This window comes from Pistacia vera, unplaced genomic scaffold, assembly GCF_008641045.1.
Source record: "Pistacia vera cultivar Batoury unplaced genomic scaffold, PisVer_v2 Contig437, whole genome shotgun sequence".
Classification (NCBI taxonomy): Eukaryota; Viridiplantae; Streptophyta; class Magnoliopsida; order Sapindales; family Anacardiaceae; genus Pistacia; species Pistacia vera.
Window position 1 is genome coordinate 886,522 of NW_022196265.1, and position 142,877 is coordinate 1,029,398.

A 142,877-nucleotide genomic window follows, 5' to 3' on the forward strand; every position below is an offset into this window, starting at 1 on the left:
ACTGTGTGAGTAATTCTTTCCTTACAGTAATTGTTTCTTGATGTTCATTAGTGTGATCATTTTGTAGATGAGGCGTAGTTATCGAAATCGTGGTAAGGTGTGGTGAATGAAGGAGAACCTTCTAACCCCACCAGAGTCTATGCCCCCTCCCTTGGATGAAGCTAGAATCCGGGAATAATTCAGCAAGTTATGATTGAAACCCAGGGGAGAGTTGTACCCCCCGTACAGGCACCGTCATTACACCTGTCGAAAGAGGGCAACCGGTACCTCCCCCAGTACCGAACAGAGTTGAACCGATTTATGGTCTTTCCAGTCAGCATCAGCCCTCAGAGTTTAAGGGTACTACGGATCCAGTAGTAGCAGAGGAGTGGCTTGGGTCAGTAGAACGAGCCACGGTTTATTTCCCATGTCAGACCGGGAAGATCCGGTATGCGAGTTTCTTGTTTCGGGGTGATGCCCGAATTTGGTGGGAATTGAGGAAGAAACTCACGACGCAACAGTAATCGTGGGAAGAGTTTAGGCAAGTGTGAGGCTGAGTATAGATCAGAGGACAAGTTCATGAGAAGGTCCAAGAATTTATCAGTCTTCAGCAAGGGACTAGCGCTGTGAAAGAATACTCAGTGAAGTTCAACGCTCTTGCAAGGTTTGCACCGGGAATAGTGAGCACTCCGGCCTTGAGAAGGGATAAGTTTGTGCATGGATTGAAGCCGGAGATAGCCCGGATATTATGACAAGCTCCAACCCTCCTCGCAATTACAGTGGGGCCTTGAGCGGGCAATGAAGGCGGAGATTTTTGAGAATAAAATCTTCCCCGTAGGATCCTCGACAGGAGATCGAAGGAGCTACCCTCCGCTCCTCAAGAGAGAAACATGAGGGTGATAAAGGTAAAGACATGAAGAATCAGAAGAAGAAGTTTCAGTATAGACAGAATAGAAAGGAGTGGAGAATAGCGACCTCGAACGGAAGGGTTTCCTCCTTGCCCTAAGTGTGGGAAGAACCACCCGGAGAGTGTCTGAAGATCAGAGAGTGTGCTATGGTGCCGGCAGCCAGGGCACATGATGAGGGATTGCAAAGCTCCCTTCCACCACACTGCTCAGAGTTCAGGAGGTACTGCGGTGCCAGAGTTTTTACTGTGGCACAAGGGAAGCAGAGGCCAGTCCATCAGCCTTTACTGGTCAGTTATTATTTCATGCAGTCCCTTTATATGCTTTAATTGATTCGGGTGCTACCCATTCTTTTATATCTTAGGGATGCTTGAGAGATTAGGCTTGAACCTACTAGAGCGACTCAGCCCATTAAGATAGAACTACCGATGGGGTTAGTGTTGTGACTCAAGAGATTTTGTTAAGAGAGTCCTTGTGATCCAGGGTAGAGAGTTACAGTTGACTTAATAGTCTTTGATATGCCCGATTTTGATGTGTTCTGGGTATGGACTTCCTAGGAAGTTAGGAGTAGAGATTGACTGTCGGAAAAAAAGGACGAGGTTTAACCTCGATTTTGGAGATAAGTTTAGTTTTGGAGAAGGCCATCAGTTGAGCATGCTGATTAGTATGTGAAGCCAGGAAGATGTTGAGAAGGGGTGTTCGGGGTATATTGCCCATGTAGTGCAGAGTGGTGATGTTCCACATTTAGAGATCCAGAGGGTGCCAGTAGTTCGAGACTTTCTAGATGTGTTTCCGGAAGAGTTACCGGGTTTGCCTCCAGAAGAGAGGTAGAATTTAGTATCGAACTAGCACCAGGAACAGCACCAATATCTAAAGCCCCTTATCAAATGGCCCCAGCTGAGCTCAAGAATTAAAGAAGCACCTCCAAGAACTTTTAGATAAAGGCTTCACCCGACCAAGTCATTCCCCTTGGGGAGCTCCAATCCTGTTTGTGAAAAGAAGGATGGATCACTAAGATGTGTATCGATTATAGGGAGTTGAATAAAGTTACATGAAGAATAAGTACCCACTACCCCATAGATGACCTCTTTGATCAGTTGAAAGGTGCAGCAGTGTTCTCCAAATTTGATTTGAGGTCCGGGTACCACCAGGTAAAGTGGCTGAGCAGAGTTGGCTAAACTGCCTTTCGTACCAGGTACGGGCATTATGAATTTGTAGTGATGCCTTTTGGCTTGACTACCCCAGCAGTTTTTATGGACTTGATGAACCGGGTATTCCATGAGTACTTGGATCAGTTTATGTTGTCTTCACGACGACATTCTGATTTCTCAAAGTCAAGAAAAGAACATGAGAGACACTTGGAATTAGTATTGCAACGGCTGAGAGAAAGAAGTTGTGTGCTAATTTTTCCAAGTGTGAGTTTTGGCTGAACCAAGTGTATTCCTGGGTCATACCGTGTCGAAGGAGGGGATTTCGTAGATCCGAGTAAGTGCAGGCAATTCTGGAATGCCAGAAGCCGAACAGTGAAAGAAATCAGGAGTTTCTTAGGCTTAGCAGGCTACTACCGGCGATTCGTAGCGGGATTCGCCCAGTTGGCTAAACCGTTGACAGCTCTTACCAAGCAGAAAACTCCTTTTGTCTGGTCACAGCTTGTGAAGAAAGCTTCCAAGAGTTGAGAGAGGTTAACATCACTCCTGTGCTAGTGTTACCGCAGAGGGTGTAGATTATGACATTTATACAGACGCCTCTTTGCAGGGACTCGGTGCTGTGTTGATGCAGTTAGGTGGGTTATAGCTTATGCTTCTCGTCAATTGAAAGAGTACGAGACCAGATACCCTACCATGACCTAGAGTTAGCAGCCTGGTCTTTGCTTTAAAGATATGGAGGCATTACCTTTATGGTGTGAAGAGTAATATCTACACCGATCATAGAGTTTGAAGTACTTCTTCACTCAAAAGGAGTTGAATATAGGCAGAGAAGGTGGTTAGAGCTGGTCAAGGATTATGATTGTGGATCAAGTACCAACCAGGGAAAGCCAATGTAGTAGCCGATGCCTTGAGTAGAAAAGCTCATGTTTTCCGGCTTACCAGACAGAAAGAGTTAATAGAAGAGTTGTCTAAGGAACAGATTGAGGTGTTCCGGAAGAATTGCCAGCCTAGTGGTACAGTCCTCTTTACTAGAGAAATTAGAGAAAAGCAAATGTGATGAGTGGTGTCAGAAAATAGTTCAGCAAGTGCATGGGGCAAGACATCAAGTTCTTTTGTGAGAGATGGTGCCCTCTATTTCAGAAATCGGTTGTGCATTCCTCCATATGAGGAGTTGAAACAGAAAATCCTCTTAGAGGCTCATGACACACCGTACACCGCTCATCCGGGAGCAACCAAGATGTATCAGGACATCAAGAAGGCTATTGGTGGTCAGGTATGAAGAAAGACATCGCCGAGTTTGTGGCTAAATGTCTAACCTGTCACAGGTGAAAGCAAACCAACGCCCGCAGGGTTGCTTCAGCCATTGAGTGTTCCAGTGAAATGGGAGAGCATTTCAATGGATTTTATCACGGGTCTTCCGAGTGCAAAAAGGATGTAATGCTATATGGGTGATTGTGGATATTACCAAGTCAGCCCATTTCCTCCCAGTAAAGGAGAGCACCACTACAGATCAGTTGGCTCAGATTTACCTCAGGATAGTCAGATTGCATGGTGTGCCCAAGGTATAGTATCAGATAAGATTCCAGATTTGTTTCAGCCTTCTGGACAAGTTTACGAGGAGTTTGGGTACCCGTTTAGCATTCGTACTGCCTATCATCCTCAGACAGATGGCCAAACCGAGAGAACGAATCGGTGCTATAGAGTTCTGATCATCTGTGAGTACCCTGTTTGTATCCCATTAGTGGAATTTGCCTACACAACAGTTATCGCCTACAATTATGGCGCCTTACGGGCTTTGTATGGTAGACGGTGTAGGTCTCCCGCTTCATTGGGATGAAGTAGTGAAGAGATGAGTTGAGTACCGCTCTTGGGCCAAGATGACTCGAAACTAGTAAAGATGTGAGGTTAATCAGAAACAGAATGAACAAGCCCAAGATCGACAGAAGAGTTTGCCGATTTGAAGAGGAAAGAGGTAGAATTCCAGTGGGCGACAAGTGTTTCGGAAAGTTTCCCCTTACAAGCGAGTTATGCGCTTGGAACCAAGGGAAGTTAGCACGCGAGGTATGTAGGCCCTTTTGAGATCTTGCACACGAGTGGGAAAAGTGGCCTATAGATTGGCACTACCACCTAGCATGGATAGGGTGCACGGTGTCTTCCATGTCTCGATGCTACAAAGTACGTAAGTGATCCCCTCCACATCCTGAGCATAGAAGACGTTGAAGTAGCAGAGAATCTAGTATATGAGGAACGTCCAGTTCAGATTTTAGACCGAAGGGTTAAGAGCTTCGGAACAAGAGTGTTCCGCTAGTGAAAGTCCTTTGGAGGAATCATAAATGGAAGAAGCCACTTGGGAAGTAGAACGGACATGCAGAATCGTTTCCTAGAGTTATTTGTTTGAATTTCGGGGACGAAATTCTTTTAAGGGGGAGAATTGTAACGCCCCGCTTGAGGTACGTGTTATTGTTTCCTCTTTCGCCCTTAATCGAGTTGGTTTTTGTTATATTTGTTTGTTTGAATGTTATGTTGATTGTTGCCCTTGTAATTAGGTGGAATGAAATAGAAGAATTTGAGTGTACCAAGCTTCGCCGGGCGAAGAGAATCTTCGCCGCGGCGAAGATGGGTTGAACCAAGGTGAAACTCTCTGGACTTTCGCCGCGCGACAAATGTTTCTTCGCCGCGGCGACAGCCGAATAAAATGTTGGTTGAGTTTTAGACATTTTCTTCCCTAGGACAATTTGACCTTTCTACCCCTTTTTAGCAGGAAAAGTGGGGAGTTAATTGTAAGGATTTTCATGGAGAATGTTTGACATGGGGGTGAGTTTGTAATGAACCAAAGATATAATGGAATTCCCAAAAGATAAGGGCAATATGGGAATGCTTTGTTATACATTTCATTAAGGGGATTATTAACAAAACCCCTCATTTCTTCTCCTCAAACGCAGCACTCCATCTTCTTCCTCTCAACTTCTCTTCTCTCTTGATCAAGGTTTTCCAAGGGATTTTGAAGTGATTTGGGGTAAAAAGCAACCTAAGGCTTTCTAAGGTAAGAATCTCTACTTAAGTTGTGTATTTGGGAGTTTTAACCCATATTAAATTTGAGGGTTTTCATTCTTTTGGTTAAGAGTAGAGAGAATAGTCGAAACCAAGTGGAAAGAGATTTGGTGAAGTCTCTCCATAGCAAGTAAGAAAACCCAACCCAAGTTGAGATTTATGAATTTTCTTGATTAGGGTTTTAATAGTAATGATGTATGTATGTGAAATACATGTGATATGCCATGTATGGATGTATGTAGAGATTTTATGCTTTGTGAATGTTAATACCTTGTAATATGAGAAATGGGTTGTTGGATTGGCAAGGTAGTTTGAGATGGATTTGAAGGGTGTGTTAAACCCTTTTTAGAAGTGTTTTATTTGACAGGTTTATTATGGCTTTGTGAGGGGTTTTTCCCCATTTTGGATGGTTAGGAAAGTTTTAGATTCATGGCTATGATAGAGTATTATAGTGCACATGAGTTGTTTGATAAATGTCTATAGAGAATTGAGTGGGAGTAATGAACCTTAATTCTTGCAACTTTGCATGTTGGCATTTCACAAGTGCATTAGTAGAGATGAATCATCCATGTGCATTGTTATATGCATTGAAGAGTGACCTAAGGAAGAGTAGAAACTTTGTGTTAAATACCCTATGAGTAGAGAGCTTAGTGGTAAAATTACTCTAAGGGAGAGAGCATTGAAATGCTACATAGAATGAGTTAGAAGAGTATTAAGTTGATGTTGCTTTGTGATCATCACCCGACCGTTATGGATCGGATTGATGCTTTGTGAACATCATCCAATAACCCTTAGAGATGGTCGATGCTTTTGATCGTCACCCAATGAGTAATGAAATGGGGTAAAGCTTGGTGAACGTTACCCAAAATTCATGAGGAACGGGTAGATACTTTGTGACCACTACCCATTAGTTAAGAATATGTAGTTGATGCTTTGTGATCATCATCCAACGGCTAGTAGAAGTGGGTTAATGCTTTGTCATTACCCGATAGTGACTAGAGACGGGTAAATGCTTGGTGATCATTACCCAAAATTCAGGAGGAACGGGTAGGTGCTGGGTGTCTCCACCCGATAGTTAGGAGGAACCGAGTTGGTGCTTTGTGATCCTCACTCGTAGTCACTAAGAACGGGTTGTACTGTGTAATTCCACCCGATAGCCATAGAGAGTGAGATGGTGCTGTGTGAACGCCATTCGGCCGTACCTCCGGTAAGATGAGGCCATGATGTTAGAAACAGAAATAGAAACAGAATTAGAAAAGGAAAGAATTAAGAGTCACACACGGGGACAGACAGTTAGAGAGTTTTACTTACTGAGCATTATTTGCTCACCCCTTATTTTCCTTTGTGGATGCAGGTTCTAGGTGTTGATGCGGTTGGAGGGGCGTCGGCGCGCGAGGAGGAATAGCTACACTGTTCCCCTATTTTGTCTTTTGAAATGCACTTTTGTAAACAGTAACTTTTGTGTATAAAAGACATGTGAATTGTAATGAAAAGAAACTTTTTGGCCAAATTTTCCATTGTTAATTGCATGCATTGTACTGATTTTCAGTAGGTGTTACATTTTTGGTATCAGAGCAAGATTTTGGGATTGAACAGTGTACTATTCTCATCGCCACGACGTCCTCTAACCGACTGTGTGAGTAATTCTTTCCTTACAGTAATTGTTTCTTGAGTTCTTAGTGTGATCATTTTGTAGATGAGGCGTAGTTATCGAAATCGTGGTAAGGGTGTGGTGAATGAAAAACCTTCTACCCACCAGAGTCTCGCCCCCTCCCTTGGATGAAGCTAGAATCCGGGGAATAATTCAGCAAGTTATGATTGAAACCCAGGGGAGAGTGTTACCCCCCGTACAGGCACCGTCAGTTACCCTGTCGAAAGAGGGCAACCGGTACCTCCCCCAGTACCGAACAGAGTTGAACCGATTTATGGTCTTTCCAGTCAGCATCAGCCCTCAGAGTTTAAGGGTACTACGGATCCAGTAGTAGCAGAGGAGTGGCTTGGGTCAGTAGAACGAGCCACGGGTTTTTCCCATGTCAGACCGGGAGAAGATCCGGTATGCGAGTTTCTTGTTTCGGGGTGATGCCCGAATTTGGTGGGAATTGATGAAGAAACTCACGACGCAACAGTAATGACGTGGGAAGAGTTTAGGCAAGAGTTTGGAGCTGAGTATAGATCAGAGGACCAAGTTCATGAGAAGGTCCAAGAATTTATCAGTCTTCAGCAAGGACTAGCGCTGTGAAAGAATACTCAGTGAAGTTCAACGCTCTTGCAAGGTTTGCACCGGGAATAGTGAGCACTCCGGCCTTGAGAAGGGATAAGTTTGTGCATGATTGAGCCGAGATGCCCGGGATTTATGACAAGCTCCAACCCTCCTCGCAATTACAGTGAGGCTTGAGGCGGCAATAGGCGGAGATTTTTGAGAATAAAATCTTCCCCGTAGATCCTCGCCAGGAGATCGAAGGAGCTACCCTCCGCTCCTCAGAGAGAGAAACATGAGGGTGATAAAGGTAAAGACATGAAGAATCAGAAGAAGAAGTTTCAGTATAGACAGAATAGAAAGGAGTGAGGATAAGCGACCTCGAGAAGGGTTTCCTCCTTGCCCTAAGTGTGGAAGAACCACCCGGGAGAGTGTCTAAGATCAGAGAGTGTGTATAGGTGCCGGCAGCCAGGGCACATGATGAGGGATTGCAAAGCTCCTCTTCCACCAACTGCTCAGAGTTCAGGAGGTACTGCGAGTGCCAGAGTTTTTACTGTCACAAGGGGAAGCAGAGGCCAGTCCATCAGCCGTTACTGGTCAGTTTATATTTCATGCAGTCCCTTTATATGCTTTAATTGATTCGGGTGCTACCCATTCGTTTATATCTTATGGGATGCTTGAGAGTAGGCTTGAAACCTACGAGACGACTCAGCCCATAAGATAGAACTACCCGATGGGGTTAGTGTTGTGACTCAAGAGATTTTGTTAAGAGAGTCCTAGTGATCCAGGGTAGAGAGTTGACAGTTACTTAATAGTCTTTGATATGCCCGATTTTGATGTATTCTGGGTATGGACTTCCTAGGAAGGTATGGAGTAAGATTGACTGTCGGAAAAGAAGGCGAGGTTTAACCTCGATTGTGGAGATAAGTTTAGTTTTGGAGAAGGCCATCAGTTGAGCATGCTGATTAGTATGTAAGGCCAGAATGTTGAGAAAGTTTTCGGGGTATATTGCCCATGTGTGCAGAGTGGTGATGTTCCACAGTTAGAGATCCAGAGGTGCCAGTAGTTCGAGACTTTCTAGATGTGTTTCCGGAAGAGTTACCGGGTTTGCCTCCAGAGAGAGAGGTAGAATTTAGTATCGAACTAGCACCAGACAGCACCAATATCTAAAGCCCCTTATCAATGGCCCCAGCTGAGCTCCAAGAATTAAGAAGCAACTCCAAGAACTTTTAGATAAAGGCTTCATCCGACCAAGTCATTCCCTTGGGGAGCTCCAATCCTGTTTGTGAAAAAGAAGGATGGATCACTAAGAATGTGTATCGATTATAGGGAGTTGAATAAAGTTACATGGAATAATATCCCCACTACCCGAATAGATGACCTCTTTGATCAGTTGAAAGGTGCGCAGTGTTCTCCAAATTGATTTGAGTCCGGTACCACCATTAAGAGTGCTGAGCAAGATGTGGCTAAAACTGCCTTTCGTACCAGGTACGGGCATTATGAATTTGTAGTGATGCCTTTTGGCTTGACTATGCCCCAGCATTTTTTATGGACTTGATGAACCGGGTATTCCATGAGTACTTGGATCAGTTTTATTGTTGTCTTCATCGACGACATTCTGATTTACTCAAAGTCAAGAAAAGAACATGAGAGACACTTGGAATTAGTATTGCAACGGCTGAGAAAAAGAAGTTGTGTGCTAAGTTTTCCAAGTGTGAGTTTTGGCTGAACCAAGTGATATTCCTGGGTCATACCGTGTCGAAGGAGGGGATTTCGGTAGATCCAGTAAAGTGCGGCAATTCTGGAATGGCAAAGCCGAGAACAGTGAAATCAGGAGTTTCTTAGGCTTAGCAGGCTACTACCGGCGATTCGTAGCGGGATTCGCCCAGTTGGCTAAACCGTTGACAGCTCTTACCAAGCAAAAAACTCCTTTTGTCTGGTCAGCAGCTTGTGAAAAAGCTTCCAAGAGTTGAAGAAGAGTTAACATCAGCTCCTGTGCTAGTGTTTACCGCAGGAGGGTGTAGATTATGACATTTATACAGACGCCTCTTTGCAGGGACTCGTGCTGTGTTGATGCAGTTAGGTAGGGTTATAGCTTACTTCCGTCAATTGAAAGAGTACGAGACCAATACCCTACGCATGACCTAGAGTTAGCAGCCGTGTCTTTGCTTTAAAGATATGGAGGCATTACCTTTATGGTGTGAAGAGTAATATCTACACCGATCATAAGAGTTTGAAGTACTTCTTCACTCAAAAGGAGTTGAATATGAGGCAGAGAAGGTGTTAGAGCTGGTCAAGGATTATGATTGTGAGATCAATTACCAACCGGGGAAAGCCAATGTATAGCCGATGCCTTGAGTAAAAAGCTCATGTTTTCCGGCTTACCAGACAGAAGAGTTAATAGAAGAGTTGTCTAGGAACGATTGAGGTGGTTCCGGGAAGAATTGCCAGCCTGTGGTACATCCTCTTTACTAGAGGAAATTAGAGAAAAGCAAATGGCTGATGAGTGGTGTCAGAAAATAGTTCAGCAAGTGCATGAGGGCAAGACATCAGAGTTCTTTGTGAGAGATGTGCCCTCTATTTCAGAAATCGGTTGTGCATTCCTCCATTGAGAGTTGAAACAGAAAATCCTCTTAGAGGCTCATGACACACCGTACACCGCTCATCCGGGAGCAACCAAGATGTATCAGACATCAAGAAAGGCTATTGGTGGTCAGTATGAAAAAGACATCGCCGGTTTGTGGCTAAATGTTAACCTGTCGCAGGTGAAAGCAGAACATCAACGGCCGTCAGGTGCTTCAGCCATTGAGTGTTCCAGAGTGGAATGGGAGAGCATTAAATGGATTTTTCACGGGTCTTCCCAGAGTGCAAAAAGGAGTGTAATGCTATATGGGTGATTGTGGATAGGTTAACCAAGTCAGCCCATTTCCTCCCAGTAAAGGAGAGCACCACTACAGATCAGTTGGCTCAGATTTACCTCAAGGAGATAGTCAATTGCATGGTGTGCCCAAGGTTATAGTATCAGATAGAGATTCCAGATTTGTTTCAGCCTTCTGGACAAGTTTACAGAGGAGTTTGGGTACCCGTTTAGCATTCTACTGCCTATCATCCTCAGACAATGGCCAAACCGAGAGAACGAATCAGGTGCTCGAGGATATGTTGAGAGCCTGTTGCATGGATTATAGAGTATCCTGGCATGAGATGTTACCATTAGTGGAATTTGCCTACAACAACAGTTATCATTCTACAATTAGAATGGCGCCTTACGAGGCTTTGTATGGTAGACGGTGTAGGTCTCCGCTTCATTGGGATGAAGTAGTGAAAGAGATGAGTTGAGTACCGCTCTTGGGCCAGAGATGACTCAGAAACTAGTAGAAATGTGAGTTAATCAGAAACAGAATGAAACAAGCCCAAGATCGACAGAAGAGTTATGCCGATTGAAGAGGAAAGAGTAGAATTCCAAGTGGGCGACAAAGTGTTTCTGAAAGTTTCCCCTTACAAGCGAGTTATGCGCTTTGGAACCAAAGGGAAGTTAGCACCGAGGTATGTAGGCCCTTTGAGATCTTGCAACGGTGGGAAAAGTGGCCTATAGATTGGCACTACCACCTAGCATGGAAGGTGCACGGTGTCTTCCATGTCTCGATCTACAAGTACGTAAGTGATCCCCTCCACATCCTGAGCATAGAAGACGTTGAAGTAGCAGAGAATCTAGTATATGAGGAACGTCCAGTTCAGATTTTAGACCGAAGGTTAAGGAGCTTCGGAACAAGAGTGTTCCGCTAGTGAAAGTCCTTTGGAGGAATCATAAAGTGGAGAAGCCACTTGGGAAGTAGAACGGACATGCAGAATCGTTTCCTAGATTTATTTGTTTGAATTTCGGGGACGAAATTCTTTTAAGGGGGGGAAATTGTAACGCCCCGCTTGAGGTACGTTGTTATTGTTTCCTCTTTCGCCCTTAATCGAGTTGGTTTTGTTATATTTGTTTGTTTGAATGTTATGTTTATTGTTGCCCTGAAATTGGTTGAAAATAGAAGAATTTGAGTGTACCAAGCTTCGCCGGGGCGAAGAAGAACTTCGCCGCGGCGAAGATGGGTTGAACCAAGGGTGAAACTCTCTGGACAGTTTCCGCCCGGCACAAATGTTTCTTCGCCGCGGCGACAGGCAATAAAATTTGGTTGAGTTTTAGACATTTTCTTCCCTAAGGACAATTTGACCTTTCTACCCCTTTTAGCAGGAAAAGTGGGGAGTTAATTGAAGGATTTTTCATGGAGAATGTGTTGACATGGGGGTGAGTTTGTAATGAACCAAAGGATATAGATGGAATTCCAAAGAAGAGTAAGGGCAATATGGGAATGCTTTGTTATCCATTCATTAAAAGGGATTAGAATTAACAAAACCTCATTTCTTCTCCTCAAACGCAGCACTCCATTCTTCTTCCTCTCAACTTCTCTTCTCTCTTGATCAAGGTTTTCCAAGGGATTTTGAGTGATTTGGGGGTATAAAAAGCAACCTAAGGCTTTCTAAGGTAAGAATCTCTACTTAAGTTGTGTGAGTTTCCATTCTTTTGGTTAAGAGTAGAGAGAATAGTCAAGAAACCAAGTGGAAAGAGGATTTGGTGAAGTCTCTCCATAGCAAGTAAGTAAAACCCAACCCAAGTTGAGATTTATGAAATTTCTTGATTAGGGTTTTAATAGAATGATGTATGTATGTGAAATCACTGGATATGCCATGTATGGATGTAGATAGAGATTTCTATGCTTTGTGAATGTTAATACCTTGTAAATATGAGAAATGGGTTGTTGGATTGGCAAGGTAGTTGAGATGGATTTGAAGGGGTGTTATGAAACCCTTTTTAGAAGTGTTTTATTTGACAGGTTATTATGGCTTTGTGAAGGGGTTTTTCCCCATTTTGGATGGTTAGGAAAAGTTTTAGATTCATGGCTATATATAGAGTATTAGTGCACATGTTTGTTTGATGAAATGTCTAATAGAGAATTGAGTGTGAGTAATGAACCTTAATCTTTCAACTTTGCATGTTGGCATTTCACAAGTGCATTAGTAGAGATGAATCATCCATGTGCATTGTTATATGCATTGAAGAGTGACCTAAGGAAGATAGGAAACTTTGTTTTAGAAATACCCTATGAGTAAGAGCTTGTGGGTAAAATTACTCTAAGGGTAGAGGCATGAAAAAGCACATAGAATGAGTTAGAGAGAGTATATGTTGGGATGAGGCTTTGTGATCTCACCCGACCGTTATGGGAATCGGATTGATGCTTTGTGAACATCATCCGAATAACCCTTAGAGATGGGTCGATGCTTTGTGATCGTCACCCAATGATATATAGAAATGGTATAATGCTTGGTGAACGTTCCCCAAATTCATGAGGAACGGGTGATACTTTGTGACCACTACCCGATTAGTTAAGAGATATGTAGGTTGATGCTTTGTGATCATCATCCAACGGCTAGTAAAGTGGGTTAATGCTTTGTGATCATTACCCGATAGTGACTAGAGACGGGTAAATGCGTGTTGATCATTACCCAAAATTCATGAGGAACGGGTAGGTGCTAGGTGACTCCACCCGATAGTTAGGAGGAACCGAGTTGGTGCTTTGTGATCCTCACTCGGTAGTCACTAAGAACGGGTTGGTACTGTGTGATTCCACCCGATAGCCGAGAGATGATGGTGCTGTGTGAACGCCTCGTGCCGTACCTCCGGAAGATGAGGCCATGATGTTATAGACAGAAAATAGAACAGAATTAAAAAGGAAGAATTAAGAGTCACACACGGGACAGACAGTTAAGAGTTTTACTTACTGACATTATTTGTGCTCACCCCGTTATTTTCCTTTGTGGATGCAGGTTCTAGGTGTTGATGCGGTTGGAGGGGCGTCGGCCGCGAGGGAATAGCTACACTGTTCCCCTATTTTGTCTTTTGAAATGCACTTTTGTAAACAGTAACTTTTGTGTATAAAAGACAGTGAATTGTAAATGAAAAGAAACTTTTTGGGCCAAATTTTCCATTGTTAATTGCATGCATTGTACTAGTTTTCAGTAGGTGTTACAACAGTGGTGTGTATGGAGCTGCAGCCTGATTGCTGCATTTTCTGGCTGAAGTCTTTAGTTTGGTTGTCTTGTGTGTTGTGTTGCTTTTGTGTATAAGGATTGTATATCCTTGCTTGGTTTTGTTTCTTTTTGTGTAGTTCGGTTCCTTAGGGCTTGGGCATGTCCAAGGTTCTCAGTTGTAAAAGAGAGTCCCCTTTTTAGATTGTAATTCTTTTACTTTTTAATAAAATTACCGTGTTTATCTATAAAAATGATACGAACTCCACCAACAATTGTGATGAAACCCGATAACAATGATGGATTGAAACCCCAAGATCGTGAAGACAAGATTTGTTGAGACTTGACCTGTCACCTAACAAGATGAAAATCAAGACTATGAAGGCTTGAAACGCCACACCAAGAAAACCCTAAAAAAATTCTCTCAAGAAATCAAGGTGATAAGTTTGGTTGTTTGAACGCCATAAGATTAACTTGATAAGTTCAAGAGTTCTTTTTAAGAACTAAGAGGAACACAAAACCTCACAAGATGATAATTTTCCGAATAACCAAAAATCCCCCTTAAAATTCGTAATACCCATCTATATACTTGGAACAACCCTCCAAGAATAGGCAAAGTCATAATTGCAGCTTAAAAATCCCCTAAAATTCGTAATATTTATCTATATACTTGGAATAACCTTCCAAGAATAGGCAAAGTCATAATTGCAGCTTAAAAATCCCCTAAAATTCGTAATATTTATCTATATACTTGGAATAACCTTCCAAGAATAGGCAAAGTCATAATTGCAGCTTTAAAAACAACACAAAAATTAACCTAAACAAGTCCCCACGTTTTTTGGACTCTTGGACTTCTAAAGACAGCCAAAAATAGCTAAAAAACTAGATTCAATGTATTTTAACATGCCCTGCCAGGACCAAGTCATTCTCCTATTTAATATCCTTGAAACTTAACAAATTCACACCCTTTAATGGTCAAACCATGCTAGTTACGAATTTGCATGCTAATTAGCCTCTTCAATTGCTTTGATGACATTGTCTAGGCCTTGATTATTATTTGAGCCCATCTTGGTCTTTTTAGAATTAGCGCAATTCTCTTGGATTAGCCCATTTAATGCTTCCTTGAAACGTTTGGTTCTAAGTCTTGTAATTGGGCCACTAGGAAGTGACAAAGGATCTTGTGCAAATTAAGCTCCATTCCTACTTGTATGATTAACATGTCCAGCTCCTTGGTTTCCATAAAAAAAAAAAAAAAACCTAATCTTATTGTTTGCAGTTAATTAATTGTATATTCTTGCTTGCAATTAGTTCTTCTCTCTAGCACCAAAAAGAACAAATAGAAAAAAGAAGTGTGAATTGTATCACTGATCATGTGCAAATACATGGAAATAATATTTATTCACATAAAAACAATTACATGAAAAAAGAGACGGTTGATTGATTATTAAACAAGCTTCATTTTGTGCTTGTTTGGTTATATTTGCAGACATTTATTTTGTTTGTGATTGTCTATGTTGTCAGTATGTTTTGATTTAAAGATTATGGTGATTTTCTATTACTGTAATTTTATATAAAGAATTAGTATATAGTATTTTTTTTTGGGTAACTTGTAATTTTATATAAAGAATATTGAATATCCTACAAGAGAAAGAAAAAAACAAAGTTGCACGCCCTACTCACAAGAGAGGGCGAAACAAACAATCGGAGACAAGGCAAAACCAGGATGCACAACCCTATAAACACCCAATCAAGCCCCAAGAGCAAAACAAAAACCAGCCAAGGGCACCTAAGCACAATAGCCCTTAACATGCTCCAACACCAACAATTTTTTTTTCCAACAGTAGCTAAAAGGCCCTAGCAGCAGCAGTAACAAAAAGCCCCAGTAGCACTAGCAACACTAGCAAACAACCCAGGAGCAGCAACGGCAGCCCCAACAATGGCAGAAAAAGGCCCCCAACAACACAAAACAAAGCCTCAACAGCAGTAGCCCCAACAACAGCAAAAGGAACGCTAGCAACAACAGATCAACCCAAGAATAGCAGCACAAACCTCAGTAGTAGCAAACAAATGCCCCAGTAGTAGCAGCAGCCCCAACCGTAGCAATAAAAGCACCCCATGAGTAGCAGCGAAACCCCAGAATCAGTGAGACTTCAACAGCAGCAATAAACTTAAGTAACAACAAGAAACTAACTTTATACATCAAAGCGAGACAAACCCGGACTCGTACGACCCTAAACAAAAGAGAGACGACTCCGAAACAAAGACAAACCCAAAGAAGCTAGAATTTACACCTTATACACTCCCCACCACACCCTATGAGCACAACAAAAATTAGTCAAAGATGGCAAAATAGTAGCTCTCCACAACCAAAATAAGAGCAGTAGGAATAGAAAAAAGAAACCAGAAAAAACTCCTAAAAACAATAGCTATTCCAGGCCAGCAAAAAGGCCATGATTAACACCCTGTACACCACAACAAAACCCAACAACCCCGTCCCAGTCACCCATAACCTGAAAAACCACCTGCCCCAACCACCAGACCAGCAATCCAGAAAAGGACCAAAATAGGCAACAACCCTTGTGGCGAAGACACCACCCAAAAAAAACTGGGCCCTTATAGCCATCCCTCTCCCCAACACCATAGCAAACTAGTAACAACAACCTGCATAACACTACATCCGCACAACCAAACCCAAGACCAGCAAATCATCCACAACCAAAAAGAAACACCACCTCACAACAAAACCATGGAACCACCCAAAGTGCCTAGCCCCAATCACCCACAACCCAAACTTAACTTGCCGAAACAACTAGAAAAGCCACCAACAAATGGCTAGGGACAACAGAACCCCTCCTATATTACACACACCCTAAGCCCTAGTGACCTCCCCAACCGTACTAACCCCTAAGACCCTCCCAAACACACTCCTCGAGCAACAAAGAGACAAGGATTTACAATCCTATGTACCAGGGAGCTAATCTCGTAGAGGCCTAAAAAAGCAGACCAGCAACACAAAAAGGGCAGGCCTTGCAACAAAGCAAAAAAACAGTCTGCAGAAATATACACATGAAGCAGCCATAAAAAATGACCTCCTGGATATCAAAATGGATTTTTTTACTCCTATAATATATTGTTCCTATATACAAGTAAAAAATTCTGATTGCTTGCAAGCATTTTTCCACATTGTTACTAACGATCAGCTACTATGCATCTCCAAGTGATGACTTCAAACTTACTGACATTTCATTATAACCCTAGCTAGTGAAACACAATAACATTAATTTTTTACCGTAAAACAAGGTTCTAGTTACAACAAAAACATCGTATAAAATAAAGGATTCTTACCTAACTTAAAACGTGGATTCCTGCATCAAGACTGTGGACGTTAATATCATTTACATTAGCTTCATTTGATTCTTGTGAACTCCCACCCTGTAATTAAATATAAATGTAACATCTTCATAACATTTAGTAAAAGAGTTGTAGACATTAATGATGCAGAAGTTACACTCACTTGGTTAAGCAATTTCTTCCATTTATGAACAATTTGCTCAACCTTTGATTGCTTTCTTTTGAATGGAGGTCGACCTTTAGAACGAACTGCCTGTGGAGTCATGATTTTATTGCTAACTTGTATAGAAGTGCAATCAACACTATTAGAGTTAATTTTGCTTTTAGATGCAACGTAAACACTTCTATCAATCCCCCCAACATTGTTATTCAATAATAATTTCTTCTTCATATCACTAATCATTTGCATCACCATATTACAATCATCAACACTGGTTGATGTCAAGTCTGCCACCTCATTGAATGAATTAGACTATTTGTCAAATTGTTCACCTTCAGCACTAGTGCTCCAACTATTATAACTTACCCTAACTTTTGTGTGGCATCTGAATACATTTTTCCTCCAACGCCTTAAAATGTACTGTTCTAGGATAAGAGAAATTTTGTTATGTATCAACACTGCAATTGCATGTCAACGTAAAATCCCTCTAAACTCAAACAATCGACAATTGCAACGAACCTCAGAACAACATTTCTCAGACCAAACCACAAACAGAACCCAATGGTACGTCTCTCCAACCATTACATCTTCCTTCACAACATATTCAATTTTGGACTCCATATCCTTCAAAGAATACATCTCACAGTGGAGCTTACCTATAAGCTCTTTTTGAAACTCTTAGAATTTTGCAGTAGTGTATACGTCTTGAAATTATTTCTTCATAGGATAAATGCTTATAAAAGGGATCCATGATTGATTTGAAATCAACTTCATTTTTTTTTTCGACTTTATCATGCAATGCATTCTCATATTGTTCTACAAATTGTTTTAATGTCATTTTCAAATTTACGTACCCATTGAAAAAGGCAAGCATACTTTCACTACGTTGCGTAGTAGACATTCCTACCCAGAAAGTATCTTTCACAAATGTCGGCACCCAATGATATCTTTCATTATACAACCCAAATAACCAATCATTGTCATGCAGGTTGTATTTTTCAATGAACTAATTCCACCCTTCTTCAAATTCCTCATATGTTAGCGAATCATACACTATATTTTGCAAAGTAAACTTTATATGTTCATATTCCTTATAACCTCTTAACTTTTTCGGCAAATATGCCACAAACACCATCTATGTTTTGTCTCCGAAAACACAATCTCGACTACATTTTGCATAGCCCTATCCTGATCTGTGATTATTGCCTTAGGAGAAGAATTTCCCATACATGCAAGCCACGATTCAAAAAGCCAAACAAAAGTTTTTGTGTCCTCGTGGGAGATTAACCCATAACCTAATAATGTGGACTAGCCGTGATGGTTAACACTGACAAACGCAACAAACAGCATATCATATTTCTTGTTTTAATACGTCATGTCGAATGTCACAATGTCGTTGAATTCCCTAAATGCGGCCCTACTTCTTGCATCCACCCATAGAATATTTTGCAATCGACCATCATTATCTAAATCCATAATGTAAAAGAAATTGAGATTATCTTTTTGCATTTTCAAAAAATATTTTTGTAACGCAAAAGCATCACCATCACCAAGTCAAATCTTCCTAACTTTTTCAATGTAGTTTCTACAATCCTTTTGTAAGAAACTTAAATTCTCAGTACCCCCGGCTTCAACTACCAAGGAGTCGAAATTCTTACTCAGTCTAATCCCCGCTCTATCATTCACTTCAATCTTTCTTTTTACATACGATTGTATAAATCTATTGCTCTTGAAAAATCATGTTTTGGTAGGACTTATGAGTTCATGGTTATGCTTAAAGATGATTGACACTACTTCCCATTTACCATCTGAATGTCGAGATGCAATACTACAAGCCTTACAACCACTTTTTATCAACGGATGCAATTTAAAGATATTTTTGGAGTTACTATCCCGCTTTCCACCACAACAACATGCAACGTTTGCATAAATCAACTCCCTATCATCTCCTTTCCTTGAAGATCTTATTGTAACTTCAAACCCCATTTTATTTCCATAGCTCCCGTAGTATTAGACAAATTTATCAAATGATTCAAAAAGCATTCGAAGCTCAGGCTTGCCTTCATCTTCCGTACTACTTTTATCCCCTATTATTGTGCATCATTACCCTACATTACACAAATTATAATAGCAAAAAATTAGTATGTAACATTCCCAAAAAAAAAGGTACAAATAATACCATTAAAGAAATTAAGATCATATTAATGCTTAAAACAAATAGATAGCAATTACAAGAATACCTCAACGACATTGATTTCTAGGGTATAGTTATCTACTTTTTTCTGGCTGCACTCTTCCATGTGTAAACCAGCTAGGATTGGTTGTGAGCACTGGCGGACCCAAGCCTGCCCTCAACTTTTCAAAAAAATTGTAAAGTTTTTTTTGGAAGATTAAAAAAATAATAATAAAAGGTTAAAAAATTGAAAAAGTTAGGTTTTATCTTTTCCTTATTAAAGTTCTTCCCCAGTTCCCAAGTCCCTTTTTACATGCGGCTGAAGCTCAACCCTAAATTTAAGAAAATCCCCCTTCTCAACTTGTCTCATTCACATCTCCTGAAGCCCTTGAAGGTTAGTATTTCTTTATTTAATGACATACTACTGCTTTTGAAGAATCTTATTAATGCCTTTTAGAGTATTGGGTTTGGTGCTTGGGTGAAAAGTTTTAGCAGTGGCGGACCTAGTTTTAGTGAGACAAATAATAAGTTAAAGAATTTTTTTCTATTATCTTTGACTTTGTTTTCCTGGCTCTTGTTTGTATGTGAGAAAGAAGATTGCCATTATCACTTTTAAAACTTCCTTTCTAAACCACACAATGTGCACCTGCTCTATATAAACGAATGGCTTCCATCTTATGTAATTAAATATTTAAATGTATTATATATGGTGTGTAATGTGTGTTAAATAGGTGTGTTAAATTTAAATATGTCTTATGTATCATGTATCATGAATTTAAATGTATCATGGTTTGTTCATGTATCTTATTCAAGAGAAAATTAAGTTGCTAAATTAATTAGGCTTTTATTTTTTTTATTTTTATTTTTTAATAGGAATCTCTGTCTCTTATTTTTAGGATCCCACTTTAGTACTAATTCATTATATGTTTATTGGAGTTGAAATCCAAAGCATTAACAAATAAGATTATGATATCCAATTATTTCAAGAGACTGAAGAAAAGTCCAGCAAAAAATGTTGATGGAGACTCTACTAATATTGAGGTTAATCAAACCCCATTAGAAGAAGAAACCCCATAACAGCAACAACAACACCAAGAAAAAAGAAGCTCAACGTTCAATCGGGGTTCAATTTATATGAGCTTGAAACTGACCCAGGATTAAGGATACCAATTCACGAGCTTTGTTGTACTAACAAACAAAAAGAGGAAGTTCGAAAAGCATACTTGTTGAAAGGTCCTTGCCAACCTAAAGATCATAACTTTCCTTTCACTCTTTTTGGAGAAAAAAAGCGTAGGTTTACATCAGAGTGGTACAAAGAAGGTATATGTTGGATGGAATATAGTGTGGCAAAAGATGCAATCTTCTGTTTGAATTGTTATCTTTTCAAACCTGATTATGGTGACCAAGCAGGTGGTGAAGTTTTTGTGAATAAGGGATATAATAACTAGAAAAATAAAGCAAAAGTGAAAAAACATGTTGGTGATCATTCTAGTACTCATAACCAATGTCATGCCAAGTGTGTTGATTTGATGAACCAAAGGCAACACATCGATGTAAATCTTGGTTGCGTGATGAAAAAGGGCAAATTGGATTATCGTATTCGCTTNTGAATTTAAATGTATCATGGTTTGTTCATGTATCTTATTCAAGAGAAAATTAAGTTGCTAAATTAATTAGTTTTTTTTTATTTTTTTTTATTTTGTAGGAATCTCTGTCTCTTATTTTTAGGATCCCACTTTAGTACTAATTCATTATATGTTTATTGGATTTGAAATCCAAAGCATTGACAAATAAGATTATGATATCCAATTATTTCAAGAGACTGAAGAAAAGTCCAACAGAAAATGTTGATGGAGACTCTACTAATATTGAGGTTAATCAAACCTCATTAGAAGAAGAAACCCCACAACAGCAACAACAACACCAAGAAAAAGAAACTCAACGTTCAATAGGGGTTCAATTTATATGAGCTTGAAACTGACCCAGGATTGAGGATACCAATTCACGAGCTTTGTTGTACTAACAAACAAAAAGAGGAAGTTCGAAGAGCATACTTGTTGAAAGGTCCTTGCCAACCTAAAGATCATAACTTTCATTTCACTCTTTTTGGAGTAAAAAAGCATAGGTTTACATCAGAGTGGTACAAAGAACATATATGTTAGATGGAATATAGTGTGGCAAAAGATGCAATCTTCTGTTTGAATTGTTATCTTTTCAAACCCGATTATGGTGACCAAACAGGTGGTGAAGTTTTTGTGAATAAGAGATATAATAATTGGAAAGATAAAGCAAAAGTCAAAAAACATGTTGGTGATCATTCTAGTACTCATAACCAATGTCATGCCAAGTGTGTTGATTTGATGAACCAAAGGCAACACATCGATGTAAATCTTGATTGCGTGTTGAAAAAGGGCAAATCGGATTATCGTATTCACTTGAATGCATCAATTGATTGCATTATATTTCTTTTACATCAGGGATTAGCATTTCGTGGTCATGACGAGTCGGTTGAATCTAAAGATCAAGGTAACTTTATGGAATTATTGAAGTTTCTATCCAATCACAATGACGACATAAAGAAAGTTGTGTTGGGAAATGCTTCGAAAAACCATCAAATGATGGCCCCCAAAATCTAGAGGCAACTAACTAGTGTTTGTGCTCATTTGACGACCAAGAAAATTATTGCAGAAATTGTGAGAGATAAACAACCATTTTCTTTACTAGTTGATGAATCTCGTGATGTGGCAATGAAAGAACAAATGACTATTGTTTTTCACTATGTGGACAAAATGGGTTGTGTTATCAAACTTTTTATTGGGATTGTGCATGTTAAGAATACTTCTGCAAAGTCTTTGAAAACTGCAATAGATGCCTTTTTTGTGAAGTATGGATTGAGTTTGACAAGTTTACGGGGCCAAGGTTATGATGGAGCAAGCAATATGAGGGGTGAGTTCAATGGTTTGAAGACTTTAATATTGAGAGAAAATAAATTTGCTTTCTACATTCATTGTTTCTCTCATCAACTCCAATTGGCGCTAGTCAAAGTTGTAAGTAAACATTCAGCATTGGGTGAATTTTTTCAAACTCTTTCTATGTTATCAAACACTGTGGCAGCATCTTGCAAGCGCAGAGATCTTCTACGTGACAATCAGTATGAATATGTGATATCTTTGATTTCTAATGGTGATATTCAGACGGGACGCGGTTTGAATCAAGAATGTACTATTAAACGACCAGGAGATACACGTTGGGGTTCACACATAGGGACAATTCATAGTGTCATAAACTTATTTTCTTCTGTTGTTGGTGTGCTCAGAGTGATTGAGATTGAAGGAGATGATTGGCAAAACAAAAGTCAAGCAAGGAGTTTATTACGAATCATGGAGAATTTTGAATTCGTCTTTTTGTTATTCTTGATGAAGAAAGTATTGGGAATCACATATGAACTGTCACAAGCATTACAAAGAAAAGATCAAGATCTCCTTAATGCCATGCAGTTTGTACAAATTTCGAAGCGTCGGTTGCATAAATTGAGAAATGAAGACACTTGCTTCGACATATTGTTGAAAGAAGCTTATGATCTGTGTAAAGATAATGACATACCAATCCCGGAGAACATGGAAGATAATTTTGGGAGGACAAAACGAGGGATTGCGCCAATTACGAATAAACATCATTTTAAGGTGGAATTGATGTACACAGTTTTAAATAACATTCAATAAGAACTCAATAATCATTTTGATGAAGTAAATATGGGGTTGCTTCAGTGTATGACATCTCTTGATCCAAGTAACTCTTTTGCTGCATTTAATAAAGACAGATTACTTGAGTTTGCAAAGTTCTATCCTGCCGATTTTCCTCAACAAGATATTTGGTTGCTTAATACTCAACTTGAAAACTATTATGAGGATGTTAGCACCAATGCCAATTTCACACATGTTGATGGGATTGCCGATCTTGCAAAAAAAATGGTTGAGTTTAAGAAGGACGTTGCTTACGACAAAGTTTTCTTGCTTATTAAATTAGCACTGGTTTTGCCTGTGGCTACTGCAACAATTGAAAGGGTGTTCTCTGCAATGAATCTTGTTAAGAATACTTTGCATAATCGAATGGGAGACAAGTGGATGAACAATTGCTTAGTAGTTTACATTGAAAAGGAAGTTTTTGCTACAATTCAAAATGAAGATATCATTGAACATTTTTAGAACATAATGAAGCGGAAAATCGTGTTAAATTGAAGATCTTCAGGTATACTATTCTAACTTGCTTTCATCTTTAAATAATCAATATTCATATTATTTAGATCTTTAGGTATACCATTCTACCTTGATTTTTGGGTTAATACGCAGAGGATGTGTGGATCTTTAATATAGACGGTTGAGTTAGAATGTTAACATCTGGATCTGGATTTGGAGTGATTGTAATCCATCTCTTTGTAAACCTTTGTGTGTCTTACTTTTGTTAGAGTTGTAATTGAGCTCTAAATTTGTGTAGAATATTTTTGGTGGATTTGTGATTGTTGTAAACTCTTTTGATTATATTGGATTTAAGTGGGTCGTTAAATTACCGTGGTTTTTTTTTATCTCTTCACATTGAAGAGGTTTTTCCACGCAAAAATTTTCTTGTGTTTCTTTGTGAATTATTTTCTTATGTTTTCATTACTTGATTGGCAAACAGTGGCGGAGCGACGGGGCCCCCCTGGGCAAAAATCCTGGGTCCGCCACTGGTTGTGAGGGCTTGCTTATTTAACAAGTCTGCAATAGAAAAAACTTTCATTAGAAAAAATGATAATAGACTATGACTTGAAGTACACTAGGTGCCAACCCCACAAATGTTCAAATTTATTCCCAATTCACAAACCAAAGCTTCCTAAATGGTCAAACAAGCAACTTCATCACGACCAACAACAGAAGTCTAAATCAGTATAAGTAAAGAAAATATATCACATTGGGCAATATAATATATCCTTCCTCTTACATGAATGTTGCAAATATTACACAATCGTCAGATTCCAAAAGTATGTATATATATTTAACCAAAAAATGATACAAGCAAAATACTCCTATTGGGTCCTAAAATGGGGGATGGATTAAAATAAAACAACCCACATACTCCATGGGACCAAGAACAACAGCCACACAACCAACACCCCAAACTGGTTTTGGATGACCTTAGACACTGTGGGAATAGGCTGTGATCGGAGATTGAGCTGGATTTTCAAAATTTAGAGGATTTTTTAGGAGAAATCTTTAGGGTTTCTTTGTTTTGGGAGATATGAAATTGATTTAGGGAGATTAATGTTTGAAATTTTGGGTGAAATTTTGCGTTTTTTGCAGAATTTTTTTTTTTTTAAAAATTTGGAGGGAAGTGACGTGGCAACTGAGGTGGCATATTACACGTAGAATGCCACATCATGAAGTAAAAAAAAAAAATGGTGTAAAGGTAGCATTATTAATGATTTAGTACTACAAGTCAATATGTGTATATTTATACAATATTAAATCTAATAATAACTACTAATCAATAATCATATTCCATGATTAACTAGATAATGTTTAAATCATAAAGTATGCAGTAAATGTGAAAAGGTATTTGATGTTTGATTTAAAGATAAATATCATCACAATTTCTATCCTACGCTTAATAGTAAAATTAGTGGGTGGTTGATGGTACATTTTTTATTTTTCTCAAAATCTGGCCATAGGGTTTTATACTTCTCCATTATCCTTGTTAAGGTTTCAATGTTAAACATTAAGCTCAATTCTTAGTAAAATAGGTAATAAAAATTTCTTATTTTCCTCTAATCAGATGACAGTAAAATTTCCTAGATAAGAACCACCCTTGGGTGGCTAGATGGGGCAATAGGGACTTTTGGCTGTATTATTCAAGAGGTCTTGAATTCGATTCCCCTCGATTACCAATAAGGCCACCAGAGGATTTATCCGGTCATTAACTTCAGGGCCCTGGAGAATTAGTCAAAGTGTGCACAAGCTGGCTCAGACACTCACAGTCACCAAAAAAAGAAAAAAATTCCGAGATAAGCAAAGTCTTTAGAGTAATTGTGTTTTGTGATGCTGAAAGCTTGAGAAACGTTGCTTGAATTGGAATGTAAGGTAAAGTTTAATCTGTTTATTCCAGATTTTTTAAACAATGAAAATATCCATACTCCCAACAGTTAGATCGACTAACAGTACACTGTTAATACTCTTCCACTATTAATACAATTAAGGCTAAAAAAAAAAGCTTTAATATTGCACTAAAATGGAGAGGGTGATGAGATTTCTATGTTTATCTTCTTATCAACTTCTTCTAATTCATATGTTGATAACAGGTCTTCTTGCTGCTTCTGGTGAAGATCAATCGGTGTGCATATTTCTGCTTATCATCTCTTCCTTCCCACGCTTTATAATTAATTGCTTGTACCATTTTTCTTCATCATTTATGTCCCGTGATTTTATGTGATGTTAAAATGTACAGAATTTGTATGTTGTTTACTTGGGAGATCAATTGGTGAACAAAGATTCACTGCACCTGGAGGATGATGATTTTATGATTGATCAATCACACATCCAAATCCTAGCATCCGTGAAGCTAAGGTACATTCATTTCATCATCCTCCTGAAAACATGCAAGCATAAACATATGCTTATGTTAAATAGTATTGACCCTAGGCTTTTTTCTTCTTCTTCGTATTGTTTACTGTAAAACAATAGTGAGTAAGCTTTTTAAATTAAATAGAAAAGATATGATTTGTATAAGACAAATTAATAAGGTTTTTAACTCTTAAATGTTTTGTTTTCATTATCGTTCATTACTTTTCGCTGCAGCCTGGAGCCCATATCCACTTACGATATTGCTGAGAATGAAGCAAAGGAGTCCATACTCTACAGCTATACAAAGAGTTTCAATGCATTTGCAGCAAAGCTATCAAAAGATGAAGTCGACAAATTGATGGGTAACTGAAATTCTTTGTTTCAACATGCCGGCCAATGTTTTATGACTTGCAGTTTTGGATCGAAATCAACTGAGCTAAATAATATTGTAACGTTTAGAGATGGACCGAGTACTTTCTGTGTACCCGAATCGGTATCACAAGTTACATACTACAAAATCATGGGACTTTATCGGGCTTCCGCAAACAGCAGGAAGGAATTTGGAAGTAGAGAGTAACATAATTGTTGGTCTCTTGGATTCAGGTTTCAGAAAATTTTGTTTTTTTTCTGTTTTGTTTTGATTAAATATTATAACAACTACCACACAAGATGATCAAGTTCTTAATCACTTGTATGATGGTTTGGCAGGAATCACTCCAGAGTCAGAAAGCTTTAAGGATACTGGGTTCGGTCCTCCACCCACAAAATGGAAAGGAAGTTGTAAACAATATGCTAATTTCTCAGGATGCAACAAGTAATGGGCCCATTGTTTTAGAAATAATTAATATACAATTAAATTTATAAAAAGTATTTTTTTTTCAAGATATAGTAATTCGCATATGTAGAAAATAATTACATATAAAGGAAAAAAAATAGAATATTTATAGCCTCTTACTCTATATCAAATATGCACATCAAAGTTGCAGAATTTAAAGTAATTCTATTTTTTGGGCACCCTATTTGGTTTATTAAAGCAAGCTTATTGGAGCGACATACTACAAAGTGGACCGCAGAGACGATCGAAACGACATCTTATCGCCGGTGGATGTGCAGGGCCATGGAACCCACACGTCATCAACTGCTGTAGGCAATCATATTGCAAATGCAAGCCTCTATGGTCTAGCCAACGGAACTGCACGCGGTGCAGTGCCAAATGCTAGAGTGGCGGCCTACAAAGTATGTTGGGTCAGCTTAGGTTGCTCTGATGTTGACATACTCGCTGGATTTAATGCCGCCATTCATGATGGTGTGGACGTTATATCAATATCAATTGGCGGTGGCAAAGCAGATTACTCCTCAGATTCAATTGCAATAGGCTCATTTCATGCCTTAAAGGAGGGAATTATTACTGTTGCATCAGCTGGTAATGGTGGCCCCGATTTGGCTAGTCTAGATAATCATGCCCCGTGGCTTGTCACCGTTGCAGCTAGTGGCATTAATAGGCAGTTTAGGAGCAAAGTTGATTTGGGCGATGGCAAGACTCTCTCAGTAAGTTTGTGTATTTGCGCATAAGTGAGCTAGCTACATGAATTATTATAATGTTTTTCAGATGACCTTATTTATGCTACTTCTTGTAATATACCGGTATTGTACATGTCTTTCAGGGAATTGGGGTTGACGCATTTGAACCAAAGCAGAAACTATACCCACTAGTTAATGGAGTTGATGTTGCCAAAAACGACACCGAAAAGTCGAGCGCAAGGTACCAGTTTGTCCTTCAAGGAGTTATAGAGCAGAATCTTTCTTTAATTTCCTTTTGGCCCATTATCAAAAGAGAAAAAGAAGGCATTAATAACAGTTAACAATGAATACAGGTTCTGTTTCGCTAACTCATTGGACCCTACAAAGGTGAAGGGAAAGCTTGTTTTCTGCCAGCAACTAATACGGGGTGCTGATTCTGTTGTTAAAGGGATTGGAGGGGTAGGCACAATAGTTGAAAGTGACCGATATCTTGATACCGCCCAGATTTTTATGGCACCAGGAACCATGGTCAACCGCAGCGACGGCAATATCATCACTAGTTATATTAATTCCACAAGGTGATAGATGAAGTTATCTTTTTAAATGACCCCTCTATTATGTTGCTAACAAAAATTTGTACCATAACTTTTAAATAATGCCCTCACTCATCTTTTACTCTGTTTTCTGAATGAAAACACATCAATTTAGTAAGAACTGCACTGTGAAATTTTCATGAGTAGGTAATTAGACAGGATGAATAATAATAAACGTTTCTTGTTCAATGCAGGGAACCTTTAGCAGTTATATACAAATCCAAGGAANCTATTATGTTGCTAACAAAAATTTGTACCATAACTTTTAAATAATGCCCTCACTCATCTTTTACTCTGTTTTCTGAATGAAAACACATCAATTTAGTAAGAACTGCACTGTGAAATTTTCATGAGTAGGTAATTAGACAGGATGAATAATAATAAACGTTTCTTGTTCAATGCAGGGAACCTTTAGCAGTTATATACAAATCCAAGGAAATAGAGATCCCTGCCCCGTTTATAGCTTCTTTTTCGTCCCGTGGTCCGAATCCTGGGTCAAAACGCATTCTGAAGGTGGGTTATACACATTACTTTTCTCTTGTTGTTCGGGACTAAATAACTTGAGTTCCTTCTTTTATTTAACGTGGGTTATACAGCCTGACATTGCAGCACCAGGTGTTGACATCTTGGCATCTTACACGCCGTTGAAGTCCCTAACTGGATTGGAAGGTGACACCCAATTTTCAAAATTCTCGATTATATCTGGGACTTCCATGGCTTGTCCTCATGTTGCCGGTGTAGCAGCCTACGTTAAGTCGTTTCATCCAAGTTGGAGCCCTTCAGCAATAAAATCGGCTATCTTGACCTCTGGTAGTAAATATATACGTTTCTCAATTCTTTTTTATTATCTTGAATGTGGATATCGGATGGATTTTTTATTTTTTTTAATGATTTAATGTCTAATCGAATTCTATTTTTTCTGCCTTGGGTTTTAAATGTTAGAACATTTTCGATTTGATCATGGCTTATGCTTTTATGTAATCTTTATCAAGCAACACCTATGAACCGGAGGATGGACCGCTTAGCTGAATTTTCGTATGGTGCCGGCCAAGTAAATCCACAAGAAGCTGTGAGCCCTGGCTTAATATACGATGCAGATCAAATGAGCTACATCCAATTTTTATGCCATGAGGGCTATACAGGATCATCTTTAGCTGTTATAGTTGGTTCAAAATCCGTAAATTGTTCTTCATTGATTCCTGGACTTGGCCATGATGCTCTTAACTATCCAACAATGCATGTACAATTGGATATTAACTATCCAACCACTGCAATATTCCAGAGGACAGTCACCAATGTGGGTGATCCTGTATCCATCTATAATGCCACGATTTTAGCTCCAAAAGGAGTGAACATCTCTGTTAAGCCCAAGAGTCTCTCCTTCTCTCGCAGCATGCAGAAACGGAGCTTTACAGTTGTGGTGAAGGCTTCACCAAAACCAATTCCAGAATCTATTGAAATGCTATCAGGTTTACTTGTATGGAAAAGCCCTCGACATGTTGTTAGGAGTCCTATTGTTCTTTATGAAGCACAATTTTACCAAGAATAGGATTCTCATCAAACACTACTAAAGATGTTAAAACATATATAATCAAGTCCAATGCTTTGGACCGATGTATTTATTTATGCTTATACACTTCTATATAAAATAATTGTTACTATCTAAAATTCACATAGATCTGATAAGCAATATGAAGACCAAATAACGAGTAGCAAGGCATGCTAGTAACTCTTATCGTGCGTGAAAACTGTTCCTTTCAGAAGCAAAACGACAATAATTAGCCTGATCTTTGTATAAAATTTTAAAATGTTTAAATCATAAAGTATGTAGTGATTTGATGTTTGATTTAAAGTTATATAAATAATCCTAAGAATTTGGATGGTGCAAGTTTTTATCATCACAATATCTAACCTATGCTTTACATTAGCTGGTGGTTGATAGTACATTTTTAATTTTTTTTCAAAATCTTGCCTTAGGGTTTACACTTCTAAACGTCAAGCTTAATTCCTAGTAAAATAGGTGAAATATAGATGGAACCCATGTCGGTAAATGAAACATAAAATGCACAATATCTATTAGAAATACGGGTCTATAGGTATACATATATGTATATAGTGTGCAATGGAAGGCAAGTTATGGCATGTATCGTCTAAGATTCCAATTATGCATCAGTTACAGTTCAAATTATTTCTTATTTTCCCATTAGATGATGGTAAAATTTCCTATATAAGCAAAGTCTTTAGAGTAACTGTGTTTTGTGATGCTGAAAGGTTGAGTACTATTGCTTGAATTGGAATGTAAGGTAAAGGGGGTCTCGATCAACGTAATGAGCTCTTTGTCTTCAAGCAACTCCTCAACTTGATAATTATCTTATAGCTAGGTTAATTTGTTTAAATTTCCCAGCTTTAATATAAGCGAGGACAACAACATAGAAAATGTCCCAATTCCCAACAGTTTGATTGATAAACAGTCTATCTACAGTCTCGCACTATTAATACAAGGACGACAGTACTCCTCAATTGTTCAAACCATTAAGGCTAATAAACAAGCTTTAATATTGGTGGTAACATGGAGAGGGTGATGAGATTTCTGTGTTTCTTTTCTTATCAACTTCTTCTATTTCATATGTTGATAATAGGTCTTCTTGCTGCTTCTGGTGAAGAGCAATCGGTGCGCATATTCTGCTTATTATCTCTCCCTTCCGTCGCTTTATATTCTTATATCTTCATCATCCATGTCCAGTAATTTTACATGATGTTAAATGTACAGAATTTGTATGTTGTCTACTTGGGAGATATGGTGAACAAAGATTCACTGCACCTGGAGGATGATGATTCTATGATTGATCAATCACATATCCAAATCCTCGCATCGGTGAAACTAAGGTACACTCATTCCATCATAACACATAAAATAAAGGAATAAAAAGAAGAAAACTAGTAACAAAACTGAGTTATTCGTTTTTAATAACACAGTGGTTGGGTAAATGGACTGTAATCTTCAATGCGGTTCTTTACTTGTGCTGCAGCCTCCGGCCCCTGTCCACTTCCGATGTTGTTGAAAATGAAGCGAAAGAGTCCATACACTACAGCTATACAAAGAGTTTCAACGCATTTGCAGCAAAGCTATCAACAGATGAAGTCGAAAAATTGATGGGTAAGTGAAACTCTCTATCTAAACAAACTGGTCAATGTTTTATGACTCGCAGTTTCTGATTGAAATTTACTTAGATATTGTAACGTTTAGAGATGGACCAAGTACTTTCTGTATACCAGAATCGGTATCACAAGTTACATACAACAAAATCATGGGACTTCATTGGGCTTCCGCTAACAGCAAAAAGGAATTTGAAAGTAGAGAGTAACATAATTGTTGGTCTCTTGGATACAGGTTTAATTTTAAATTTTATTTTATTTTATTATTATTGTATTATAATAACTTCCACCGAATATAATCAAGCTCTTGTCAAATAATTTGTCTGATGGTTTGGCAGGGATCACTCCGGAGTCAGAAAGCTTCAATGACACTGGATTCGGTCCTCCACCAACAAAATGGAAAGGAAGTTGTAAACACTATGCTAATTTCTCAGGATGCAACAAGTAATGGACCTCATTATTTTATAAAAAAAAAATTCATGGCTAGTTCTTTTTTCTGCCACATTTTCCTGAAATTGTGTAGGAGGAGGAGCCATTTAGTAGGATGAAATATTCCTATTTAGATATAATTAATGTACAATTCAATTTATAAAAAGGTTAGCTCTCGTTTTTAGGTCTTCTTCTATGGTAATAATCCGCGTTTCTTGAAACAAAATAGAAGTAACAACGACAATATTTTATACATTACTTGAAAAAGATTGCTTTTTTGCAAGATAATAATTATTTTTTATAATATATTTCATTTACATATTTAAACAATAGACACCCATCAAAGTTGCAGGATTTAACGTAATATATTTTTGGGTTTTATTAAAGCAAGCTTATCGGAGCAAGATACTACAAATTGGACCGCACACGTGATTCTAACGACATCTTATCGCCGGTAGATGTGGAAGGCCATGGAACCCACACATCATCAACTGCAGTAGGCAATCATATTGCAAATGCAAGCCTTTATGGTCTAGCCAAGGGAACCGCACGCGGTGCAGTGCCAAATGCTAGAGTGGCTGCATACAAAGTATGTTGGGTCGGCTCCGGTTGTTCTGATGTTGACATACTCGCCGGATTTAATGCTGCTATTCATGATGGAGTGGACGTTATATCAATATCCATCGGCGGTGCTAATGAAAATTACTCCTCGGATTCAATAGCAATAGGCTCATTTCATGCCTTAAAGTAGGGAATTATTACTGTGGCATCAGCTGGTAACGATGGGCCCAGTTTGGCTAGTCTTAATAATCATGCCCCGTGGCTTGTCACCGTTGCAGCTAGTGGCATTAATAGGCAATTTAGGAGCAAAGTTGAGTTGGGCAATGGCAAGAATGTCTCAGTAAGTTTGTGTATTTGCACAAAAGTGAGATAGATAGATGAATTATTAAAATGTTTTCAGATGACCTTATTTATGCTTCATGATGTAAATTTACCAGTATTATTGTTTTATATGCTTTTTAGGGAATTGGGTTCAGCGCATTTGAACCAAAGCAGAAATTATACCCACTAGTTAATGGAGCTGATGTTGCCAAAAACAACGGCGAAAAGGAGAGTGCAAGGTACTAGTTTGTCCATCAAGGAGTTATAGAGCAGAATTTTTCTTTAATTTCCATTGTTGTACTGCCTAATTATTGAAAGAGAAAAAGGGCGTTAACAACAGTTAACAATGAAAACAGGTTCTGTATTTCTGATTCATTGGACCCTAAAAAGGTGAAGGGAAAGCTTGTTTACTGCCAGCTAGAGATATGGGGTGTTGATTCTGTTGTTAAAGGGATTGGAGGGGTAGGCACTATAGTTGAAAGTGAGCGCTATCTTGATACCGCCCAGATTTTTATGGCACCAGGGACCATGGTCAATTACAGCGACGGCAAGATCATCACCAGTTATATTAATTCCACAAGGTGATAGATGAAGTTATCTGTTGTACTATAACTTTAAATAATGCCTTAACTCATGTTTTAACACACATCAATTTAATAATAACTGCATTGTGAAGTTTTCATGAGTATGGTAATTTGACAGAATGAATAACATTCAACTTTTCTTGTTCATTGCAGGAAACCTTTAGCAGTTATATACAAATCCCAGGAATTAGAAATCCCTGCTCCGTTTATAGCTTCTTTTTCGTCCCGTGGTCCGAATCCTGGGTCAAAACGCATTCTGAAGGTAGCTCTACAGAGTCATCTACACATTAATTTTTTTAGTGTTTGGGACTAAATAACTTGAGTTGCTTCTTTTCTTTAACGTGGGTTATACAGCCTGATATTGCAGCACCAGGTGTTTCCATCTTGGCATCTTACACGCCTTTGAAGTCACTAACTGGATTGGAAGGTGACACCCAATTTTCGAAATTCTCGATTATGTCTGGGACTTCCATGGCTTGTCCTCATGTTGCCGGTGTAGCAGCCTACGTTAAGTCGTTTCATCCGAGTTGGAGCCCAGCAGCAATAAAATCGGCTATATTGACCTCAGGTAGGAAATAGATAAGCTTCTCAATTCTTCCTGATTATCTTTGATATGGATATGGGTGAGATTTTTTTAATATTTTTTTTCTCAATTCTCATTGAATTCTAAATGTTCTGCCTTGGCTTTTAAAAGTTAAAACATTCTTGATTTTATCATGACTTACGTTTTCATGTAATTTTTTTACTAAGCAACACCTATGAGCCGGAGGATGGACCGCTTCGCTGAATTTTCGTATGGTACCGGCCAAGTGAACCCACATAAAGCTGCGAGCCCTGGCTTAATTTATGAAATAGATCAAATGGGTTACATCCAGTTTTTATGCCACGAGGGCTATACGGGATCATCTTTGGGTGTTTTAGTTGGTTCGAAATCCATAAATTGTTCCTCATTAGTTCCTGGATTTGGCTATGATGCTCTTAACTATCCAACAATGCAAGTTAAATTGAATGGTGACAAACGATCAACCACTGCGATTTTCCAGAGGACTGTCACCAATGTGGGTGCTCCTGTATCCATTTATAATGCCACGATTAAATCTCCAAGAGGAGTGGAAATCTCTGTTAAGCCCATGAGTCTCTCCTTCTCTCGCAGCATGGAGAAACAGAGCTTCACAGTTGTGGTGAAGGCAAACCCAATGCCAGCTTCTACACAACTGTTATCAGGTTCACTTGTATGGAAAAGCCCTCGACATGTTGTTAGGAGCCCTATTGTTCTTTATCAAGCACAAGAATCAGATTTTATCAAACACTACTAGAAGTATCTCGAGTCCAATGTACTTCACTAATGATTTATGCTTATACCCTTTTATGTTAAATAACTATTACCATCTAAAATTCACTTGGATCTTTTGTTGAGATGCAACATGTAAGCGTTATAATAGTAATATAAAAGAATAGAGTTTCTTCTTGTTGGTTTACAAGCTGGAGAATACATGGGTGGTTATTTTTAAAAAAAGTAAAATTAGGTGGTTATTACCATGCAGGATTATAAATTAACAAAAATATCCCTTAAGTTTTTTTATTTACTAAACGCCCCTATAATAAAATATTAAAAATTAATAAAAACACCCCCATCCACCCATTAAATACCGATAGTCGGTCACCACCGCCGGACGGTGGTCGGAGTCACCGTATTGACGCACGACTGTCAAGATCTGGCCGATAGTGTGCTGATATGGCTTTTTTTGGTCAGATCCACGGTGGATCTGGCCAGAAAATGCCGAATCTATGGCTAGATCTGGCCATTGACGGTCAGATCTAGCCGCATTTGGTTGTTAATGACGGTTAAAGATATGGCTGTTGTTGACGACTAGCTACGGCGAAAGATCTGGCTATAGATCTGGTATTTTTCGACCAGATCCACCGTGGATCTAGTCGAAAAGGCTAGATCGACATACTACCGACCAAATCCAGCCAGTAGTGCGCCATTATATCAAATTCTTGCCAACTTCCGGTGGTGGCCGGAATCTGGCAAATGTGGGTTGTTGGGGTGTTTTTGTCAATTTCTAAATTTTTTTTTAGAGAGTGTTTAGTAAAATTAACAAATCTAAGGGGTGTAAAAGGTATTGAATACAAATTTAGGGGGTTCAAAAAGAATTGAATAATATAGAATAATATTTTCAGAATAAGGAAATAAGTGTAGTATTTTGGATAGAATAGGGAATACAATAGTGAAAAATTGTGTAGAGAATGTTTGCTGTAATTGTTCATCTCTTTCTTCATTAACATAAGCAAAGTTTATATACAGACTCTTTACATCATCAATTACATCATGGATACTAACTCTTGCAGAGAATTAGTTACATTCCTAATCTGTAGAGTGTTTTCTAAACATTAAAGCAGAGTCATACATTCTTAACTAATACAAAATATGTCAGACTTTACATCCCTAAAAATCAGCTAAACTACCTGAAGTAGTTAACCAAACTCTGACACACAACTTCTAGATCAGCTCTGAACATCGACCTCTTTCAGGTCATAAACTGCATCAGATCGCATGCTTTCCAGCTTGCATCATTTTCAGGTCGCATCTGAACATGTCTATCTACTGCTCGCATCCATCTTGGCTTGCACACTTGATCGCAAGCATTCAGATCGCATTATCATACTTCCAATAAGATATTACTTGCTTTAACACTTCTAATCGCCAGTGGATTTGCAACACATGTACGGATAGTGATTGCACAGACAATTCAGTTCAACTTTCAATCTTCCATCTTATTCTATTCAGTTCAACTTCCGAATGGTGCTCTAAGATTTTATGACATTGACATGATTCATGTAAATACTAAATAGCGGTAGACAGCGCTTCAAATGAGAGACATTAGATATAACCCATTATTTAAAACCAGAAAGATTCGGTTTATTCAATTACATTGCCACCACTAAATTTAGGAGTCAAAAGACAACATGATTGCAACAAAATGAAAAATATAAACGAGGAAGAATGCACTTCTGATGTAACTTGGTGACTGAGTGATAAACCCTTTATCAATTTGAACTTTTATTACTTGCTTATTCTGTGAACATGATTATACTAGCACTGGGAAATTTGCAGACAGCCATTAAAGTATCGTCAACAATTAGTTTGAGTAGTAAGAGAACTCGGTTGTTTAAAAATTTCAATGCAACAATAATTAATAATGGGTAACCCACCAACTTCAGTACTTAACAATGGAGAGCTCCCCATCCTTGAAAAGCAAAGGCTCTCATGGGCCGCAATTTGCCCACCCACTTTGACAATATTGCTGTTGTATTGTTTTGGCTCCACCATTTAATTCCTTGCGCCATGCTTAAAAAATCCATTTTTTTTTCTTCTAAAAGTCGGTCCCTACCAACAGCCATGTGTAAACAGGTTCTTCTTTCTTTATTTCCAGGAGCTTCACACTACATACCATGATACCATCTTGTGGCTTTTTAATCACCAAGTCTGTCTTGGTCGGAAGAATTTCTGCATATGTTGAGGCAAAAGATTTATTATTTAGCTTGGCGTATACAGAAAGAGAAAGAATAGTACTTTATGGTTTTGTTTCTCTAAATAGTTTATGAATAATACTATAGACACTGATAATTTACACCGAATTTTTATATCGACATACATGGCATTCAGTCAGACGCGGTCATGTCAGAGACAACACACGTCTTCTGTGAATGAACAATCGTCTATCAAATATGGATGAGCGTCCATGATTGTTGGACGGCTAGCTGTTCATTTCAAATAGACTCCCGTCCATCAACCTCGTATCTATGGATGGGAGTCTGTTTCCTATGGATGGGCATCCACCTCGAATGGATGCCCATCCATTGACAAATAAAATTTTTTATTTGCCTCATACAGATACCAAGAGGCATCCATTTTCAATAATAATAATAATAATAACAGGTTTTTATTAGTCTCTGATATGGTCTCTTGTCAATAAAGAGTATTTCAAGATCAGGTCTCCAGTCAATAAAGAGTATTTCAAGATGAGCATTGAGCCATGGTAATAGTGTAATATAAAAGCAGAAATTGCATTGAATTGAGCAAGAGGACAAATAAAATGGAATTATTAATTGGTATTGCATAAACATTGGGTAGTAGAAATTTCATTTATTGTATATGACAGCCGTCCATTGTTTTGTTTTTAAAATTTTCTAAATGAGCATTCATCTTATATGGATGACTATCCATAGTAAATGGACACCCGTCCATATTACTGTCTATGTAATATGGACAAAAGTCCATTGATATTTTTATGGATTCTTGTCCATTCGTGATGAATGGTCGTCTATAATTGTTGGACGGCCGTTCATTCACGAAAGACGTGTTTTGTTTCTAATGTGATCGCGTCTCATTGAATGCCACGTCTTTTGGTGTCGGTAGCATTATTCATAGTTTGTTGGCTTATTGCGCATGTGTACTCAACTACACTTCCACTTCACTCTGTTGGCTCATCGCAGGCTTTAAAAGTTCCATGCGTCCAAATGAGTAGTGTAGACTAGGATGAAAATGATCTTATAATGGTCACTGAAAGTACGTTGTTTTCTGCCCAATACGTATATGAGCATTAGCTCCCTTTGAGACAAAGTAAACAGAGTTCATAATGGAAACCAAAAACTCAAGACTCAAGACCATTCATTCTCTCTCTGCCATTTCCACTCCTCCCATCCTCTCAGTCCACCCACTAGCATCTTGGGATATAATGCGCAGGCCCCCCCTGTTTTTCTTTTTCTTTTCAAATAATTTACTAACGCAATTTCAGTTTGAATTCTCTCTTTGACTTATATTAAATTTTTTATACTAAATTTTACGCAGATTCACTTTTCAACCTCGTCCCAAGTTAACCTAAACGTAATATAAATTTCCATTTTTTTAAGAGTAAACGACATATTCACACCCAAGGTTTGACGAAATCCCAAGTTAATACCTCAAGTTTCATTTATTCCAGATTCCCACCCTTAAAGTAACGGAAAATGATTAGATATAATGGCTCAGGGGTAAATTGGTCATTTCATAGAGGAGGTGCACATTAGCAGATCGCCACCCCTAACAAAGCTTCGGCGCACATTAGCCAACCTTACCGCCTACGTTTTTCACCCTTTTCTAGCGATTCTTCCACCCAAAATCACCCTTATCACCATCATTCGAACCCTCATCCTCCCCTCTACAAAACCTTACCCTTGACAACCCCTCATCACTCGCCGATCGCCAGCCACGACAGCTGCCACATGCGACTAGTTTTTGTCGATCTCCACCGGCGAATGGCCACTAAACGGTTGCTGCGACATAGGGGTTTTGTAGATTAGGAGATGCTGGTTGTAGTGGTGACGTTGAATTAGATTTTCGTCATCGGAATCGACCAGAATCCAGCGAAGAATGACGAAAACCTAAGCCTGACGGTGCCAGCGATTGAAGGGCCTAATGAGTCGGGAACCAGAGGGGATTTGGATGACGGACGATGGAGAAGTTGATGGAGGTGACCAGGGGTTTCGCCGCCATTGAAAATAGCCCAGATCCGGTGAAAACCGAGATGGTGCGCAGTCACTGAGGGTGTAATTGAAGTAATTTCAAAATAAGATGGTTAATTTTACAATTTTAGTAATTTTGGGGTTAAAACTAATTTATTAATATAGGGTTAAGAGCATTATGGCAATTGCACCAGCACTAGTGTTATTTTAAGAGTGGGAATTGAAATAAATGGAACTTGGGATTCCGTCAAACCTTGGGTGGGAATATGTCGTTTACTCTTTTTTTAATAATGTCAAAGATTCCTCATAATAGAATAATGCAAATGCACGAAATATGTATTATACATCGTTCATTATGGTAATGCCCCAACAGCCATCATTGAGCTGAATTCCCACCACAAACTACAAAATAAATTAAAAAAGAAAATGCTTGGTTTACCTCCACCGATTGATGGGGTTGACTAATAGAACGCAAACTACATGGCTTGAAAATCAAGATCAGATCCATTAGTCATTAGATGATGAAATGGTGGGAAAACTACAAAAAGGACTTGGAACTTATCAATGAAGTATTTAGTACAAAAAGGTTCTTAAATCACAAAGATGAACATATCTTCTAGTTTTACAAGCACAAAGAAAAAGGAAATGGATATAAAAATTATTTCCAGATGGGTTTGATCAGTATTACGTATCATTGAGGTGTTGTAACAAACAGAACGGGAGACAAGTCAGAAAAGTACTTTGGTTGTGAAATACAGAACTTCCAACTTTTTCATGCCACTAACATATATTAATAAACACTGCTTAGTCAATTTCCATTCAACTTTCTGGTACAACATTCAAACCACTTGTACAAGTTTTACACCTTATATTTAAGACCTACAAGAACCTTCCAAATCGCGTCCCAACTGTTCATATAATTGTGGTCCTAATTGGCATTTACCTAAACCACAACAAAAATCTCAGCCTACTCAGCAAATAATGGAGCTCAAGGCAGTTTATATCCTTACCATTTATGGCAGAGGAAGGCGTTTACTTTAGCCGAAAAAGGAATAATGGGATGAAACTTTTATTGTGGGGTCATGAGACCACAAAGAGAAGCTTGTTCAAGTTTGTCAACACCGTGTGATTCTCTTATTTTTGTCTATAAAAGTTCCTCTGCAGGGTGGTCATTTCTTGTCTTAAACTTATCTTTTATTCTCTTTTAATTGTTGAGGCCAAGACAGGTATGCTTTTACTCTTCTTTCGCATGCATAGTCATTCCTCATGTTAAACTTCTATATTTGACTAATGAATTTAATTTTCGTGCAATATTATTTTTCCTCTTTCTTTTGGTTCAAAGTATAAATTGTTATGTTGTGTTCTTGTTTTTACAGCCACTATGATTTTAAGGACGTCTTTGTTGCTGATAGTGGCCTTCATGGCTACCTCATCCATTGCTTCCACAAGCAGACAGACTACATACATTATTCACATGGACAAAACCAAGATGGCGGCAAATCATTCTCCAGGCAGTTCCAAACAATTTTATGAAGCAATGATCGATTCCATCTCCAAATTGTCAGCCCTGACGGAGGAACAGGGACAAGACAAAATACCTCCCAAGGTCCTTTATGCCTATGAAACCGCCTTTTCTGGTTTTGCCGCAAAGCTCTCAACAAAACATCTTGAATCATTAAAACAAGTCGATGGTTTTCTCTCTGCCACTCCTGATGAACTTCTAACTCTCCACACCACGCACTCCCCCCAGTTTCTTGGCCTAGAAATTGGGAAAGGACTCTGGGATCCTACAAACTTAGCATCAGATATGATAATTGGGTTTATAGATAGTGGAATCTGGCCAGAACACGTCAGTTTCCAAGATACAGGTATGACTCCACCACCCTCTAAATGGAAAGGCGTTTGCGAGAAAGGTACCAACTTTTCACAATCACATTGCAACAACAAGCTCATTGGTGCAAGAGCCTTCTTCAAAGGCTATGAGTCGTTTGCTGGAAGAATCAATGAAACAGAGGAATATCGATCAGCCCGAGATTCACAAGGTCATGGTACACATACTGCATCAACTGCTGGTGGTAATCTTGTAGCAAATGCCAGCTTTTTTGGCTTAGCAAAAGGCTCTGCTTCTGGAATGAGGTACACATCAAGAATTGCTGCTTATAAAGCCTGCTGGAGATATGGCTGTGTTAACTCTGATATACTAGCTGCAATTGACAAAGCAGTCGCTGATGGGGTTGATGTGTTATCACTCTCCCTAGGAGGCTCACCCAAACCTTTTTATAGCGACAGTGTGGCTATAGCCTCATTTGGGGCAATCCGAAATGGGGTTTTTGTTTCATGTTCAGCAGGCAATTCAGGGCCGTCTAGTTCAACTGTAGACAATACCGCACCATGGATTACTACAGTGGCAGCAAACTATATTGATCGAAGCTTCTCGGCTATTGTCAAGCTTGGTAATGGACAATCTTTTGAAGGGTCAACCTTATATTATGGTCATGCAACAAAGCAACTGCCTATTGTCTATGGGAAAAATGCAGGAAGCGCAGGAGCTCAGTATTGTATTAATGGGTCTCTCAACAAAAAGCGTGTAAAAGGGAAGATTGTTGTTTGCCAAAGAGGACAAAATAGCCGAACTGGAAAGGGAGAGCAAGTGAAATCAGCTGGAGGAGCTGGAATGATATTAATAAATTCTAATAATGAAGGTGAAGAACTATTGGCTGATCCCCATATTCTGCCAGCTGCTGAAGTAGGAGCCTCAGCAGCTAAAAGCATCACCAAATATTTGAACTCAACAAAAAATCCAACTGCTTCCATTGTTTTTAAAGGAACAGTTTTTGGTAAACCTGCACCAATGATCGCAGCTTTTTCATCACGAGGGCCAAGTTCCATTGCACCGGAAGTGATCAAACCAGATGTGACTGCACCAGGGGTGAACATATTGGCTGGATGGCCTTCAATGACCAGCCCAAGTGGACTTAAATCCGACAAGAGAAGAGTTGTATACAACGTACTTTCAGGCACTTCAATGTCCTGCCCTCATGTTAGTGGCCTAGCAGCGCTTCTTAAATCAGCCCATAAAGATTGGTCACCCGCCGCCATCAAATCATCTCTAATGACTACAGCATATACCCTAGACAACACAAGGGCTCCAATTTCTGATGTTGGTTCAAGTAACTCTGTTTTGGCTACACCTTTTGCATATGGTTCAGGCCATGTTGACCCAGAGAGTGCTTCTGATCCGGGACTAATCTATGATTTAACAACTGACGACTATCTAAACTTTTTGTGCACCCTAAATTACAATTCTTCTCAGATATCTTTATTTTCAAAGGGAAATTTTACTTGTCCTAAGCCTGGAGCTTTTCGGCCAGGTGACTTGAACTACCCTTCCTTTGCAGTGAATTTCAAGGACAATGCCCCCAATATTACGGTGGAACACCAGAGGACTGTGACAAATGTTGGCCCCCCTGCGTGTTCTTATAATGTGCAAGTTGAACAGCCCAACGGAGTTTTGGTGAGTGTGAAGCCTGAGATCTTAAGTTTTCAGAAGTTGGGGGAGAAATTGAGTTACAAGATTAGTGTTGTTTCATTGAAAGGGCCAACAAAAACATCGTCTACTTCATCTTTTGGATCCTTAACTTGGGTTTCTGGTAAATATAAAGTAAGAAGCCCCATAGCAGTAACGTGGAGTTGGAGGTAGTTTTTCTCTGTGAGTTTGTACCAGCCAATAATTTCTGCTTAAAGGCGAAGAGCCGAAGACTAATAATGCAATCTTCAAAAGTAATCCACATAATATGAGTCCAAAATCCAAATTAAAGTCATATGTACTTGTGATTGACTTTTGCAATGCTTAAATTCAATAAAAATAATTTAATCTTTTTCAAGTAGCTTTAATTAATTGGGTTATAAATTTATGGAAATGGTTTTTTCAATCCAAAACCTTGGGTGGGAATATGTCGTTTACTCTTTTTTTTAATAATGTCAAAGATTCCTCATAATAGAATAATGCAAATGCACGAAATATGTATTATACATCGTTCATTATGGTAATGCCCCAACACCATCATTGAGCTGAATTCCCACCACAAACTACAAAATAAATTAAAAGAAAATGCTTGGTTTACCTCCAGCGATTGATGGGGTTGACTAATAGACACGCAAACTACATGGCATGAAAACAAGACCATACCATTTGATGATGAAAGGTGGAAAACTGCAAAAAGGACTCGGAACTTATCAATGAAGTATTTAGTACAAAAAGGTTCTTAAATCACAAAGATGAACATATCTTCTAGTTTTACAAGCACAAAGAAAAGGAAATGGATATAAAATTATTTCCAGATGGGTTTGATCAGTATTACGTATCATTGAGGTGTTGTAACAAACAGAATAGGAGACAGTCAGAAAAGTACTTTGGTTGTGAAATACAGAACTTCCAACTTTTTCATGCCACTAAATATATTAATAAACACTGCTTAGTCAATTTCCATTCAACTTTCTGGTACAACATTCAAACCACTTGTCCAAGTTTTACACCTTATATTATAACTACAAGAACCTTCCAAATCGGTTCCACACGTTCATATAATTGTGGTCCTAATTGGCATTTACCTAAACCACAACAAAAATCTCAGCCTACTCAGCAAATAATGGAGCTCAGGCAGTTTATATCCTTACCATTAATGGCAGAGGAAGGCGTTTACTTTAGCCGAAAAAGGAATAATGGGATGAAACTTTTATTGTGGGTCATGAGACCACAAAGAGAAGCTTTGTTCAAGTTTGTCAACACCGTGTGATTCTCTATTTTTGTCTATAAAAGTTCCTCTGCAGGGTGGTCATTTCTTGTCTTAAACTTATCTTCATCTCCTTTAATTGTTGAGGCCAAGACAGGTAACTTTTACTCTTCTTTCGCATGCATAGTCATTCCTTTATGTTAAACTTCTATATTTGACTATGAATTTAAGTTTCGTGCAATATATTTTTCCTCTTTCTTTTGGTTCAAGAGTATAAATTGTTATGTTGTGTTCTTGTTTTTACAGCCACTATGATTTTAAGGACGTCTTTGTTGCTGATAGTGGCCTTCATGGCTACCTCATCCATTGCTTCCTCGCAAAGGCTCTCATGGGCCGCAATTTGCCCACCCACTTTGACAATATTGCTGTTGTATTGTTTTGGCTACACCATTTAATTCCTTGCGCCATGCTTAAAAAATCCATTTTTTTTTTTCTTCTAAAAGTCGGTCCCTACCAACAGCCATGTGTAAACAGGTTCTTCTTTGTTTATTTCCAGGAGCTTCTCACTACATACCATGATACCATCTTGTGCCTTTTTAATCACCAAGTCTGTCTTGGTCGGAAGAATTTCTGTATATGGTGAGGCAGAAGTTTATTATTTAGCTTGGCGTAAAGGAATCGGCGTATACAGAGAGAGAATAGTACTTTATGGTTTTGTTGCTCTATATAGTTTATGAATAATGCTACAGACACCGATAATTTACACCAAATTTTTATATCGATGTACATGGCATCCAGTCAACCGCGGCCACGTCAGAGACAACACACGTCTTCCGTGAATGAACGGTCATCTATCAAATATGGATGAGCGTCCATGATTATTGTTAGACGGTTGTCCATTTCAAATACACTCCCGTCCATCAACCTCGTATATATGGACGAGAGTCCATTTCCTATGGACGGGCGTCCACCTTGAATGAATGTCCGTCCATATGATATGGATTGGTGTCCATTTGAAATGGACGACCATCCATTGAATATGGACGACCGTCCATTGACAAATAAAATTTTTTATTTGCCTTGTACAGATACCAAGAGGCGTCCATTTTCAATAATAATAATAATAACAGGTTTTTATTGGTCTCTAGTTAATAAAGAGTATTTCAAGATGAGCATTAAGCCATGGTAATAGTGTAATATAAAAATAGAAATTGCATTGAATTGAGCAAGAGGACAAATAAAATGGAATTATTAATTGGTACTGCATATACATTGGGTAATAGAAAATTCATTTATTGTATATGGACGGCCGTCTATTGTTTTGTTTTTAAAATTTTCTAGACAAGCATCCATCTTATATGAACGTCTGTCCATAGTAAATGGACACCCATTCATATTACTGTTTATGTAATATGGATAGGAGTCCATCGATATTTTTGTGAATGCTCGTTCATTCATGAAAGACATGTTTTGTCTTTAATGTGACCGCGTCTCATCGGATGTCACATCTTTTGGTGTCGATAGCATTATTCATAGTTTATTGGCTTATTGCGCATGTGTACTCAACTACACTTCCACTTCACTCTATCTGTTGGCTCATCGCAGGCTTTAAAAGTTCCATGCGTCCAAATGAGTAGTGTAGACTGTGATGAAAAGTGATCTTATAATGGTCACTGAAAGTACGTTGTTTTCTGCCCAATACGTATATGAGCATTAGCTCCCTTTGAGACAAAGTAAACAGAGTTCATAATGGAAACCAAAAACTCAAGACTCAAGACCATTCATTCTCTCTCTGCCATTTCCACTCCTCCCATCCTCTCAGTCCACCCACTAGCATCTTGGGATATAATGCGCAGGCCCCCCCTGTTTTTCTTTTTCTTTTCAAATAATTTACTAACGCAATTTCAGTTTGAATTCTCTCTTTGACTTATATTAAATTTTTTATACTAAATTTTACGCAGATTCACTTTTCAACCTCGTCCCAAGTTAACCTAAACGTAATATAAATTTCCATTTTTTTAAGAGTAAACGACATATTCACACCCAAGGTTTGACGAAATCCCAAGTTAATACCTCAAGTTTCATTTATTCCAGATTCCCACCCTTAAAGTAACGGAAAATGATTAGATATAATGGCTCAGGGGTAAATTGGTCATTTCATAGAGGAGGTGCACATTAGCAGATCGCCACCCCTAACAAAGCTTCGGCGCACATTAGCCAACCTTACCGCCTACGTTTTTCACCCTTTTCTAGCGATTCTTCCACCCAAAATCACCCTTATCACCATCATTCGAACCCTCATCCTCCCCTCTACAAAACCTTACCCTTGACAACCCCTCATCACTCGCCGATCGCCAGCCACGACAGCTGCCACATGCGACTAGTTTTTGTCGATCTCCACCGGCGAATGGCCACTAAACGGTTGCTGCGACATAGGGGTTTTGTAGATTAGGAGATGCTGGTTGTAGTGGTGACGTTGAATTAGATTTTCGTCATCGGAATCGACCAGAATCCAGCGAAGAATGACGAAAACCTAAGCCTGACGGTGCCAGCGATTGAAGGGCCTAATGAGTCGGGAACCAGAGGGGATTTGGATGACGGACGATGGAGAAGTTGATGGAGGTGACCAGGGGTTTCGCCGCCATTGAAAATAGCCCAGATCCGGTGAAAACCGAGATGGTGCGCAGTCACTGAGGGTGTAATTGAAGTAATTTCAAAATAAGATGGTTAATTTTACAATTTTAGTAATTTTGGGGTTAAAACTAATTTATTAATATAGGGTTAAGAGCATTATGGCAATTGCACCAGCACTAGTGTTATTTTAAGAGTGGGAATTGAAATAAATGGAACTTGGGATTCCGTCAAACCTTGGGTGGGAATATGTCGTTTACTCTTTTTTTAATAATGTCAAAGATTCCTCATAATAGAATAATGCAAATGCACGAAATATGTATTATACATCGTTCATTATGGTAATGCCCCAACAGCCATCATTGAGCTGAATTCCCACCACAAACTACAAAATAAATTAAAAAAGAAAATGCTTGGTTTACCTCCACCGATTGATGGGGTTGACTAATAGAACGCAAACTACATGGCTTGAAAATCAAGATCAGATCCATTAGTCATTAGATGATGAAATGGTGGGAAAACTACAAAAAGGACTTGGAACTTATCAATGAAGTATTTAGTACAAAAAGGTTCTTAAATCACAAAGATGAACATATCTTCTAGTTTTACAAGCACAAAGAAAAAGGAAATGGATATAAAAATTATTTCCAGATGGGTTTGATCAGTATTACGTATCATTGAGGTGTTGTAACAAACAGAACGGGAGACAAGTCAGAAAAGTACTTTGGTTGTGAAATACAGAACTTCCAACTTTTTCATGCCACTAACATATATTAATAAACACTGCTTAGTCAATTTCCATTCAACTTTCTGGTACAACATTCAAACCACTTGTACAAGTTTTACACCTTATATTTAAGACCTACAAGAACCTTCCAAATCGCGTCCCAACTGTTCATATAATTGTGGTCCTAATTGGCATTTACCTAAACCACAACAAAAATCTCAGCCTACTCAGCAAATAATGGAGCTCAAGGCAGTTTATATCCTTACCATTTATGGCAGAGGAAGGCGTTTACTTTAGCCGAAAAAGGAATAATGGGATGAAACTTTTATTGTGGGGTCATGAGACCACAAAGAGAAGCTTGTTCAAGTTTGTCAACACCGTGTGATTCTCTTATTTTTGTCTATAAAAGTTCCTCTGCAGGGTGGTCATTTCTTGTCTTAAACTTATCTTTTATTCTCTTTTAATTGTTGAGGCCAAGACAGGTATGCTTTTACTCTTCTTTCGCATGCATAGTCATTCCTCATGTTAAACTTCTATATTTGACTAATGAATTTAATTTTCGTGCAATATTATTTTTCCTCTTTCTTTTGGTTCAAAGTATAAATTGTTATGTTGTGTTCTTGTTTTTACAGCCACTATGATTTTAAGGACGTCTTTGTTGCTGATAGTGGCCTTCATGGCTACCTCATCCATTGCTTCCACAAGCAGACAGACTACATACATTATTCACATGGACAAAACCAAGATGGCGGCAAATCATTCTCCAGGCAGTTCCAAACAATTTTATGAAGCAATGATCGATTCCATCTCCAAATTGTCAGCCCTGACGGAGGAACAGGGACAAGACAAAATACCTCCCAAGGTCCTTTATGCCTATGAAACCGCCTTTTCTGGTTTTGCCGCAAAGCTCTCAACAAAACATCTTGAATCATTAAAACAAGTCGATGGTTTTCTCTCTGCCACTCCTGATGAACTTCTAACTCTCCACACCACGCACTCCCCCCAGTTTCTTGGCCTAGAAATTGGGAAAGGACTCTGGGATCCTACAAACTTAGCATCAGATATGATAATTGGGTTTATAGATAGTGGAATCTGGCCAGAACACGTCAGTTTCCAAGATACAGGTATGACTCCACCACCCTCTAAATGGAAAGGCGTTTGCGAGAAAGGTACCAACTTTTCACAATCACATTGCAACAACAAGCTCATTGGTGCAAGAGCCTTCTTCAAAGGCTATGAGTCGTTTGCTGGAAGAATCAATGAAACAGAGGAATATCGATCAGCCCGAGATTCACAAGGTCATGGTACACATACTGCATCAACTGCTGGTGGTAATCTTGTAGCAAATGCCAGCTTTTTTGGCTTAGCAAAAGGCTCTGCTTCTGGAATGAGGTACACATCAAGAATTGCTGCTTATAAAGCCTGCTGGAGATATGGCTGTGTTAACTCTGATATACTAGCTGCAATTGACAAAGCAGTCGCTGATGGGGTTGATGTGTTATCACTCTCCCTAGGAGGCTCACCCAAACCTTTTTATAGCGACAGTGTGGCTATAGCCTCATTTGGGGCAATCCGAAATGGGGTTTTTGTTTCATGTTCAGCAGGCAATTCAGGGCCGTCTAGTTCAACTGTAGACAATACCGCACCATGGATTACTACAGTGGCAGCAAACTATATTGATCGAAGCTTCTCGGCTATTGTCAAGCTTGGTAATGGACAATCTTTTGAAGGGTCAACCTTATATTATGGTCATGCAACAAAGCAACTGCCTATTGTCTATGGGAAAAATGCAGGAAGCGCAGGAGCTCAGTATTGTATTAATGGGTCTCTCAACAAAAAGCGTGTAAAAGGGAAGATTGTTGTTTGCCAAAGAGGACAAAATAGCCGAACTGGAAAGGGAGAGCAAGTGAAATCAGCTGGAGGAGCTGGAATGATATTAATAAATTCTAATAATGAAGGTGAAGAACTATTGGCTGATCCCCATATTCTGCCAGCTGCTGAAGTAGGAGCCTCAGCAGCTAAAAGCATCACCAAATATTTGAACTCAACAAAAAATCCAACTGCTTCCATTGTTTTTAAAGGAACAGTTTTTGGTAAACCTGCACCAATGATCGCAGCTTTTTCATCACGAGGGCCAAGTTCCATTGCACCGGAAGTGATCAAACCAGATGTGACTGCACCAGGGGTGAACATATTGGCTGGATGGCCTTCAATGACCAGCCCAAGTGGACTTAAATCCGACAAGAGAAGAGTTGTATACAACGTACTTTCAGGCACTTCAATGTCCTGCCCTCATGTTAGTGGCCTAGCAGCGCTTCTTAAATCAGCCCATAAAGATTGGTCACCCGCCGCCATCAAATCATCTCTAATGACTACAGCATATACCCTAGACAACACAAGGGCTCCAATTTCTGATGTTGGTTCAAGTAACTCTGTTTTGGCTACACCTTTTGCATATGGTTCAGGCCATGTTGACCCAGAGAGTGCTTCTGATCCGGGACTAATCTATGATTTAACAACTGACGACTATCTAAACTTTTTGTGCACCCTAAATTACAATTCTTCTCAGATATCTTTATTTTCAAAGGGAAATTTTACTTGTCCTAAGCCTGGAGCTTTTCGGCCAGGTGACTTGAACTACCCTTCCTTTGCAGTGAATTTCAAGGACAATGCCCCCAATATTACGGTGGAACACCAGAGGACTGTGACAAATGTTGGCCCCCCTGCGTGTTCTTATAATGTGCAAGTTGAACAGCCCAACGGAGTTTTGGTGAGTGTGAAGCCTGAGATCTTAAGTTTTCAGAAGTTGGGGGAGAAATTGAGTTACAAGATTAGTGTTGTTTCATTGAAAGGGCCAACAAAAACATCGTCTACTTCATCTTTTGGATCCTTAACTTGGGTTTCTGGTAAATATAAAGTAAGAAGCCCCATAGCAGTAACGTGGAGTTGGAGGTAGTTTTTCTCTGTGAGTTTGTACCAGCCAATAATTTCTGCTTAAAGGCGAAGAGCCGAAGACTAATAATGCAATCTTCAAAAGTAATCCACATAATATGAGTCCAAAATCCAAATTAAAGTCATATGTACTTGTGATTGACTTTTGCAATGCTTAAATTCAATAAAAAAAATTTAATCTTTTTCAAGTAGCTTTAATTAATTGGGTTATAAATTTATGGAAATGGTTTTTTCAATCCAAATACAACAATAATTTTCTTTTCATAGATCTATATAAGGCTTCAAAAGTCAATCAATTTTGATCAACTAAGACTCTTGTGTGTATTATTTAAGAATATTTTGAGTTTTATTTACATAGGTTACTAATAAGGATGACTACTAAAGGGATTTATCCAACTACCAATTTCAGAATCCGAAGATTAGTTGAGGTGTCCTTAAAAAAAAAAAAAAAAAAAAAAAAAAAAGCAAGCTTCTTCCAGTAGTTGTAAACAATAATACAGTGCAATAACAGCCGTTCTTTTATCCCACCATAAGTTTTCGTCCAAATCCTCATTATTACAGAAGAACAATGTAGCTATCTACTATTCTACATTGATTAAATGTGAATTCAAAGAACTGAGTTAAATTAGCATGACCAACCAAAAAAAAAAAAAAAAACCTACCCGATAGAGAAACTGAAACTACCTAAATGTAACGCTCCAATCAAGTTTCTCCACGTTCCAATATGTTGAGTGTTTGCTGATGTAATTATAACTTGACGTGCTTAATTAAAAGTTGAAAATTAAGATAAAATGACTGTTGCTCTTTGATGGCTCCTACCAATATCTTATATCCACCTGGCAACAGCCATCGATTTTACCGCCTCTTCCGCTGAAGATCGTAAATTGAACAGAAGCAGATTTTTCCCGTGCTCGTCGTCAACACGGACAAGGTTTTACTTTTCTTCCTTAATTTGCTTCTTCCAATTTCTCTCTGAAGTTTCCTGAAACTATCATGTTATCATCAGATTTTATTAGGTAAACTTCCCTTCTCTCAACATTTTTTAAATTGCTATCGTCTTTGGTTAACCGTTTTCATTCTTTGAAATTTTAATTCTTTCAGTACTTCAATTTCATTTCATGTATTCATTTGCAATCTTTAATTTTTTTCAGGATAATTAAGTGTAATTGAGTGTTTTATCCATGGAAAATTACCCCTATAATAAGAACGAGCCATACCCTTACCCCTATGATCCTCCTCCTCATCTAAACTATGGGCATCCACCACCACCACCGCCGCCTGATATAGATCCATATCACCAATCTCCTTATCAGTATCCATACAATCCTCCACATGCTTATCAATATCTGCCGTCTGCATATTCTCTACCACCACCACCACCACATCATCTTTCAGCGTCGTTTTCTGGGCCAGTTGACTATAATCCTAATTTCCACCACCATCCACCCCCACATTTAGAATCCCGTTCAGGCCCTTTAGATTATCAGTATAATGCACAATCTCATTCTGGGCCGCTTCCATATGGATATGGACCCCTTTCCCCTTTAACCTCACAACCATCCCTCCAACATAATAGCAGTTTTCAATATGGCTCATCACATTACCACTATCACCAATCCACTCACCACCCGCCGCCTGAAACTAATCCCCCATCGCCAAGTAGAGGCAATAGTTTGCAGAATTTTCATAGGCTGGATGCTATATCTAATAGGGATGATAATCCTTCTTACCCTTCTCTTTACCCTCCTTTGGATGATCACATGAGTAAGATGCGAATATCTGATACTAATCATGATAACAAAAATAATAATTACCCAACTGTCCCCACTTCATCACCTGCACCTTCAGTGCCACCATTGCCTGATTCCCCTTTAAGTCATCAGAGTTCAAATTCCCCTTTAAGTCATCAGAGTTCAAATTTGAGTAGTCGTGGGGGTTTATATGGGTATCCCAATGACTCCTTCTCGAGTAACTATGAAGGACCTTACTTCCATGGCCGTTCAGATTCTTTTGATGGATCACAACACAGCCCAAGTTCGCAGATTGTGCCAAAGGGATCTTTGAAGGTTTTGCTCTTACATGGAAATTTAGATATTTGGATCTATTGTGCTACAAATCTTCCCAACATGGATATGTTTCATAAGACTTTGGGGGATATGTTTGGGGCACAAATGGGTAATAAGATTACTAGTGATCCATATGTCACAGTGTCAGTAGCACATGCTGTGGTTGGAAGGACCTATGTGATAAGCAATAGCGAAGATCCTGTTTGGCAGCAACATTTTTATGTTCCCGTTGCACATTATGCTGCTGAAGTGCACTTTTCTGTTAAAGATAGTGATGTTGTGGGATCAGAGTTGATAGGAGTTGTGGCAATTCCGGTAGAACAGATATACTCCGGTGCAAAGGTTGAAGGAATCTATCCAGTCCTGAATAGTAGCGGGAAACCATGTAAGCAAGGAGCTTCCTTGACTCTTTCAATACAGTATACCCCAATGGAGCATCTAAGCATTTATCATCAAGGAGTGGGAGCAGGTCCTGAATATATTGGTGTCCCTGGCACATATTTTCCTCTTAGGAAGGGCGGTACTGTGACTCTCTATCAAGATGCTCATGTTCCTGATGGGTGTCTCCCACAACTAAGGCTTGATCGCGGAATATGTTATGAGCATGGGAAATGTTGGGCTGACATCACAACTGCCATAAGTCAGGCACGGCGTTTAATCTACATAACAGGGTGGTCGGTGTGGCATAAAGTTAAACTGGTACGGGATGCTGGTCCAGCATTCGATTCCACCCTAGGGGAGCTTCTAAGATCAAAGTCTCAGGAAGGAGTAAGAGTGCTACTTCTTGTTTGGGATGACCCTACTTCAAGGAGCATTTTGGGTTATAAGATGGTGAGTTTTATACTGGTTTTCCATTACATTTCAATATCTAGCTTCAGGAATTATAGTCAGTGATTATGCCTATAAGAACTATTGTTATAGCGATACAAAAAATTCAATACCTTATGTTTAGTCAAGTATGTAATTTTCATTCGCTTTCAATATTTAATTTTTAACACTTCCAAACAGGACCTTAGGTGGTTCTGAACTTTAATTTCAAAGATAGTGAAAGATAATATTCGCAGACTTGTATAGCAGCTTAGATGGAGAGAATTTCATTTCAAAGTTTGAAAATGAAGTGACAGAAATTAGAGCAATTTTTTTTTCTTTTCAATTTCTTCCTTGTCGGTGCTGTGTTTTGTGGGGTTGATTCAGGTGGAAGACAAATAACCAATTAAGATAAGTAGATTCAGATGGTATAAAAAAACCAGATTAAAGAATATGCCTTCTCCAGGCCTGGTGGCTGCCCTCTAATATAAAGTAATACCACATTTACAAACTTTCTCATATGAACTGATATGACAAAAGATAATTGGATGATTTTAAATTAAAAAGAAATTACATGGTAAACATGCAAAGTTGCCACATCAGTTTCTCCGAGAGAGTGTATAAAAAGTTTGTCAGTGTAGTATTATTCATAGATATATAATGATGGGCATATTAACAGAATCTATTGGTTGAAAACTGAGGTAACTCTTCAGGAAATGGTCTCATCAATTCAGTTTAACCGTACATGCTTATCATGTTTATAAAAGCCTGTCACAAATTGTACTATATTAGAATTTGAGATATATTTAACTATTGCAAAAATAATTGATTCAGAAGCTGGCTTGAAGTATGAGTTTTTGCATCTCAAGCAAAATATCTTGCCCAGTCTTTTGTTTTCTATTTTTGTATGTTACTGTTTTTATATATTTTAAAATTACTCTATTTTAGCTCCATGAGAAAGGCTTGATAAGCCCAATAACCTTGAATTTATCCATAATTGTGGAATTTCATTGTTGTGCTTTTCAAAGTTTTTCATTAATTATTCTGCATATTACATGCCAATGACATTCCTATTTAGAAAGCTTTGCTAGAAATAGTTTTCTATTGAACTTCCTATCGAAAAATTAAGAAGTTTTCTATTGAACTCCTTTACGTTATCAATTGCAGGATGGAGTCATGCAAACGCATGATGAGGAAACACGTCGTTTTTTCAAGCATTCATCTGTGCAAGTACTTCTTTGTCCCCGCATGGCTGGAAAACGACATAGTTGGGCCAAACAAAAGGTGAGGCATAAGTATTCATTTTTTCAGTTCTTTCTTAACTCTAAAGATGGCCATACTTGCTTCCTCAGTATTGATTTTATATTAGGCCATTGACTGATACCCTTAAGATTTTGGAATAGTCGTTGTTATCCAAATTGCATGTTGAATTTTACAATTGGATTGTTGATACAGGATGGATTTTGTTGTTTGTTCGTTAGCCACACACTAAATGTTGGTGTCAGTCTTGAATCTATGTCTTTCAATAAGTGAAACTTATACACTGGCCATTAAAATAACTGTCAAACTTCTTACCTAAAAAATCCTTCTCATAGTTTCTACCTTGTTTAAAATTGACTTTATCATTGTCTTAGGAAGGATATTGTAAAAAAAATTCATAGTTGCTTAATATTTTTTGTATGTGAAATATTATTTTTAATTTACCTAATACCAATTGAAATTTCAATTTTCAGGAAGTTGGAACAATCTATACGCACCACCAGAAAACGGTGATAGTAGATGCCGATGCTGGAAATAATAGAAGGAAAATCATAGCTTTTGTTGGTGGCCTTGATTTATGTGACGGGCGATATGACAATCCACACCATCCTCTGTTTAGGTCATTGGAAACACTACATAAAGATGATTATCACAACCCTACCTTTACGGTAATTCTAAACCTTATCTTATCTGGTAGTTTGTATGGATAATAGCTACGGAGTTCAATAATTTTATACCATTCAGAATTTAATAGAATTTTAATCAACACATGGAGTCCTATATATTGTTTTATGATCAATGGAGTTAATAACTTCATGCTCAAGAAATGGCTTGTTTTGGTGGCTAACTGTTATTTGACCATATCAAGTGTTTTACTAATTATCTAGTCATGCCTTGTATTTATTGATCAGGGAAGTACTGCTGGTTGCCCAAGAGAACCATGGCATGACTTGCACTCTAGAATTGATGGTCCAGCAGCATATGATGTTTTAACCAACTTTGAGGAGCGTTGGCTAAAGGCTGCAAAACCACAAGGGATCAAAAAGCTGAAATTGTCATATGATGATTCTTTGCTCAAGCTGGACAGAATTCCAGATATCATAAGTGCAGCTGATGCTCTTTCTATGGATACAAATGATCCTGAAGGTTGGCATGTTCAGGTATTTTCTCATTGAGCAATACTTAGATTTCATAGGATAAGAATGTATGTCTTAGGGTAAATCTTGCATGGTACAAAAAAGAAAGAAAAAAAGATTATCGTTGAGATAAAAATTGTTTTTTTACACTTAATAATGGATAACTATTTTATCATTTGTTTGTGGGCTACCAAATGCAGATCTTTCGTTCAATTGATTCTAATTCAGTAAGAGGCTTCCCAAAGGATCCTAAGGATGCCACAAGCAAGGTAAGAAAAGGTTTGGTGATTAATTTATATAGTTTTATTATGTAAGCTTTTGTTTTCTAATAAGTATATACATGTGGAAGTTGATCAGTTACCTTTTATTGAAACAGAATCTATTGTGTGGTAAAAATGTACTCATTGACATGAGCATACATACCGCATATGTGAAGGCTATTCGTTCTGCTCAACACTTCATTTATATAGAGAATCAATATTTTATTGGGTCCTCATATAATTGGAGTTCATATAAAGACTTAGGTGAGTATTTATTTTTTACATAAAGATATTATTATCATGGTCATGTTTCAATGATTACTTGTGTGTCTTATTAGCTTTTTGGTTAGTGCTTAATATAGAATCATAATGTTACTTTCTATTCTTAGGTGCTAACAATTTGATTCCTATGGAAATCGCTCTCAAGATTTCCGATAAAATCAGAGCGAATGAGAGATTTGCTGCATATATAGTTGTTCCAATGTGGCCTGAAGGTGCTCCAACTGGTGCTGCTACACAAAGGATTTTATTTTGGCAGGTTAGTATACTGTCCCTTACTTGTGTTGTCTATGCTTTGTCAATGTTATATACTGCTCATTTGATGAGGAATGGGTATATGTACAGTCATTTACTTGTTAATTTGAAAGAGTCATTGATTACTGCAGCACAAAACTATGCAAATGATGTATGAGACAATCTACAAGGCTCTAGTGGAGGTTGGGCTTGAAGGTGCATCTTCACCGCAAGATTACTTGAACTTTTTTTGTCTTGGCAATCGAGAGGCTATGGATGGGAGTGAAGTTAGAACTACGGGAAGTCCTGCTGCAAATACCCCCGAGGTATTTCTTCAATCTCTTATTGTGAATTCTCACAATAATACAATAATAACTAAATCAAGATGTTTACAAATAATCACTGTATCAAAATATTTACTAGGTAGCCTTGGCCAATTGTGCCACTTTATTTCTAGATTTATTATTCTATTAATTTCTTAATAACTATGTTTAAATTTTTCAGACCCTTAGTCGAAAGAGCCGTCGGTTCATGATTTATGTTCATTCTAAAGGAATGATTGTTGATGATGAATATGTACTATTGGGATCTGCAAATATCAATCAGCGATCTATGGAAGGCACAAGAGACACAGAAATCGCAATGGGAGCCTACCAACCCCGATATACATGGGCAAGAAAATTATCAAACCCATATGGACAGGTAATCTATGCATTATTCTTAGTTTCCAAAGTTGTTATTCCATCGTGGAGATTTTTTACTTTTTCTATCTAACATGTTAGTTTAGGTAATCTAACAGTCCATGTATATACTTTTGTCAGATTATTCAGATTTTACACATTAGGTGAATCTTATGTTATTATTTAGTATACTTCAATGCTATTAAGCTTTTTTTAGTTATAGAAAAACATCACTTCTTTTTAGTTATGCATCTCGACTAATGTTCGGGGAAGACATCAAAATTACTAATGCATGTGATCACAATTATAAACCATCATGTGTCTATATACTAACATGAATTTGGGAAGTGTTTTAAGTATCTTGAATAAATGGAAATAAAGTGAGAAAGTAGTGTATAATTATTTTCTGGTTTTTGATATGCATCTTGGTGTGGAAATTTGTTTGGTAGATCTATGGATATAGGATGTCGCTATGGGCAGAACATCTTGGAATTATGGAGGATTGCTTTACACAACCAGCTAGTTTGGAATGTGTAAGAAGGGTTAGAACACTGGGGGAGATGAACTGGAATCAGTTTGTCGCAGATGATATAACGGAAATGAGGGGTCACCTTATTAAGTATCCAGTTGAAGTTGATCGTAAGGGGAAGGTGAAGCCAATTCCTGGACATGAAACATTCCCAGATGTAGGAGGAAATATAACTGGCTCATTTTTCGCCATTCAGGAGAATCTCACCATCTGAACAACCGAAATTACAAGGTAAATAGAAAGAAATACAATTTTGAAGATATATGTTATAATGCCGTGGATATGATTGTGTTAAATCTCTTTCGCATTGGCAATGGCATTTTGTAAATTATCATGAACTCTCATATTCCTTTTCATACATTGGTGAGAAAATAACCATTCTTTTATTTGATTTTAATTATAAAACAATAATACATCCTTGTCGGTGCTGTGTTTTGTGGGGTTGATTCAGGTGGAAGACAAATAACCAATTAAGATAAGTAGATTCAGATGGTATAAAAAAACCAGATTAAAGAATATGCCTTCTCCAGGCCTGGTGGCTGCCCTCTAATATAAAGTAATACCACATTTACAAACTTTCTCATATTAACTGATATGACAAAAGATAATTGGATGATTTTAAATTAAAAAGAAATTACATGGTAAACATGCAAAGTTGCCACATCAGTTTCTCCGAGAGAGTGTATAAAAAGTTTGTCAGTGTAGTATTATTCATAGATATATAATGATGGGCATATTAACAGAATCTATTGGTTGAAAACTGAGGTAACTCTTCAGGAAATGGTCTCATCAATTCAGTTTAACCGTACATGCTTATCATGTTTATAAAAGCCTGTCACAAATTGTACTATATTAGAATTTGAGATATATTTAACTATTGCAAAAATAATTGATTCAGAAGCTGGCTTGAAGTATGAGTTTTTGCATCTCAAGCAAAATATCTTGCCCAGTCTTTTGTTTTCTATTTTTGTATGTTACTGTTTTTATATATTTTAAAATTACTCTATTTTAGCTCCATGAGAAAGGCTTGATAAGCCCAATAACCTTGAATTTATCCATAATTGTGGAATTTCATTGTTGTGCTTTTCAAAGTTTTTCATTAATTATTCTGCATATTACATGCCAATGACATTCCTATTTAGAAAGCTTTGCTAGAAATAGTTTTCTATTGAACTTCCTATCGAAAAATTAAGAAGTTTTCTATTGAACTCCTTTACGTTATCAATTGCAGGATGGAGTCATGCAAACGCATGATGAGGAAACACGTCGTTTTTTCAAGCATTCATCTGTGCAAGTACTTCTTTGTCCCCGCATGGCTGGAAAACGACATAGTTGGGCCAAACAAAAGGTGAGGCATAAGTATTCATTTTTTCAGTTCTTTCTTAACTCTAAAGATGGCCATACTTGCTTCCTCAGTATTGATTTTATATTAGGCCATTGACTGATACCCTTAAGATTTTGGAATAGTCGTTGTTATCCAAATTGCATGTTGAATTTTACAATTGGATTGTTGATACAGGATGGATTTTGTTGTTTGTTCGTTAGCCACACACTAAATGTTGGTGTCAGTCTTGAATCTATGTCTTTCAATAAGTGAAACTTATACACTGGCCATTAAAATAACTGTCAAACTTCTTACCTAAAAAATCCTTCTCATAGTTTCTACCTTGTTTAAAATTGACTTTATCATTGTCTTAGGAAGGATATTGTAAAAAAAATTCATAGTTGCTTAATATTTTTTGTATGTGAAATATTATTTTTAATTTACCTAATACCAATTGAAATTTCAATTTTCAGGAAGTTGGAACAATCTATACGCACCACCAGAAAACGGTGATAGTAGATGCCGATGCTGGAAATAATAGAAGGAAAATCATAGCTTTTGTTGGTGGCCTTGATTTATGTGACGGGCGATATGACAATCCACACCATCCTCTGTTTAGGTCATTGGAAACACTACATAAAGATGATTATCACAACCCTACCTTTACGGTAATTCTAAACCTTATCTTATCTGGTAGTTTGTATGGATAATAGCTACGGAGTTCAATAATTTTATACCATTCAGAATTTAATAGAATTTTAATCAACACATGGAGTCCTATATATTGTTTTATGATCAATGGAGTTAATAACTTCATGCTCAAGAAATGGCTTGTTTTGGTGGCTAACTGTTATTTGACCATATCAAGTGTTTTACTAATTATCTAGTCATGCCTTGTATTTATTGATCAGGGAAGTACTGCTGGTTGCCCAAGAGAACCATGGCATGACTTGCACTCTAGAATTGATGGTCCAGCAGCATATGATGTTTTAACCAACTTTGAGGAGCGTTGGCTAAAGGCTGCAAAACCACAAGGGATCAAAAAGCTGAAATTGTCATATGATGATTCTTTGCTCAAGCTGGACAGAATTCCAGATATCATAAGTGCAGCTGATGCTCTTTCTATGGATACAAATGATCCTGAAGGTTGGCATGTTCAGGTATTTTCTCATTGAGCAATACTTAGATTTCATAGGATAAGAATGTATGTCTTAGGGTAAATCTTGCATGGTACAAAAAAGAAAGAAAAAAAGATTATCGTTGAGATAAAAATTGTTTTTTTACACTTAATAATGGATAACAATTTTATCATTTGTTTGTGGGCTACCAAATGCAGATCTTTCGTTCAATTGATTCTAATTCAGTAAGAGGCTTCCCAAAGGATCCTAAGGATGCCACAAGCAAGGTAAGAAAAGGTTTGGTGATTAATTTATATAGTTTTATTATGTAAGCTTTTGTTTTCTAATAAGTATATACATGTGGAAGTTGATCAGTTACCTTTTATTGAAACAGAATCTAGTGTGTGGTAAAAATGTACTCATTGACATGAGCATACATACCGCATATGTGAAGGCTATTCGTTCTGCTCAACACTTCATTTATATAGAGAATCAATATTTTATTGGGTCCTCATATAATTGGAGTTCATATAAAGACTTGGGTGAGTATTTGTTTTTTACATAGAGATATTATTATCATGGTCATGTTTCAATGATCACTTGAGTGTCTTATTAGCTTTTTGGTTAGTGCTTAATATAGAATCATAATGTTACTTTCTATTCTTAGGTGCTAACAATTTGATTCCTATGGAAATCGCTCTCAAGATTTCCGATAAAATCAGAGCGAATGAGAGATTTGCTGCATATATAGTTGTTCCAATGTGGCCTGAAGGTGCTCCAACTGGTGCTGCTACACAAAGGATTTTATTTTGGCAGGTTAGTATACTGTCCCTTACTTGTGTTGTCTATGCTTTGTCAATGTTATATACTGCTCATTTGATGAGGAATGGGTATATGTACAGTCATTTACTTGTTAATTTGAAAGAGTCATTGATTACTGCAGCACAAAACTATGCAAATGATGTATGAGACAATCTACAAGGCTCTAGTGGAGGTTGGGCTTGAAGGTGCATCTTCACCGCAAGATTACTTGAACTTTTTTTGTCTTGGCAATCGAGAGGCTATGGATGGGAGTGAAGTTAGAACTACGGGAAGTCCTGCTGCAAATACCCCCGAGGTATTTCTTCAATCTCTTATTGTGAATTCTCACAATAATACAATAATAACTAAATCAAGATGTTTACAAATAATCACTGTATCAAAATATTTACTAGGTAGCCTTGGCCAATTGTGCCACTTTATTTCTAGATTTATTATTCTATTAATTTCTTAATAACTATGTTTAAATTTTTCAGACCCTTAGTCGAAAGAGCCGTCGGTTCATGATTTATGTTCATTCTAAAGGAATGATTGTTGATGATGAATATGTACTATTGGGATCTGCAAATATCAATCAGCGATCTATGGAAGGCACAAGAGACACAGAAATCGCAATGGGAGCCTACCAACCCCGATATACATGGGCAAGAAAATTATCAAACCCATATGGACAGGTAATCTATGCATTATTCTTAGTTTCCAAAGTTGTTATTCCATCGTGGAGATTTTTTACTTTTTCTATCTAACATGTTAGTTTAGGTAATCTAACAGTCCATGTATATACTTTTGTCAGATTATTCAGATTTTACACATTAGGTGAATCTTATGTTATTATTTAGTATACTTCAATGCTATTAAGCTTTTTTTAGTTATAGAAAAACATCACTTCTTTTTAGTTATGCATCTCGACTAATGTTCGGGGAAGACATCAAAATTACTAATGCATGTGATCACAATTATAAACCATCATGTGTCTATATACTAACATGAATTTGGGAAGTGTTTTAAGTATCTTGAATAAATGGAAATAAAGTGAGAAAGTAGTGTATAATTATTTTCTGGTTTTTGATATGCATCTTGGTGTGGAAATTTGTTTGGTAGATCTATGGATATAGGATGTCGCTATGGGCAGAACATCTTGGAATTATGGAGGATTGCTTTACACAACCAGCTAGTTTGGAATGTGTAAGAAGGGTTAGAACACTGGGGGAGATGAACTGGAATCAGTTTGTCGCAGATGATATAACGGAAATGAGGGGTCACCTTATTAAGTATCCAGTTGAAGTTGATCGTAAGGGGAAGGTGAAGCCAATTCCTGGACATGAAACATTCCCAGATGTAGGAGGAAATATAACTGGCTCATTTTTCGCCATTCAGGAGAATCTCACCATCTGAACAACCGAAATTACAAGGTAAATAGAAAGAAATACAATTTTGAAGATATATGTTATAATGCCGTGGATATGATTGTGTTAAATCTCTTTCGCATTGGCAATGGCATTTTGTAAATTATCATGAACTCTCATATTCCTTTTCATACATTGGTGAGAAAATAACCATTCTTTTATTTGATTTTAATTATAAAACAATAATACAGCATGTAATTTCAATTCCTAACAAACGATATAATTTCTGTTTGATAATTGAAGATGATGGATGCAACATGTTATTGCAAGCATTGTTTTAAAGCTCGGATCAGAGGGCAACTTATTTTGCTGTCCGAGTCACGGGTCAATTGGTCCAACTCGGTTGGACCAATGACGTCAGTGATAATTTTATTTTAAAAATTACATATTAATCTCTTAAATTTTAATATATTACAAAACTTTCCCTGAAAAAGTTTAAATTTGTCTCTAAAATTTTTATTTATTACAAAAATACCTTAAAAAATTACTAATTAATCTCTGACATATCTCCAAAACACTTTTATAAAATTTAATTAACTCATAATTTTAAAATATTACATAAATCCTCAAGACCTGAATCGGATCGCGAAGCTGCTGGGTCCCAGTCCGGTTTTTAAAACAGAGATATTTGCAAGTATTGCGCCCTTGGATCAATTAACTGTACAAAGACGATAATAAATGATGTTTGAAATAATATTATTTAATTTGAAGGATATTCTTTAATTTATTTAGACTGAAGCAATAGGGTGGCGGTGGATAAGGACCATAAATTACTCCAATATGGCCCAGAACTTATTCTAATTTCTGACCTACTTTACGTGGGCCCCATTCAAAAACCCATACACCAATTGGGCTCACTTATGAACGGGGCCAATTGATCCATGGCCCACAACCGTCACTTGATAGCTGAAAAAGAGGCTGCAATATAATATCACCTTTCATCTTGTCCGACCATTATCTTTCAACTTTATATTTTTTTTTTACTACTATTAGAATCAGTGGTCCATCACAAACGCAATACAATAGGACCCAATATTTTTCAGGCGATAGCTTTGGCCCACAACTTTACCTACGTCTTCTTCCACGCGCCACCAATCAACGTGACCGTTTCCACCCAAAAAAAAAAAAAAAAAAAGGTACGACTTTGTACGAATACCTTTTTTTTTTTTTTTTCTTTTCAAAAATTTTGGAAAACAGATCCTTGACTAGTTAATACCATATTTTCTCCTCTTCATATTATTTCTACATGTCAAGGATAATTATCTCAAGCATAAAAATGAATTTCATTTTTGAATTTTAACAGAACAAACCAGAATTGAGAGGGTGGTTGTCACGCGGTAGGATCCTTATAGGCAAATGGGTAAAAAGTGTGATGTAGTTGGTCGTAAGGCGACGGCAAACACATTGCGTAGGCATAAACCTGGTCGTGGGACCAACGAAGAGCTAGACAAACTTTGTAGCGCATCACATTCATATCACGCCTATGAGATTCAATATCCATCGTACACGTGGGCCACTTATGTGTAAATCCAGACTGTCATACTATTGTGGACCCAGCTTTCGGTGGAACAATTTATATTTTGTTTGTCCCCCACGTGTTCTCACTTTGGACCCACCTCAGTCTTACTTACTGTATAACATCCACCGTTGACTCATTCGGGATGCTGTGATGATCTCTGATAATTTTAAACGTTTAAGATTCATTACCACCAAATAAATCAGAGTGTCTATTGAGTGCCACGTTGCGCCTTGCTTTCAATTTGGAGTAGTAATTCCAAGATAAATGGCAGCACATGAGTGGCCGTGAACAGACAATAACGTGACTAGGAAACAGTAAAGTAATTTGACTCTATAATTTACCTCTCATCCCTCCCAATGTTAAATAAAAAGATGATAGGTCTCTTCCACATGAATCACGAAGGCTAATTTTTTAATGGAATGTCAATAATCTTTAGACTTGTTATGAGGCGATCATACAAGCTTTATCAAGTAGGAACCCGTGGGTGTTGCTTTGGACGTGGGAACCGGGATCCACCACAAACGTGTTATAGATTAAACCCTTTTATAATTTTCGACTGAAATTAGAAATAACCCAACTTGACCAATAATCAGTCCACTGAGGAAAAAGGAATAAGAAACTAAAATGCTGTGGCTCTTCACTTCCATTATTTATTTATTTACAAAGTTTATAAATCAGAGGCAAAGTGAAAATCTAAATCAGCCGNTTATAATTTTCGACTGAAATTAGAAATAACCCAACTTGACCAAGAATCAGTCCACTGAGGAAAAAGGAATAAGAAACTAAAATGCTGTGGCTCTTCACTTCCATTATTTATTTATTTACAAAGTTTATAAATCAGAGGCAAAGTGAAAATCTAAATCAGCCGCATCTGATGCTATCATCATCATCATCATCATCATCCCCATCACCATTTCTCTTTTGTAAGCAACTACTATGTGAATGTGGGCCATCCATAAGAGGAGCCCACGTGTCTTACAAAAAAGTACTACACCCAAAAAAGCTAAACCACCGACACGTGTCGCTCGCTGCTGCCCTAAATCTTTTAGCCCCACTGTTCTCGGTCGGACCACCGAACCAACAATGGGGACCATTAAGCGGCCGCCTTGGAAACAATGTGGAAACGATACCGTTAGCCTAGATGGACCCACATCTCTCTCCTCTCTTTGGGACCCGCGCCCCACATCACATGAGATGAGAGAGCGATGAGGTGGCCCCGCTTTTCTACTCTGCCAAAAATAAATAAATAATATCCTGGCTTGCACGATCCACGGAGCACCCTCCCTTTGCATTTTTATTTGAGTGTTGACCCACGTCCCACAACGTATGTGGACCCCTTTCCCCGCCTAATACGAACCCACATCACACGTGCACGTCTTTCAAACTTGCCCCACGTGAGCACGTGTATTCTCTCTCCTTCACCAATCTCTGACGAGCGAGAGTGAAAAAAAAAAAAAAAAAAAACCAACTCTGCTTGAGAAAGAAAGAAGGCCAACTTCGAGGGTCGTTAATGGCGGATATACAAGTACTGCATGGTACCAAGAACCGTTATCCCACATATATTACACGGGAAACACTTTGTTTCCTAGATTTCAGTGCTTTGCAGAGCGAGTCATGAACTGAAGCTCTTTTTTATCGTAAATCTCCAACGAAAAGTCTCGTAGCATCTGTGTTGTCCCGGTATTAGTAGTAGTAGCGGAACCTGAACTTGGAGCCATGACTGACGCTGTTTTGGATGGATTTGAAGTTGAAACAGTGGAACCTAACGTTGTTGTTACATTTGTTTGAATTTGAAGCGGGGTGGCTATATTAGCGGCATGTTGTTGCATGGACGATACAAAAGAAGAAATGGGTCTAGCTGCAGCTATGTTAATTAGTGGCGTCGCAGTTGCTGGGAATGCGAATATCTGAGGCTGATTAGAAGGTCTAGCAATGGCTGCCATAGGTTGTGGCACCATGAAGAACGCACCGGGAACGACGGCATTTGATGGTATGGCCCACATGGGTACCAGCCCTTGTGGCACTTGTGCCACTTGTGTTACTGCTTGTTGGGTACAACTAGCAGCAGTACTAATAGGAGCCAAACCGGAGGAGACTGATACGACATCGTTTACATCCACGTACTCGCTATTCGCTGGTCGTTTCCGCTTCTTTTTAACGCTTTGGTCACCTTGTTCGGAACTAGCGTTGCTTGTTGTTGGGATTTTGAGAGTCCCATTCACTGACATGGCGATGGCGGGAACGGTTCCGGTACCTGTGGCCGCGATAATTGCAGGCTCCGCGTGTTCAAGTAACCACCTGATGGTTTCCCCGTCCGACTTATGGCCAAGTTCCCGGGTCAACTGGAAAATACGAGCTGCGCACGTGGCTGGCATTCGGATCCTCCGACCACGACCCTCCACCTTTGTGTGGCGGTCTTTCGTTGAAGCTCTCTTTGGCGCAGGTGGCGCCGAAGATAACGGCAGAGGTGTCGTCGCCGGCACTTGGACTGCAACCGGCATAATACCTAATCTTGACGGTGACCTCTCGTCTGTGTCTGGCTCTTCTTTGAGCGCAAACGGTGGAGTTGGTGGTGAATTTGACGTGGGTTCCATGTAGCAGTGATTATGGTTTGATTCTACGTATTCTGTATCGTTGATTCTTTGATCGAGTGTTCTTGTATCTTCGCCTTCTTCAACTTCTTGTTTCTGAACTGTAAACATCAGTGTAAATGAAACAAGCGTGGGTGTAAGCCCTGTAACAGTGGAAAATGAGGAACAAATGAAGACTACATGAAGGGCTAAGCCCTTTTGTGCTCACAAAGACGTTCATGTGAGAGACACACTTCATATATATATATATATATATATAGGGAGAATTGAATGTGTGGATTGGACCTAATATTTTGCTTTGAATATCAACGGCTATCCATCGATCACACAACTAATTAGGACCCACAGGATGATGACATGTGTTGTGTCTCCCCTTCACAGGATTATGAGATAATCTGTTGGGTAGGGTCAAAGGTGGTGATGAACTGATGGGTCCAATGTGCCAAATCCAACTGCAAATTCTTCGATTTTAGTACGGTTTTACGAGTTTAACCTTTCGAAGTAGCGTGGGCACACGATAACCTCAAAGAAGAAGACTCCGTATATACTCAAGTTGTAATTCAAAAATGCACACACAGATTTCCATTTATTTCTTTTCCCTTTTTATTATTGTTTTCTCTGCTACTTTCAAAAGCTAAAGCTAGGATTATTTAATCCGGTAAATGGCCAAACCGAGTACAGAGGTTTGCTCACTGTATCTTTCAAGAAGAGCATTGTCTCATAATTCAAATTCAATAATCTTAGAAGACGGTTTTCTTTATACATTAAAGCTTTTGTACAGAGAAACATAAAAAAAGGCCATGAACAAAAAACTTCATCCAACTACATGAAAGAATTTTGCAACAGAATTGGGATCGTAATTCTTAAGTCAACCCCCTTGGAGTAGGTAATCCTATCTCAGTCTCAGCTGGTGGGCTAAGAAAGTTTTAGTGGGCTGGATTTGGGTCGACACAACCCCACCAACCGTGATTTCTCTTAATGAACCCTCCTTCGTTTAAACCAGAAATTCACGGCTTCCTTTTTAAAAAACGTGGAGCTGAAGTCTGACTCTTATCTATTTATTTAATACCCACACCCACCTTAAGACTTTTATTCTACTTAATTAAACAGAATGAACAACAATTAAATTATGCCATTGGGCACACCTAGCTGTGGCCCCAAACCCGTGTCACTTGTATTGTTGACAAAGAATATGTAACAGGTAATTTGGTTGTTGCTGTTAAATGTCATTTACACAAACTGAAATGTGTTAATGTTAGCTTTTGGAGTCCTATTAGAACAACGTGGTGGGCCGTACTAGTTGTTATTTATAATGTTAAAGAGCTTGCATAGTTCAGACCTAAAGAGGGATAACATCTGGCGGTAAGAAGAGTTTGTACTGTACCGACGGATTTAGAGACGAAGATGCTGTAAATTTGAAGTTGACTTTAAAAGATAAGAAAGAGAAACGATCAGACACGGCAGGTCACACTTTAATCTAGGGGACTCCGCTGTAAGGAGGTCCACACAACTTGTTGTGTACGCCAGTGGGACCTGATCCAATCTGTCAATCGGATGGCTTCACAACCATGTATCTCACTTCCAGGTGGACCCTACCACGTAAAATTTAGATTCTTGAAAAAATAAAAAGTAGGGCCAGCCTTTCCATCCGTGCAAATGCAATAGTTGTGTGGACCACATTGTGATGGTGGATCCCACCATTTCCACTGGGGTTTCGTGATGGACCCCTATGGCTTTTTATTTATTTTATATAAATTTATTTTTCCAGTTTTTCCTCGTGTATGTGTGAGTGTGTGGTGTGGGAACCCACCACCTGGGTAGGCCACCATAGATGTGGGTACAGACCCACTTGCTCAAAGGTGGTCCCCGTTTCAGTTTTATTGGATAGGGACCCTAGTTTTGGATGGACCCCACCTGTTTGTGTTAAAGAGTTTGCTTCTTGGACCCCACCACCTGCACACACTTTCCCTACCACACCACCCCACTAACTGGATTTTGACACGGAATTCTCTTTATTTATATCGGTTTGGTGGGCTACTAATGGGGCCTCACCTGACCCCTTTTATACATTGGACCATTTCTTCTTGTTCATGGCTTCATGCCCTTACCTTACAAAAGAAAAAACAGTTCAGACTTTTATCCCATGGGTTACTGTCTACCATCCCTGGCATGTTGGTGCAAAAAAATCTACTGCTACAAAAATAAGGTTTAATCCCGTGAAGTTGAGACGACTGATAATCCGTTTGACTTATACACATAAAACGACAAGTGTGAAGCAAGAGTCCTGTCGGAGGCCAGGGCCACAACGAAGATGGTGTCGAATTCTCAGGAGCAAGAATTTAGGCGTAAAGAGGTGATTTCTAGTAGTCGAGATTGAATCATGGAGATTCATTCCCTAATGAGAGGGCAGACCTCTGTTTTTATAGTGAATAGTCCTATTTTGAAAGATAATTCTTATCAGAAAAGAAATATGATTTATTGCTTTTATTAGATTAAATTTACTAATTTGAGTAAGATTTGGTATCTTCGTAGAAGAGGAAATAGAACGAGGTTCTAATTTTCTATTTATAGACTAATACGGGCTAATAAATTAGAATTCAGTTTAACTTAACTTGTAGGATGGTAGTGAGTAGTTCACAAGGTCATTTTAAGTGTAAACTCAATCGAAATTGGGCTAAGGCGTTGGACCGTGACATATTTATTCCATTATTGAACCTCGTCCTCGTCAAGCCAAGACGATTTTTTGCCCAAACATTACATATTCTCCATAATGGACGACAGAGACTCTTGTGATATCATATGGTTTTGGGATCAATCATGTTAAATTAACTAATCATTGATCTGGCAAAGTTGGCCTAAGAAGCTCAAAATTGACTGATATTCATGGGCTCGTCCGATTTAATCATGGTTAAGGCCCAGTACATGTCAGATTACATGTTAGTTTTGACAAACCCATGTATCAATCGTCAGTCATTTTCATCTCCATACGTGTGAAACTTTTCTTATAAAGTCATTCAAGAAAAAAAAAATATTGTATTTCTTATTTATCAATAATACAGTGGTAATTCAAGCTGAAACAACCATTTGATATTTCACCTGTATCTTGGGTACAGAATACGGAATAACAAAAATTCAAACCCGTATCCTACGAGCTGGGGGATTACTTCACTTACAGAATGTAAAAATGTCGAGTGTAACTTCTTAAAGATCTTCATCTTACGACCCTGACATATAAGTGTATCGTGTTTGGGCTCCCATAACAAGCTCTGTAAGTTTTTCTGCAAATTTAGAAATAGTATATCAAGGTTAGGAATATATAGTTAAATTAACCAGATATAAACCTCTAAAGTGGAATTGAGTTTAAGTGGAGGTAAAGCCAACCTGTTAGGAACCCGATTACAGGAACAGATTCCAATAGCTTTCCAGTATGTTCAAGTCTTTTCCTGATATAAATAGGCATTGTTTCTCACATTCCTTATTGAAAAAGAGATACGAACAAGGTAATGAAATAAAAAGCAAGTAATTTTGGGAGATATATCTCAGTACCTCGTATACTTGCTAAAGAATGGATCCCTCATGACATAAAGTGCCCATAAAAGTTTCCTTCTTTTCAACTGAATCAAAACATAAAATCTGCTTTAACATGGACTTTTTTGAAAGAAGACAGAGAACTAAACGCTGTCAACAAAAAGGTTGTAAATGGAGACTACTTATATGCAAATTAAGGATAGACGAGCCAGATGAAAATATAAATCCTCTAACCTCATCCTTTTCAGGTATAGAAAGATGAAACTTTTGGTCTGTTCCACCATGTCTTGAATTCGTAACTAGTGATAGAAAGCTAAATCCCATAAAATCCACACCCAGGGAAAGAAACCAAGGAATCCATGATCTAATTCCATATTTTCTGATAAATAAAACATAAATAAGTGGTCTTGTAATAAAAAGCACCTCTCCCATCACAAATAAAGCCCCGTTAATACCCTTCTTAGACAATAGTGACGAAAGGGTTGGCCTCTCAACCACCGAAGCTGAAAAGAAATCACTGCAAGTATTACTAGATTTATCAAATGTGCAATAGTTAGTTCTCATATCTCATTTTAAATAGATAAATACTTTTATGCTCCTCCAATATTGCATGCTGATGTTGAATCCTCTGCAACCATGCAGGCTCAGAAACCATCCTAGCATTTTCTCCGAGCCTGTTCAAAGCAGATAAAGCCCTTCCTTCTAGATTCCAAGGGTCCAGTGCAACTTTATTTTTTAAGTAACCAGGAGCATGATGCGCTCCAGGCTTTGAGGGATTTCCAGTTCTATGCTGAGAACTCAAATTATTTGAAGGTTCTTCAACATTTAATGTCTCTCCTCCGTGCAGAAGCATCTTGTATCCACTGTTCCGGAACAAAGCTAACCTAACTAAGACCCTGGGTTCCAATGAATACCAATTATTAGAGGAAATATACAAGTGCTACTAAGTTATTAATACAAATTGAAGAAGATAAACTGTTGCATGCACTAGATTATCAATCACACTTACTTGGTAGATTCTGTTATAGCAATGAAATTCCATTTCTTGTCATCACCATAATAATGTTGTGCCACAACTTCAACTAAGGTTTCCAAGTCCTTCAGTGCAGAAACACATAATGAATAAGGGAACGAATAACGCTCTGGGGAACCTATGCCCTTCTGGGATGGAGTGGTCTCGATTATATGTTCATTGAGAGCAGTAATTATGCCCAATATAGTTGTTACTGCATAAGATTAAGACAATTTTACCACAGAACACCATTTCGTGCATATGAGAATAAACACAAAAGAGAAATATTCAAAAAAAGGAGAGTTCTACTTGTTTGATTGATAAGAAAAATGTACAAAACTAGAAAAATTTATATTAATTTTAAATCTTATTCGTTCACTTACATGGACATAGAGAAACCAAAAGCTCCAACTCACTAAACCACATGAAACTATTTAACCTACTTTACCATCACCATTTCTTTTGAATAAAAACTAAAAATGATATTCAGCTCATTAAATTTCAATATTTTTTTTTATACTACTAATAAAACTCTAAAAGGGAGAAAGTAAGCCTGATTATATTTCTAGTCAGCAAGAAGTAGATAAATGTTACCAAAATTTCACAAAACCTGCTTCTGGTCCTATCTCTGACTCAGAAAACCGTTCAGGAAAAAGCCATGTCAATCCCTGTACAATAATTTCCAACACAATTTAAAGTATATCACTTGTATATCCAAACACAAACACACTACAAAGTCTATTTAAACTTTCTCAAATTCCAAGTCACTGCAATCCAATAGAACTACAACTGAAACAACCAAACCAATTAATAGAGCAACTAACTAAAAATATATACGGGTTGATAGATACCTCCATCCAAGAAAGAAAATATGACTTTCTTCATACTTTGAAGACTTAATATGGATGAAGAGCACATCAAAATCCTCTATTTAAATTAAGATTAGAATTTTATCAGATTTTCGCCAAAGACGATACAGGATTAGCATAAAGAACATCCACAAAGCCATGCAATTTAAACCATTAAATAAACTATTAGCAGCTAGGCATAGTCCAAGTCTTCCTAATTCATTAATGTCAATACCCAACTGAATATGTAACAGCAAAACTAAAACCAAATCCACTTATTTAAGATTGCACAACGAGTAGTCTATACACACAGAATTGAATAAAGAAAGTAGACAAATTTATACAAAATTATTGCGTGATAAGAAGACAGGACTTACATTGGCAAGAGACTCCAAGGAGTGCACATAGTCTCTATTTCTTCTAACCCATCTCTTATAAGTCTCCATAGCTTCACAAGCTGCTCGCTGTGCTGAAACTAACTCAAAATCCTAACTCGCTGAACCGCCAACAACTCTACTTCCTAATACGAAAACTCAATTTTTGGCGTCTGTTCGACCAAGAAATTACCAATTCTCTTCTTTTTGGGGTACCGGAGAGAAACTGCAGAGGAATCAAGAGAGAGACTCAGAGACTGAGGGTCGTGATGAGATGCTAATTTTGTAATTTGGCTAAATAAGGATATTTTAATCAGAGCCGTTAAATCAAGGTCAAGTTTTGACGTTTTCCGTAAAGTTGGGCATCAGAGTTGCACATGATGTAACGTGTATTTGTCTTATAATACACTAGCGTCGTATTATATCAGATATCATATCGGCAAAATAAAATCTTTTAATTACGTTTTGTGCATCCAATGAACCAAAACCGACGTCGTGTTTGTTGACTGAAGATATTTTTTACGAAGTGGAGACCCGAATAGAATAACGATTCGTATCTCTAGGGTTTTCTAAATCTGTTGAATTTTATTCAAATCATCGAACATGCAACTGACTCTTGAATTCGGGTAAATTCTTTTTCTCTGTTTGTCTGTTATTTCGATTTTTTTTCGTTGATATCTGATCTTCAAATTAATATTCTGTTTTTTGGAAGAAAAAAAAAAAAAAGAACCATGCTTTGTGAGAAATGTGAGGTAACTTGAGATATGGAGTTTCGTGGTTATTGTTTTATATAAGCATAAGTGTTATCAAGTATGTGCTTTATATTTGCAGTGAATTCAGGTGAGAGCTTTCTTGTCCTGCCATATGAAATATTGAAACTTTTGATCGCTTTAATGTTTATATCGTTTGCTTAACATAATGAATGATTATGTGATGCAGTGGAGGGTTAGAGCTTCTTTGTGAGTCTGTAAAGGTCCATAATATCAATGTTGATCCACCAAAGGGAGCAGAGAAGGTGAATTTTTATATGCATAATTGTTCTAGAAAGCTCAAGTATATGAGGTTTATCAATTTTTTTAGTTTTTATTTTGTAATTGTAACGTAATTGTTTTTATACTTTTCAGTTAACTATGAAAGATTTGCTTTCTTGGGTTCTCACCAATTTGATAAAGGAGAGGCCTGAAATGTTCATGAAAGGAGATACTGTGTAAGTTCTAAACTACATAAATNATATGAAATATTGAAACTTTTGATCGCTTTAATGTTTATATCGTTTGCTGAACATAATGAATGATTATGTGATGCAGTGGAGGGTTAGAGCTTCTTTGTGAGTCTGTAAAGGTCCATAATATCAATGTTGATCCACCAAAGGGAGCAGAGAAGGTGAATTTTTATATGCATAATTGTTCTAGAAAGCTTAAGTGTATGAGGTTTATCAATTTTTTTTTTTTTTTTTTTGTAATTGTAACGTAATTGTTTTTATACTTTTCAGTTAACTATGAAAGATTTGCTTGCTTGGGTTCACACCAATTTGATAAAGGAGAGGCCTGAAATGTTCATGAAAGGAGATACTGTGTAAGTTCTAAACTACATAAATAGTCTATGCATGAAAGATAGTTTTGAGTTATTTTGGTGCTATAATTTTGTAGTATTGAGGAAAGTATGAGCTCTACCTTTGCCCAATTATAATAACAAATCAATTTGGGACCCTTATCGGAAACTAATGTTATGTTATTCTTCTGACTTGAGGCTTTGGGTTGTCATGCAGGAGACCTGGTGTTCTAGTACTTGTGAATGATTGTGATTGGGAGCTCAGTGGCCAGCTCGACACGACACTGGAGGAAAAGGACGTGGTGGTTTTTATCTCAACTTTACATGGTGGATAGTGTCAAAATGTTTGATGATAAAACATAATGAGATTTTTGAAGTTTGGCATTGTGGCCTTGTTTGAGCATTGAATATGATAGGGTGAAGTGAAGGATTTCCTATTTTATTAACCCTCTTAACTGTCTTGCCTTCAATGTTTGTTCATGTAGACAATGTGATGATCAGGCAAATGATAAATTATTCTGCGTTAGTACGAGGAGTATGATTATAAATTATTGTATGGACAATATCCATTACGATACTTAATGATAAACATTTAGATGTCATTTCTTAATTTAAGGAGGCACAAGTTGAATAAATTGAAAGGGGAAAAACAATGAAATCTCAGTTCATTAGAACAAAACTGAATGAAATGAAAGGACGAAGGAAAAAGGAGAGTAAAAAAGAGATGTTTCTGTTGAGAGTGGGATTTGAACCCACGCCCTTTCGGACCAGAACCTTAATCTGGCGCCTTAGACCAACTCGGCCATCTCAACTTTTGATAAAGGGTTTTCGCTAGCATGATAAAATCATTTATTAACCTAATCCATGTGCAGACACCACCACACCACGTCACGTAGTAAATAAGCACGTTTCTAGCTTTGTGCCTATTATAACGAATTTCACATCAGAGCATATTAGAGTCTTGGGCTTGTAAATGGAGAGAGTCTATCCACCTAATATGTTAACCTTTTGGGTGTGAAACTCCCGACCTATGACAAATGATATCAGAGTAGACTCAATTCGTCTTTCTATGTCTCGCCAAGCATCCACGTGTGATTATGAATCCATACAAGAGTGAAGTGGACAGATAGACAAAGAACCCCACCTATGACGAAGGCGAGATTAGGTGGAAGAAAATATAACAATCTTACATCGGAAACCTATTGAGGAGGTCTTGGGCTTATAAATGAAGGGAGTCCCTCCACTTAATAGATTAGTCTTTTGGATGTGAAACTCTCAGCCCATGACATTATGCCTGACAAAACTCGTCACATCCTTCTCTTTCACTAGCTATTGCTGGCATGGCAACATTGGCATTTGGGTTACACCAAATCCATGTACAACCTACTTCACTTTGTATGTGTTGTTTACGAGACATCTATGCCACTTGATACATCAATTCACATTTTCTGGGCCTTACAAATATCAAGGCTATCCATGACATGAAAACTCATGAAGTAATGAATAATAGAGATTGTTTAAGATTTAACTGTAATGATGAAATCACTAAAGAGAAAAACCTGTGGATGATTGCGTGCCAAAAAAAAAAAAAAAAAAAAGGAAGCCTTATTACCATCTAAAAATACATAAAAAGAAAATTATTTTAAGAAATAAATAGGGGTATGAAGCATTATCCAAAAGTAAAATCGAAGACCGGTTTAATTTGGCAGCCCAATCATAGAGGTCGCCTCCTGTTGTTAACTCGAGAAATTGCAGAAATAGGCAAAGGTGTCAACGGTGAGCAAAAGCATAATCATGCCTTCTGTTTTCCTTTTCTTAGTCTCTCTAATTCTTCTTCAGCATCTTTCAACATTTGACTTAGATTGCTTACTCTCCGCTCCAATTCTTCCACTGACCCTTTAATAGTGGACGGTTGATATGGTGTCACAAATTGAGGTGAAAATGACTGGAGAGCTTCAACACCAGTAACCTATTATACCCAAAATCCAAAAATTAATATATACTCATAGTGATGCTAGACTTTATACACCAGAACCAACTTCAGATTTAGAAAATCATTTTTATGGAGCAAGCCCAACAAACTAAGGAATTAAAAGGAAAATACATATAAAGAAGCCGGAAGTAAGAGCAGAAAGAAAAGATTAACTGAGCAACTAAGTTGAGAATTTTTATGGAGCAATCACAAGAATAACATTGAATTGTATTCAAGGCAATGGGTTGTTATGCTTTTAAATTACAAAATGTTACGATATTTGTATATTCACTACACTTATCAGATCACTAAAATTAAAAAGATGACTGCATCATGTACGCTTGAACCAGCAATGCAAATAAAAAATGAAGTATTTCATAAAGCTCAAAATAAGGCCTCCAGTAGTTTACCTCTTGCGGCAGCAATGGCAACTTAGTGATGTGAAAGTCATCATACAACATGTAGAATTGATCAAGGTACTTTTGTTGCATCCGCATTCTAGCTTTGAGCAACTTGGATTCAACATCTGCAATTGCAGTACATTCCAATTGATGGTTAAGATTTTTATAGAAGCAAGCATATTAAGGGCAAAAATAGGGCCACAATACAAACCTTCCTCATCAAAAAGTACTTGGTTAATGATAATATTGTGTGTATCTATCTCAAATTTGGTGAGTTCCTGCACCAGTCTCTCAGTTTCATAGAGAGAAAGGAACTCTGGAATACAAACACAGACGAACGTTGTCAAGTCCTGCCAACAGAGAAATATGGTATAGAAGACTTCAAAGAGGAATGGAACTTTAAAAATATATAAAAAACTGGTATTTTCTTTTGATTATTAAAAAACTATCTACTTATATCAACAAAAGATTCTGATTGGAGATAGAACTTGTGAACAGGATCTTACTGGGTCTTTGAACTGCTTGTTAACTCGTTCAATCACAGTCTTCATGCTCTCAAGCTTTCCCAAGATAGCATCCTCCCCAAAATCATCATCCATACCAAACATACGAGTCATCTGTCATGAGCAGTTTCAGAATTAACCAATCACATCATAAAATAACCAGAAGTTGAAATGGTAGAAGACAGCAATTGTAAGTGTATATGTGAACTAAACACTTAAAAGCATGAAACCAAATCCAGTTTCCCAAGTTCTCACATGGGAAACAAGCATCTAACAATTATGCAAAACCTGCTATCTAACAGCAATTACAAAATCATTACGGTCTATTTTTCTTCTTACAGAAGTTTAGTAGTTGTTGCATATGACAGCAGAGTGTAATTGTGTCCAAATGTAAAGAAAGAAGAACAACAGGAGAAATCAGACCATCACAATACTGGTTTCTAATATAAACACACCATAAATGCATCATCTTACTACATTCAGATATCAAAATTAAGAGCTTCAAACAAATAAACACCTCAGCCAGGAAATAAGAAATAAGGAAGATGATACATGCAAAACCCACCCCCTATATCCAGAACTTATTCTCATGCTGGATTAAATTTGAACAAAATTTGACTTAAACTGAAAACCTAGATGGAAAAATTGCATGTCAAATGACTAACATGAAGACAACCACTAAGTAGAACACATCTTAAAACCTGATAACAGAACAGGTAAATCGAAACAGTGTACCAAAAGAAGAGATGGGGGTTTCTGCTGGGTAATAGATAAGCAAATCTGATGATAGTGCAAGGACTCGGAGTAAATAATGATTTGGCAGTTCAAACCATGAAGAAAATTATAACACAGACCAAAATCAATCAAAAGGAGTTCATAACCAAAGTATTAGAACCTCAATAAGAAAGGAAGATTGAATATAAAACATTTAACAAACCCAAGCCACTAAATTAAGTAGTTATATTGACACTACTCCAGATTACACACTCCATATGATCACAGTGAGGAAATAGAAACTTCAAAGTGACAAAGCACACTAGTTAGATGCATCCTATGTCCTAGAGAAATGCCCAAACTAATCAGATAAGAAGACAAATAATAGATCAGCCAAATGATTGATTTTCATATAAATTGTGAAAACGAAAAGAAAAATTAGTTGCTAAAATATAATTTATAGAAGTTTAGTAATGACAATCTCCCAAATGTCAACCCTCATGTCATGAACCACAAACATGAAAAGGCCAGAAGCCTCTAATACAACCTCATATTATACTTGATAAAGTGTAAGAATGTACCTGACTCATCAACCCACCAAATTTATTTTTCAAAGACATCATTTTATTGAGCCCCTTCTCTAAGGTTGATGGAAATTGTAATAGCCGGAGCGTATGGCCTGTTGGTGCTGTATCAAACACTATAACAGAATAATCCATTGTTTGCACCAATCTGTGCAGACAGAATTAGATTGATAAATGGTAAAGAAACTAAATGAGATAGAATATGAAGCAAAGTGAGAGAGCACAAATCGAGGTTTTATTTTTCCCCAGTTAACTGTTTTAACAACAAGAGAAGTTGATGCATGCGCAAATCCAACAGCATGTCACATAAAGCATTCATACGAGTTCAATGTACAAGAGAAGAAACATGGTTTTGATCATAATATTCGTAAATGAGGGAGCAACATTAATAAAGAAAGTTTCTGTCAATATACAAATGGGAAGTGTCAATTCTGTAATGATGTGCTTTAAATACACTGGATGACATGGAAAATAGAGCTCTGTTCCACATCTATCAAACTTAAGATTTAATTAGTCATTATACCTATAAATCAATGAAAAAAAATATTGTAACCGAAAACTCCTCTTCAAATTGATTAGTCAAACTCTAGCTAATGCACAAAGACATGCACCAGAAACTAAAAATTGATGAATGCCAATGAGTCCTGTAAATTAAATAACAATGTAACTTCCAACACCAAGAATAAAACATAAGTGCTCTAAGATCATTACAATGATAAATCCACTAAGAAAATTAAAGATACACAATCAAACAAACAGAAGCAAGACTCTTACTTCAGCATTTCTGCGAAGCTCATAGCCTCGTCAATACCAGGAATTGCATTTGCTAGCTCAGAAATCAAGCCATCCATCCCCTCATTAGATCCCATGTCTTCTTCAACAGTAGGATCCACCTCCTATAGACATTTGAGACACCAATTCCCAATTATAATGCAAAATTTAACCGCAATTTTCTCAAATCTCAGACATTGACCAAGAAACCCACAATAGCGAACCACCAAATACTCAAAAGAATAACCATGAAACCCCAGCGTAACAATAAACCCATTCAAGATTATGACTTAAATTTATCATGAAAAACTGAAATTCACACAAAATTAAAACAAGCCAAACAAGCGATAAGAAATAAAAGAGGTACCATGGCATAAAGATTTGTGAAGCCATTAACCAAAGTAGGTGTTTTGGTAAAGAGTTGTTGAAAGGCATCGCTGAGATTGTGAGCTGGGTCAGTGGATATGATCAAAACAGAAGGTCGAACTTTGGCCAAAAGGATGGAGAGAATCGAACTACATGTTGTTTTGCCAACACCGCCTTTGCCTCCAACGAAGACCCACTTGAGGCTGTCTTGCTCCAATATGTTCTTTACACTTCCCTCTGCCATTTCTTGATTTTCCATCTTTTAACAATCTGCTATTCTTTTAGTTTCCGTATTTTAATTAATATGGTTTGATTCTTTTCAATCTCAAGCAAAGAATCTAACTAGTCAATTGAACACTTCATTCTAAAAATCCCTTTACCCTATTACGCGCGTGTGCTTATATTACCTTTTAGGTTACGGTGGCGAGTACATAATTTCTACTGTAGATTTTTTCCAAATTAGTTGTCATAACATCAGATGGATCAAATACACCAGACTTTAATCACAAACGACTCCTCCCGTTTAGCTGTCTCGGTTAAGTTTAACGGAACAAGGACAATTAAGTGATTTTATATGTTGATGATGTTAAATTTTAGAATACTTTGGAATCCAACTCCTCATCAGTAACCTTGTTCCTCGTCAGTAAATGGTGGAAGAGACGAAGTTAAGAAAATCGAGAAGATGAAAACAAAGCAAAATTTGCAGGTCGTTTGTTGCCCTTACGTCTGGCGTTTGAGGTTTTAAGTTCTAGTCTTTCATGTGTTGCTATTAAAACTAACCATTGGAATTCAATTAATTAAAATATATGTAAACGGTTCGAACGATCATAAAAATAAAAAAATAAATGGGATAATTCACATGTTACAGTACCAAAGTGAGGGATCATATCATTTAATTCTTTCGTAAATCTTTACATGATTTAGTCAATTAATCTTCTTTCAAAGATTGACTTAAAATTATTTTTGAGCATTCTTATTAGCGATCCAGAGTTTAAGTTTGGATTTTAAATCAATATATACACATCTTCAGAAGAGACAAATTGTAGATTATTCAATAGAATAAGGAAATTGTCTTGAAATTTTTTTTGGAGATCTTGAGAGTTTTCGAAGTTGATTCAGTATAAAGGAAAGCTGGCTATATCTTTGGCACAAAGCCTTGTCCTCCTGAATATCTGCCAAGAACCACACCAGGCAGTACAGTGAAAATACCCAATCCAGATTATGAAGACTGGATTTCAAATGATCAGTTGCTCTTAGGATGGTTTTATAGCACCATGAATCCAGACATAGCTTCTCAACTAATGCAGAAATCGACTTCTAAGGAACTATGGGATGCCACAAAGGAGCTCTCAGGTGCACACACCAAGTCAAGAGTCATTTTCTATAAAGGTGAATTGCCAAAAACCAAGAAAGGGGGAATGAAGATGGAGGAATATTTGACCACTATGAAAGCTTTTTCAGACAACCTTACCTTAGCAGGTAGCCCAACATCCTTGTCTGATCTAATCACCCAAATTTTGAGTGGTCTTGATGCAAAGTACACCCCAATAGTGGTTCAACTCGGTGACAAAGAGTCACTATCCTGAATTGAGTTGCAGACTACTCTACTAACCTTTGAAAGTAGGTTAGAACAACTCAATACCTATCAAAATGGCGGCATCAATTTGAGCCAAGCTACAACCTATATTGCAACAAATAGACCTGAAAATAGGTCATCCAACTTCAGTTATGGCAGAGGGCAGAGTCGACCACCAAACAACAACATTAGTAAAGGCTCTAGAGGCAGATTTCGTGGAAGAAGAGGAAGAAGTAATGGAAGTAAACCAACATATCAAATTTGCAACAAAATAAGGCACACTGCCTCAATTTGTTGGAACTGATTTGATCAAAATTTCATGAGCAACACATCAAATCAATTTGACCAGCCCAAAAACCAGTCAACAAATGCTTTTATTGCCTCACCTGAAACACTTGAAGATCCCTCATGGTATGCTGATACTGGAGCAAGTCATCATGTCACCAATGATTTGGGAAATCTACATCAGAAACAAGATTATAGTGGTAAGAATTTTCTTGTAGTAGGCAATGGAAGCAAGCTTGATATTAGTCACATCGGTAACTTAAAATTACTCACTCAGCAAAAAGATTTATTACTTAATAATGTATTATGTGTGCCTAATATCACAAAGAATTTGCTGAGTATATCACAGTTGGTAGCTGAAAATAAGGTAAATGTTGAGTTTAATTCTTTTGGTTGTTTTGTGAAGGACACGCTAACAGGACTAGTGATGCTACAAGGGAAACTTGAAGTTGTTTCCACTTTCCACTTCAAATCAATCCAACATCACAAAATCAAAACCTTCACAATTAAAGCCTTCACGTTCACAAGCCATTTCTCTTTCTGCTAATTTGTCAAGTCCACAGTCATGTGTCAATCCTTTTTATTTCTCAAAAGAGGATGAATGGCATAGGAAACTAGGCCATCCATCTAAAAGAGTATTGTTTCAAGTTTTAAAACAAAGCAATGTCAATTTCAAATCAAATCAAATAAAATAATTTTTTGTGATGCTTGTTAATTTGGAAAATCACATGCTTTGCCCTTTAACAATTCTGATTCACATGCAAAATCCGTATTGGAATTAATTCACACTGATCTTTGGGGACCTGCACCATTACTTTCATCCTCTGGATATCGTTTTTATATACATTTCATTGATGATTTTAGTCGTTTCACTTGGATTTATCCTCTCAAACTCAAAAGTGACGCTGTTCAGGCTTTTAGTTATTTCAAAAATCTTATCGAAAATCAATTTGGAACTAAATTAAAACAACTCTACTCTGATTGTGGAACTGAGTATAACACACTTGTCCATATACCTCAGTTTAAAATGGTAGAGTAGAAAGGACAGGCATATTGTCGAAATGGTGTTAACTCTCTTAGCACAAGCTAAAATGCCACTAAAATTCTGGTGGGAAGCTTTTGAGAGTGTTGTTTTCTTGATAAATAGATTGTCAACTCCTATTCTTTAAAACATCTCACCAATGCAAAAATTATTTAACAAAGTTCCAAATTATTCTTTTCTAAAGATTTTTGGTTGTAGTTGTTTCCCATGTCTAAGACCATATCAAACTCATAAATTCCAATTTCATTCAACAAAGTGTGTGTTTCTTGGTAATAGTGAATTCTTCAAGGAATATAGATGTCTCAGTTCCACTGGAAAAAATATATCTTTCTAGACATGTAGTATTCAATGAAAAAGATTTTCCCTTCCACTTTGGGTTCCTAAAGACCAAAACAACAATAAATCCTGTCATTATTCCTTCACCATTGTCATGGCACTCACCATCAAGTTCTTGTATTCACACAACAAATTTTGCTCGTACAAGCCAACATCAAACTTCCTCAATAGCATCATCAAATTCCCGAGGTTCAACTTCTATCTCACCAAGAGATTTATCTCAAGATTTTGCCACTACAGTTCCCTTAAATGCAAAATTTGTGCAGCCCTCAAATCAAGCAGAATTAGATGAGTCACAAGTTGAACCTGCAATAGAAATCGGTGCCATAAATGAGAGGCAAAGAGGTTTCGATGCTCAACAGAACAACCACTCTATGATGACTCGAGGGAAGAGTGGAATATTCAAGCGCAAATCCCCTTACATAGGTATTGTCGAGACCAATGAAAGTCTGAATTCTATGAAACCTATGACTGTTTCAATAGCTCTCAGCAATAGTAATTGGAAGAAGGTCATGCAAACTGAATATAATGCTCTTATACAAAATCAGACATGGCATCTAGTTCCATCATCTACAGCTCAATCCTTGGTTGGTAGCAAATGGGTTTTCAAGCTAAAATACAACCCTAATAAGAGTATAGAACGCTACAAAGCGAGGTTAGTTGCTAAGGGATTCCAACAAACCCCCTGCATTGACTTCTTTGAGACATTTAGCCCTGTCATAAACCTTCTATGGTCCGAATTATGCTCACTCTAGCTGTCTCCAAAGGATGGGAGGTAAGACAACTAGACATAAATAATGCATTTCTTAATGGTTTACTTGCTAAAGATGTCTATATGGTGCAACCGGAGGGTTTTGTTGATCCTAAGAAACCAGATTTCGTTGTAAACTTGACGAGGTTATCTATGGGCTTAAACAAGCTCCACGCGCTTGGTTTGACAGGTTGAGGAACACTTTGATTGATTGGGGGTTCTGTAATTCCAAATGTGACACACCTCTATTCTTCTTCAAATCTACAACTAAAGTGTTGTTTATCCTCATCTATGTTGATGACATATTGATAACAGGCAATGACAACAAACTTGTGCAAACTTTCATTCACAAGTTAAATAAGGTTTTTGCTCTCAAAGACATGGGGTCCTTACATTATTTTATCGGAATTGAAGTTTGCAGGGATGAAACTGGGATGTATCTTACACAATCAAGATATATTCAAGAATTACTTGCCAAAGCTGAAATGGGACATGTCAAAGCCTACCCAACGCCACTTGCAGTAGGTAAAACTCTATCTAAACAAGATGGTGAAATCATGCAGAATCCTAAATCCTATAGACAGGTTATAGGGGGCTCTCCAATATCTTACACACACTCGCTCAGACATAGCTTTCATTGTGAACAGACTGAGTCAATTTCAGCAACAACCCACAATGGTTCATTGGCAATCAGTGAAGAGAGTTCATTATTATTTAAGAGGCACTATTTCTATTGGCTTGCATATTAAGCATAGTGACAGACTTCTTTTAAGTGGGTTTTCTGATGCAGACTGGGCTAGTTGTCCTGATGATCGTCACTCAGTAGTAGGTTATTGTGTCTATTTTGGTGACACATTAGTTTCTTGGTCTTCTGAAAAGCAACATGTAGTAGCTAAATCAAGCACAGAGTCGGAGTATCGATCACTAGCTAATCTTGCTGCGGAATTGTCTTGGCTGACTTCTTTATTGAAAGAGTTCTCGTTTCCTCTCTCTTCCAGACCAATTGTATGGGTTGACAACTTAAGTGCAGCTGCGCTTGCAGCGAATCCCATGTTTCATGCTCGAACTAAGCATATTGAGATCGATGTTCACTTTGTTAGAGACATAGTTTTGAGGAAACAGCTAGAAATATGATATGTACCCTCACATGATCAAATTGCAGATTGTCTTACGAAGGCCCTACCACATTCTCGTTTTGAATTCTTGTGTGACAAACTTGGTGTGGTAGAATCACCCCTTCGTTTGAGAGGGCGAGTTAAAGCAGTTGGATAAACCTTTGATAGGTTCAAGATTCAATCTTCAAAGCCTACGTGTGTTCATGGGTTACTGTTGAGGTTGAGTGAAACTAGTCTTTAGTTGTTCCTATTTTGTAGCATTAAATCAGCATCCACTTTCTCTTGTATCTTATCCACGATTAGGTAGTTGCTGATCATGTTGTAATGTTGCTATAAATCTGAATGAAATCTCAGCAAACCATATCTGGGAGGTTATCTCTAAAAGCTTTGTATTTTGTTTACCCACCAGTCTATCACCTGCAATTTAGCCGATCGGTTCTTCGATTTTTTTTGTTCTGACTAGTTGGTGACAAAAGTTTCTCTTCTAACTCAATTTATTAATTAATTAAACACAGAAACGATGAGGTGAGTTGACCTTGAAACTTCAAACCACCATTATGAAGCTATTTTAGAGTGAGCAGAGCTTTTCGCAAATAATGATCTTCATCCTCACAAGAAGGCTACGAGGTTTGGTCTCAACTTGTCTTCTTCTTTTGATCATTTCATTTCGAACTTGTTTTATTGTGCATACAAGTATGTTCATATATTTATCAGGAAGATATCTGGCATCTGAAGTACACTCTCAACAGTTTTGTTCAAGCTTGGTTAAAAATAAGTTTATTTAATTTTGAGTGGTTAAAATAATTTAATCTTACATACATAATTAAATACATTAGAAATGTCACCTATTGGATTTAATCTTAACCATATAATATATGAATATCTACATTTTAAGGGAATTAATCAATAGAAATCTTGTATCTATTTATTGTGTATATGGTTACATGGTATAGATACAACTCACAATAATAAGCTATCTCCCTAATTATACACACAAACTAAAATTTTAAACTGAACCATTTACACTGGCAATTCTGATTGCTCCACCGATCTGCTTCCTTTGAACCAATCATAGGCCATATTGATAAATGCTGAACTTTTGATCATTTGGAGAAGCAAATTGTAAGCATTTTTAAGCGCGGTGGCATGCTGGTAGGCAACAATAACAGGCACAAAAGCCCATATTACAAAAGCGATTTCTCCAACCAAGATAGAGATGATTGAAGCTGAAGAGAGAGATCCTGAGATGATGGCAACAGGACCGAAAAACTGTGAATAATTTGTTTGATGATGCTGATATTTCAAGTCTGCTGCCAAGGCAAAACAGTAAAACAATGTGTTGACTAGAAAAATCCATATATTTGCAGAGTTTGTTTCAAATAAGTTCTTTCTCCCTTGAGCATACACTCCCAGAATGCGTATGTGCAATGGTATCAGAAATGCGAAGGCCGTATGGTATGGCATCGAGGAAATTAAATTTTGGCCACTGCACAACCATCAAAATATGTTACAATTTGTTTCATATATATTATACAATTTTGGTCATCAACAAAGACATAACTAGTTATAGTCCTCCTCTCTTTTCATAAATCCGCAATATTTTAAAATACATAAACTGTTTATTGATAGAGTAATGTTACATGTATAAACAAGTCTTACAAATATATGTGTACAAACTGATATGGCATAAAATAAATGAAAAAGTAAATATGATGAGTTTGACTTTTTATATTCACTCATTCATTTATTTTATGTCACAGCAATTTGTACATAAATCTTTGTAAGATTCTTTGTAAGATTTATTTGTACATGTAGTATTATTGTTATTGATATCACTTAAAACTAATAAAAATTAGAGATATTATCAAGTACCTCCCTTGAGGTTTCAGCCAATTAAAAATCCTCAGTATCTCCCCGAGTTCTTAAGCTCCGTTAAGGACCTCCCTCCAACTCCGTTTTCTAACGCCAAACCATGTAATGGATGGGCAAACTAGTCTTTTTAATGAATAAAAAATCGTAAAACATAAGTTTTATTATAATAAAAAGACTTTGCAATATAATGGATGTTTTTTTTATTGATTGGGTTTAGAAAAATCAAAGTTTGGCCCTTCGGCTTGTGGTTTTTGGGCAAAATAGCTCACGGCTTGGCCATTGATTCGCGGCTTTCCGCCGGCGATCTAGGCCACCGGTGAGCTACCAGACCACGGTGGCGTATGTGTTTCAATTTCACGTCGCTGCCATGGCCTCACGGCTTGGCCATTGATAAAAATAATGGAGTGGTAGGCGATGGTTGAGGTGGTGATGGATTTGAAAGAGCTGTTGAAACAAAAATTAGAAATGGCCCAAATAAATAAGAAGGAGAGGAAAAAGAAGATAACAATGGCGATTGAACAGATCCACAAAGCCGGAAAGCCTCAAGTGTCTGGCTCGTTAGTTTTGACACCGCGGAAGCGGAATGAATAAATGAAAATAACATATAACAAAATTTAAGAAGTTTACTTGGCACCTTTCACTTTTGGGCAGGCTTTGTGACATTGAGAGTGAGTCCAGAGTATGACTAGTTCCGCCACTCTTCTGCTCTTCCATCTACTCCAGGGCCCTTCACGGATTATTAATTGGAGATGGAGTTTAAGATGGAGATGGAGAATTAATTGGCTGTGTCTGCGGGCTTGTTATATTACTTATATAGAGAATTGAGGATGCACTCAACAAAAAAAAATTTGTGGATGCTGCATTGGCGCTGGTTGCATTTGCTTTGCCCGCAGCCCGCCTATGTGTATCCTCGATAAGTTATTTTATTTGTCTTATTCAACTGACTTCAGCCGTCTCTTCTTTATTCTAGAGAAAGTTCAGCATCTGCTGGATCTTACATTATTCTTATCACACTCAAAATCCCTATTCTCAAAATCTAACTATTATATTCAACAATTTTTAAACTCCTTAAATTTGTTAATTTAACTAAACATCCTCAATTAAAAAAATTTATAAATTAACAAAAATATCTCTATCCACAATTCCTAGATTCCAACCATCATCGTCGGAAAGTGGCCAGAATCTAGCTATTGAGAGCCAGATCTTTGGCCACATCTGGTTGTTAATAATGGTCATATTTTTCGCTGTCGTTGAAGACCAGATTTGGTCATAGATCTAGATTTTTTTGGTCAGATCCATAGTAGATATTATTAGAAAAAGTCATATTGGCGCATGACCGATTAGATCCAACCGATCGTGTGCCATTACAGCAGATTTCAGCCACTTTCCGATGATGGTGGCTGAAATCTAGCAAATGTAGGTGGATGAGGGTGTTTTTGTCAATTTTTAAACTTTTTATTGTAAGGGGTGTTTAGCTAAATTAACAAACCTATGGGGTATTTTTTTTTTAATTTTCAAATCTTATCTCTCAATAGCAACCTAACTCAACTTTTTCAAAAATCCTACTCAAAATAATAAAACAAACACGCCTTGATTGTTTAGGTAAAAAAAGGAATTCAAAGTGAACTACTCCAATTATTTTATTTGTCCCCGTCCCCGAGGTCAGGCACAACTCTCATGATCGTCCTCGACCCGTGGGGATGGAGTCACTCCCATCCATGTACCGCGCTCGCCTCGATGAAAGGGGCTTCATGGGGAAATTTGCTCGTGGGGATTTTTACCCTGTAGGGATAAAAACATTTCATATGTTCTTAGTACAATAATATTAAATTATTGTAATTACTTTAATTGTGAAAATATAATTTAATAAATACACAAACACAATACACAATGTTATTATTTAAATGTCACACATATTGTATAGCTCTACAATTTGAATATAATCTTAGACACAATGAGCCAAAATCAAGGTATTTTATTTTTCATATGCTGAGATTGGGAGTGAAAATCAAATATTTATATAGCTCTACCATATTCTACAAAATTATTAGTGTAATTTCCTAACTCTTTTGGTATATTCTACCAAATTTCTTACTATAAATCAATTGTATGCAAGTTTAGGCTTAATTAATTTTTCATAGAATTAACATAATTATATCTAATCTTAACATAATTTATTTGGTAAATTGATTAATTATTCAATTGTATAGAGGTTTAGACTTAGTTAGCCTTGTTAATTAATTAATTTTTCATAAAATTAATATAATTATATTCAATTTCAACATAATTTACAAGGTAAATTGATTAATTATTCAATTGTATCAGTATGCATGCTTAGGCTTAGTTAATTAATTAATTTTTTATAGAATTAATATAATTATATTTAATCTTAACATAATTTACTAGGCAAATTGGAAAATTAATTATAAAGCACTATCTCTATTATAACTAATAAAATTACTCCATTTATGAAAGGGACAAATCCTATTATTCGGAGTTCCCAACATTGATTGAGTTTAACATCATAATTAATTGATCTGTTAATTAATTAAAGGATAATTATATTTGTGTAATTTGTAAGTCATTAACGTTAAGCAATTGTGTATATTTTTATATTGGATTTATAAATTGCAATAATCTAATCAAATTTATTTTTGTGCATGTATTATTATGTTATGAAATTCACAAAATAATAATACATATATTTAATTATTAAACTCCCTCGTTTAAATTATTTTTTCTATAAATTTAATACAAATATTAGAAAGTTATAAAAGTAAATATGATAAATTTAGATACATTACTTAATTAAAACTATGATTTAAACCCTAACTTTATATACAATCTCGTAAAGGAAAAAAAAACATAAAATTCTTAATAAAAGAATAATATGCGGGCAGGACAAGAATTGCACAATCCCCTTCCCCAGCCTGTTGTCGGGGTTGTGGATTTTTTGGGCGATAATTGTTGGTCCCATCTCGGACATTTTCAGGGATTCTCCGCCCATTCAGGTCGGATCCCCGCTGGGGCAAACGTCCATCCCTGATAGTTGTCTGTTAATGACGAATGAAATACTTGACAATGTTGTGCATTCAATTACTCTATTAGAATAATTTGTTGTGCATGTGACAGTTTCTACTGGCTTGTCGTAAATATATAGCCATAGAGCATGATTCAACAACCTGGAAATCTGGTGGCTTGGTTTCACTAGAGTTTCATAGAATTAAAAAATAAATATAAATATTAAAATCAGTGCTTGATCGAATTATTCTATTTTTAAAATTATATTCTCATTATAAAACTTTTCACAAATAATTGGCTTTATCTTGTTGATATTGTGGAAGGTTAACATATAACAAAAAGTCAAGTGGAAGGTTAACACATAACAAAAAGTCAAGACGTTTACATAAATAGCAATGTTTATTTTGTAAATGTTGTATTCCATTGAAATGAAACGTTAGGTAGAGTTTAAGTGAGAAGGATTCAATTAGAATAATTTGTTTTGCCTGTGACAATTTCTAGCTTGTTATAAATATCTATAGGTGTTGATGTCAAACTCCCACATCGGCTAGGAGACGAGAGTCATGATCGCTTATATAGCACAAAGACAACTTCACCACTCAGAGGTGCCTTTTTAGGACAAAACTGTGCAGGTCTGCCAGCAGTCCAACCTGTGACCCAAAGCATAAATACCTCTGGGAACCCACCTACCATGTGACTGAAAACGACATAACAACAATTGGCACTAGAAGGAAGGTCCGATTGTACTTGGGTAAGTGTGCCAGTTTGTATCCACACCAAACCTCCCAGGCCCCTCGTCTAGTGGGTTATATTGATGTTAAACTCCCACATTGGCTAGGAGATGAGAGTCTTGGTCGCTTATATAGCATAAAGACATTTTCAGGACAAAACTATGCAGGCCTACCAATAGTCCAACCTATGGCCCAAAGCAGACAATACTTTTGGAACCCACCAACCATGTATGATCAATAACCTAGAGATCTAGTGACTTGGTTAGACTAGAGTTTCATAGAACTAAAAAATAAATATAAATATTAAAATCAGTTCTTGATCCAATTATTCTATTTTTAGAATTATATTCTCATTATAAAACTTTTAAAAAATAACTACATTATCTTGTTGACATTGGATATTCGAAGATTAATACCAGGATCGATCTATTACGATTACGATTTTCCATAGGCTGCTTGTTGCAATCTAGGATTACGATTTTCCATGGCCTGCTTGTTGCAAATTAGGATTAAGATTTTCCAGGGGCTGGTCAACCTTTCGTAATCAAATCCTCAATACGGTTGTACCAAGTAATTAGCAGACAACTTATATCTTCTCGTTATCAAGTCCATCTTCGACTTTTCTAGTTTTCTTAATAATAATATATTATAGTTATTCCAGCCTGCTTCTTCGCCCAACCTCGAACATATAGATTAGTAGATATTGCAGCCAGTCCTACGTATTGTGAAAACATTCATTCATTCACTCAAGACAAGATTGTCTTTTCCTTTTATATAATATAAAGAAAATTAATTTGAAGTTAACAAATTAAAATAGTGATCACGAAATTAAATTTCAATCACAAAAAAATGTAACCCTTGTAAAGACTAAAGAGATAAAAGAAAAGGAAGACTTCTATACTTTAAGATTAAAATAATAAAGAAATACATCAAGAGGTAGAAGACAAGTAAATACTAGAGGTTTATTTTTAGCATGAAGGTTAATATTGGAATTAAATAGAGGTTTTAAAACTTTGATACGAGGCATGTTAAAGAAATAAGATTTTCAGAAAATCAAAGAGAATAATAACGTCACTCATAATTTTATATGGGAAATGACGTCGAAATAAACCTTACTATATTAGGAAACAACAATTTTCTCACAACATAGAAATGAAAAATATAGTAATATTTTTCTGATGATGGTTTTTATGTAATATTTATAATCTTATATGACTGGTGACGAATTATAATAAGTTGTCTCAATGCTTATGGGTTACGGCACGTGCACTATGCTGATGGTCGAATTATTCCGATGCTGCTACCGCATGCCTATATGCTTGACGACATCCGGCCTGTTATTAAGGTGAGATTTATATATATTAAAAATCTTTGAATTAAAAAACTAAATTGAGATTCGAAATTCTTTTCACATTATCTATTTCAAGATATGAGAAATAGATAATGTGAATTTTGAATTTTGTTGTTCTGACTAGTTGGTGACAAAAGTTTCTCTTCTAACTCAATTATTAATTAATTAAACACTGAAACGATGAGGTGAGTTGACCTTGAAACTTTAAACCACCATTATGAAGCTATTTTAGAGTGAGCAGAGCTTTTCGCAAATAATGATCTTCATCCTCACAAGAAGGCTACGAGGTTTGATCTCAACTTGTCTTCTTCTTTTGATCATTTCATTTCGAACTTGTTTTATTGTGCATACAAGTATGTTCATATATTTATAAGGAAGATATCTGGCATCTGAAGTACACTCTCAACAGTTTTGTTCAAGCTTGGTTAAAAATAAGTTTATTTAATTTTGAGCGGTTAAAATAATTTAATCTTACATACATAATTAAATACATTAGAAATGTCACTTATTGGATTTAATCTTAACCATATAATATATCAATATCTTCATTTTAAGGAATTAATCAATAGAAATCTTTTATATATTTATTATGTATATGGTTACATGGTATAGATGCAGCTCACAATAATAAGCTATCTCCCTAATTATACACACAAACTAAAATTTTAAACTGAACCGCACCTGGAATGAATCTCACACACAAAACACAAATTGAATTGAATTTTTTGAAGTCCATTTACACTGGCAATTCTGATTGTTCCACCGAGCTGCTTCCTTTGAACCAATCATAGGCCATATTGATAAATGCTGAACTTTGATCCTTTGGAGAAGCAAATTGTAGGCATTTTTAAGCGCAGTGGCATGCTGGTAGGCGACAATAACAGGCACAAAAGCCCATATTACAAAAGCGACATCTCCAACCAAGATAGAGATGATTGAAGCTGAAGAGAGAGATCCTGAGATGATGGCAACAGGACCGAAAAACTGTGAATAATTTGTTTGATGATGCTGGTATTTCAAGTCTGCTACCAAGGCAAAACAATAAAACAATGTGTTCACCAGAAAAATCCATATATTTGCAATGTTTGTTTCAAATATGTTCTTTCTCCCTTGAGCATAAACTCCCAGGATGCCTATAAGCAATGGTATCAGAAATGCGAAGGCCGTATGGTATGGCATCGAGGGAATTAAATTTTGGCCACTGCACAACCATCAAAATATGTTACAATTTGCTTCATATATATTATACAATTTTGGTCATCAACAAGAGATAAATAGTCCCCCTCTATTCTCATAAATCCGCAATTTTTTTTTAAATACATAAACTGTTGTTGTGAGTGAATGCTGAAACGGCATCGTATTGGATTAATGGAACGGTGTCGTTTTGAGACAGCCCCTGGATGATCCTGACCGCTGATTAGAAGGAAAGCCAATGGCTGAGATCAAGCCTCCAGTCAACACTATAAAAGGATTAGGGTTTCCTGTTGTAACAGTAGATCAAACACAAAAAGGGTTGAGAGCAATTTTTGTTTTTCTTAGAAAACTAGGGTTCTTTGTCTTTGGGTCTGATTTTTGTGTAATCTGTGGGTTTCTTGAGTAGTTTGGGTTAATCAATCAAGGGAAGAACTACTGTGTTCTTGTTATAGGGATTTCCAGGTTAGAGGAGTCCTAGGGCAAATTACGGGTTCAGATCAGTAGTGTTCGATCTGGGTTTCTTGAGTGTCATTCTTTGTAATCGTGACTGTAATCGGGTGTTCTTTAATCATAGTGCAGCGAACTCTCTTTCCAGAGTTCAACGTGGATGTAGCTTGCTCAAATCGGGCAAGTGAACCACGGTAAAGATTCTGTGTTTTTGTTTGTGGTTTTCTGGTTTTCTTGTTTGTTTCAGTTTGCATTATAGGTTGATTGCATAACAACTGTTTATTGATATCACCTAAAACTGATCAAAAGTGCGTTTGGTTTATCATTTTGGATAGGATTTTGAGGATAGTATTGGATAATTGAATATAGGAGTATTACGAGATAAAATTTAAAAATTTATAAAAAAACTCCCTAAGTTTGCTAATTTAATAAATACCCCAACATATAAAATGACAAAAATACCTCCACCACCTGTAGCGCCAGATTCAGGCCACCACCGCCGGAATTCGGCCGAAAAATCGCGTTACGACATAGACTGGTCGGATATGTGTCGTAACGCGTCGTTATGGCCTTTTCCAACCAGATCCACCACGGATCTGACCGGAAAATGCCAGATCTATGGCCTGCCGTGGCCGTTGACAGCCGAAAAAGTCCAAAACGACAGCCATCTTTGGCCGTCAGCGACAGCCAAAGATATGACCATCGTTTTCGGTCAACGATGGCCAAGATTTGGCCGTCGTTTTCGGTCAACGATGGCCAAGATTTGGCCGTCGTTCAAGGCCAGATCGGTGAACTTCCGATCATTTATGGCCGGCAGGTAGGCTGTTGTACAGATTCTGGCTAGCACCGACGGTGGTCGCCGGAATCTGGCAAGTATGGGTCACGGGGGTGTTTTTGATAATTTTCAAACTTTTTTTTCAGGGTGAATTTGATGAAATTAATAACCTTATGGGGTCTAAAAGTAATTAAAAAAATAGAATAATATTTCTAGAATAATATGTCAAACATTATTTGGAGAATAGGAGTGAGAATAAGGATAAAAATAATAAGCCAAACATGGCCTCTAGAGATATTATCAGGGTACCTCCCCTAAGGGTTCAGCCAATTATATATGAAAACTCCTCAGTATCTCCCGAGTATTTAAGTTCCCTCAAGGACCTCCCTCCAGCTCCGTTTTCTAAGGCCAAACCATATAATGGATGGGCAAAATAGTCTTTTAACGAATAAAAAATCAACGTAAGTTTTATTATAATAAAAAGACTTTGCAATATCACGTCGCTGCCATGGCGATGGTTTAGGTGGTGATGGATATGAAGGAGAGGAAGACGAATATAACTGAACTTATGAAATAAAATTCAAACTTGAAAAAATTATTAAAATGGATGTTTTTTATTGATTTGGTTAGAGTAAAATCGAAGTTTGGACCTTTGGCTTGTGGTTTTTGGGCCAAATAGCTCACGGCTTGGCCATTGATTTGCGGCTTTCCGCCGGCTATCTAGGCCACCGGTGAGCTACCAGACCACGGTGGCTTATGGGTTTCAATTTTATGTCGCTGCCATGGCCTCACGGCTTGGCCATTGATAAAAATAACGGAGTGGTAGGCGATGGTTGAGGTGGTGATGGATATGAAAGAGCTGTTGAAACAAAATTTGGATATGGCCCAAACAAACAAGAAGGAGAGGAAGAAGAAGATAACAATAGCGATTGAACAGATCCGCAAAGCTACAATTGTCTGGCTCGTTAATTTTGAAGCGAAATGAATAAATGTTATTAAGAAGATGCAAAGCAGATGAAAAATACCAGAAAGAAGTCAAATTCAGCAGCTAAGGACAAGTTCTTTGCTTTAGAGGTGCAGGTCGGTCTTCCAAGGAAGGGATTAATTGAACTATAATGTAAGGATGGATCTAGGTTAAAGAAATAACAGATAACAAAAATAAGAAGTTTACTTGGCACCTTTCACTTTTGGGCAGGCTTTGTGACACTGAGAGTGAGTCCAGAGTATCACTAGTTCCGCCACTCTTCTGCTCTTCCATCTACTCCAGGGCCCTTCACGGATTATTAACTGGAGATGGAGTTTAAGATGGAGATGGAGAATTAATTGGCTGTGTCTGGCTGTCTGCCGGTTTGCTATGTAGAGAGTTGAGGATGCACTAAACAACAAAAAAGTAAGAATTTGAGGCCAGCCTCTTGAGTCTCTGACTTGAGTGGTCTATTTTTTGTTAAGAGAAGGTTCCATTGTTTACGTCATGGTCAGATTCATAAGTGATATCAGGGTTGGCGCCAGAAAAAAGGAATTTGAAGTGAAGTAGTGAACCATGCCACTATTTTATTTGTCTCCATAGACTTTGTCATTCCTCGTACGCCACTTCCTTTAAGAGAAGGTTCCATTGTTTAGGGTGCATTTGTTTTTAGTATTTTTGAGTAGTATTTAAAAATTAACAAAAACACCTTATAAATTTGTTAATTTATTAAACTCCCCTATAATAAAAACATTAAAAATTATAAAAACACTCCCACTCACTCATTAAATACCGATAGCCGGCCACCACAGCTGGAGGGTGGCTGGAGTTATCGTATCGATATATAACTAGTTAGATATGGTCAATTGTGCGTCGAGATGACCTTTTCCAGCCAGATCCACCGTGGATCTGGTAAGAAAAGGTCACATCTACGATTAGATCTGACCATTGATGATTAGATCTGGCCACGTTTGGTTGTCAACAGCGGCCAAAGATATGGCCGTCGTTGACGACTAGCTACAGCCAAGGATTTGGCTGTCAACGGCTAGATCTTTGGCCGTAGATCTGACATTTTCGGTATATCGGCACACTAGCAGTAAGATCCAGTCGGTAGTGCACCATTATACTTGATTCCGATCACCTTCAGACAATAGTGGTGGCTAAAATCTGGCAAATATGGGTGGGTGGGGGTGTTTTTGTCCATTTTTAAACCTTTTTTGGGGGAGCTATTTAGTTAAATTAACAAACTTAAGGGTTTAAAAGAATTGAATAAAATAGAATATGTATTTTCAGAATTATAGGAATAGGATAGTGTAAAAATATTAAAACAAACGGATTGTGTCGTTTGACTAGAGTTTCATAGAACTGAAAAATAAATATAAATATTAAAATCAGTGCTTGATCGAATTATTCTATTTTTAAAATTATATTCTCATTATAAAACTTTTCATAAATAATTGCCTTATCTTGTTGATTAATTGAATATAAGGATTGATTTAGGTTAACACATAACAAAAAGTCAGGACGTTTACATATATAGCAATGTTTATTTTTTAAATGTAGTATTCCATTGAAAGGGAAGACCATTAATGAAAGATTATGTAGAGAAGGATTCAATTAGAATAATTTGTTTTCATGTGACAATTTCTAGCTTGTCATAAATATATATAGGCATGGTTCAATAACCTGGAAATCTAGTGGCTTGGTTTGACTAGAGTTTCATAGAACTAAAAAATAAATATAAATATTAAAATCAGTTCTTGATCCAATAATTATATTTTTAGAATTATATTCTCATTATAAAACTTTTAAAAAATAATTACATTATCTTGTTGACGTGGGATATTCGAAGATTAATTGAACTATAATATCTAGGATTACGATTTTCCATAGGCTGGTTGTTGCAATTTTAGGATTACGATTTTCCGTGACCTGTTTGTTGCAATTTAGTATTAAGGTCAACCTTCGTAATCAAATCATCAACGGTTGTACCTTAAGTAAGTAGTTGACAACATGTATCGCCTCCGTCTACGACTTTTCTTAGTAAATTGCTCATATAATATATTCTGTTACCTATTCATGCACCGTATCTCACGGAGATGTTGCAGAAATTTATTCGGTAATTAGTTGCAAGTTTAAGGGCACATGTGGCATTTCAACTGAAAATACAACATAGGCAAGGGCGTTACAGACATTTGCATAATTTTCATTTCCACTCTTGTCACTTTCCGTCGGTGTATTTAGTGATCAGTTGACTAATTATTACTGGAGAAAACATAAATAAAATTCAATCACTGAAAGACATAGAAAAAGAGAGATAAAGTAGATATCATCATTGATTGATCAGAGATTATATTTGTCTCATGATACGGGAGTAAGTAAGTTCATTTAAGCTGTACAATATTTTGTAGATTAGAGTAAGGTAACCAATTAGTAAAGAGAGTTGTAGGTAAAGCAGGTAGCAACAATGGAGGAGATACATATGAAGAGTGAAGGAATTAAGGTTACATTCAACAGCCTACTCTCACCCAAGTAACCAGATAGTGTTATTGTTCCATCTGCAATTACTCGAGCCAGGGTTCCGGCTTCTGTTGAAAGTAGTCCACCATTGTAGGTTCCACGTGAAAGCCTCGATGACATGACCCGAGATAGAAGCGATAAATTCACACCTGAATTTGGTCAACCAAATGGGATCATACAATCATACAAGTGTGTTGAACTTTTAACTATTATTGATAGGTCCTTACCTTCAAGGACTTCAGCGGCCACAAAGGTAATAAGTGCTGAGCCAACATATTGAGGCACTGAATAAGGGACCAATATCTGGAAGCTCAGGAGTATACCTATGCACACTATAATTTCAGATGCTAGAAGAACTTGCCTGCGATCAGTGATTTTGATATGAGAAAAAACATATTCATAGTAACTAGAGGAGCAACTCATAAATAAGGAAAAAACAAATCAGGTGCCTGTCCTGATCACAGCTAAATATTTACCTTTCTTCAAACATATTGCTGATGTAGTTCCCAACAATGATGTTTACTGGAAGCACTGTTAGCCCAAGGCTTGCAAGAAAAATTGCCACGCTGCTGGTTGACCATATAAAATAGTATTCAGTGATGACACTTGATTCAGCAAGCAGAATCTCCATCGCATACTTGAGCATAAAATAAACAAAGAGTTGAACCTACAGTAAAGAAGCATGATAAGAGGTCATGTTTATTTAGTGCATACAAAGTGACAGATAGAAGCACTTCTAATAATCAGCAAAGCTTCAATTTACAATAAGATCAGCAACGTTTAATGTAGCTTAGGCTCCTTCTTACCTTCACAGATGGTGTAAGTAACCGATATGCCGACACAATTGAAGTGACAGGTTTGGGAATTTCCTCAGAATCTTCATCATCATCATCATCGAGTTCTTGATTTTCATGCTCATCTTTCTGTTTTGCTTTAGTGTTCAAAAGCAAAGGCTGGGTAATACCATGTTCTACAGAATAACGTACCAATAGCCCTACAAGAAGCAAGACACAATCAATTACAAAAAACCACAACATGAAAAATTGACATTTTTTTTTAGTTAACATGAATGATAACCTTAAAAAAATGACTGAAAAGATGAAGTATTAGCAATGTACTCTATCCAGCCTAGCCCAACTCATTGTAAAGATCCAAGTTCATGCCTTGGAAATGGTAAAGTCATAGCTACGTCTTATATGGGTAATACTATCAGCCACCACACTGATGTTGACTAGAAGTAGGACTAAGACTGATAGCAGAATAAGGAAGATGAAACAATAAAGTTTCAATAACAAACGTGTGTGTGTGTGTGTATGAATTTTATCTTGATAATTTAGATTGTTTGTTAAGAGGTAACAAAATCCTTACCTACACAGACACAAGAGACAGAATGTTATGAACTGAATCACAAAGAAGCGGAAAACGAAAGTATAGTGCAAAATGCAGAGCCAAAGTGCTCAATCTTGTTGACGAACCAGCATTACCTTCCTGCGGTACGGAATTCTCTTTGGTCTCCAGGGGTGGCTCTCTAAAGGAAATCCACAACCACAATAAATAGACAAGCCATGAAAGAGCCATGACCCAACCAGGCAAAGTGTCCTCATTAAATGTGAATTTGTAAACCTTAAAATTAGTTTGAAATAAGCAAGCAAGAGCAGGGCCACAAGCCATTCCTAGTGCACTGGCACTGACAAAGCCTGCAGAAGCCTGCATTCGCAACTTAAGTGGAACACAGTCACTGATATAGCGCCTGTTGACAGCTCTTGCAGAACCTAACCTGGAGTATGATAACAGTAATTGGTGAATAACACAGGTAAACCGGCTAAGATAAATAAGTTCTAAAGTGGTCATGCATCACTTACCCACAAAATAGTCGACCAATCAGAAGAACTGCTATTGAATCAAGATCATAAGCCAGTGCATACAAGGTGTTTCCAATGAGCAGAACGATGCTACTGAAAATAAGGGGTTTCAAGTATGATCTATTTGACCATGCACTAAAATAAACGGAAGAAAACACTTGCGCCACAGCCATTGACCCAATTATGACACCACAAAGAGTCGCTGCAGCTCCAAGGCTGAGAGATTAGTTATCTGCAGTAGGGACAATAATATATGTGTTGACCATATATAGAAATGTGTTCACCAAGTTCAGGAGAAGCGACATAAAATGATATCTCTGCTCAACGACATGGTCTTCAGAAGGACTACGTAATTCATCTTGCACAATAAAAGCATGCTTTCCCAAAAACTCAAGGAAATTTGTTGAGTTTGATAACCTGTTCACAGCTGCATTAATAGAATCAACTACAGGATCCTGCAAAATTTTGACAGAGCACATTATTCATTCAATATACAACAAACTTACAAAGTACATTTTGAAACAATCGAAAGCACAGGTTATTGATGTTATAAAAAGCAGTAAATAGATACATTAAGACAGGCATATCTATGTTCAATATTAACGTCATAAAAAAATCATGTCCTATAACTAAGCATAACTTAAACTGCGTAATTTGCGTCCAAAACACACAAGAAGTTCTGAATAGGATTCCTTCATACTCAAGTTCAGGCAACGAAACTTCAAGTCTGAAATTCGCTCTCACAAATGCTAAAGTCAACTATAAAGTTTTATAGCTTTTAATTGTTAATCTGCAGCATAATTTGAAATTTAGTAATTACTGCAACAGTAGCAGAATATGCAAAGCAATCCTACGGCAGATTGCCAAAGAGAAACTAAGTTCTCAATCAAGATAACAAGCTACGTGAAACAACAAATGGAAAAAAATTAGTATATTCTAAATCCACTAAGTTATTTACCCATAATAAAACAAGATTCACAACTTGACTTAATTTTTTCTTACAATAGATTATTGTCCTAAGTTCAACAATTTATGTTTCAATTCTGTTTGCTGACAAAATTATAGACCAGAAAAATCATTGTGTTGAACCAATTTTTAATTTACTTTAATCAAACAACAAGAGGATCAAAAGTGCAATCAATTTTACTTTTGAACAAATGAGGCCTTGCTATAATTCCATGCTTGTTTTGATCCTATTTATTTTGTGTGAAAAATAAATACATACTCAGTGACTGCTAAAACATCCCCTGTAATTTTTTGTTCTGTTTCTACCAATTAAAAGGTTTGTACTCACTTGAAACTTTTAAATATTTCTTAGAAAAAGAATGCATTTGAATTTTTACAATAACTCCATAATGTTCAAAAAGAGAAAGAGAACAATAACATAGCATAATATCAATGGGTGCAAGAGAAAACCGGATGGGATAAAGCAGGCTGATCATATATTGATATGTAGTTCCCAGGGTGGTCTTGAAGCTCCACAAGATTGCGGGATATTGCTCCAACAACCGCCCCAATGCCCTGCATATATAATTAACAGATTCATGTTATGCATAACTATATGCATACCAAGTGTGAAAAGAAAAAATTTAAGATGATATAAATAATTAAACACTGAAAAATGATTGGGAGGAAGAATTTTAAATAAAAATTTGGATACACTACCACATGCTTAAACACTTGTCGTAGCTGGGAATAAGGATGATTAGCTCGGGTCTTGACATAGTAATCAGTAAATCTGTAGCCAAAGCGCTTATCAAACTTCTTCAAAATCTTACGCAAACCAATAGCATTCATCTCAACAAAAAAAAGAAGCCTTAAAAGATCGTGTCCAACTGCTCTATAGGATTCTTGTAATTCAGAAAGTCTTGATGCATCTTGATGCTCTGTTAGGGCATCATGCTGTTCTCCAATAGCTGATAACCTACTAGCTAGTGCTCCTTGTTGTTCCAAGAGAAACAAGACAATCTTTTCAATCTGAACATTTGAAAGAACCAAGTGGATATAACTTTTATTTCTTAATCATTTAACATGAACTACCTTTCTTGACTAGGATTTAAGCATGCAGCTAAACTTTACACTTACTTGAGCATCAAGCATTCTTGCGAAATCCTTAAGAACATGAAGGCGATTTTCATTTCCGACTTGAATTTGTTGCCTGTATCGGTTCACTTTCTTCTTCAACAATTTATAATTGATATAGTATCTGAAAAGAAGAGCATGCAAAAAAAAAAGAGAAATTTATCATTAGAGCCAGAACACAATGCATAAGTTTCACTTTGAAATAGCATAAGTAACTACTGAAAGTTATATATTCTACATACCCTTGCCATTCTTGAATTTGTGTTTCTTTCAACTTCTTCCCAAAACCAACCATCTTTCAGGAAAAAAAATTGATACCCTAAAACTAAAATTGTTAAACACAACAAAGAACACAATATTACAAGACTCCAGTGCAAAAACAAATATTCAGGTACAAAATTAGAAACCCTAAACTTGAGCTGAGAAGGGAAAAGAAACCCAAAAACGGAAAGGAAGAAAATCCGAGAAAAAAAAAAAACTAAGGAATGAAAATTAAACAGGAGTTTTTAGTTATCACTAGAATCTTGAATAATTAACAAGATTAACCCTTTTCTTAAATATGTTGTTAACACAAAACAGTTGATATGCATAAGAGAAGATAGTTTGATGAATCTTGAACTTGAACCCAGAGAATTACAGAAGGATGTGAGTGAAGAGAGGCGTGGCCATTAATTAATTAGCGCGAAATTTTGTATTCTAGTTAATAATTTTCTATTTATGAGAACGAGTATATAGCTCATTTGATTGTGTGACCCCACTAACGTTAACCGACAAATCCTACTCCTTTTTTACTTTTTCTTTTAAATATCTATATTTTATATATAAATAATTATCTGAATAAAATCTTATTTTTTATTCTTATTTCTCAGAAGTCAATAATTTAACGTAAAATTGAATCCAAAATCTTCAAAATAATTTTTAAATTGGAATGGGAATTACTTAATTATCTCTTTATATCCTGTACGATCCAATGAGCTTCATTGAACTTGAAGCTCATCAACTTCAAAGTGGGCGCAGAAAAGCTGCAAGGCTTCTGGGAAATAAAACCATGTGTGTTTCAATGAAATTATTTTTGAAGAGCTCTTGGGAATATATTGTGGAAAACGTTTCTTGTATTTTATGCCAAATGAAAAATATGACTGATTTTATGATCACTTTTAGATCAAAACTAGCTAGTATTTTGACAAGAAACTGATTTTGTGCTCATAATATTACTCCTATTGTGATCTTGTAAAAAATAAATAACATAAACATAAAATTTGTCCACCATTAGTTTAGAAAGCTCAGACTTATGGTTATGGTGCTGAATAATTTGCAAAAATTTCTAACCAAACTTAGTATTCTCCAAATATTAACTCTGTTTGAAACTTTGTAGTGAAATTATGAAACTTGAGAAGTTTAAAACTGCAGTTTGCAGTGTAAAGAAATACGAAAAACTTTCTTAAAGTTGCTCTTTATATGATAAGCTGCATTAACTAGATAGATAAGATAGCTTTGGTTTGGCAACCTGGACCAATTCAAATATAAAGGTTTTATTTGATTATTAAAATAAAAAGCCAAGTCGGTAGTAATTACAACTCAAGTGATAAGAGCAAAATATATATTCATGCACATGCAGGTGGAAGTTGACTTACAGTCGTAGTTCTCTGTAGTGAAGAATTGCAGATTATGAAGGCTTCAAATGGGACCAAACTGCTTTTGAAAGGAAGCTTGAAAGCCTGTAGCTAGTTCTACTTTAAAAAGCAGAAATTTGAACCAGAAATATCATAAATAATAGCAAGTTGGGAAGAAACTAAAAGAGAAGAAGATGATGAGATATGGATTAACATAAATGGGTGTGTTCTTACTGCAAGCTCCATATTATACAGTAATTGCTGGTTCAACAGTTAAAAAAAAAAGAATCTTTTGCTACTTTGCTATGCTACCACTACCCAACAGGCCAACACTACCAAAAACACGTGTCGATCATTTACCCATTCGGCTGTTTCAGATAATGAAAGGCCATAAAGAAAAATACCCAATAAATGTTTAATGCTTTTAAACTACTGTCATCTTGTGATTTAAATCTCTAGAAAGAGCTTTATTACTCTGTTACTTTAATCTTTCACTGTTGACGTTGTATATAATATAACTAATGATTGATCGTATATTCTCAAGCATCAAAATAGAATAATAATGTTTGCATTTAACATCAAGTAGTTTTCATAATGGCCAATATGTGTTAATTAATTTAGTGGGTATGCTGCAGCTGGCAAACCTATTATTTATAAAAGAAACTGTGATGTTCTATCCAAGAAAAAGGGAATGGAAGTATTGTCATAACATAATATTGCAGGTTAAATTTTTTTGCAGAATACATGGTGGTGGCTTAATTAGCAAGAGACAGAAAACACTAATTACAAAGATGGTAGAGATTCACACCGAACTGTCAAGTGCTTTTGTGGGAAGAAGATTTAGTATTGAATATTCCACTTGAACTTGATCTTATCCAATTCTTAGTGAATACTGAACATGCATCTCCTGGTCCTGGGATACAGTGGCTCAACGGCTAGCAGCACCAAAAGATTCTGTGCCAGAATACATGTGAGTGCGGCTAGATGATTTTGATGGAGGCCCAAATCTTGTGGTCACAGTTGCATAATCTTACCATCTTTTGTTTTTGCTTTTCTGTAGAAGACAAAAGAAATAACAGTAGAAATCAGAAGCATCTTTTGTGGAGGAGGAGGAGGACAACAATATTATCAAATTAACTAATAACTATTATTATTGCAAAGATAAAAGGAAAAGGGTCATTGGTGCCTATAAATCTATCATGGAAGTATTGACACAACTAAGAAAAAGCAACCACTCTTACTGGAGGTTTCGGATCATCAGATCGACCACAAGATATACCGATGTTGATAGAATTCAATGTAAATTTTGTTGCTTAAACCTAAAGAAAATCCAACTTCTTCGGTGGGGAATTAATGACTTGAAGTTGAAGTGCAGGCTAACAGGCCAGATGAGATCTGTGGTTTTGTAACCTTATGATGGGGAGGACATACTTAGGCCACTGTAGCCCAAGACAAGCCCGCCCAGTAAATATCGTTTTTCGAATTTGAGTGGAAAAATAAAGCAAACGACATATTCCCACTCGAGGTTAAGCGAAATGGCAAATTGTTATCCCTGGTTTCAATTATTCAAGATTCTCACCTTTAAATTACACTCTAGACTAATCAATAAATCCTTATGCCTTCAGTCAGTGCCTTCATACGATTCCTCATAAACAAAAATTCTTAGTTGGATTTGTAGTTTGGATCATAAGGAAACCCTGTATTATGTTGGAAATATAAGTGGTAGCATACATACAATTTCATACAACAATCATTAGTGATAAGAATAATAAACAAATTATAGAACAAGAACAAGAACAACTGTTCTAGCAAATGTTGGAGTTGTCGACTACTTCAGCATTAATGGGTAACGGAGATGCACTCGGAGGTCCCGCTGTAGGATTCCTTTTAAGTTATTAATTCCTTTTTGGGTTGGGTTTAGGAATAGGAATTCTTGTAAAACTATGTTTAATCTCTTAAACCTAGTATATAAACATACTTTTCTCTTGTTATGTGTGTGAGAACAATTCATTCATTGTAAACGAGAGAGGTGAGGCATATTGAAATAATATTGACTCAGCTGGACGTAGCCCACATTGGGTGAACCAGGGTAAATCGCGCGTATTGCTTTCTTTGTTTACTGTTTGTTTTGTTTAACTATTATTATTTTGTTCCTGTTGCTTCTCTATTTCGTTCAGCAAAGAGGAACACAAATTCTTGGAAGAGGGACGAACCGTTTCAGTTGAATACGAAAACGCTTGACCCACAAAGTTAACATAATGACTTCCTTAATTTTTCCAACCTTGTTTCCTCCTAAACAAACATATTAGCCAATTCGTTAACATTCCACTTATCCTTAATAGTGTTATAACTAATTTGAAAAGGCCTACACTTAGGAGAAAATGAGTTTAGAACGAACTACACCAAAATGAGTTATCCTCCATCATCCTCAAGGTCTTTAACCTTGCTGCAACAGTAGTCATCTTGATGGTATATATGTTCTTGCATCCTTCTTGACCTATCAAACTTTATTGTTGTTGGTGTGCCTTAAAATACCAGCAAGTGTTTGTCAGTAGAACGAAAACGTTCTTCCACAAACTCAAGGTATCCTTTGCTCTTTTTTTTTGTGGAATAGTGGTGTTTGTTGTTGGCAATAGTCTTTCGAAAAACACAAGGCTTAGTCTGTTAGACCATTTCAATGCTTTATGGTATAACATCTTTTCCTAACTGCTAAATCTGTAATAGCAGGAAATAGTCAACCCCTAAATACCTAAATGGAACTTGACTTGTTCACACATTCAGAGAAATTTAACCCTTATATATTTGGAATAAATGAACCAGAGTACACCTTGCAATTCACTGAACCCGGGTGGGAACATGTCGTTTACTTGGAAAAATAAGCCAATTTCTATGATCTTGATTGAATTAATGTAATTTTGAACTGAGAGTTGTTGAAAAAAGTCAAAAGAATCCTCATTTCATCTGCATCTACGGATTGAAGAATCAACCCCATTAATTAAACAAATCACATTACCACACTTTTACACACTCTAATAACCCGACAACGACGCAGCATCCACATATCTTAGAACACTAATCATTTATTAAATAAATATGTGCAACAGTCAGGGATAAAACATCTACTTGAGATAACATTAAATGTTTTCCATCAGAATTATGCGATATAGCACCAAGAAAAACTAGCCCTTCCCCATGTGGTCAAGTAATTAAGAGGATTTCACTAGTTTATTGTTTCTATTTGAGGACCCAAATTGGAGGTTCATATTTAATAACATCTGAAGCTGAAGAACCACGTTCAAACAAACCGGAAAGCTCTTCTTTATTTCTTTTTGACCACCATAAATTGAACAAATATATCATGATGCATGTAACATTTATCATATTCCAAAATGTTCTAACGTCAAACAAACTAAAATTTACGTCATTCTATATTATATGCAAGCCAATTAGCAAAAGGCATATGGATAGGATCTCATCACCTACCATATCCTCTACAACCTAATAATTCATCAGGAATGCCATATCCGTACTATATGCTGATAATATGCATAATAACCGAAACGTGTATGGTGTTTCAATTTTTATATATATAATATTGAAAAATATCAATCTCCAGTTTTATTGATTTTGCGTGCAACCTTGGCAAACGAAGAGGTACACTTGGTATAAATTAGGTTATTCTTGTTGAGTATGTCAAGTTTTATGCATGACTATATCTGTACCGGTTTCTATTATAGAATCGGTTAGTCAATACGACAATTAATCAACATTAATATTACGTTTCAACAATTCTTCTCACAGATTCACTACTATTCATAGTCAATTATTCAAATATAATTTCTTCTTCATTATCGCATATGTAAACATCAACTGATTACCCGATATCAAATGCTTCACTACCACATATATGTTCTTGAAACCCTAATAATTCACGAAGAAAGAGAGGGCAAATGCTACTAACAAAGCTTTTGTATGATATTTTTACGTCCACAATTCACATGGAGCTCCGTAACAAGTTACTTTATGTTTTCATTGAAGAAAAAAAGATGTGCGAAAAGAAAACAAACGGGTCTAACTTCTTAATATATATTTATGAACTCGCAAGCAACTACCTTGGAAACTTCCTAGGTTGAGAAGGATTAATCTGATAACAAGTCCCGGGAACACATCATCAGGATCATGATATGAGGATTACCTCAACTATGAAAGGGTCGCCGCACTTACGCTGATGGTGTGAAGGGTTTTCTCCTTCTCAACAACAATAATTTCATCACAAGGTCGCTCTAGAAACTGTTTGCCTTTGAATTTTATTGGATCATTCGTGATATTCCTGGACTCTCTGAAAAAGCCAGCAAATAAGAGCTACAGTATAAGGCACAGTACCGAAGCAGCATCAGCTACAGCTCTTGAAGTAAGCAAATGACTGTTTGAATTGGAGAGCTTGGAAGCCATGAGAGGATTAGAGAAGAGAAAAGACAGAAAGTTGAAAGAAGGGATGTTGGGAGTTAATATATAAAGAAGGGAAGCACTAGGCGGCATGGAGGTGTGGGGCCAGTGTTGGCGGTTTTAATGAAAGGGAGTTGGAATATTGAAAAAAATTGGCCGCGATTATTTAGCGTTGTTTACTAACTCACCTTCTTTTCTCAACCCACAACTCATCCAATCAAATCGTGGTCTTTTTAAATATATAAATAATAACCTTTGCTTGATTGGTTTTCAGAACGTGTGCCATTTACGTTGGGTTTGCAAGCGAAATTGGTTATCCTTTGAAACAAATCCTCCAAACAGCGATCTAATTCGCAGCGTCATAATTATTTTTTATTTTATTTTATTTTTCCTCTTTTATCAAGATTTATCAGTCATTGTTTAATGGTTAATTGATAGCCAGTAGCATATATCTGATAAACCATAGAGCTTCAACGCAATGAAACAGAAAGAAAAAGCAAAATCTAGAGAATTTTTATTCAGCTAAATAATAGAATCTACCAAACTTAAACAGCTTGGGGATCAAAAACCATATGTTATGCTGGTTTCAGATATGACCCCATGGTGGTGCTCTACCCCCTCCTATATACAAATGCCGAAAAAGATATGCCACAATTTACAAGGCAACTTCTTCGTACAAATTAAATCGCTCAGCCACACCTCGCTTTGCCAACAACTTCCACACGCTTAACATCCCAGTTCCATCCCAGTGAAAAAGAGGCCATCAGGACCATCTGAATTTCTCTCACTTCACGTTTTGAAAATATCCGGCCCCTTTCAGTGAACCTATACCAGGAAAGTTTGTTAAAAGGCATGCAGAAACAAAGATATCTGTCAGCCAGTAGATTATTCTTATAAATTAAGAAAGATGGCACCCACGATGGCAACTCATAGAGGCGAGTAGAATTGTCATACAAGCACAAAGCTAACTGGTTGCCCATCTGCATCTTCATCCCAGAAAGCACAAGCCCCACCTGTAACAAGCAAATTACAACAAAAAATCATCAGTTCAAGCCCAGCATTCACAGTATCAACACACTTTATGAGCCCATCAACAAAATTGGGGGTCGGTTCTGTACCAATCAAACGAGTTCAACTTAATCCAATCATAACAACTAAAATCAAAGCTATTCATGCATGGCCCATATTGTCACATCTCACATGTGCATGCCACATTCACACGAGAATAAACTGGATAATGGAGGTGGTATATTTTTATTAAAATCCTAAATCTATCATGCATCACATATAATAGTATGGATCAATATACAAGGTGAAACAAAAGCAGAGGAACTAGAACAAAGGAGGCCACAGTTCAAGCACAAAAGAAATGCACTACAAGCAAAATCTATAGTACAAAAATTATAACTAAACCACATACGTGTTCTTCGTTATGAGTATAGGTTACTTCCAAGTTGCCTCCTTCTGCAGCAACCCAAACTTTTATCGTCCGGTCCAAAGAACAGGATAACAGATACGATCCCAACATAGAAGAGACATTGGAGCATCAGTATGGCCGTCTAGGTCATAACAGACTGTAAAGTATCACATCCCAAACCTAGTTTAAGAAAGAAAGAATATTAGCACATCAGAATTCATAAACTGCACAACAGCAAAAATTTCTTAAAACTTCTAAATCAGGGTAAATAATATATAAGTAAAAACAAAAGTTCAATATCAGATGCATATTAAAATAAGAATTAAATAGAACATACAGCTTGCCAATAATATATGCTCCAATGAAAGGAGTAAAAGCATCAGCCACCAAAACCAAGAAGAATCAATAACAAAATAATAAATTAGCCCTATCAAAGACAATAAAATAAATTAGTCAGTGAGTAAAAGGCCGTGTCACATAATATAGACTTCTCAAAGAAGAACACAGCCTTGGGTATTTAAGTTGTCCACCTTCCAATCACCAGTCAAATACAAAATGGATATCATAGCTACTAGAAGATATTCTTAAAACTGACAACTTACCCTTATTGTATTGTCCATGGAACCAGAGTAAGCATTTTGCCCCCACAGTTAAACATGTCACAACGTGAGAGTGGCCTCTTAGAGATCCAGCCAGATGAAAAGGATTTTCAGTTCCAGGACTACCTTTCCATGCCAAAATACCCCCATCCTGAAAACCCAATCAAGCAATTAACTCTCCAGACCAATTTAAAGACCAGAAAAGATGATGCACAAATTCAAATGACAAATGACGTACACCTCTGCATTTACATGTTAAACAAGGAGGATGTGTCCTATATAAATATGGTAATAAAGACATAATAATTTTTTTTCTTTCAAAATCAACAGATTTGTATTAATAATAAAAAAAACTAAAACCATATCAATTGCAAAAAAATATCTAAATAGTTCAAGTTACCTGTGCCCCAGCAAACACATATTTCATTCAATAACCATGCAATAGACTTGGCCGCCTGGTTCATTAAGGCTAAATTCAGCCGATGACTCAATGTTCCATGCCTATAAATCACCAATAAACACAAAATAGCTTTGACACTAAAAAGTTAAAGATGGAACAGATTACAATAAGGAAACCAAAAAGGATATATTAGCTATAGGCTAACCTTAACAGCATTGGGCATGCCTATAAAGACCCATGGCCCCTCACAAATCACAGCCAACTTCATCACCCAGATTGATTACACCAGCACATTGACCAGTAGGACAGTCCCAAAGTCTTACTATTCCATCCTACTGCCTGAATAAAGCTTGTCGACCCTAAAGGAAGGGCAATCCCACTGACAGCCTGTCATTGAACATTTAAACATTACATATGTTTTCTTAATATCATAATAAGTGAAAAAAGTGTAAAACCATGATAACAAAAAGTATTTGACAAGCCAAATATAAACCAATAATTATCCATAAACCATGCAAGAACTGGTACACATCTGTCAAATCTCTCCTTCCCTCAAAGCCAAACAGAGTTAAAAAAAAAAAAAAAAAAAAAAAAAAAAAAAAAAAAAAAAAAAAAAAACAGATTAGTGATGATGAGTTATCACAAGCATACCTTCTTGTGCCCATCAAGCTTTGCTAGCATTGAGATCCCATTCCCGCAAAACCATGAATGTATAAACTGACAGTTATCACCTTTCACACAATTTCCAGATAGCCAGTGTTGACAGACCTTTGGTGGTGTCTTCAAAGTACTTATTTTGTCTCCTAACTCAACACTTCCAGTAGAAGAAGCCAAGGTGTTCTTAGGTCTGTTATAATTGGGGATCTTTCTGATTTGAATACGCGTAGTTCCATCTTCTGACCCACTGGAAGTCCATACATTCTTTCGGCTACTAAAGTTGGGATTCTTCCTTGGCCGGTTTTCAGGTAAATCACTTGAAGTTTCAGGGTTAATAGTCGGGGTTGGTGGTTGTATATGCAAAAACCTACAGGGGTTTCTATTGCACTTTCCAACCATATTGAATCTACATAATACGCCGCTGGCAGGCTGTCCTCCAACAAGTAAAGATGATCGTTCCCTTTGATATGAGAGTCCTCTTGATACCTTAACGTCCATACTATAATAAAGAAAGATATAGAGAGAGAATCAATGAACAGCATAGACATATTATCCGTTCCTTCAAAGACGACCCAAATCACAAACGGTCCCATCGAAGATCCAAATGTCAAAAGCTAAACCCACAATCTCTGACTGTTGTATCAGTTGTAGGTAAGGAAATCTGAATTTTTCAAGGAACCAAGAAAAAATAACAAACTATTTTGATACGGGAACGCATGGCGAAGAACCAGATTGTGTCGAATCCTTTGATGCTCCCATTCCAAGTAAGAAAAAAAAGGAAAAAAAAAAACCTTACCCTAACCTATCCAAAACAGTAAAATTAAATCTAAATCCACAGTAATCGAAATCTTGAAGAATGAGCGAGAGTGATCTTGATATTCCACATATTTAAAAGTTCATTCTCCGATCCTTAACCAACCGCAACATCATCAACATGAAACTTTAAAACTAAACCTATGAGAAAGAATAATAAAAAGAGAACCCTAATATGCGTCCAAGTATATAAAAAATCGGATCTGATCATCATGAACTTGGAGATTATAGCTTCTTCGAAGTCCATTCTATAAATAAACCCAAAGAATAACAGCACAGCCTTGATTCAGAAAGAGATATCGCAGCAAACCTGAGATTCCAAGAAGTCGAACTCTGAGAATATCGAAAATAGAGGATTCACGAACAAAGTCGAGAAGGATTTAGAAAGCGAAAAGGGGATTATGAGAGAATTGGTGTTATGATCTCGGAAAAATTCTTTGAACAAGTCTCCTTGTTTATGCGATCATATAAATATATATAGACACGTATGTCGCGTTGCTTTTACGAATTCCGTGCGGAATAAGAAAACGATTAACACTTCATCCAACCGATGTCTGCCACGTGGAACAATCAGTGCTTAACGCGTGTCAGAAATTTTAATTTCCGTTTATGTGGCTATTTAACTTAGAAAAATTAACGATAAGGACAACAATTAAATCATTAAACTAATACTATATTTTTCCTTTTACAATTATCCTATTCTTCTTTAAATTCTCAAAATCAACATGAAAGATGGGATCTTTCTTAGTTTTCAATTTTAATAGGATTGGAAAAGGAAATAGGCCTTCTCTGTGACAAAACATATGCTTGAACATAGGAATTAGATTTCAAAAAGTTCCAATTAGTTAATCTTGTAAAATTCGAACGGAATTAATTAATTATATAAAGATGTGAAATGGTGAAAGGCCAGTACTCGGCATGGATCACAATTCATATCACATGGCCTGATTTTAGGTTGCCGGGTATCATATGGTTTGTCAATTTTTGAGCAAATCTTGGATTTTGGCTTTACTTGTCGAGGATAAGTTGATGGTATATATAATAAAAATCATAAACTTTGTTGAAAATTGATTAAAAAAACACTGCTTCAGCATTTAGGGTTATCTATGTCGTACCTATGTAAGTAAGTTGATAATTGATAAATATGCATAATTTCAAATATTATTTGTATAAACTTAAAATAAAATAATTGTGTAAAATGTAAATTTAGTTTCAAATAACCCCACTCTTTTGTTTTAGCTTAAAAATTTGGTATTAGAATTTAGAAATAAAGGTTGTCTGCGTAAGCATGTTGATAATGGACAAATATGTAGAATTTTAAATATTATATGTATAAACTTAAAGCAAAAGGAGTGTGTAAAATGTAAATTTAGTTACAAATTACTATTCCTTATTTATGAATGACTATTCTTTTAGTTGTTCCTTCATAAGGAACGACAATTCCTTTCGTGAGGAACGACAATTCTTTCATAAAAGACGGTTGTTACCTATGAAGGAACGACCGTTTCTTTGGTCTAGTTAAAATTATTTTGATGTGACAATGCTAACTCAATTGTCACGTAATTAGATTGTAAGGGAAATTTGTGAGAAAAAGATTATTGGTGTAACATTATTCTACCTTATAATGGTTGTATAAACAATTGACTAATCAAAAGATGTCACATCAAAGCTCGGGTGCTAGTTTACAACTTTATAAATCAGACCGTGCCATAGATATATAGAAGTAAATAAGGAGAAGAAAAAAAAATTTTGTAATTTCAATTGGACATACAATAAACCAATAGAAAGGAAAAAAAAAATTATTCATAATTGATTGTACATACAATCATCAACCAATTTTATTTAACTTTTTTCTTGATCGGCAATTTATACAACCGAAGAAACCAAATATACAATTAATAAATAATGAAAATTGAAAACTAAAAATAAAAACAAATACTGTATGTTGAAAACATGAGCAAATAGCATAAAGAAAAGAGAGAAAATGGCAATATTGTAATATAATATAACAAATATGGTTTAAAAATAAGATGAAGAGTAAAGATGAATACGTGTAATTACATTAAAGAGACAATGAGAGAGGGAGAGATAGGCTCAAGTGTCTGGATAATTACATGCGAACCCTACAGGTTTCAGATGAATACATTTTATGCCACTCTCATTTCGAGTGAGATTGTATTATCTAAATGTAAACCCACAAAAGACTAAGCCAGTTTGAACCCTAGATAATCCACAAACGCTGCTTACTCAAATGGCCTCCAAAACCTTTCTTCGTCGTTGTTATTCTTCTTCTGAAAGGGTTACTGAAACCAAAATCTCATCTTTATTGACAAAATCATGTAAAGTGACTACAACTATACCAAAAGATTCAGTACACGTTGGAGAGGTAGCGAGGCTTGATAAATTCCTTCAAAAAGATTGTAAAGAAGGTACCATCACTCTTGATGAAGCACGCTGTTTCTTTTGTTTAATGACTCATATGCAACCCAAACCACCGATTTCTTCATTCAACCAGTTGTTTGCAGCTCTTGCTAAGAAAAAGTTTTATGAAGAAGTTATTTTGCTGTACAAGAGAGTATTTAGCGTTGTTACTAACTCACCTTCTTTTCTCAACCCACAAACTCATCCAATCAAATCGTGGTCTTTTTAATATTAATAAATTAATCTTTGCTTGATTGGTTTTCTCAAGGTGGCCATTTACGTTGGGTTTGCAAGCGAAATTGGTTATCCTTTGAAACGAAGATCCTCCAAACAGCGATCTAATTACGAGCGTCATATATTTTTTTATTTTATTTTATTTTTCCTCTTTTATCAATTTATCGTCATTGTTTAATAGTTAATGAGAGCCGATTGCAATAATCTGATAAACCATAGAGCTTCAACGCAATGAAACAGAAACGAAAAAAAGCAAATCTAGAGAAATTTTATTCAGCATAATAGAATTCTATCTACCAACTTAAACAAGCTTGCTGGGATCAAAAACCATAGTTATGCTGGTTTCAGATATGACCCCATGGTGGTGATCTCTACCCCCTCTATATACAAATGCCGAAAAGAATGATCCACAATTTACAAGGCAACTTCTTCGTACAATATAATCCTCAGCCACACCACTCCTTTGCCAACAACTTCCACACGCTTAACATCCCAGTTCCATCACCAGTGAAAAAGAGGCCATCAGGACCATCTGAATTTCTCTCACTTCACGTTTGAAAATATCCGGCCCCTTTCAGTGAACCTATACCAGGAAGTTTGTTAAAAGGCATGCAGAAAACAAGATATCTGTCAGCCAGTAGATTATTCTTATAAATTAAAGAAGAAGATGGCACTCACGATGGCAACTCATAGAGGCGAGTAGAATTGTCATTACAAGCACAAAGCAATACTGGTTGCCATCTGCATCATTCATCCCAGAAAGCACAAGCACACCCTGTAACAAGCAAATTACAACAATAAAATCAATCAGTTCAAGCCCAGCATCACAGTTAATCAACAGCACTTTTATGAGCCCATCAAAAAATTGGGGTCGTTCTGTACCAATCAAACGAGTTCAACTTAATCCAATCATAACAAACTAAATCAAGCTATTCATGCATGGCCCAGATATGTCCATCTCACATGTGCTGCCACATTCACACAGAGAAGGTAGAAGCTGGATAAGGGAGGTGGTATATTTTTATTAAAATCCTAAATCTATCATGCATCACATATAATAGATGGGATCAAATATACAAGGTGAAACAAAAGCAGAGGAACTAGAACAAAGGAGCCACAGTTCAAGCACAAAAAGAAAATGCACATACAAGCAAAATCATATAGTACAAAAAAAATATAACAAACCACATACGTGTTCTTCGTTATGATATAGGTTACTTCCAAGTTGCCTCCTTCTGCAGCAACCCAAACTTTTATCGTCCGTCCAAAGAACAGGATAACAGATACATCCCAACATAGAAGAGACATTGGAGCATCAGTATGGCCGTCTAGGTCATAACAGACGTAAAGTATCAACTCCCAAACCTAGTTTAAGAAAGAAAGAGATTAGCACATCAGGAATCATAAACTGCACCAAACAGCAAAAATTTCTTAAAACTTCTAATCAGGGTAAAATAATATAAAGTTAAAACAAAAGTTCAATATCAGATCATATTAAAATAAGAATTAAATAGAACATATCAGCTTGCACAAATAATATTGCTCCAAAATGAAAGGAGTAAAGCATCAGCCACCAAAACCAAAGGAGAATCAATAACAAAAATAATAAATTAGCCCTATCAAAGACATAAAATAAATTAGTCAGTGAGTAAAAAGCCAGTGTCACTAAATAGACTCTCAAAGAAGAACACAGCCTTGGGTATTTAAGTTGTCCACCTTCCAATCACCAGTCATAATAGCAAAATGGATATCATAGCTACTAGAAGATATTCTTAAAACTGACAACTTACCCTTATTGTATTGTCCATGGACCAGAGTAAGCATTTGCCCCCAACAGTTAAACATGTCACAACGTGAGAGTGGCCTCTTAGAGATCCAGCCAGATGAAAAGGATTCAGTTCCAGGACTACCTTCCATGCCAAAATCCCCCCATCCTGAAACCCAATCAAGCAATTAACTCTCCAGACCAATTTAAAGACCAGAAAGATGATGCACAAATTCATGACAAATGACGTAACCTCTCGATTACATGTTAAACAAGAGGATGTGTCCTATATAAAAATGGTGAATAAAGACATAAATAATATTTTTTTCTTTCATAAATCAACAGATTTGTATTAATAATAAAAAAACTAAAACCATATCATTGCAAAAAATAATCTAATAGTTCAAGTTACCTGTGCCCCAGCAAACAACATTTCATTAGCAATAACCATGCAATAGACTTCCACTGTTCATTAAGGCTAAATTCAGCCGATGACTCAATGTTCCATGCCTATAATCACCAATAAACACAAAATCAGCTTTGAAACTAAAGTTAAAGGATGGAACAGATTCAATAAAGGAAAACACAAAAGGAATATTTAGCTATAGGCTAACCTTAACAGCATTGGGCATGCCTATAAAGACCCATGCCCCTCACAAATCAACAGCCAACTTCATCACCCAGATTGATTACACCAGCACATTGACCAGTATGACAGTCCCAAAGTCTTACTATTCCATCTCTACTGCCTGAATAAAGCTTGTCGACCCTAAAGGAAGGGCAATCCCACTGACAGCCTGTCTTGAACATTTAAACATTACATATGTTTTCTTAATATCATAATAAGTGAAAAAAGTGTAAACCATGATAACAAAAAGTATTTGACAAGCCAAATATAAAACCAAATATATATCCATAAACCATGCAAAGAACTGGTACACATCTGTCAAATGCTCTCCTTCCCTCAAAGCCAAACAGAGTTAAAAAAAAAAAAAAAAAAAAAAAAAAAAAAAAAAAAAAAAAACAAGATATATGATCACAAGCATACCTTCTTGTGCCCATCAACTTTGCTAGCATTGAGATCCCATTCCCGCAAAACCATAATGTATAACTGACAGTTATCACCTTCCACACATTCCAGATAGCCAGTGTTGACAGACCTTGGTGGTGTCTTCAAAGTACTTATTTTGTCTCCACTCAACACTTCCAGTAGAAGAAGCCAAGGGTTCTTAGGTCTTTTATATTGGGGATCTTTCTGATTTGAATACGCGTAGTTCCATCTTCTGACCCACTGGAAGTCCATACATTCTTTCGGCTACTAAAGTTGGGATTCTTCCTTGGCCGGTTTTCAGGTAAATCACTTGAAGTTTCGGTTAATAGTCGGGGTTGGTGGTTGTATATGCAAAACCACGGTTTCTATTGCACTTTCCAACCATATTGAATCTACATAATACGCCGCTGGCAGGCTGTCCTCCAACAGTAAAATGATCGTTCCCTTTGATATGAGAGTCCTCTTGATACCTTAACTCCATACTATAATAAGAAGATATAGAGAAGAATCAATGAACGCATAGACATATTACCGTTCCTTCAAAGACGACCCAAATCACAACGGTCCCATCGAAGATCCAAATGTCAAAAGCTAAACCCACAATCTCTGACTGTTGTATCAGTTGTAGGAAGGAAATCTGAATTTTTCAAGGAACCAAGAAAAATAACAAACTATTTTATACGGGAACGCATGGCGAAGAACCAGATTGTCGAACCTTTGATGCTCCCATTCCAAGTAAAAAAAAAAAAAAAAAACCTTACCTAACCTATCCAAAACAGTAAAATTAAATCTAAATCCACAGTAATCGAAATCTTGAGAAATGAGCGAGTGATCTTGATATTCCACCCTATTTTTTCAGTTGAATACGAAAACGCTTGACCCACAAAGTTAACATAATGACTTCCTTAATTTTTCCAACCTTGTTTCCTCCTAAACAAACATATTAGCCAATTCGTTAACATTCCACTTATCCTTAGTAGTGTTATAATTAATTTGAAAAGGCCTATACTTAGGAGAAAATGAGTTTAGAACGAACTACACCAAAATGAGTTATCCTCCATCATCCTCAAGGTCTTTAACCTTGCTGCAACAGTAGTCATCTTGATGGTATATATGTTCTTGCATCCTTCTTGACCTATCAAACTTTATTGTTGTGGGTTGTGCCATTAAAATACCAGCAAGTGATTTGTCAGTAGAACGAAAACGTTCTTCCACAAACTCAAGGTATTCCTTTGCTCTTTTTGTTTGTGGAATAGTGGTGTTAATGTTGTTGGCAATAGTCATTCGAAAAAACACAAGGCTTAGTCTGTTAGACCATTTCAATGCTTTATGGTATAACATCTTTTCCTAACTGCTTAAATCTGTAATAGCAGGAAATTTAACCCCTTAAATACCTAAATGGAACTTGACTTGTTCACACAATTCAGAGAAATTTAACCCCTTAAATATGTTTGGAATAAATGAACCAGAGGTACCAACTTGCAATTTCACTGAACCTCGGGTGGGAAACATGTCGTTTACTTGGAAAAATAAGCCAATTTCTATGATTCCTGAATTGAATTGAATGTAATTTTGAACTGAGAGTTGTTGAAAAAAAGTCAAAAAGAATCCTCATTTCATCTGCATCTACTGGATTGAAGAATCGACCCCATTAATTAAACAAATATCACATTACCAACTTTTTAACACTCTAATTAACCCGACAACGACGCAGCATCCACATATCTTAGAAACATAATCATTTATTAAATGAAATATGTGCAATTAGTCAAGGAATGAAAACATCTACTTGAGAATACATTAAATGTTTTCCATCAGAATTATGCGATATAGCACCAAGAAAAACTAGCCCTGTCCCCATCCGGGTCAAGTAATTAAAGAGGATTTCACTAGTTTATTGTTTCTATTTGAGGACCCAAATTGGAGGTTCATATTTAATAACATCTGAAGCTGAAGAACCACGTTCAAACAAACCGGAAAGCTCTTCTTTATTTCTTTTTGACCACCATAAATTGAACAAATATATATCATGATGCATGTAAAACATTTATCATATTCCAAAATGTTCTAACGTCAAACAAACATAAAATTTACGTCATTCTATATTATATAGCAAGCCAATTAGCAAAAGGCATATGGATAGGATCTCATCACCTACCATATCCTCTACAGAACCTAATAATTCATCAGGAATGGCCATATCCGTGAACTATATGCTGATAATATGCATAATATGACCGAAACGTGTATGGTGCTTCAATTATTTATATATATAATATTGAAAAATATCAATCTCCAGTTTTATTGATTTTGCGTGCAACCTTGGCTAAACGAAGAGGTACACTTGGTATGAATATTAGGTTATTCTTGTTGAGTATGTCAAGTTTTATGCATGACATATATCTGTACCGGTTTCTATTATAGAATCGGTTAGTCAATACGACAAATTAATCAACATTAATATTACGTTTCAACAATTCTTCTCACAGATTCACTACTATTCATAGTCAATTATTCAAATATAATTTCTTCTTACTTATCGCATATGTAAACATCAACTGATTACACCGATATCATAAATATGCTTCACTACCAACATATATGTTCTTGAAACCCTAATAAATTCACGAAGAAAAGAGAGGGCAAATGCTACTAACAAAGCTTTTGTATGATATTTTTACGTCCACAATTCACATGGAGCTTCCTGTAACAAGTTACTTTATGTTTTCATTGAAGAGAAAAAAGATGTGCGAAAAGAAAAACAAACGGGTCTAACTTCTTAATATGTATTTATGAACTCGCAAGCAACTACCTTGGAAACTTCCTAGGTTGAGAAGGAGTAATCTTGATAACAAGTCCCGGGAACACATCATCAGGATCATGAATATGAGGATTACGCTCAACTATGAAAGGGTCGCCGCACTTATCGCTGATGGTGTGAAGGGTTTCTCCTTCTCCAACAACATAAATTTCATCACAAGGTCGCTCTAGAAACTGGTTGCCTTTGAATTTTATTGGATCATTCGTGATATTACTGGACTCTCTGAAAAAGCCAAGCAAAATAAGAGCTACAAGTATTAAGGCACAGTACCAAGAAGCAGCATCAGCTACAGCTCTTGAAGTAAGCAAATGACTGTTTGAATTGGAGAGCTTGGAAGCCATGAGAGGGATTAGAGAAGAGAAAAGACAGAAAGTTGAGGAAAGAAGGGATGTTGGGGAGTTAAATATATAAAGGGAAGGGAAGCACTAGGCGGCATGAGAGGTGTGAGGGCCAGTGTTGGCGGTTTTAATGAAAGGGAGTTGGAATATTGAAAAAAATTGGCCGCGATTATTTAGCGTTAGTGTTACGTAACTCACCTTCTTTTCTCAACCCACAAGACTCATCCAATCAAATCGTGGTCTTTTTAAATATTAATAAATTAACCTTTGCTTGATTGGTTTTCTCTAGAGTGGTGGCCATTTACGTTGGGTTTGCAAGCGAAATTGGTTATCCTTTGAAATCTAAGATCCTCCAAACAGCGATCTAATTACGAGCGTCATAATTATTTTTTTATTTTATTTTATTTTTCCTCTTTTATCAGATTTTATCAGTCATTGTTTAATAGTTAATTAGTTATATGAGAGCCGATTGCATATAATCTTGACTAAACCATAGAGCTTCAACGCAATGAAACAGAAACGAAACACAAAGCAAAATCTACGAGAAATTTTATTCAGCATAAATAATAGAATTCTACCAAGACTTAAACAAGCTTTGCTGGGATCAAAAACCATATGTTATGCTGGTTTCAGATATGACCCCATGGTGGTGATCTCTACCCCCTCCTATATACAAAGCCGAAAAAGAATGATCCACAATTTACAAGGCAACTTCTTCGTACAAATTATAATCGCTCAGCCACACCACTCGACTTTGCCAACAACTTCCACACGCTTAACATCCCAGTTCCATCACCAGTGAAAAAGAGGCCATCAGGACCTATCTGAATTTCTCTCACTTCACGTTTTGAAAATATCCGGCCCCTTTCAGTGAACCTATACCAGGAAAGTTTGTTAAACAGGCATGCAGAAACCAAAGATATCTGTCAGCCAGTAGATTATTCTTATAAATTAAAGAAGAAGATGGCACTCACGATGGCAACTCATAGAGGCGAGTAGAATTGTCATTACAAGCACAAAGCAATACTGGTTGTCCATCTGCATCATTCATCCCAGAAAGCACAAGCACACCCTGTAACAAGCAAATTACAACAATAAAATCAATCAGTTCAAGCCCAGCATTCACAGTTAATCAACAGCACTTTTATGAGCCCATCAAAAAAATTGGGGGTTCGGTTCTGTACCAATCAAACGAGTTCAACTTAATCCAATCATAATCAAACTAAACATCAAAGCTATTCATGCATGGCCCAGATATGTCACATCTCACATGTGCATGCCACATTCACACAGAGAAGGTAGAAGCTGGATAATGGGAGGTGGTATATTTTTATTAAAATCCTAAATCTATCATGCATCACATATAATAGAGTTGGGATCAAATATACAAGGTGAAACAAAAGCAGAGGAACTAGAACAAAGGAGGCCACAGTTCAAGCACAAAAAGAAAATGCACATACAAGCAAAATCATATAGTACAAAAATAATTATAACTAAACCACATACGTGTTCTTCGTTATGAGTATAGGTTACTTCCAAGTTGCCTCCTTCTGCAGCAACCCAAACTTTTATCGTCCGGTCCAAAGAACAGGATAACAGATACTGATCCCAACATAGAAGAGACATTGGAGCATCAGTATGGCCGTCTAGTGTCATAACAGACTGTAAAGTATCAACGTCCCAAACCTAGTTTAAGAAAGAAAGAAGAGAAAGAAAGAGATTAGCACATCAGGAAATTCATAAACTGCACCAAACAGCAAAAATTTCTTAAAACTTCTAAATCAGGGTAAAATAATATATAAGTTAAAACAAAAGTTCAATATCAGATGCATATTAAAATAAGAATTAAATAGAACATATCAGCTTGCACAAATAATATATGCTCCAAAATGAAAGGAGTAAAAGCATCAGCCACCAAAACCAAAGGAAGAATCAATAACAAAAATAATAAATTAGCCCTATCAAAGACAATAAAAATAAATTAGTCAGTGAGTAAAAAGGCCAGTGTCACATAATATAGACTTCTCAAAGAAGAACACAGCCTTGGGTATTTAAGTTGTCCACCTTCCAATCACCAGTCATAATAGCAAAATGGATATCATAGCTACTAGAAGATATTCTTAAAACTGACAACTTACCCTTATTGTATTGTCCATGGAACCAGAGTACAGCATTTTGCCCCCAACAGTTAAACATGTCACAACGTGAGAGTGGCCTCTTAGAGATCCAGCCAGATGAAAAGGATTTTCAGATCCAGGACTACCTTTCCATGCCAAAATACCACCATCCTGAAAAACCCAATCAAGCAATTAACTCTCCAGACCAATTTAAAGACCAGAAAAGATGATGCACAAATTCAAATGACAAATGACGTAAACCTCTGCGATTTACATGTTAAACAAGGAGGATGTGTCCTATATAAAAAATATGGTGAATAAAGACATAAATAATATTTTTTTTCTTTCATAATATCAACAGCATTTGTATTAATAATAAAAAAAACTAAAACCATATCAATTGCAAAAAATAATCTGAATAGTTCAAGTTACCTGTGCCCCAGCAAACAACATTTCATTAGCAATAACCATGCAATAGACTTGGCCGACTGGTTCATTAAGGCTAAATTCAGCCGATGACTCAATGTTCCATGCCTATAAAATCACCAATAAACACAAAATCAGCTTTGAACTAAAAAGTTAAAGGATGGAACAGATTACAATAAAGGAAAACACAAAAAGGAGATATTTAGCTATAGGCTAACCTTAACAGCATTGGGCATGCCTATAAAGACCCATGGCCCCTCACAAATCAAACAGCCAACTTCATCACCCAGATTGATTACACCAGCACATTGACCAGTATGACAGTCCCAAAGTCTTACTATTCCATCTCTACTGCCTGAATAAAGCTTGTCTGACCCTAAAGGAAGGGCAATCCCACTGACAGCCTGTCATTGAACATTTAAACATTACATATGTTTTCTTAATATCATAATAAGTGAAAAAAGTGTAAAACCATGATAACAAAAAGTATTTGACAAGCCAAATATAAAACCAAATAAATGTTATCATAAACCATGCAAAGAACTGGTACACACTGTCAAATGCTCTCCTTCCCTCAAAGCCAAACAGAGTTAAAAAAAAAAAAAAAAAAAAAAAAAAAAAAAAAAAAGAACTGTAAAAACAGATACTGATCACAAGCATACTTCTTGTGCCAAAGCTTTGCTAGCATTGAGATCCCATTCCCGCAAAACCATGAATGTATAAACTGACAGTTATCACCTTTCACACAATTTCCAGATAGCCAGTGTTGACAGACCTTTGGTGGTGTCTTCAAAGTACTTATTTTGTCTCCTAACTCAACACTTCCAGTGAAGAAGCCAAGGCGTTCTTAGGTCTGTTATAATTGGGGATTTTCTGATTTGAATACGAGTTCCATCTTCTGACCCACTGGAAGTCATACATCTTCGGCTACTAAAGTTGGGTTCTTCCTTGGCCGGTTTTCAGGTAAATCACTTGAAGTTTCGGGTTAATAGTCGGGGTGGTGGTTATATGCAAAAACCTACAGGGGTTTCTATTGCACTTTCCAACCATATTGAATCTACATAATACGCCGCTGGCAGGCTGTCCTCCAACAAGTAAAGATGATCGTTCCCTTTGATATGAGAGTCCTCTTGATACCTTAACGTCCATACTATAATAAAGAAAGATATAGAGAGAGAATCAATGAACAGCATAGACATATTAACCGTTCCTTCAAAGACGACCCAAATCACAACGGTCCCATCGAAGATCCAAATGTCAAAAGCTAAACCCACAATCTCTGACTGTTGTATCAGTTGTAGGCAAGGAAATCTGAATTTTTCAAGGAACCAAGAAAAATAACAAACTATTTTAATACGGGAACGCATGGCGAAGAACCAGATTGCGTCGAATCCTTTGATGCTCCCATTCCAAGTAAGAAAAAAAAAAACCTTAACCTAACCTATCCAAAACAGTAAAATTAAATCTAAATCCACAGTAATCGAAATCTTGAAGAATGAGCGAAAGTGATCTTGATATTCCCCATATTTAAAAGTTCATTCTCCGATCCTTAACCAACCGCAACATCATCAACATGAAACTTTAAAACTAAACCTATGAGAAAGAATAATAAAAAGAGAACCCTAATATGCGTCCAAGTATATAAAAAATCGGATCTGATCATCATGAACTTGGAGATTATAGCTTTTTCGAAGTCCATTCTATAAATAAACCCAAAGAATAACAGCACAGCCTTGATTCAGAGAGAGATATCGCAGCAAACCTGAGATTCCAAGAAGTCGAACTCTGGGAATATCGATAATAGAGGATTCACGAACAAAGTCGAGAAGGATTTAGAAAGCGAAAAGTGGATTATGAGAGAATTGGTGTTATGATCTCGGAAAAATTCTTTGAACAAGTCTCCTTGTTTATGCGATCATATATATATATATATAGACACGTATGTCGCGTTGCTTTTACGAATTCCGTGCGGAATAAGAAAACGATTAACACTTCATCCAACCAATGTCCGCCAAGTGGAACAATCAGTACTTAACGCGTGTCAGATATTTTAGGGCATGTTTGGCTTATTATTTTTACCCATATTTTCAATCCTATTCTCCAAATAATGTTTGACACATTATTTCAAAAATATTATCCTATTTTTTAAATACTTTTAGACCCTATAAGGTTATTAATTTCATTAAATACACCCTGAAAAAAAAGTTTAAAAATTAGCAAAAACACTCCCATAACCCATACTTGCCAGATTTCGACAACCACTATCGTTGGTAGTCAGAATCTGTATAACGGCCTATCTGCCAACCATAAATGGCCGGAAGTTCAACGATATGGCCTTTTTCGGCCAGATCCACCACGGATCTGGCCGTAACGACGGCCATATCTTTGGCCGTTGTTTTGGCCTTTTCCGGCTGTGGATCTAGTCGGAAAAGGCCATAACAACGCATTACGATACAAATCCGACCGATCTGTGTAGTAACGTGATTTTCCGGCCAGATTCTGACGATAGTGGCCGGAATCTGACACTGCAGGTAGTGAGAGTGTTTTTGTCATTTTATACATTAAGGTGTTTAATTAAATTAGCAAACATAGGGGTTTTTTTATAAATTTTTAAATTTTACCTCGTAATACTCCCCTATCCAACTACCTAATATTATTTCTAAAATCCTATCCAAAATAATAAACCAAACGCACCCTTAATTTCCGTTTGTGTGGCGATATTTTTCCTTTCACAATTATCCTATTCTTCTTTAAATTCTCAAAATCAACATAAAAGATGATCTTCTTAGTTTTCAATTTTAATAGGATTGGAAAAGGAAATAGGCCTTCTCTGTGACAAAACATATGCTTGAACATAGGAATTAGATTTCAAAAAGTTCCAATTAGTTAATCTTGTAAAATTCGGAAGGAATTAATTAATTATATAGAGATGTGAAACGGTGAAAGACCAGTACTTCTCATGGATCACAATTCATATCACATGGCTTAATTTTAGGTTGCCTGGTATTATATGGTTTGTCCATTTTTTTAGCAAATTTCAGATTTTGGCTGAACTTGTCAGGATAAGTTGATGGTATATATAATTAAAATCATAAACTTTGTTGAAAATTGATTAAAATATACTGTTTCAGCATTCAGGGTTGTTTATGTCGTATCTATGCAAGCATGTTGATAATTGATAAATATGTATAATTTTAAATATTATTTGTATAAATTTAAAACAAAATAAGTATAAAATGTAAATTTAGTTTCAAACAACCCCACTATTTTGTTTTATCTTAAAAATTTGGTATTAGAATTTAGAAATAAGGGTTGTCTGCACCGTATCTATGTAAGCATGTTGATAATAGACAAATATACAGAATTTTAAATGTTATATGTATAAACTTAAAGAAAAATAAGTGTGTAAAATGTAAATTTAATTACAAATGATTGTTCCTTATTTATGAATGGTCATTCTTTTAGTTGTTTCTTCATAAGAAACGATAATTCCTTTCGTGAGGAACGACCATTCTTTCATAAAGAACAATCATTCTTTATGTAAGGAACGATAATTCTTTCATAAATAACTGTTGTTACCTATGAAGGAATGACCGTTTTTTTGGTTTAGTTAAAATTATTTTGACGTGACAACGCTAATTCAAATGTCACGTAATTGGATTGTAAGAGAAGTTTGTGAGAAACAGATTATTGATGTAACATTACTCTACCTTATAATGGTTGTATGAACAATTGACTAATCAAAAGATGTCACGTCAAAGCTCGGGTGCTAGTTTACAACTTTATAAATTAGATCGTGTCATAGATATATAGGAGTAAATCAGGAGAAGAAAAAAAACTTTGTAATTTCAATTGGACATACAATAAACCAATAGAAAGAAAAAAAAAATTATTCATAATTGATTGTACATACAATCATCAATCAATTTTATTTAACTTTTTTCTTGGTCGTCAGTTTATACAACCGAAGAAACCAAATATACAATTAATAAATAATGAAAATTGAAAACTAAAAACAAATACTGTATGTTGAAAACATGAGCAAATAGCATAATGAAAAAAGAGAAAATGGCAATGTTGTAATAAAATATAGCAAATATGGTTTAAAAATAGGATGAGGAGTAAAGATGAATACGTGTCATTACATTAAAGAGACAATGAGAGAGGGAGTGATAGGCTCAATTGTCTGGATCATTACATGTGAACCCTACAGGTTTCAGATGAATACATTTTATCACACTCTCATTTCGAGGAGATTGTATTGTCTAAATGAAAACCCACAAAACACAAAAGACTAAGCCAGTTTGAACCCTAGATAATCCACAAACGCTGCTACTCAAATGGCCTCCAAAACCTTTCTTCGTCGTTGTTATTCTTCTTCTGAAAGGGTTACTGAAACCAAAATCTCATCTTTATTGACAAAATCATGTAAAGTGACTACAACTATACCAAAAGATTCAGTACACGTTGAAGAGGTAGCGAGGCTTGATAAATTCCTTCAAAAAGATTGTAAAGAAGGTACCATCACTCTTGATGAAGCACGCTATTTCTTTTGTTTAATGACTCATATGCAACCCAAACCACCGATTTCTTCATTCAACCAGTTGTTTGCAGCTCTTGCTAAGAAAAAGTTTTATGAAGAAGTTATTTTGCTGTACAAGAGAGTAGGTTCAATTGGGTTGTTGCCGGATTTTATTACTTTGAATATTTTAATTAATTGTTTTTGTAATGTGGGTAGAGTATGTGATGGTTTTGTTGTTTTTGGGAGGATTTTGAGGTGGGGTTTGAGCCCAAATGTTGTGACTTTGACTTCTTTGATTAAAGGATTGTGTTGGGAAAATAGGATTTCGGAGGCTACGAGGTTGTACAAGAAAATGGCTATGTTTGGGGTTATGCCTAACGCGATTACGTATGTGACTTTGATTAACGGGTTGTGTCAGACAGGGAAGGTAGAGGAAGCTAATGGGTTGATGGAATTGATGATTCAAAGAGGTTTGCAGCCTAATGTGGTGACATTTAATACAATGATAAATGGGCTTTGCAGGGAGGGGAAGATGGAGGAAGCTAATAGGTTGCCGGAATTGATGAGTCAAAGAGGTTTGCAGCCTGATGTGGTGACGTTTAATACAATGATAAGTGGGCTTTGCAAGGTGGGGAAGATGGAGGAAGCTAATGGGTTGTTTGAATTGATGAATCAAAGAGGGTTGCAACCTGATGTGGTGACGTTTACTACAATGATAAGTGGGCTTTGCAAGGAGGGGAAGATGGAGGAAGCTAATGGGTTGATGGAATTGATGAGTCAAAGAGGTTTGCAGCCTAATGTGGTGACGTTCACTACAATGATAAGTGGGCTTTGCAAGGTGGGGAAGATGAAGGAAGCCAATTGGTTGTTTGAATTGATGAATCAAAGAGGTTTGCAGCCTGATGTGGTGGCGTTCGCTACAATGATAAGTGGGCTTCGCGAGGTGGGGAAGATGAAGGAAGCTAATGGGTTGTTGAAATTGATGCGTCAAAGAGGTTTATCAAGAATGTCCATCAATCAAACGAAAAATGCAACACTAGAACTAATTACTAATTACTGTTCCAAGAGTTGATTTCTAAGGATTTGATCTCAATTTCACTGAAGCTTTTGTTTATACGATTTCTGGTGTGAAGCATCTAAGCGGGGTGTTTTAGTTGATGAAATGGCGGTCGTCGTGAAGAGACTAGGAGATATATCTTGAGGAGAAGAAGTGTTTTAGGCTGAAGTGAGTACAATTTAGAAATGTATTAAAGGAAGAGCGTAATGTTTATGCAACGTTTAGAAAAATGATTTTGTGTTTTCTATTGGTTTGTGAGCGGACAATAGACCATTCTAAATGAAGAAGAAGGTGTTTAAGGGTTGTTTTGTATTTGCATAATATAGTTTGTGTTAGTAAGCAGAACCATGAAAGTCAGCTAAATTTGAGGATGAATAAAAAAGTTTAATGAACTGTTAGCATAACCTTAAACATTATATTATTGCAAAGGTGGTAAACATTATATCCAAGTTTAAAAATTATTAAGAAGAAACTGAAAAGATCACAAGATACAAGACAGTTTAGATTATGAAATGATGACTAATAGATTTGATATAACATTATGGCAAGGTTCTTTCTCTCATTTTTTAGTCTTAATAGTAAATAACACTGGCAAAGTTAATTATCAAACATTTCAGATTGACATATGCTCAAATACAAAACCAGATTCAGCTTAATTTGTCAAGTTACAATAAAGATCAAATGCTAGAGAGATTAGTATCTTCAGAAAACTCATCTAAAAGTTTGAGGAGACTAAGTATTATCTCTTCAGTCAGATAAGGCTTATTTTCAGACTGGAAACAGTTATCTGCAGCTGCCAGGTCTACAATCAAACGAAAAAAACACCTAGCAAAAAAAGTAGTTTGTTCTTCATCGTATCATAAACATATGATCTATCCAAACGGCTGCAGAAATAGCTATCCATGTTAGGCACAAAACCCAGCACACCCTCTGAATAATTTTAGCTAAATATAATCCCCATAGTTTTAAAAATAACAAAATCGACCCTAGAAAGTTGAAAGTACAGACATATAATAAGAGTAATTCTCCTAAAACTGATGGGGTTTATTAAACGATCCATAGCCACATCTCAAAAATCAATAAAACCCTTAAAAGTTAAAAACTAATACAGACTGCCCCAGAAGGCAAAAAGTACAAATATTTCACATTTCATTCAGCAACCACCAATGCCAAGGAATTCAGTTAAATAACTCGTTCAACACACACACGTGGGCTTAGACCATCTCCACCACAAACACCAAATTGGTGTAAGTTTCACGTCAAATTAGTGTGATTTTTAGTGTATTTCACTATTGCATCTCCAACTCATTGCATTAAATATTACACCAAAAAGAATATTCTTTTTCTTTTTCTTTCTATTAATAACTAACAATTAATCTATTTCACTAATTATTTTTGTATATATTAATTAAATATTATGAATGATATTTTTATTAAATAATAATTACTTTGAAAATTATACTAATTTAATAAAATTAGGCATTTATTTAATCAAATAAACATTACATTTAATATAAAAAAACATTACATTTAATATAAAATGCGACAAAAAAAAGAAGAAGACAAAATTGGCTTTGGCAGAATATCGAGAAATAACAAAATTTTATTCAAAGATTTGAATTCCATAACCGATCCAAACCTACGTGAGTTTTTTCAAAATGAGCAATCAAGAATTATGCAAAAAAGAATTCAACAACAATGTCAAGGATCTTAAAATAGCTCTAATTCTTTCCAATATTTTGATGATCTTAGAGGATCCGGAACTAATTTATCGGAATACTAAGGCTCCGTTTGGTTCACAATTTTGTGTTTTTGGGAAAAGTTTTTTGAAAAAAGTTAAAAAAAAAGTTGAATTGGGCGGGTATTACGATGTAGGATTTACAAATTATAAAATACCCCCTATGTTTATTTTTTTACAAAACACCCCTTATAATAAAATATTAAAAGTTAACAAAAACACCCCCAATCCACCCTCAAATACTGACAGCCAGCCACCACCGCCGGAGGGTGGCCGGAGTCGCCGTAACAAAAACATTAAAAATATTTAGGGGTATTTAATTGAATTAACAAATTTAGGGGATTTAAAAAATATTGAATAAAGTTGAATAATATTATAAGTTTTTGGGTATTTTACTGTTTAACTTTTTTGGGAATACTAAAAGTAGTATTCCCAAAATCCAACCAAACGAAGCCTAAATTATTATTTTAGTTTATATTGTATTTTCTTTTAATTTTGATGTTCTTAAATTAGTGTTAATTTTTATTTTGAGTTATTATAGTTTAATATTTGTATTAAATAAAGTTTTGTTTTTAATTTTTCATCATTTTTTGAATTATATAATTATTATGAATTTATTATTATAAATATTAATATAAATAATAATCAAATTAACATAAATACAAATAACAAAAATAAGAAAATGAAATATATTTTATAGTAGATAAATAGTGTCACACCCAATTGGTGTGAATGAACAGTATTATACCAAATTTGACGCAACAACTATTTACTTATATCAATTTAGTATAGGTTTTAGTGTTGGGTTAGAGTATATTTTTCACACACACCAAAATGGCAGTTAGGTTGGAGATGCCCTCTGCTGCCATCAGGGACAAGCATAGGATAGGAGGTCGCCTCCATTGGGCAAAGCAATTTGATAAATCTTCACTTTATCATTGAATTCTTCTCTTAAAGTACTCTTTCTGAAACGGTAAGAAAGATGCATGCATTAACATAAACCAAAATAGTGAGGCATTTTATAAGGTAAATAGGGAGCAATTGGGATAGCAAATTGGGTATTGTAATATTTGAAGGAAATACCGTTTTTCTTGTTTATTTGCACGTCAATTGGATGCTGGTGAGTTTCGAGTACAGAAAAAAAATTTAGTGTCAACTTTTTTTTATTTTTTTTTATAACTAAGATGTCCAAATCAACTTATGCGCAATCTCAACAAATCCTCAAAATTTATTAAATATCCTACAAACCCAATGAATCAGATAAATCATAATTATACATTGAGGTAGATGACTCTAAAATTTGAACTTAAAAAATCAAGGAAGTGGGCATACCTCTTTTGCCACTAAGCCAACCCCTTGAGGTAATAGAGAAAAAAAAAATTAGTGTCAAGACATGATTTCGTCATTGTTTTCTGCCCGTTTCCATACATACATGCTCTCGACTGTACAATTTTCAGGAATATTAACATTGACGCCAGCGCACTCGACAAGCACCACAATATTAGGTATGCAAATCAAATCCTGAGGAAACAGCATACATTGCTGTATGCCAGAACCATTTTTAAAATTGTTACAGGTTACTGAACCCAACAATACACAATGCAGCAATAGTTGGTTCATTTGCTTCTTAGGTTTCGTGACCTACATAGCATAAGTTAACCATAATAATAATAGAACACAACAGCGATAACAGCATAACATTATCAAACTTTTGACATGTAGCTAAGTGTAACTTTTTCATGAGAATGAGTGAACCACACAGCAAACTACCGTATTAACAACCTGACACAACCCATCTCTCATTTCCATTTTTCGTCATCATCTCAGTTAACATTTGAAGAGCTGCTCCTGATAAAAGAACCACGGCGGTGACCACCCACAATGGCATCTTTAAGGCGAGATATGGGACCAAGCATCCTGCTAGCCTTCTGCTGATATGGTGATTAAAAATAAAGTCAATTAGATAATAAAAAGGTGATGGAAGATGCAATACTGGTTATCCACCTTATTGGCATCGCAAACATTCTAAAGGATATGAGTACCAGACTTTCAATTATAATAGCTCAGATACATAAATGAGCTGCTGACCACATGGACAGTAATGATATGTTTGCTTAGAAGCTTTAATCAATCCTGATGTTTGATATATATCAGAATTTAGCTGGCTACATATGCTCCAGAACTAGGAGTACTTCTCACAAAATTAACTAAAAAACCCCTAACCAGAAGGTAGAAAACATGAGTGTGCATGATTATCATCAGAAATTAGCAATGAGCTTTTGAAGTTAAGAAGCATTATCAGGTGGGGTTTAAAACATCAAAGTAAACATCAAAACAAAAGAGCAAGATTCTAATATTCTTAGTGAAGAAACCAAGTTAAGCTGGAACTTTGAGGATCAGCGCTAAATCATGGATATACTTGGGTGAAGCTCAGTGACACAGAAACTCAATTAATAAAAAAACATGTAGAAGGATGCTAGTAAATAATCAAAAACAAATTTCTACCAGTGGACCACTGTGTAATCATCACTCAGCACATGCTGAAGCACGCTTTTATTTTTCCAGTCAAATAGAAAAGAAAATAATATCTGGAAATTCTAAACTCCCGAATTCACAATTAAATGTGTACCACGCAAGCATGCTGGTTGTATTAACATATTAACTAATAATATAGAGATATATCCACTCCTCCCACGGCATTGCAATGCAAATAGAGAAAAAGGAGAAAAGAAAAACACCAAAAAAACTTATTTGTACAACCAAAATACTATACATTAGACTGTTTACTCAAAGCAATTATTTTTTAAGGGGAGAGCAGCAATCCACATACCTCATCACTGATGCTAAGCTGCCACTTCAGCTGCAAAGCTTGCCACCTTTCTTGCTGCCAACGCTGCCCAATAAGTACAAGACCCATGACAGCTGCTGCAATGAAAATGGACCAGAGAGCATTTGCTTCTTTTGCATGAGCATACAAGGAACTTGCCCTTCTCTTCCACCATGCTTCACAAGGAAGGTCAGATGCAGCACATTTACCATCTTTTGTGGGTTTCAGGGCTTTTGATGCATCTGCAGGAAGATCAATGCCTGGCTCGGAATGTTCAGTTTGTTCAGTTTCTACGTTCTCATCATACGTAGTTGATCCACCGAACACTGCTTCACTATGAAATGAACCAAATGTAGCTGCACTACAAATACTCCCTTCTTTATCACTCAAATTTAATCCGGGTAGAGTTGTCCCTTCTTCAAACTCTGTGCCAGGAATGGATAGCCTGTTACCCTTCTCATCCAAAAACTGTATTCCTGGAAACTCATTATGTACACTTAACCTTTTAAGAGTCCAATTTTCGTCATCATCTTTTCCACTGGATCTACCCCCTTCTTCAGCTCCAACCTCAGTAACCACATCCTTGCCAACAGGCTCATTACAAATCTCACTCTTAGCAGATCCAGGTTCCAGAGGCAGATTTTCATGTTCACTGGGTGGAAAGACAAAGTGCCCAGACATGAACAATGCATGAGAAACTTCTGCTTCAATCTCCTCATTGGCATCACCCTTGTCATCATTCTTTAGTTCAACATTTTCGGGACCAGGTGCAGCAGCATATGCAGATGCTGTAAGTGATACAACTTCCCATTCATTCCCACGAGAAGTATTCTCTGGACCCTCCTCATTATCAGCCATCCTCCAAAATTTATAGTATTCTATCATTTTTATGCATCAAAATAACAAAAAATGAGTAAATAATAAACATTTAGGGTGAGAAAATTTTTGGATGCTTTCAAACACCGTATGAAGAGACAAAACTTAATCATGATTCCACTATACTACCTTGCTCTTTCGCTCAATATTGGGTCAACAAAGATCTTGCTAAAATGCAGAAAATATAGTCCTTCACTACATCTCAAAATTTATACTACTACGGGTACGGGGGTGATATATAAGGATCAAATAAAAAATTATTAGATTTCTTAGGGCAACTAGGATGATCCATAACTATCACATAAACCATTACCAGATCTATTTGACAAAATCTGAAAAAAATATATCTTGTATATGAAATAAACAATACTTATTCCTTGAAATCACATAAAAACTTGGCAATTGTCCATCATTGCTACAAAATTTGATAAAAGGAAATAAAAATAACATGTCGAAATTTATCTGCTTAACATCCAGAAATAAACAGAGAATTAAGTAAAATTGTCTTATTTCCTATGCCCTTTCTCGTCTCTCAGTCACGAATCCTTGCATGCGCAGACACACACAAAACTAAATTCCAAATTACTTCTTCCCTTAAACTGAAACATTTCTATCCCTTATAATATGACAATCAAGGAAGTTTAATCCCATCTGAAAATATTTATCAATACCCAATCGCTTAATCTAGTCTCATGCTATCAATTAACTTCTTAACAAAACATACGATTATTTTGTAATGAATCCATCGGAAAAAATAAACTAATCACTATCGAAAAAGAAAAAAAGTTAGATTTCATATACGGTTGTTTACATACAGGTAGTAGACTTTAATTGATAGCATCGGACCGGATTAATCGATTGATGTTCTTGGTTTTGACAAAGATGTTTTCCGAAGGGATAAGTACTTAAATGTTTGTGTTAAAATTAAGGTTAAATTTCATAAATTGGATAAAAAAAAAAAAAAAAAAAAAAACCTGTAAACTTAACCGAAAGAATGAAAAAACCTATGTCAAAGGATATATAAAGTCGGATCTGATCAACATGATCTTGGTGATGATAATTTCTCCGATATCCATTAATGGCTAACAACAAAAAAGAAACCCTAAGTAACAACAACTTACCCTCGATTGATATAGAGATACTGAAAAACTGAAATACCAGCCGCGAAGCTCTGATTTAGGAGAATTGTTGATTCATCGAACCAAATCGAGGTCGTCGTTTGATAAAAGATAGATAGAAATGATTGATTGTGACAAGAGAAAGGGGTAGAGTATTCTCAAAGAATTCTTAAATCGATCTGTTTATGCGAGAGAGAATCTATATAGAAATTGCTTTCCCCGTATTCTCTGTGCAAATAGGACATGATTACTACACTAATCAGCCATTAGATGTCTGCCATCTGGAATAGAAAACACGATTAACCCGCGTCCATAACGTTTAAATGTATACTTCGTGTACACAAAAAGTGATTTTGTTGACGGTTATTGTTGTGTTTTATTTATGCACTAGACATTTTTTAAATAGGTTATAAATAAATTTATTCTAATAAAATAAATTAATTAGATACGTAATAATTATTAAAATATATAAAATTCAAAATAAATGTAAATTTTATATAGATATAAAGTTGTGTTAAGATAAAATTAATAATTATACCTATATAATTATTAATATCAATTACAGGTAGATGTCATTAAATCATTCATCTAACTTGAGAATATTACATAAATATTATATGGTCTAATTATATTTTCAAGATCATCACCTTATACAATTGATATTATTTTTACAGACATGTCTTTAATATTCGATGTCAGTATTTTGTAGTAAATCGTGTATGATATTTAAGATCACCTAAATATTATCAAGATCTACTATTTAAACTTAAATTTTATACTGACCTTCCGTAATTTTTGTAACTTATATTTATTTTGAAGTCATGTTGCACGGGTATGTTATTATTATTTTTTTACATTATTATTGGTTTTTTTGGTGTTTTAAATATATATTTTCTATATTGAAGTTTATTTTATATTAAATTGATAATTAAAAATTAATAAATAAAATATCCACATATTGAACTTAAAGTCTATATCATAATGGTTCTTCTCAAGTGTAATACCCAAGATATCAAAGGTATGTTCCTAACTCAAAATAGTCCTTTAGATGTTAATTTTATGTCAAAAAGCATAAAATCTAACTAAGGGCAAAATAGTCAATTCATTTGGAACGGTATGAATCAATTATCCATAGAGAGGCTTAGGGGCAAAATGGTTATTTTGCCTATGGATAAGCATTGAAAAAGTCAAGGATGAGTAGGCTTCATTGCATTTAATGGCATTAATTAAGTAATAATTATGTTTAGTGTGAAATGACCAAAATGCCCTTATATGAAGAATTAAGGACTTATGAGTTATACAATTAAAATAATTGGGCCATTTGCATAATTTTGGAAAATAAAAGAAATATTTTCCTATAAATGAGATGAAATTCGTTCAAGCCAAGGGAAAGAGCCTTTCTTCAACATTTCTTCCATTTTCTCTCAAATCTTCCATGAAACAAGCTTTCTTTCTCTAGGTTTTCAAGGAGTTTTGCATAATTTTTCAAGGAGAACAAGATAGGAGCCTTGGATCTTCAATTAGAAGGGTTTAAGGTAAGGATTAAAAACTTTAGTTTTGATGTGATTTGAAGATTTGAGGTAGATGTTGAGGTATAATGTTATATATGTAGGATTAAGGTGTAAAAGAAGTCAAAGGCAAAGGATTTGTTGGAGGAAGTCTTTAAAAAGGTAAGGAAGAACCTCCCATGACTTTAGGGTTTATGCTAGGGTTTGTAGATTTTTATGAAACCTTAAATTAAGGCTTTAAGGCATAGAATTAGTTGATGGCAAGTGTAGTTGAACTCATTTATTCTACTTATTGCCTTGAATTCATTATACATGAAGTTATTGCTCTTTATGTTTTATGAGTTGTTATGTTTGATTGAAGAAAATGAAGTGTGGATACTGATTGTGGCAAAAATTGTAGTATTGGAGGCCACATGGTGTTGAATGGTTGCTATTAGAAGTGTTGATGTGTTGTTTGCATTAGCTCACAATTTTATAGCAATAATGGATGATTATGGGAATGAGATTTTACACTTCCTTTAAGATGTTAAAGACTATTAAGGGGAGGTTTATTTGATCCATAAGTTAACCTATTGGTTAATGTCAATAGGAATTGATGTGGCATAGTTAATATGAAAATTCGGATTTAATGGGCTTAGGGGTTTTGTTAACCCTGCTTCTGTATTTCGACCATAACTTGAGTTATAAAAATCGAAATGAGATGATTCTTGAAGCATTAGAAAGCTAAGACACAGACCTATAACTTTTATGTTTATGCCAAGAGCCAATTCGTTTGAGAAAAGGATGGAAAATGGCCTGAAGCATAAACTGGTTATTAAAGTTTAAGATTTAACATAATCAATTCTTATGATTATGAATTGATTATTAATGTATTATTGTAATTATGCCATGTACTAATGTTTACCCATTAGTTAGATGATCTTTGAAAGATATACATGGTCATGATGTCAATGCATGATTAATGTTATGAAATGGCATGAAGATGCAATGTAATACATGTTTTAAGATGATGTATGTGAGCAAGAGGTAATGTAAATGGATTGATAATCCATAGATGAATTAAAAGTATTAAGCTCACCAAAATATGTATTTACATGCCATAAGATGTTAGAGATGCAAATAGACATGATAGAGATGCATATAGACACGATGGAAAACGCGTAAGCATATCCTCGTATACCGGTTGAGGAAAGATGAATATATGCTTTAGATGCTAAATAACGCGTAAGCACGCCTCCCGATGATATGAGCTCTAGATGAAATTTGAGGCTAGATGATATGAAGTGCTTAAGATGCTAAGAAAGGTCCGATCGGCTAGACGTTAAATGTTTCATATGCATTTAGTTGCATTACATGAGTTATGATGTTATTTACATCATGAGATGATTTATACTCATGTTAGATGATTTTAGATGTTATGTCATGATATGTGATGTGTGTGTACTATGTTTACATACTTATATGTATGTGTACACATTGATGTTTATATAGCCATGGGATAAAATGATGAAAAGCATATGAATTAGTAATAAAAGGGGAAGTATCCCTAGATGTAAAAGATAAGTGATGTGTTAATAAATATGTTTAAATAAAGATCAAATAGTACATTCAGAATGAAACAGATCATTCCTTACTGAGCGATTAGCGCTCACCCTTTCATTGTTGATTGCTTTGCAGGTAGACTAGAAGCGAGGGATGCTAGAGACAGCGGGACTACACGTGAGGGGAAATGATTTATTGTCATCTCGATGTTTTTATCTTGATATAAATAATGTAAATGATAAATATTTGTGAAATACCTTTGGAAGTTTCCACCCTATAAATATGTTTTGATTGTGTAATTTCTTAAAGTTTGTAAATTATAAGTTTGGATCCTGCGTGACATTTTATATGCATGTTTTGGATATTATTATTATTATCCTTATACAGATTTTTTCTAAATACAACTCGTTCTCCAGACATGTATCATCGGGATTCTCATTGAGGGATATTCAGAGGATACCTGACTGGAGGGGGGTTTTACATCAAGTATGTCACTATTTGAAATCCGCAACCAAAGTTTAAAACTTTGTCAAGAAAAGTAAAAAAATTTGCAAGATGGCCTACTGGGTATTATTGATAAGTCTATAAATCAATCAGAAAACGAGAAACCTTGTTAAAAAATGTGAACTTTTAAGCAAGAGACTTGCAGAGCCAAAAGAAAAAACTGATTTTGATTGTTGAGAAGAGAAAATGAATTATTTTAAAAATTAAAAAAAATTAAGAATGTTGAGAAGAGAACTCACATAGAAAGCAACAATAACTCCAACAGTATAATCTGAAAACTCACAAAGGTCTTGTGACACAAATCTATTTGCTGCAATTAGAATTGACCACCACCTATAGCAAAAAAAAACCATTTGATGATAGCATCCTAAAGAAAGAAAATAATTGTAAAACCCACAAATCAAACAACAAAATCAATCCAATAATAAACAAAAAAAGATAGAACAAATACAATTAAAAGTACATATCAATATTTGTTTTCCTTTGTCATCACTAAAATTGAATTTGTTTTATATGTATAATGATAAAATAAATGGTTCGGCAGCAGGTCTATAGTTATCTTAATTCATCGTATAATAAATCAAATTCAAGCCCTATCTTTCTAGTTTCTAAAGATTCAAACCGCTTATCAATTGGATTTTTATTGAGCAAGTTATGACTAATTTACTACTAACTGATCAGTGGAAATTGAGAAATAGGGGAAACTAAAATGTGTGTGATAATAAAAGGAATGACTCGATGGTACGGCTACAGTTATCCAAATTAAGAGTATAATATATCAAATTAAAGTCATGTCCGTCTAGTTTCTAAAACCTCTCATCAATTAGATTTTTATTGAGGAAGTTATGGTCAATTTACTACTGACTGTTCAGTGAAAATCAAAATGTGTGTGATGATAAAATGAATGGTTTGGTAGTGGGGCTACATTTATCAAAATTAAGCGTATAATATATCAAATTAAAGTTCTATCTTTCTAGTTTCCAAAGATTTAAACCTCTCATCAATTGAAGTTTTATTGAGAAAGTTATAGTCAATTTACTATTGACTGTTCAGTAGAAACCGAAATGCATGTGATGATAAAATGAACTGTTCTACAATAAGGCTACAATTATCCAAATTCAGCGTATAGTATATCAAATTAAAGCCCTGTCTATCTAGTTTCTACATATTCAAGTCTCTCATCAATTAAATTTTTATTGAGCAAGTTATTGTCAATTTACTACTGATTGTTTAGTGGAAACTTAAATGTGTGTGATGATAAAAATGAATAGTTTACTAAAGCTATATGGTTTAGCATCAAACATCAATTGATATTTGTTAAATAAATGAAATTAATTATATTTGACAACAACCTCTTTTCATGATATATGTATGTAACATAAAAAAATATCAACAAAAAGAGAAAGAACAATTACAATTAAAACTACATATCAATATTTGTTTTCCTTTAAGGATAATAATAATGGTTCAGTATATTTTAAATAGTTTACTAAAGCTACATGGTTCGGCAACACACATCAGATGATATTTGTGATACAAATAATTTTTTTTGTATTTAGCAGCAACCTGTTTTCGATATATGTATGTAACATAAAAAAATATCAACAAAAAGAGTTAGAACAAATACAATTAAAACTGCATATCAATATTTGTTTTCCTTTGTCATCACTAAAATTGAATTTTTTATGTATGTGATGATAAAATGAATGATTCGGCAATGGAGCTATAGTTATAAAAATTAAGTGTATAATATAGAAATTAAAGCCCTATCTGTCTAGTTTTTAAATATTCAAACCTCTCATCAATTGGATTTTTATTGAGTAAGTTATGACCAATTTACTACTGATTATTCAGTGGAAATCGAGAAACAGGGGAAACCGAAATGTGTCCGATGATAAAATGAATGGTTCGAAAATGGGGCTATATTTATCTAAATTAAGCGCATAATATATCAAATTAAAGACCTATCTATCCAGTTTCTAAATATTTAAACCTCTCATCAATTGGAGTTTTATTGAGCAAGTTATTGTCAATTTACTACTGACTATTCAATGGAAATCAAAATGTATGCGAAGATAAAATGATTGGTTCGGCAGTGGGGCTAAAGTTATCCAAATTAAGCATATAATATATCCAATTAAAGCCCTATCTGTCTAGTTTTCAAATACTTAAACCGCTCATCAGTTGATTTTTATCGAGCAAGTAATGACTAATTTACTACTGACTATTTAGTGGAAATCGAGAAACAGGGGAAATCAATATATGTGTGATGATAAAATGAATGGTTTGACACTATGGCTACAGTTATCCAAATTAAGTATATAATATATCAATTTAAATCCCTGTCTGTCTAGTTTCTAAAGATTCAAACCTCTCATCAATTGAATTTTTATTGAGCAAGTTATGATCAATTTACTACTGACTGTTCAGTAGAAGTCGAAATGTAGGTGATGATAAAAAGAATAGTTCGGCAGTAGGGCTACAGTTATCCAAATTAAGCGAATAATATACCAAATTAATGCACTATTTGTCTAGTTTCTAAAGATTCAATCCTCTCATCAATTGGATTTTTATTAAGCAAGTTATAGTTAATTTACTACTGATTGTTCAGTAGAAACCGAAATGTGTATGTTAAATAAATGAAATTGGTTATTTTTAGCAACAACCTCTTTTCATAGCATATAGTTTCGGCAACAAACATTAGATGATATTTTTTATACAAATAAAATTTGTTATATCCAGTATCAACATGTTTTCGATATATTTATGTAACATAAAAAGATATCAACAAAAAGAGATAGAACAAATACAATTAAAACCAATGTTTTAAAACCCAGCCCGGTCGGTTTAACCGGGGCCTGGAAGCTTCAACGGGTCGGGTTTATATTTTTCCTATTCACCTAAAATCCTAGGATTTGGGATGATGATTGGCAAACAATTGAATGCCGGGATGCTGGGGCTTTTGAAGAGAAAGTGCTGATGAATGCAATGGTGGTGACGGAGTTGATTTCCGGTGAGTAAAGCGACCGGAAATCGAACAAAACTAGCAGCGGCAACAACCGGCTTTTGCCGGCGATTGGCGAGGCTAATTGGGATGGGATGGGGTGAGGTGGGTTCTGGTCAGGAGGAAGAGGGGAGTAATTTATAGGTGATGGGGACGATTGTTGACGCCAACGTCGATGAAATTTAGCCAAAATCGAACTTATTTCGGCCAGATCTTGGGTATATTTTAAGGGGAATGGGCTCAAGGGATGATTGAGGTTGCATCTGGGGTGTCATCGTTGCCAACTAATCACCGACGAATTTGTATTTGGGGTGTGTTTGCCAAATTTCAAACCTATGGGGACTTCACATATTTTTAGGGGTGTATTTGCTGAATTTTAGAAGTTTTGTCAATCGGTTTGACCGTCGATCAAACCGGTTAAACCGGTCAACCCAAGATTTGGCAACTTTGCCGGGTTTCACCCCGGGTTGGGTTTTAAAACATCAATTAAAACTATATATCAATATTTGTTTTCCTTTGTTATCACTAAAATTGAATTGGTTTTATGTATGTGATAATAAAATGAAGGATTCGGCAATGGCGCTACAGTTATCAAAATTAAGTGTATAATATATCAAATTAAAGCTATATCTGTCTAGTCTCTAAAGATTTAAACCTCTCATCAATTGGATTTTTATTGAGTAAGTTATGGCTAATTCACTACTGATTGTTTAGTGGAAATCAAGAAACATGGGAAACTAAAATATGTGTGATGATAAAAGGAATGGTTCGTTAGTGGGGCTACAGTTATCCAAATTAAGCATATAATATACCAAATTTTTTGTCTAGTTTCTTAAGATTCAAACCTCTCATCAATTGGAGTTTTATTGAACAAGTTATGGTCAATTTACTACTGATTGTTCAGTGAAAACTGAAATGTGTGTGATGATAAAAGGAATAGTTTGGCAGTGGGGCTACAGTTATTTAAATTAAGCATATAATATATCAAATTAAAGCCTTATTTGTTTAGTTTTCAAAGATTTAAACCGCTCATCAATTGAATTTTTATTGAGCAAGTTATGATTAATTTATTACTGACTATTCAGTAGAAATCGAGAAACATGGGAAACCGAAATGTGTATGATGATAAAAGTAATGGATCGTCTGTGGGACTATAGTTATCAAAATTAAGCATATAATATATAATTTAAAGCCCTATTTGTCTAGTTTCTAAAGATGTAAACCTCTTATCAATTGGATTTTTATTGAGTAAGTTATAGTCAATTAACTATTGACTGATTAATGGAAGCTGAAATGTGTGTGATGATGAAATGAATGGTTTGGTAGTGGGGCTATAGTTATCCAAATTAAAGCATTGTCTATATAGTTTCTAAAAATTCAATCCTCCCATTAATTGGATTTTTATTGAGTAAGTTATGGTCAATTTACTATTAATTGTTCAGTGGAAATCAAAATGTGTGTGATGATAAAATGAATGGTTTCCTTAACACAAATTTAAGGGTTTATCATATTAGGAGTGATAAGAAATATTTCAAATAACACTTATTAATTGGAAAACGAAATCAGCCAAAATTAATTTATTTAACATATATACTCGCACATCAGCAAGACATAAACAATTAGTCATTCATATAACAAATTAAAATACAAGAATGTTTTTACAAAAAATATATTCAACACAAATGAATTGTTTCTACTAATATAGATATGACACATACTCACAATTCGGCTGACAATAGGATCATCCTCGATTTGATTTTAGTAAAGTACATGAACATTTCCTTGAAAACAAACATAACAAAATTTAATCGATCTTTATGTTAAGATTGTTAAGAAACAACTATTCATTCGTATAACAATTATTACCTGAAAACAAAATCAACAAAAGTTAATTGAACTTTATATTAAAATTGTTAAGGAATATACTTACCGTTTCAGGACTAACACAATTAATCATTCAAATAGATTGACTGAACAAAAACAATCATTCAACCAAATAATAACCGTTAAAATAGTTACGAGATATACTTACAATTTCGTATTAAAATAGTTAGAAGATATACTTACAGCTCAGAAGAACAAATCAAAATAACAACTCATTTGACAATGTCAATCGAACATCCTTCCTTTATTCCATGCCAATTCATGAATATTTGATCTGTAAACAATAATAAAAGCATAAATAAATAAAAAATCATCGATTAACAAAATCATGAAGAACAGACGTATTATTGACACAAACTAATATGACCTATAAACAATTAACAAAAGACCAAATGTATTGTTGACACTAACTAACATATTGCGATAATACATAACTGAATATACGCCCATTTTATAACTCATTGTTTAGACCTTTGAATTCCAACACAATTAAATACGAAGAAAGGTTTGTAATGTTAGTACAATGCACCTATATAATTATTAATAAACATGTACGTTTTTACTACCAATGCAATACACCTATGTAATCCAATCTTTATGTCCATTTATTTAGACTTTGGAATACCAATACAACAATTAATATTGTCTACATCATCACTAATATAATTCAACCACATGGTAATCACAAATCTAAAGTGTCATTATGGTTAGACCTTTAGAATATCAACACAATGCACGTACATAATTAGTATTATTATTAATTATTAATACAACCAATGCAATGCACCTATGTAATCCAATCTTTATGTCTATTTATTTAGACTTTGGAATATCAATGCTGCAATTAATATTGTCTACATCATCACCAATAAAATTCAACTATATAACAATCACAAATCTAAAGTGTCATTATGGTTAGACCTTTAAAATGTTAATGCAATGCACATGTATTATTATTATTAATAATAATACATATTCTATTTTTTCAAATTAATTAATAATTATAGATAGAGCAATAAATACTAACAAAACATGTTAAGATAGAACGGCTTGTCAATCAAATATGTCAAAATGGAATAATTTTAGAGCTTCCAAAATGTGCCACGTGATAATCAACCCATATATATATATATATTCTATTTTTTAAATTAATTAATAATTATAAATAGAGCAATAAATACTAACCCAACATGTCAAAATAAAACGGTTGGTCAATCCAACGTGTCAAAATAGAGCAATTTTAGAGCTTTCAAAATATGCTACA

General features: G+C 36.1%; 15 protein-coding genes, 1 non-coding gene and 2 pseudogenes across 18 annotated transcripts; 9 read left to right on the top strand and 9 right to left on the bottom strand.

Moving 5' to 3' along the window:
* Window positions 1–21,192: 21,192 nt before the first annotated feature.
* On the top strand, window positions 21,193–22,752 carry LOC116144073 (zinc finger MYM-type protein 1-like). The gene is made up of 2 exons (XM_031429528.1): window positions 21,193–21,556; window positions 21,719–22,752. The coding sequence occupies exons 1-2, from the start codon at window positions 21,193–21,195 to the stop codon at window positions 22,750–22,752; spliced, it is 1,398 nt and encodes a 465-aa protein (XP_031285388.1).
* Window positions 22,753–25,291: 2,539 nt separating this feature from the next.
* On the top strand, window positions 25,292–29,294 carry LOC116144074 (subtilisin-like protease SBT4.14). Its single transcript, XM_031429529.1, has 11 exons — window positions 25,292–25,393; window positions 25,508–25,626; window positions 25,888–25,985; window positions 26,083–26,226; window positions 26,332–26,437; window positions 26,658–27,171; window positions 27,288–27,385; window positions 27,498–27,722; window positions 28,142–28,250; window positions 28,334–28,547; window positions 28,730–29,294. Exons 1-11 carry the CDS (start codon window positions 25,292–25,294, stop codon window positions 29,284–29,286), a joined length of 2,286 nt encoding a protein of 761 aa, XP_031285389.1. The 3' UTR covers window positions 29,287–29,294.
* Window positions 29,295–30,289: 995 nt separating this feature from the next.
* LOC116144044 (subtilisin-like protease SBT4.14) lies at window positions 30,290–34,223 on the top strand. The gene is made up of 11 exons (XM_031429501.1): window positions 30,290–30,408; window positions 30,508–30,623; window positions 30,767–30,894; window positions 30,985–31,128; window positions 31,232–31,337; window positions 31,710–32,223; window positions 32,346–32,443; window positions 32,561–32,785; window positions 32,942–33,050; window positions 33,143–33,356; window positions 33,539–34,223. Exons 1-6 carry the CDS (start codon window positions 30,307–30,309, stop codon window positions 32,071–32,073), a joined length of 960 nt encoding a protein of 319 aa, XP_031285361.1. The 5' UTR covers window positions 30,290–30,306; the 3' UTR covers window positions 32,074–32,223; window positions 32,346–32,443; window positions 32,561–32,785; window positions 32,942–33,050; window positions 33,143–33,356; window positions 33,539–34,223.
* On the top strand, window positions 32,105–34,104 carry LOC116144075 (subtilisin-like protease SBT4.14). The gene is made up of 6 exons (XM_031429530.1): window positions 32,105–32,209; window positions 32,346–32,443; window positions 32,561–32,785; window positions 32,942–33,050; window positions 33,143–33,356; window positions 33,539–34,104. Exons 1-6 carry the CDS (start codon window positions 32,105–32,107, stop codon window positions 34,102–34,104), a joined length of 1,317 nt encoding a protein of 438 aa, XP_031285390.1.
* A 5,206-nt stretch (window positions 34,224–39,429) lies between the features above and the next one.
* Window positions 39,430–42,086, top strand: LOC116144051 (subtilisin-like protease SBT1.1). Its single transcript, XM_031429510.1, has 2 exons — window positions 39,430–39,522; window positions 39,673–42,086. The coding sequence occupies exon 2, from the start codon at window positions 39,678–39,680 to the stop codon at window positions 41,994–41,996; it is 2,319 nt and encodes a 772-aa protein (XP_031285370.1). The 5' UTR covers window positions 39,430–39,522; window positions 39,673–39,677; the 3' UTR covers window positions 41,997–42,086.
* Window positions 42,087–43,176: 1,090 nt separating this feature from the next.
* On the top strand, window positions 43,177–49,527 carry LOC116144050 (subtilisin-like protease SBT1.1). 2 transcript variants are annotated; one of them, XM_031429509.1, is made up of 2 exons: window positions 43,177–43,186; window positions 47,020–49,527. In XM_031429509.1, the coding sequence occupies exon 2, from the start codon at window positions 47,025–47,027 to the stop codon at window positions 49,341–49,343; it is 2,319 nt and encodes a 772-aa protein (XP_031285369.1). In that variant the 5' UTR covers window positions 43,177–43,186; window positions 47,020–47,024; the 3' UTR covers window positions 49,344–49,527. The 2 variants fall into 2 exon arrangements, with proteins under 2 accessions (XP_031285369.1, XP_031285368.1); XM_031429508.1 differs by lacking the exon at window positions 43,177–43,186 and adding an exon at window positions 46,777–46,869.
* Window positions 49,528–50,155: 628 nt separating this feature from the next.
* On the top strand, window positions 50,156–56,904 carry LOC116144033 (phospholipase D beta 2-like). The gene is made up of 11 exons (XM_031429490.1): window positions 50,156–50,355; window positions 50,491–52,236; window positions 53,380–53,496; window positions 53,946–54,140; window positions 54,384–54,632; window positions 54,809–54,877; window positions 54,985–55,132; window positions 55,258–55,406; window positions 55,534–55,707; window positions 55,886–56,083; window positions 56,511–56,904. The coding sequence occupies exons 2-11, from the start codon at window positions 50,521–50,523 to the stop codon at window positions 56,802–56,804; spliced, it is 3,309 nt and encodes a 1,102-aa protein (XP_031285350.1). The 5' UTR covers window positions 50,156–50,355; window positions 50,491–50,520; the 3' UTR covers window positions 56,805–56,904.
* An 898-nt stretch (window positions 56,905–57,802) lies between these two features.
* LOC116144032 (phospholipase D beta 1-like) lies at window positions 57,803–61,346 on the top strand. Its single transcript, XM_031429489.1, has 9 exons — window positions 57,803–57,938; window positions 58,388–58,582; window positions 58,826–59,074; window positions 59,251–59,319; window positions 59,427–59,574; window positions 59,700–59,848; window positions 59,976–60,149; window positions 60,328–60,525; window positions 60,953–61,346. Exons 1-9 carry the CDS (start codon window positions 57,831–57,833, stop codon window positions 61,244–61,246), a joined length of 1,584 nt encoding a protein of 527 aa, XP_031285349.1. The 5' UTR covers window positions 57,803–57,830; the 3' UTR covers window positions 61,247–61,346.
* Window positions 61,347–63,548: 2,202 nt separating this feature from the next.
* LOC116144045 (transcription factor TCP9) lies at window positions 63,549–65,581 on the bottom strand. The gene has a single exon (XM_031429502.1). The coding sequence runs from the start codon at window positions 65,476–65,478 to the stop codon at window positions 64,369–64,371; it is 1,110 nt and encodes a 369-aa protein (XP_031285362.1). The 5' UTR covers window positions 65,479–65,581; the 3' UTR covers window positions 63,549–64,368.
* Window positions 65,582–68,380: 2,799 nt separating this feature from the next.
* Window positions 68,381–71,408, bottom strand: LOC116144040 (peroxisome biogenesis protein 16). Its single transcript, XM_031429497.1, has 8 exons — window positions 71,133–71,408; window positions 70,518–70,575; window positions 69,905–70,121; window positions 69,484–69,791; window positions 69,130–69,398; window positions 68,914–68,981; window positions 68,749–68,810; window positions 68,381–68,645 (listed from the first exon to the last, which is right to left on the bottom strand). Exons 1-8 carry the CDS (start codon window positions 71,199–71,201, stop codon window positions 68,584–68,586), a joined length of 1,113 nt encoding a protein of 370 aa, XP_031285357.1. The 5' UTR covers window positions 71,202–71,408; the 3' UTR covers window positions 68,381–68,583.
* A 166-nt stretch (window positions 71,409–71,574) lies between these two features.
* On the top strand, window positions 71,575–73,245 carry LOC116144041 (ubiquitin-related modifier 1 homolog 2-like). Its single transcript, XM_031429498.1, has 4 exons — window positions 71,575–71,755; window positions 72,069–72,144; window positions 72,254–72,336; window positions 72,898–73,245. Exons 1-4 carry the CDS (start codon window positions 71,733–71,735, stop codon window positions 73,013–73,015), a joined length of 300 nt encoding a protein of 99 aa, XP_031285358.1. The 5' UTR covers window positions 71,575–71,732; the 3' UTR covers window positions 73,016–73,245.
* A 166-nt stretch (window positions 73,246–73,411) lies between these two features.
* TRNAL-AAG lies at window positions 73,412–73,492 on the bottom strand. Its single transcript has one exon. It is a non-coding gene; the product is annotated as a tRNA-Leu (tRNA).
* An 810-nt stretch (window positions 73,493–74,302) lies between these two features.
* On the bottom strand, window positions 74,303–78,362 carry LOC116144084 (ATPase ASNA1 homolog). The gene is made up of 7 exons (XM_031429538.1): window positions 77,993–78,362; window positions 77,629–77,750; window positions 76,852–77,002; window positions 75,560–75,670; window positions 75,265–75,403; window positions 75,063–75,178; window positions 74,303–74,649 (listed from the first exon to the last, which is right to left on the bottom strand). Exons 1-7 carry the CDS (start codon window positions 78,248–78,250, stop codon window positions 74,473–74,475), a joined length of 1,074 nt encoding a protein of 357 aa, XP_031285398.1. The 5' UTR covers window positions 78,251–78,362; the 3' UTR covers window positions 74,303–74,472.
* Window positions 78,363–95,864: 17,502 nt separating this feature from the next.
* On the bottom strand, window positions 95,865–100,299 carry LOC116144035 (SPX domain-containing membrane protein At4g22990-like). Its single transcript, XM_031429492.1, is given in 10 exon segments — window positions 95,865–96,120; window positions 96,199–96,332; window positions 96,448–96,638; window positions 96,778–96,965; window positions 97,456–97,748; window positions 97,834–98,288; window positions 99,250–99,354; window positions 99,499–99,810; window positions 99,919–100,039; window positions 100,158–100,299. Coding segments are annotated over 10 exon segments (2,091 nt in total). The 5' UTR covers window positions 100,211–100,299; the 3' UTR covers window positions 95,865–95,881.
* A 5,429-nt stretch (window positions 100,300–105,728) lies between these two features.
* LOC116144077 lies at window positions 105,729–110,300 on the bottom strand (annotated as a pseudogene).
* A 2,758-nt stretch (window positions 110,301–113,058) lies between these two features.
* On the bottom strand, window positions 113,059–115,583 carry LOC116144078 (annotated as a pseudogene).
* Window positions 115,584–119,011: 3,428 nt separating this feature from the next.
* Window positions 119,012–121,950, bottom strand: LOC116144079 (zinc finger CCCH domain-containing protein 48-like). Its single transcript, XM_031429531.1, has 8 exons — window positions 121,941–121,950; window positions 121,681–121,879; window positions 121,252–121,429; window positions 121,040–121,141; window positions 120,629–120,778; window positions 119,997–120,176; window positions 119,465–119,562; window positions 119,012–119,366 (listed from the first exon to the last, which is right to left on the bottom strand). Exons 1-8 carry the CDS (start codon window positions 121,948–121,950, stop codon window positions 119,216–119,218), a joined length of 1,068 nt encoding a protein of 355 aa, XP_031285391.1. The 3' UTR covers window positions 119,012–119,215.
* An 8,068-nt stretch (window positions 121,951–130,018) lies between these two features.
* On the bottom strand, window positions 130,019–133,331 carry LOC116144031 (ATG8-interacting protein 1-like). 2 transcript variants are annotated; one of them, XM_031429488.1, is made up of 3 exons: window positions 133,175–133,331; window positions 131,181–132,055; window positions 130,019–130,278 (listed from the first exon to the last, which is right to left on the bottom strand). In XM_031429488.1, exons 2-3 carry the CDS (start codon window positions 132,033–132,035, stop codon window positions 130,174–130,176), a joined length of 960 nt encoding a protein of 319 aa, XP_031285348.1. In that variant the 5' UTR covers window positions 132,036–132,055; window positions 133,175–133,331; the 3' UTR covers window positions 130,019–130,173. The 2 variants fall into 2 exon arrangements, with proteins under 2 accessions (XP_031285348.1, XP_031285347.1); XM_031429487.1 differs by having other exon boundaries at window positions 130,019–130,281.
* Window positions 133,332–142,877: the final 9,546 nt, after the last annotated feature.

Bases quoted from the DNA above. Each gene is read 5' to 3' on its own strand.
- LOC116144073 (XM_031429528.1), top strand. From the start codon at position 21,193: ATGGAATATAGTGTGGCAAAAGATGCAATCTTCTGTTTGAATTGTTAT. The intron at 21,557-21,718 runs GTAACTTTATGG...AAATTATTGCAG, and splicing joins GGTTGAATCTAAAGATCAAG to AAATTGTGAGAGATAAACAA.
- LOC116144074 (XM_031429529.1), top strand. From the start codon at position 25,292: ATGGAGAGGGTGATGAGATTTCTATGTTTATCTTCTTATCAACTTCTT. The intron at 25,627-25,887 runs GTACATTCATTT...TTACGATATTGC, and splicing joins CTAGCATCCGTGAAGCTAAG to TGAGAATGAAGCAAAGGAGT. The intron at 26,438-26,657 runs GTAATGGGCCCA...GGTTTATTAAAG, and splicing joins AATTTCTCAGGATGCAACAA to CAAGCTTATTGGAGCGACAT.
- LOC116144044 (XM_031429501.1), top strand. From the start codon at position 30,307: ATGGAGAGGGTGATGAGATTTCTGTGTTTCTTTTCTTATCAACTTCTT. The intron at 30,409-30,507 runs GTGCGCATATTC...TTAAATGTACAG, and splicing joins CTTCTGGTGAAGAGCAATCG to AATTTGTATGTTGTCTACTT. The intron at 31,338-31,709 runs GTAATGGACCTC...GTTTTATTAAAG, and splicing joins AATTTCTCAGGATGCAACAA to CAAGCTTATCGGAGCAAGAT.
- LOC116144075 (XM_031429530.1), top strand. From the start codon at position 32,105: ATGGGCCCAGTTTGGCTAGTCTTAATAATCATGCCCCGTGGCTTGTCA. The intron at 32,444-32,560 runs GTACTAGTTTGT...CAATGAAAACAG, and splicing joins GGCGAAAAGGAGAGTGCAAG to GTTCTGTATTTCTGATTCAT. The intron at 33,051-33,142 runs GTAGCTCTACAG...TGGGTTATACAG, and splicing joins GGTCAAAACGCATTCTGAAG to CCTGATATTGCAGCACCAGG.
- LOC116144051 (XM_031429510.1), top strand. From the start codon at position 39,678: ATGATTTTAAGGACGTCTTTGTTGCTGATAGTGGCCTTCATGGCTACC.
- LOC116144050 (XM_031429509.1), top strand. From the start codon at position 47,025: ATGATTTTAAGGACGTCTTTGTTGCTGATAGTGGCCTTCATGGCTACC.
- LOC116144033 (XM_031429490.1), top strand. From the start codon at position 50,521: ATGGAAAATTACCCCTATAATAAGAACGAGCCATACCCTTACCCCTAT. The intron at 52,237-53,379 runs GTGAGTTTTATA...TATCAATTGCAG, and splicing joins GCATTTTGGGTTATAAGATG to GATGGAGTCATGCAAACGCA. The intron at 54,878-54,984 runs GTAAGAAAAGGT...TTATTGAAACAG, and splicing joins CTAAGGATGCCACAAGCAAG to AATCTATTGTGTGGTAAAAA.
- LOC116144032 (XM_031429489.1), top strand. From the start codon at position 57,831: ATGCAAACGCATGATGAGGAAACACGTCGTTTTTTCAAGCATTCATCT. The intron at 60,150-60,327 runs GTATTTCTTCAA...TAAATTTTTCAG, and splicing joins CTGCTGCAAATACCCCCGAG to ACCCTTAGTCGAAAGAGCCG. The intron at 60,526-60,952 runs GTAATCTATGCA...TTTGTTTGGTAG, and splicing joins TATCAAACCCATATGGACAG to ATCTATGGATATAGGATGTC.
- LOC116144045 (XM_031429502.1), bottom strand. From the start codon at position 65,478: ATGTTTACAGTTCAGAAACAAGAAGTTGAAGAAGGCGAAGATACAAGA.
- LOC116144040 (XM_031429497.1), bottom strand. From the start codon at position 71,201: ATGGAGACTTATAAGAGATGGGTTAGAAGAAATAGAGACTATGTGCAC. The intron at 70,122-70,517 runs GTTTTGTGAAAT...AATCTTATGCAG, and splicing joins AGAGATAGGACCAGAAGCAG to TAACAACTATATTGGGCATA. The intron at 69,792-69,904 runs GTAAGTGTGATT...ATTGGAACCCAG, and splicing joins GCTATAACAGAATCTACCAA to GGTCTTAGTTAGGTTAGCTT.
- LOC116144041 (XM_031429498.1), top strand. From the start codon at position 71,733: ATGCAACTGACTCTTGAATTCGG. The intron at 71,756-72,068 runs GTAAATTCTTTT...TATGTGATGCAG, and splicing joins CAACTGACTCTTGAATTCGG to TGGAGGGTTAGAGCTTCTTT. The intron at 72,145-72,253 runs GTGAATTTTTAT...TATACTTTTCAG, and splicing joins CACCAAAGGGAGCAGAGAAG to TTAACTATGAAAGATTTGCT.
- LOC116144084 (XM_031429538.1), bottom strand. From the start codon at position 78,250: ATGGAAAATCAAGAAATGGCAGAGGGAAGTGTAAAGAACATATTGGAG. The intron at 77,003-77,628 runs GTAAGAGTCTTG...CTGTCTGCACAG, and splicing joins AGCTTCGCAGAAATGCTGAA to ATTGGTGCAAACAATGGATT. The intron at 75,671-76,851 runs GTACATTCTTAC...TGCTCATGACAG, and splicing joins TTGGTGGGTTGATGAGTCAG to ATGACTCGTATGTTTGGTAT.
- LOC116144079 (XM_031429531.1), bottom strand. The intron at 121,142-121,251 runs GTTAGCCTATAG...GTGATTTTATAG, and splicing joins GCATGCCCAATGCTGTTAAG to GCATGGAACATTGAGTCATC. The intron at 120,779-121,039 runs GTAACTTGAACT...TGGGTTTTTCAG, and splicing joins TGTTGTTTGCTGGGGCACAG to GATGGTGGTATTTTGGCATG.
- LOC116144031 (XM_031429487.1), bottom strand. From the start codon at position 132,035: ATGGCTGATAATGAGGAGGGTCCAGAGAATACTTCTCGTGGGAATGAA. The intron at 130,282-131,180 runs GTATGTGGATTG...TCACCATATCAG, and splicing joins AGCTTAGCATCAGTGATGAG to CAGAAGGCTAGCAGGATGCT.